Consider the following 144179-nt stretch of genomic DNA (forward strand, 5'->3'; position numbering starts at 1 on the left):
TAAGGTATAATGAGAAGAAATACAAGGGGGAAACTATCAGAATCAATCACATCTCAGCCCTACCCTTTCAAGTAAATGTGCATCTTACAAAAACATTAAACATTCACTACCAAAAGTGTGTCCCACTTTACATAGTTATACTATGTATTATCTTTGTTAAAAAGATTGTTGATCATATTTTAAGGTCCAATTCTTGCTATTAACAAACCATTAACTACGACTTTTGCCTCAATAATCTCCTAATTTGCTGCTTATTAATAGTTAGTAAGGTAGTTGTTTAGTTTAGGTATTGGGTAGGATTATGTAGAATATGGTCGTGCAGAATATGTGCTTTATAAGTACTAATAAACAGTCAATATGTTAATAATAGGCATGTTAATAAGCAACTAGTTAATGGTGAGAATTGGTCCCTATACTAAAGTGTTACCAGATTCTTTTGAGTGTGAAGCAGAGAAGTAGGCAAGTTTTGAAACATAATACAATGTCATAAATTGAGTCTGGAAAGCAATGAAACCTGTTGTATAGTTACATGCATTCTGTCACTGTAAAACACCTGTCAAAGTTCCCGTTTTGCTTACAGGTTTTTTTTTTTTTTTCAATTGCTTACATTTTCAAAAAAAAAAATTGCCTCTTTTTTTCAAAACTTTACACACAAATCCAAGAATTGCACACATAAAAGGCAAAATGCCTCACATCTCTTGCAAAATGAAGCACCACATTCAAAATATCACAAACACATCTCAAAGTGAGTGTTTGCACATGTGAGGAGTTAGTGTGAGGCACTGATGAATTAGTGTGGCATTTCGATTGGTTGTGTTTGAAAAAATAAATCAAGATACTTCCTGTTAGATTTTTGTGTGTTACATAGAGAATTGTGTGTTGTGTTTTGCAAAAAGTGTCAGACTCAAAGGCTTAGAATTAGTGTATGGTTTTGCAGACTTGGTGTGAGTTTCTGGTGTTCGAGTGTCAGGTTTCAGAAATTGTGTGACAAGTAAAGATTTTGTGTTGAAAAAAAAATGTAATAATGAGTGGAATTGTTCCTCAGGGGATCAATAGTGCAGTGTCTGATGCGATACTAGCTGATGGCTGCATGGTTACAATTTTATCTCTTATAATTTCGATCTTGGATTTAAAATAGTTCATAAAGTCATTACTGCTGTGCTGCTGGGAAATGTTAACGCCTGTTGGTGCTTTATTTATCGTTAATTTAGCAACTGTATTGAATAAATACCTGGAGTTATGTTTGTTTTATTCTAAAACTGTTTGTTTAAAAATGTTTGTTCCTGTGGCTCAGTGGTAGAGCATTGTGTTAACAGCATAAAAGGGTCTGGGTTTGATTCCCAGGGAACACACATACTGGTAAAAAAAAAAAAAAAGTATAGCCTGAATGCACTGTAAGTCGCTTTGGATAAAAGTGTCTGCTAAATGTAAAAAAGATTAAATGTAATCAGATCTAGCAGTTTTTAATGCTTTTCTGTAGGATAGGGTACTTTCCCACCAAGCAATAAGAAATACCTCTAGTTTTGTTTTCCTCCAGCTGCGCTCCATTTTCCGGGCTGCTCTCTTTAGGGTGTGAGTGTGCTCATCATACCACAGTGTCAAACTGTTTTCCTTAATCTTCCTTAAGCGTAAAGGAGCAACCGTATCTAAAATGCAAGAAAAGTGAGAGTCCATAGTTTCTATTACATCATCAAGTTTTTCTGAGATATTGGATATGCTGAGGGATTGAGATAAATCAGGAAGATTACTTACAAAGCAGTATTTTGTGGTAGAATGATGTTCTACCATACTTGTAGCAAGGAGTAGAATTTACAGTTTTAGCTATATGGAGTTTACACAACATTAGATAATGATCTGAGATGTCATTCGCTTTGCTGCAGAATTTCAACACCGTTAACATCAATTCCATGTGACAGTATTAAATCTAGAGTATGATTTCGACAATGAGTAGGTCCTGACATGTGTTGTCTAAGCCCAATAGAGCTCAAAATGTCTAGAAATGCTGATCCCAATGCATTTTTATCATTATTAACATGGATATTAAAATCACCAACAAATAAAACTTTATCTGCAGATAGCACTAACTCAGATAGAAAATCAGCAGATTATTTAATAAAGTTTGTATGGTGCCCTGGTGGCCTGTATACAGTAGCCAGTACAAACAACACAGGGGATTTATCATTGACACTTGTTTCTTTGGATAATGTTATATGAAGCACCATTACTTTAAATGAGTTATACTTGAAGCCCGCCCTTGATTAATACTGAAAATATTGTTATAACTGAAGCAACATCTCCTCCTTTACCTTTTGGATGCGGCTCATGTTTATAACAGTAATATTGTGGGGTAGACTCTTTTAAAATAATGTAAAAATCTTGTTTCAGCCAGGTTTCTGTCAAACACAGCACATCTAGGTTGTGATCAGTGATCATATTATTTACAAAATGCGCATTTTGTAGAAAAGGACCTGATATTCAGTAAGCCAAGCTTTATAATTTGTTTCTCTGTATTGTATACACTCACCTAAAGGATTATTAGGAACACCTGTTCAATTTCTCATTAATGCAATTATCTAATCAACCAATCACATGGCAGTTGCTTCAATGCATTTAGGGATGTGGTCCTGGTCAAGACAATCTCCTAAACTCCAAACTGAATGTCAGAATGGGAAAGGAAGGTGATGCAGCAAAGCATTTGTGAAGCCACAACACGCACAACCTTGAGGCGGATGGGCTACAACAGCAGAAGACCCCACCGGGTACCACTCATCTCCACTACAAATAGGAAAAAGAGGCTACAATTTGCACGAGCTCACCAAAATTGGACAGTTGAAGACTGGAAAAATGTTGCCTGGTCTGTTGAGTCTCGATTTCTGTTGAGATATTAAGATGGTAGAGTCAGAATTTGGCGTAAACAGAATGAGAACATGGATCCATTATGCCTTGTTACCACTGTGCAGGCTGGTGGTGGTGGTGTAATGGTGTGGGGGATGTTTTCTTGGCACACTTTAGGCCCCTTAGTGCCAATTGGGCATCGTTTTAAATGTCACGGCCTACCTGAGCATTGTTTCTGACCATGTCCATCCCTTTATGACCACCATGTACCCATCCTCTGATGGCTACTTCCAGCAGGATAATGCACCATGTCACAAAGCTCGAATCATTTCAAATTGGTTTCTTGAACATGACAATGAGTTCACTGTACTAAAATGGCCCCCACAGTCACCAGATCTCAACCCAATAGAGCATCTTTGGGATGTGGTGGAATGGAAGCTTCGTGCCCTGGATGTGCATCCCACAAATCTCCATCAACTGCAAGATGCTATCCTATCAATATGGGCCAACATTTCTAAAGAATGCTTTCAGCACCTTGTTGAATCAATGCCACGTAGAATTAAGGCAGTTCTGAAGGCGAAAGGGGGTCAAACACAGTATTAGTATGGTGTTCCTAATAATCTTTTAGGTGAGTGTATATTTTTTTATTTTTTGAACATCAATTAAATTGTTACTCTTAACCCCTTAAAGAACACAAATTAAGATATTGTGGATGAAAACAGGGAGGCTTGTGACTGTCCCATAGACTGCCAAGTAAAATACACTGTCAAGGTCCAGAAAAAAATGAAAGATATCGTCCGAATAGTCCATCTGCCATCAGTGGTTCATCCGTAACATTATGAAACGACGACAATACTTTTTGTACGGGAATAAAACAAAAATAATGACTTTATTCAACAATTTGTCTCCTCTGTGTCCCTCCACATCAGCGTAGCGCCATTTCGGCAAATCTGAGCTGTACGCAGGCAGCGTACGCTCTTCTGTGTCAGGCGCGACACAGGATGCGCTGTTTACTTTCAAATCAAAACGTAAATATACATAGAAAACACATCCTTGTGGCGCAGATGACACAGAAGAGCCTCCCTGTTTTCATCCAAAATATCTTAAATTGTGTTCCGAAGACGAATGAAGCCTTTATGGGTTTGGGAAGACATGGGGGTAAGTGATTAATGGCAAAAATTTCATTTTGGGGTGGACTATCCCTTTAAATTGGTTTGGATTTTTTTTTTTGTATTTTCTAATTCAGGGAACAGACACAGTCTCTATAGTGTGATATCTAGGTGAAAGAGTCTCTATGTGGTGAAAATTAACCGAATTCTGTGGCGTGAGGCAGCTAGCAGACAATCGGTTTAGCCAGTCTGTCTGCTTCCTGACCTGGGCCCCAGTAAGTCAAGTGCAAACTCTGCTATATTTCACCTAAACCATTTCACCTTTACTCAAAATCAAACAAAGCTTTCAAATCACACACACATTATCAATAATAAACACACTAAAGATCATACATCAGACACTACATCAGAAAATGGAGAACACAGTGTCCAGTGCATGTAGTTACAAAAAAAAAAAAAAAACTGTTTATTGTATATAGTAAATATTTTGCAATACTGTAAACACACACACACACACACACACGCAAAATGAATCACACTTAAGTTTGGTGAAAAAAAAAAATATATACAGTACTTACTGCAGTCCAACTGCAAAGGCCAAAAGGGTCAAATAAAACTCTAAATGGATAGCATGTTACAGTACACTCAAATACTGTAAGTTGTGTAATTGTAAAATCAGGTTCAATGAGAGATTCATTCTGTCTTCAGCATCAGTTCCTTGCATGAGACTGAGGACTTTGTCCGCATCACAAGTAATGTGGTCTTTTTTACTAGACAAAGAGAAAAAAAATATCTGGTCTGACAGATCCAGCCTTGATAACTCCCTCGTAACCTTACTCTTTCTCTCCTCATCCTCTTCCTCCTCATCCTCCACTTCTTACATGTGCTCTTCCTCCTCTCCTTCTCAGATTGTTTCTATCTATTGTTTGCATCATCATTCAGTCACCTGTGCCACTTGTGCACTCTCATATCTTGTACAGTTGGTTTGATCACATCATTATAAACAAGTGTGAACAATTTTGAATCGTTGCATGTAAATGACAACAACTGTGTTAGTTGTGTTTAACTTTTGCCGATTGTGTTTAGCATTTTGCAGCACAAATACATCAAAGTATGATAAGTGTTTAAGTGAATGTGTCACGGTGTCTGTTCTGTGTCTCCCTGGGTGGCCACTAGAGGTCTCACTTCCCCTTATTGTCATCTTCGTCAGAACTTCATTTCCCACTAGCCTTAGCTGCTCATCACTGTTCATTGTATTCAGCTGTCACCACTTACCTTGTTTGCACCTGTCTTTAAATACCCTGGTTGTTCTGTCTTTGTTACGGAGTCCTTGTTGAATGTCACCCTGCGTTTTCCTGGTTCCCTGGTTTCTCGTGTTTTTGTATGTTGTTTATGTTTTTTTGTTTTGGTTATGTTTTGTTGGACGGATTACCCTGGATGTTGACCTTTGCCTGGCTAAGTTATGATTTTTGGATTGCCTCAATAAACATACTGCAATTGGATCTACCTGTCTGTGTGCGGTTCGTGACAGAAGGACTCCGTCACACTTAGATCCAGCAGGATGTTTTTTGAGGTTTCTCCCCCTGCCATCGAGCGGGAGAGAACGAGTGGGTTTGAGGGAACCCGCCTGGCCGTTTTTCGTGGGACCCGGGGAGGTCGCATAGGAGCGAGCGGGCGAGAGGAGGTCCGGCATCGCTCTCCACCAGGGTCCCCCTTCGACCCGGGGCTCGTGAGAGGGGGGAGGAAGCACACGTCCGCCGAGACTGTGTCTGCGGAGAAGAGGGCGACGGAAACGTTCTTGGATTATTTTTCTAGGCTGTCCAAGATCCTAGAGATTCCCAAAGGTGTTCACGTCACGGCTGCTGAGCCAGCACCACAGTCCAGGAGGGTCGCCAACCCAGCGCCACAGCACAAGATGGCCGCCAGCCCAGCGCCACAGCACAAGATGGCCGCCAGCCCAGCGCCACAGCACAAGATGGCCGCCAGCCCAGCGCCACAGCACAAGATGGCCGCCAGCCCAGCGCCACAGCACAAGAGGGCCGCCAGCCCAGCGCCACAGCACAAGATGGCCGCCAGAGCAGAGCCACAGCCCAAGATGGCCGCGGAGACATTGTTGAGTTACTTTTCCAGGATGTGCCAGATCCCGGAGATTCCCAGGAGTGTTCACATCACGGCCGCTGACCCAGCGCCAATGCCCAGGATGGCCACCAGTTCAGCACCACAGCGCAAGATGGGCCGCCAGCCCAGCGCCATTGCACAGGATGGCTGCCACCTCAGCGTGCCCAGCACCACAGCACGGGATGGCCGCCGGCCCAGCACCACAGCACAAGATGGTTGACTCAACGCCTGAGTCTTCCGTCAAGGAGCCACCGGCACGCCATCATAGAGGCCGCAGGAGGAGGAGACAGGCGTCAGCCGTTCCTCGAAGCCAGGAGGACGTTCCCGAGCAGGCCGCTGCAGTCCAGGAGGACGTTCCCGAGCGGGCCGCTGCCGTCCAGGAGGACGTTCCCGAGCGGGCCGCTGCCGTCCAGGAGGACGTTCCCGAGCGGGCCGCTGCCGTCCAGGAGGACTTTCCCGAGCGGGCCGCTGCCGTCCAGGAGGACGTTCCCGAGCGGGCCGCTGCCGTCCAGGTGGACGTGCCCGAGGTTCCCGAGGCGGGGCTCGAGGTGGTTCTGGATGCCGAGGCGGTGCCCGAGGCTGTGCCCGATGCCGAGGCTGTGTCCGAGGCCGAGGCGGTGCCTGATGCCGAGGCGGTGCCCGAGGCGGTGCCTGATGCGGTGGCCGAGGCGGTTCCCGATGCAATGTCCGATGCCGCCGAGGGCGGTGCCCGAGGCGGTGCCCGATGCCGAGGCGGTGCCTGATGCGGTGGCCGAGGTGGTTCCCGATGCAATGTCCGATGCCGAGGCGGTGCCCGATGCCGAGGCGGTGCCCGAGGCGGTGCCTGATGCGGTGGCCGAGGCGGTTCCCGATGCAATGTCCGATGCCGAGGCGGTGCCCGTTGCCGAGGCGGTGCCCGATGCGATGGCCGAGGCGGTGGTCGAGGCAGAGGCGGTTCCCGATGCGATGCCCGAGGCCGAGGCGGTGGCCGAGGCAGAGGCGGGTTCCCGATGCGGTGCACGAGGCCGAGGCGGTGCCCGATGCCGAGGCGGTGCCCGATGCCGAGGCGGTGCACGAGGCCGAGGCGGTGCCCGATGCCGAGGCGGTGCCCGATGTTGGCCAGGGCGGTGCCGAGGCGGTCCCCGATGCCGAGGCGGTGCCCAAGGCCGAGGCGGTGCCCGATGCGGTGCCCGATGCCGAGGCGGTGCCCGATGCCGAGGCGGGGCCCGAGGCGGTCCCCGATGCCGAGGCGGTCCCCGATGCAATGCCCGATGCCGAGGCGGTGCCCGATGCGGTGCCCAGAGACGGTGCCAGAGACGGTTCCCGATGTAATGCCCGAGACCGAGGCTGTTCCGGAGGTCGAGGCGGTGCCCGATGTTGTTCCCGATGCCGAGGCGGTGGCCGATGCAGAGACGGTTCCCGAGGCGGTGGCCGATGCCGTTCCGCAGGTCGAGGCGGTGGCCGATGCAGTTCCGCAGGTCGAGGCGGTGGCCGATGCCGTTCCGCAGGTCGAGGCGGTGGCCGATGCCGTTCCGCAGGTCGAGGCGGTGGCCGATGCCGTTCCGCAGGTCGAGGCGGTGGCCGATGCCGTTCCGCAGGTCGAGGCGGTGGCCGATGCCGTTCCGCAGGTCGAGGCGGTGGCCGAGTTGGTTCCAGAGACCGAGGCGGTGCCCGAGGCGGTGCCCGATGCGCAGGCCGAGGTCGTTCCCGAGGCGGTGGCCGATGCCGTTCCGCAGGTCGAGGCGGTGGCCGAGTTGGTTCCAGAGACCGAGGCGGTGCCCGATGCGCAGGCCGAGGTCGTTCCCGAGGCGGTGGCCGATGCGCAGGCCGAGGTCGTTCCCGAGGCGGTGGCCGATGCGCAGGCCGAGGTCGTTCCCGAGGCGGTGCCCGATGCAGAGGTCGTTCCCGAGGCGGTGCCCTTGTCCAATGCCGTTCCTGAGGCGGTGCCCTTGTCCAATGCCGTTCCTGAGGCCGTTCCTGAGGCCGTTCCCGAGGCCGTTCCTGAGGCCGTTCCTGAGACCGTTCCCGAGGCGGTGTCCTGGTCCGATGCCGTTCCTGAGGCCATTCCAGAGGCGGTGGCCGATGCTGTTCCGGAGGCCGATGCGGGGCCCAAGATGGCTCCGGAGGCGATACCCGTGTCCAAGGCCGTTCCCGAGGCGGTGTCCTTGTCTGAGGTCGTTCCTGATGCCGTTCCCAATGCCGTGACCGGGCCATCGCCACAGCCTGCTCCTTACTGGCTCCCCGATTGGCAGGGTTCCGTTCGGGCCACTCAAATGGCGAATTCCTCCCTGGCCGTCTGCACAACGAGAATGGACTGATCCACCGTGGCCACCGGAACTGCCTGGTCCCTCGTGGTCCCCTGAACTTTCGGGTCCACCGTGGCCACCTGAACTGCCTGGTCCCTCGTGGTCCCCTGAACTTTCGGGTCCACCGTGGCCACCTGAACTGCCTGGTCCCTCGTGGTCCCCTGAACTTTCGGGTCCACCGTGGCCCCCTGAACTGCCTGGTCCCTCGTGGTCCCCTGAACTTTCGGGTCCACTGTGGCCCCCTGATCTGACCAAGCCACCTGGGCTACCAGGGGAGCCATCGCTGCCGGTCCCAGTTCCCCTACACGGGCCTGGCCCGCCATCCCTCCCCCTGTTCTGCCTCCACCAGGCAACCTCCCTCCTGGTCTCTTTGTTTTGTGTTTATTTGGTTCTGAGGAGCATCTGGAAGCTGCTCCTTAGAGGGGGGGTAGTGTCACGGTGTCTGTTCTGTGTCTCCCTGGGTGGCCACTAGAGGTCTCACTTCCCCTTATTGTCATCTTCGTCAGAACTTCATTTCCCACTAGCCTTAGCTGCTCATCACTGTTCATTGTATTCAGCTGTCACCACTTACCTTGTTTGCACCTGTCTTTAAATACCCTGGTTGTTCTGTCTTTGTTACGGAGTCCTTGTTGAATGTCACCCTGCGTTTTCCTGGTTCCCTGGTTTCTCGTGTTTTTGTATGTTGTTTATGTTTTTTTGTTTTGGACGGATTACCTGGATGTTGACCTTTGCCTGGCTAAGTTATGATTTTTGGATTGCCTCAATAAACATACTGCAATTGGATCTACCTGTCTGTGTGCGGTTCGTGACAGAATGAGAATGTGTTTAGAGTTTTGCAAAAAGAGTGCATGAGATTTGCAAATAGAGCCTAACTGCCTGAACATGTTTAAGGTTTAGCAGAAAGAGTGCTTTATTCAACAAATTGCTTCAGAGAAAACTGTAATAGAGACCATCTGGTTTTCGTGATCCTGGTTCACATGCCTCAATCCATGCAGGGCTTTTCAGAAAGTCAGTATGACAGTATGAGATTAATAAACAATGTTCTATTCTATTAAAATAAATATGCTGTAATCGTGTGAATACATAATGTGCGCACTTTTGAAGTAAAAGCTTGTATGTTGTCTAGCGAAGCTCTGATCAAAATTAAATGGAAGCAAACATGATTGAATATGTGCAGGTTTGTGCTCATTATTATATTCAAAATATCATTAACTACCGATTGATTTTGCATTCCTGGCAGAAATAAGAACTATTAGTGTCATTGCGTATGTGTGTGTTTGTGTGTGTTTGTGTCCCAGTGACAAAGTTTGAAGTGATATGCTGCAAAGTTCAGAGTCACTGGTTAGTATGAAGTCAGTAGTTTTGTACCAAATGTATTTTAAGTAAATATCTTAAATAAATTAAGTGTTTTAATTATGGTTGCAGATGGCATACTATACTACGGCATAAGAAAAGCAGTAAAGAGCAAAGAGAAAAGCAGAACATTGTTTAAAGAATTCCAAGACAGCCCCATTGGAGGGCGTAGTTGAATATTTACAGTTCCCTTTCAGTACTTCACTCGTACTGCGTCGAAGACGCTATGGGAAAAAACCCTTTTTTCTCCTGAACTGAAGCCTTATTCAATCACGCAGTGAAACTGCACGTCCATCGGTTCGTGCAGTGTATAGAAACGGATCAATGGCTCGGCAGCGGTGCTGCACGAACCTGAAGACGCTATGGCCCTGCAGCTCGTGCAGAGCCCCTCTGCTCGCTGATAACAGGCACAGCGAGTGCGTCGCATGCTTGGGGAAACCCCACGCTGACGCAGCGCTCGCTGAGAATGAATCTCGCCTCTCTTCACTTGGGAATCGCTGTCTTTTCAGAGAGTGATCTCGCTCCTCGCGCCCTCCCGTTTTCTTCCTCCCGCGAGCCGGCGAGGAAAAAACAGCGGGGCAGAGGATTAAAGCGTCAGGATGAGAGTGAGCCCACACCAGCTCAGCCCCCGTGTGCCTCACTTTCTCCGCCCAGAAGGGGATTCCCCCGTCCCCTTCTTTTGGCCTGATCAATGTCCCTCTGCTGCCGCGAGCTATTTGATCTTGTTCGGAGGGAGTGACAAAGAGCTACTAGATGACAGCATGTCTCTAGCCACTTCAGATGGTGAGGAGCTGTCGGGCTCGCCAGACCCCGCCCCCTTGACGCTGTCCGAGCCCAGCCACACGAATCTCGGGGTGGATGCCGAACTCATCCGCGTTCTCTCCAAGGCAGTGGGTCTGGAATTGTCTCCTCCAGAGGAACCATCCCGTAGCCGTCTGGACGAGTAGTTTCTGCCGGGGTGCCAACAAGCCCCTCGTCAGAGAGCCTCCCCGTTCTTCCCAGAAGTCCATGACGAGCTAACTAAGTCGTGGCGCGCCCCCTACTCAGCGCGCCTGCATACTTCATCTTCCTCTGCCCTCACCTCGCTTGACAGCACAGAAGAAAATGGATACGAACGACTGCTGCCGCTGGACGAGTCTGTGGGCGCGCATCTCTGCCCACCCACAGCCATTGGATGGAAGACCAAGGCCAACCATCCATCCAAGCCCTGCAGAGATCAAGGACGCTGACAAAGTCCCATTCCTGGACGCGCCGATCTCCCACAGCGGCCTCTTTGGACCAGCAGTAGAAGGGTTCACCGAACACTTCACTGAGTCACAGAAGTCGTCCCAGGCGATGCGACACTTCCTGCCAAAGCGTGCTTCATCTGCTGCTGCCAGTCGCCCCAAGCAAACTCCGACTCACCAGCCTCCAAAGCAAGCGCTGCCCAGCCTGAGAAATCTGAGCCTCGACAATGTTCTCGCTCGGCCACCAGACGGTTTCAGTTCCCTAAGCGCAAGGGACCCCGGCCCAAGATAGCACTGGACCCCCCGCCGCCGTCATCCTGATCTACAGGCAAGAAAGAGGAGGGGGCTAAGTCTCGCCACGACCAGACCACCGCCAAACTGCCCCGTGTGTTCTTCCATCCACCTCGTCCAGTTCCAGGTGTCGACAAAGTTGTATTTGCTGCGAACGATCTGCCCATTCTAGCGCCCAGACAGCAAAGCGCTGTGACAGCGCACAAAACAAAACACACACCCTTTCGCAAAAAGAGCAGTTTTCCTCTCATATCACTCACGAGCGCTATGTCCCCCTGCAGCAGACAAGCACTCGAGCTAATTCAACCCGTGTCTGTCCGGCCACACAATGGCAAGCCATTCCCGGAGTGTCAGATTGGGTTATGGAGAGGGCTTGACATTAACACCCTCCCACTCGCCAAATGCGGGTGGATTTTGCTCGTGGCGGGTAACACAGTGACTCCAACTAGCCACTTTTGCGGGTTGAATAATTGTAGTGTTTTTAATAGGCATCTGAAACTACAACTCCCATGAGTATTACATGCAGAGTGTTGCCTTGCGCTTGCGTGCTAGTGACAGAAAGGAAGAGACAGCTAGCTGCCCTGCTGGAGTTACGTCGTTGTACGCCAGTGGAGCTATGTGGCGACACATAAAAGGTGTAACAAAACCTGGTGAGCAGAAACACACAAGAGAAAACCTGACGATGAAACCAAAAAGGAAGAAGAGACAAAGAAAAACAAAAGACTTTTCAACGAAAAGTGGAAGTCAGGTCGAGAATGGCTGGCATATGATATAAAAGTATATTCACAGCAACAAAAATGTGGCTAGTAAAAATGCTGTGTGGCTAGTAACTTTGGAAAAGAAAAAAAATAGTTAATGTTAATGGTTCTTTTCACTTGATCTGAAAGATGCTTACTTTCACATCCAGATAGCCCCCATCACAGGCCATTCTTGAGATTTGCCTTTGAGGGTGTGGCTTACTAGTTCAGGGTCCTCCCCTTCGGGCTGTCTTTGGCTCCTTGCACGTTTACAAAGTGCATGGATGCGGCTCTCTCCCCTCTCAGGCAGAAGGGAATCCGCATTCTCAATTACCTCGACGACTGGCTGGTTCTGGCTCAGACAGAGGTGGAGGCCTTGAGTTACAGAACCCTGCTCCTCAGCCACCTGGAATGCCTAGGGCTCAGGGTGAATTTTGCCAAGAGTTCGCTGTCTCTAAGCCAACGGATGCCGTTTCTGGGAACAGTGCTCGACTTGGTGACAATGAGGGCAACGATGGTGAAGGAGCGCACCGCGGCTCTACAATGACTCGCGTCCTCTTTCAAAATAGGTGCTTCTCGCCCCCTAAAGATGTTCCAGAGGCTGCTGGGCCTTATGGCAGCAGCATCACTGGTGCTGGAGCTCGGGCTGCTACACATATTGGCCCCTCCAATATTGGCTGAAGCTGCGTGTTCCGCCTCATGCTTGGCGTCACAGACGCTTGAATATCAAGGTGAGTAAGGACTGCATTTTGGCCCTGACGCCTTGGAGGAACATGCAATGGATGGAACGGGATGCCCTGCTTGGTATGGTTTGCAGAAGGGAAGTAATCTCGACAGATGCGTCCAACACAGGTTGGGGCGCACTGTACGAGGGAAAACCTGCTTTTGGCCAATGGTCGAAAGAGGAAAGCAGGCTTCACATCAACTGCCTCAAGATGCCAGAGCTTCCTGTCAGACCTAAAGAGCCACCATGTGCTGGTCAGATCAGACAGCATGACGGTGGTGACATACATAAATCACCAAGGTGGGTTGTCATCGACGCGACTCTTCAGGCTAACGTCGCGACTGCTGGAATGGGCCCAGAACAACTGAGGGCAGTGCCCATACCGGGCAAACTGAACCAGGGCGCGGACATGCTGTCGAGAAGCAGACTCCCCTCAGAGGAGTGGAGGCTTCACCCGCATACAAATCAGAAGATATGGGAGATCTTCGGCAAATCGGAAATAGACCTCTTCACCTCAAAAGACAACTCTCATTGCCCAACGTATTTTTCCAAGATCGAGGACGCATTGGCCCAGGACTGGCCCAACTGCCTTCTTTAAGCTTTTCCTCCAATTCCTCTGATTCCCCTAGTAATCAGGCGGGTCAGGGATCAGAGATGCAGAGTTCTTCTTGTGGCCCCACTCTGGGAAAACCAGCATTGGATAGCCAACCTTTCACAGATGTTGACGGCGGCCCATTGGCCCATTCTTCTGAGATGGAGCTTCCTTCCTCAGGCGGGCGGGACAATTTGGCACCCACACCCAGAGCTGTGGGCTCTGCACCTTTGGTCACTCAACGGGAACCCACGGGACTTCCTGAGTGCGTACTAGACACTACTTCACAGGCTAGAGCTCCATCTACAAGACGCCTCTACGCCTCTAAGTGGTCGGTGTTCTCCGCATGGTGCTCAGGCCATGGCGAAGACCCTGCCTCCTGTGATGTATCAGTGATACTGTCATTTTTACAAGAGCTCTTGGATAAGGGGCAGTTCCCGTCCACGCTCAAGGTCTATGTAGCGACTATAGCGGCGTCACATGCCCCTATAGCACGCCAGTCGGTGGGCAAAAACGACCTTGTCGTTCGATTCATGAGAGGTGCCAGAAGGCTTAATCCGCCTCGCCCTCTCACTATCCCTTCATGGGACCTGCCCATGGTGCTGAGAGCCTTAAAAGGGTGCCCCCTTTGAGCCGCTATAATCCATCAGCCTGAAGTCCCTGACGTTGAAGACCGCTCTGCTACTGGCACTCAAAAGTCGTCCTGAAACCAAGGCATGGCTATATACCAGAGATGCTCTCCACACCCTTCAGAGCACAAGTGGTTACTCTCTCTGCATTACAAAACACAGAGGAAGATCGAGAGCTGAATCTACTATGTCCTGTAAGGGCACTGAAAGCCTACATGGAGCGCTCTGCGCCGATAAGGCAATCAGAACAGCTCTTTGTATGCTTTGGAGGCCGCACCAAAGGGTTGCCGGTCTCAAAGCAAAGGCTTTCTAAGTGGATTGTGGACACGATTCAGCTAGCCTACTCTTCCTTGGGCCTGGAATGCCCCATTGGAGTAAGAGACCATTCGACGAGATGTGTCTGTTGGTGTTGGGGGTGGTGTGGCGGTTTGATTTTAGATGGAATTTGTGGGGAGGAGTGTTTTAGTTTTGGGTATGCATTTGGTAGATTTTATAATATAGACATCCCAGCACTTCATGCTAGGGTACTTTCTGTGTAGGGTCACCTTTTGTTCCTCAGTCTCATGCTCTTGGCCATTCTTTGCCCAAGACTCAAATGTGCTTGTGTGCGCTCGGTCCCTTAGGCGCCGAGGCGATACGAGCATGGGATGATCAAGCTTGCCCAGAAATAACCTCACTGAGCTCATTCTGCTCCTGGTTGCTATTGTCATATCTTGGTATCATATATCAAGTATGATTGCATTGGTCGTTCCCTCTTCTTAGCACGGCGTGATTGAACTGGGTTCCCATAGCGTCTTCGACGCAGTACGAGTGATTTATTGAAAGGGAACGTATTCGGTTACTAACGTAACCTCGGTTCCCTGAAATACGGGAACAAGTACTGCGTTCCTTGCCGTGCTCAGTCGTCGCTTCAGTCGAAGTAACCTGATGCCTGTGGCGAAGCAGCCACTTAATATAGCCATTCTGCTGGGCTTTGGTGGGCTTCACTGCCATAGGTTTGTGCAGCACCGCTGCCGAGCCATTGGTTCGTTTCTATATACGGCATGAACCGATGGACGTGCAGTTTCACTGCGCGATTTGAATAAGGTTTGAAACACTTAGACACTGCTGGGCAAAATCTTAAACACTTTTAACATTTCTATTTTTGATGCAGTTTTTTTTTTTTAGACATTGTTAAAGTACATGAATATATTGACCAAACACAACACATGAGACAAGTACTGCACATTCATGACAATATTTATTTCCCAGCACATTGTAAAATCTTTCAGTACATCATTGCAATTAAGCTGCATTTTGCACTGAAAATCAGAATGTATTACAAATACAATATACAGTAGTACATAAACTTTTGTGGAGATGAGTAAACAACACCTTAGCATCATCTCTTCGTACAGCTTGATATGGTCACTTCATCCACATTACAGGCAATGTCCTCCCTCGCAAGACAGTGAGGGAAGAAACTTCTAAAATGGTGACTCCATCCTTGCCCAGACTTTGCATCTATTAGGTCACAGGCCTCCTCCATTGCTTGAATGAGGGGTATAACATAGGGTCAGAGATCATTAACCTTCCACTGCCATGCAGAAGGGGAAAAGGAAAGGAAGGGAGAGTGTTGTGGGAGGTATTGGAATAATGGAACCAGTCACCTAGTCTGTCCACTGCTTAGTCTGTCTAAAAACGTATGTGTTCGGTGTTGTAAGGACCTGTTTTGGCATGCCAGTGGAGGACCCCATTCTGTGTGATTGCAGCATATATTGTGATATCACCACTACGTTGACCCGGGACATTCAAAAGAGCTCTCTGGCCAAAGATGTTTCTCCCTATTCCTCTTCCTGCAACATTGCTTTTCATTTTTGTTGAAGACAAAAATTCACCTGTTAACTTTTTATAGTGCTTACCCCTTGATTGTTGAGTTTACAGTTAAGCACCTAAGTGTCTGCACACCAGATGGCTGTGTTTGGTCAATAGGTTCATATGTGTAGTATTTTAAAAAGCAGTGTCTTGAAATGGCAAAGAAGTGACATAATGTTAGATTTCTGTGTCTAATGTAGAGAAGTGTGTGTAGTGTTTTGCAAAAAATGTGAGGCTAAGAATGTGCTTATAGTTGTGCAGATCTGGGCTGATGTTTTGCTCTTTGAGTGTACGGTTTCACTAGCTTTGTGTTATTTTTAATTTTAGTGTGTAAGCAATTGTAAAATACTGTAAAACTCAAAATGCATTGTGTGCCAGATATTATTGGGCAGGGATGACAGTGGATATTGAGAAATGGGTAATTACATGTGCTACCCATGTTTTTACATCATTTTAACATGCTCATTTTTATAGACATTTGAAGCTGACAAGATGTGCTACCCCTGTTTCTACATCCTTTTTAGGTGGAAGTTCATTCTGGTGATTAGAGCTGAGAAGATGTGCTACCCCTGTTCCTACATCCTAGGTCAGTGATTCCCAATCCTGGTCCTGGAGAACCCCCAACACTACACGTTTTTGGTCTTGCAGTCTTCACTAATAAGTTGAATCAGGTGTGTTTGAATAGGAGACATCTAAAATGTGCAGTGTTGGGGGTTCTCCAGGACCAGGATTGGGAACCACTGTCCTAGGTGGTAGTTAATTCTTATAAGACATTTGAAGTTGTGCTACCTATTTCTACATCCTTTTTTAAGGTGGTGGTTCATTCTGGTGTTTAGAGCTGACTAGATGTGCTACCCGTTTCTACATCCTTTTATAGGCGGTAGTTCATTCTGAAGAAAAGCTCATACCGTTAGATTAGACATGACAGGTTGAATTAGGTTGCACCTCCTGAGTGGGTAGGATACATTGTCAGAAAACCATTTGATGAAACTATCATTGTTGGTTAAATGAAGCTCAAGTGCCACCAACAGGCCCATTATGTATATTATGTAAGCAGTTCAAGAATACACTAAGGACTTTATTTTTATAATTATGCACACGCGCGCACACACACACACACACACACACAGTTAAATTGGAATTACTCCATATATAAATCCCCCCCCCCTTTTTTTTTGTTTTTTTTTTTTTTTTTTTTACATTTGAGCTCTTGTCCCCAAAGAACTCTCTGCCCATTCCTTAAACTTCAACTTAGACTTGTCTTTATTGTGCATATTGGTCTCTTAACGGGGTCAAGGTGTGTTCTCCAACAGCATATTTTGCTCTCTCTTTTTGTCTGTGTGTGAACTTGATCTTTGGAGAATTTTGGGTAGGGCTGCTATACATTCAGGCACTGCTTTATGGTGTCTTTGTCGTATTGAATAGCACAGTTGGGCCACAGGTTTGAATGATGAAAAGAAAGAAAAGAATGATTTTACCTTCAAAAGGTTAAAGGAAGTGGCTGTACTAAAGGAAGTTTGCAGAAGGAAAACCTTAGACTGTAAATAAATAAAGTTACTTGCATTTGGGGTGTAGTGGTTAAAAGCTGAATCCTAGCAGGAAGCAACACATGACTGCCTTGTTTTCTAGACCAAGTCAGGTAAGTTAAGGCAACACCAAGGGAATTCAATGTGCAGTTAATTTCTAGAAACATCAGGGACATGATTTTTTTCCCCTCCTGGCCATGATAGGTAAAACACATTCAATGCTTGATTCCCAACGTTATTTAACATCTCCTTTATGACTCATCCAGTTGGACCTTTTTTGTACACAAATTTACATTAAAACTCAAAACAACAATTTTTACTTCCATAATGTCTAGAAATCACTTGCTCAGACTTGGTAGCATACCACTCTTACATTTTTGTTGTGTTACATTTTAGTAAATTTTTATATTAGTAGCTTTTTTTTAAACATACTGATTATCAATCAGCCACTCGCAAAACAGCCTCTCATTTCTTGCAAAATGTAAGACAAAACAACTCAAATTTCATTCACATTTATTTTGCTTTTAGTGTGCTCACATAAAATTTAGAACACCTTCAGCAGAGAAGTTTAATATCAATTTAGTAAGCAAAGTTACATTCATTGTCTAAGTCAAAGGTAAAAGCTTCTCCAATATGTACAAAAGAAAAAGACAAGATGCTACACAAACATTGCATCTGTTAGGTTCCTTAATTTTGTCAAAAGACCATTGAAAATCATCATCTGTTGGAATTAAAAACCACAGTATAAACAGCAATACGTGTCACAGCTTGGTCTGAGTTAAAAAAAAAATGCTCCAGTGGTCTGAGGATGACTTACAAAAACAGACTTGGTGATAGAAGAGCTGCATGTGCTTCTTGAGATCAAGATATTATTTGTACAATAATCACAGTTAAAACACCCCTTCTATACATACTTACACTTTAATAAGCTCAGAGAACCAGCAATACACCATAAAGCATATGCAAATTGTTTTCCTACTGAATTTAGACGGTTACAGCTAAAAAAAAAAAAAGTTCCCAGGACCTTTAAAATTGCCGTTTTAAACTTGCCATTGTAAATTAAACTACCTTGTTATTAGGGGGGAAAAAATCACTTTAGTGTTATAAATTGTAGTGGATTAATTGTTAGTTGTTCTGTTTTTGTACTACTACATAGTAGTCTGTGCGCTGAGCAATCAAGGTGCCAAAATTTAAAAACTCTCATTCCTATTCCCCACACCCTCTTTGACCCCTGAAACAGCTGCCTTTAATTCACAGGCATGTCTATACATTTTCATAAATGTTTACATTGTTTTGTTTAAAATGTGAAACTAAAAACAAAAACAAATGAAAACAGTTAATACTGATGCAAAAAAATATATGAGACAAATTTAACATTTTCTGTATTATTCAACTCGGCCACACATTTTCACAGCTCCAAGAATAGCCACAAGGGCAGATTTAGATTTGGGGAGAGGGGAAATATAAAAAAGTAAGACTAAAAAGCTTTAAAATATTCTACAACGTCTCATAACCTGGGACCACTCCACTGTACAACAGGGAAATATGCCTTGATTATCTGTGTTTTTTTTTTTTTTTTTTGCTACTGCTACCCCCCCCCCCCCCTCTTTTGATCTGCACTTTGCATGTTACTCTGTGGCAGATTCTGCATGGACCTCTGGACTGGATTCTGCTTCTTGAACAGTGGGAGTGGATTCCTCTGCTACAGGTGCTTCATTCTTAGAAGGAGCAGGCTCTGTCACCACTGCTGACTCCGCAGGTTTCTCCTCCTCTTTGGACTCCTCAGGGGCAGGACTGGCAGCCTTGGACTCCTCTTCTAGTTTCTCTTCTGGTTTGGATTCTGCCTCCTCCGCTGGTTTGGCTTTCTCTTCTGACACACCTTCTTCAACAGCTTCATCTGCCTCAGTTTTGGCCTCATCGCCGCAATCTCCATCACCCGTCTCCTTCTTGGTTTTCTTAAAAGAGAAGCCACTTAATTTGAAGGACTTCTTAAAAGAGAAGCGCTTCTTCTTCTTCTTGGGCGTCTCATTGCTTGTGGATGGAGTTGCGCCATCCTCAGCTTTTGTGGCCTCCTCTTCAGTGGCTGCACTCACTTCTGCGTTTGCTTTACCTCCCTCCACAGCCTCCTTCTCAGCTGGAGCTGCCTCAGCCTTCTCTCCCTCCTCAGCTGCCGCACTGCCGTTAGCCTGAACCTCTTTCTTTTCCTCAGCAGCCGCTGGAGATGCATCACCGTTCACCTTCACATGGCCATTTTCCTAAAGCAAAACACAGACCATCAGACAACCATTATCAAGCCTGGCTTTACATGAGCACCACCAAGTCAGAACACAATAATGCACTGGAAGGGGTTTGCTTTCATATTATCCACATGATATGATGATCAAAGACCATTACGGGTAAAAATAAAAAATAAATAATAATAATAATTCGTACGCGAAACCTCAAAGTCCGAGGCGCATTACACTGCCGCAACCACCAGTGGGCGCCGTTTGTCCATCAACGCTTCGAAAGAACCGACGCGGCCAAAAAAAAAAAAAAAAAAAAAGAAAAAAAAGGAAAAAGCAATTGCCAACTGATCAGCACATAATTATTGAACCTCATCACGCACGCAACAACAAACCTGTACAAAACACAGGGATGTATAAATGGCCACTACGGCACAACTTCATGTAATAATAATCAGAAATGCTCTTATGTGGTTTCTACCAGTGGAAGAGTTCCACAGTGATACTGAAGCGTCTATCGAGCATCTGAGACTGAAGGCGTGGCGAGTCATTGTTACTCCAACAATCAACCCCCGCGCGCTTCCCCCTGAAAGATTTTCAAGACGGCAAAAACAGAAATGCTAATAAAACTAAAAATATTCTCCACATCTCCTGGTTTGTTTAAATAAATCATCTTTAATTCGTATCTTCAATTCTCCACAAAAATCCAACGCTCCTCAATTCTAAACAAAGGATTCTCCGGAAAAGACGACGCCAAAATTGGATTTCCAATCTAAAGCAGTACGTTATAAAAATTTGAGCAAAATTAAACATATTTTACGGTCATGATTAAATTCAATACTGGCCGTAAAAATTGACAAAGCCTCTGGGCTGTAAAAAAAAAATGTTTAATTTGTGTGGTTGTTGGATTTTGGGCTCCAGCAGAACTCCGCGTTAATAACGTTCATAAACATAAATTACTTCTCTCATTAAATGGTCGGGTTTTTACCTGTCCGTTAGCTTTGGAGGGTGAGGGTGAAGCTGCAGCCTCTCCAGGTGTTTCTGCAGCCGTTTCTTCTTTTCCAGCTGTCTTGGAGAATTGCGCTCCCATGCTTTCACTCCAACAAAGAGCTCAACGGATCCCAATACAGAACAAAGAGCAACAAGCTTCTTCCTTCGAATAAAACACCTGGCCAACGAGCGCACTAAAAGTAGCGAACAAATCCAGTCTCGGAGAAGAACAGTGTGGAAAAAAAAACCTGGAAAATGCAAGTTTTTTTTTTTTTTTTTATTCCTAAATTTGTGCCCGTGACAAAGTAGACAGCTCAGAAAATGGAGAAATTTCCCTGGTTACTAATAAGATGCGGAGTCCAACGCCCAACTGCACCGATGAATGGGCATTCCACACGATGACGTCATTCACAGCAGTCGTCATCGCCCAATCAGAATAGACTCTCAGAGAAAGAGGGCGCACCTTAAATCTAAACAAGCCAATCATAGCCGACCGTCTGAACGTGGGCGCGTCTTAAAAGTCTGAAGCAAACAATAGAATGAGACAGATTATTGTAAAAACTCTCAACAGAATAATTTCAAAGAATTAATATTTTCCAAATCGCATGTCATATGAAAGTCCCGCGGGAATGTTGAGCTTATCCCAGCATCTCACATAAGGGTTTCATCATGAGGTTTTTATCAAAATTATTTTAAACTTAATTTTTAGTTTTTGTGGAATAGGTACATATTTATTTTACGTATCTGGATAACCTGACAATCACTTCCCTCTCATTTATGTGACTGTCAAATGTGTACTGATGGTACAAGCAAAACAACAACAACAACAACAACAAAAAGTCAGTACTCCTTAAATGCAGATTAGTAGATTATGTTATTGTTCACATGATTTTGTCAGTTAAACACTAACATACTAAAACTGTACCTAAAATGTACACCTTTGTACCTATTCTACCCTTGAACTGTCCATATTAGAAGCCTAAGATATGCACGCTTCAAAGGTATTTTTCAGCAGGACATCTTGCTTTGTTGATATTTACTATGGATGTCTTAACCAAACTTAAACACCATAAGGGCAGATTCCTTGAGCACAGCTGATGACACTTTGAAATGATGCTTGAGTGATCAAAGATTTGCCACTATGGGATAAAATAAGGGTAAACATTGTCAGAGTGTTTTTACGTTATTTGGAATGTTTGGGTTTTAATCGATAAGACAAACTTGCAGAGATTCTTCTTAACAGATAGGCTGAACTTAAAGTAAAAATTATTTAGTAGCCTCTGTATTTGGGATATTTGAGTTTTTGCTCATTTTTGTAGTTCTGCTAGATAACATTATATAGTAGTGTAGAAACTACGTACCCTATCTTTAAAAGTGCTACAGTAAATGTAATTTTTTGACTGTACTAAAGCATAAAAATACCATAATATGTTTGCATATATTCAGGAAAAATTCTAAGTTCCATGTCCACTCCATTAAGTTTCACATGCATGAGCTACACTCTAGACTAGAGCTACCACCTACCTTGGATGATCTGGTTGATCTTGTGACCAGAGTGGACGTTCGTCTTCAGCTTTGAGACCGATGTTTTATGCAAGTATTCATATGTAAATGATGACTCATCAGGCCTGTGCTTCAGAGAATGCCAGAGATTCGGCTTTTAGTCAAGGAGGAGAAATATGTTTTTCATCCACAGCATAGTCCGATCCCTTCTTGGGGTATATTGTCTTATCCAAGGGGGTGCGAATGGATACTATCAAGGTTCAGGCTGTAGTAGATTGGTCAACCCCAGATTCCAGCAAGGCCCTGCAGATTCTTGGGTTTTTTGCCAGTTTTTACCTCCATGCATTTTATTTGCAATTATAACCAGCAAGCCACTCCTTTGACTACCTTGACCTCCACAAAGATGGCGTTAATTTGGTCCAGTGCAGATGACGTTGCCTTTTTTTCACACACACTAACTCACACACACTTATACAGGTCCTTCTCAAAAAATTAGCATATTTTGAAAAAGTTCATTATTTTCCATAATGTAATGATAAAAATTAAACTTTCATATATTTTAGATTCATTGCACACCAACTGAAATATTTCAGGTCTTTTATTGTTTTAATACTGATGATTTTGGCATACAGCTCATGAAAACCCAAAATTCCTATCTCAAAAAATTAGCATATCATGAAAAGGTTCTCTAAACGAGCTATTAACCTAATCATCTGAATCAACTAATTAACTCTAAACACTAGTGATGTCCGATTCGATTTAACCGGTTCTTCTTAGTGAACCGGTTGAACCAGTTCACCAAATCGAACTGAATCGTTTGAAACGGTTCGCGTCTCCAATAAGCATTAATTCACAAATTACTTAAGCTGTTAACTTTTTTAACGTGGCTGACTCTCCCTCTGAGTCGAAATAAACCAATATCACGGAGTAATTAATTTACTCAAATAGTACACTGACTGAACTGCTGTGAAGAGAGAACTGAATATGAACACCGAGCCGAGTCAGATGACGAACGTACACGCCCACTGCTGGAGCGGTTCTCGTTCTCGAGTCAAGAACCGGTTGCATCGGTTTTCGGATCACCAGTACACTGAACCGAAAACCGTTTCTTTCGGACGCGTCCGATTTGAGAACCGATTAGCTGATTCTCGTTCTCGAGTCAAGAACCGGTTGCATCGGTTTTCGGATCACCAGTACACTGAACCGAGAACCGTTTCCTTCGGTACGCCCGGGTACGTCCGATTTGAGAACCGATGAACTGATGATACTGCGCATGCATGTAATTTTTCAAGCATTTTGTTAAACATCAGAAAGTGTGATGAAATAACTATATTTTATTTTGCTTTTTTTTTTTTTTTTTTTAAAGATGAATGTGTCTAATCTGTATATTTTGTTAAATTGTAGATTGTTAGATAATAGGTATATGGGTTTTTTTTTTAAGTTTGGGGGTTATTTGTTTTTTATATGTTTTTTGTTTATTATGTATAAGGGATGATTTATGAAATATCTGTACTGTATTTATCGTTAACGATGACACATTCACAAACTGAGTTTGTAGTAAATAAAACATGAACACGAGTAGAGCAGCTGATGATACTGAACTGCAGCGAGTCGGTTAGAGCGATTCTCGTTCACGAGTCAAGAACCGGTTGCATCGGTTTTCGGATCACCAGTACACTGAACCGAGAACCGTTTCCTTCGGACACGTCCGATTCGAGAACCGATGAGCTGGTGATACTGCGCATGCGTGATTCAGCGTAAAGCAGACTGACACACAGCGCGTCTGAACTGAACTGGTTCTTTTGGTGATTGATTCTGAACTGATTCTGTGCTAATGTTAGGAGCGCGGGTAAACCGAGGGCTTGAAATGAAGGGCAATCTGGCGAAACGTAAGTTTATTTAATAACAAATAAATCGCAATGGATTATGTATAGTAAGTGGATCATGGTTTCTGCGCTGATGACACCTAATTTATTTACTTTATATCTTCAAGACTTAAATCCTCGTATGCACATTACTTCTGTTATTGTATTTGGGTGCGTTGTTGCAAAACTTAATTGTAAACTTTTCATGATTATGAGGTTTTTAACTGACTAAAGTTATGATTATACTGACTTTATATATTTGAATGTTTGATAGACTTGACGCCATTACGTCATCGCCAATGACGTCATTACGTCGAGCGTAAAAGAACCGGTGAACCGTTTTTTTCAACCGGTTTACTGAATCGAACCGTCCGAAATAACCGGTTCGCGGAAAAGAACCCAACTTCCCATCACTACTAAACACCTGCAAAAGATTCCTGAGGCTTTTAAAAACTCCCAGCCTGGTTCATTACTCAAAACCGCAATCATGGGTAAGACTGCCGACCTGACTGCTGTCCAGAAGGCCATCATTGACACCCTCAAGCGAGAGGGTAAGACACAGAAAGAAATTTCTGAACGAATAGGCTGTTCCCAGAGTGCTGTATCAAGGCACCTCAGTGGGAAGTCTGTGGGAAGGGAAAAAGTGTGGCAAAAAACACTGCACAACGAGAAGAGGTGACCGGACCCTGAGGAAGATTGTGGAGAAGGACCGATTCCAGACCTTGGGGGACCTGCGGAAGCAGTGGACTAAGTCTGGAGTAGAAACATCCAGAGCCACCGTGCACAGGCATGTGCTTTTGAACCAGAAAACAGCGGCAGAAGCGCCTGACCTGGGCTACAGAGAACCAGCACTGGACTGTTGCTCAGTGGTCCAAAGTACTTTTTTCGGATGAAAGCAAATTTTGCATGTCATTCAGAAATCAAGGTGCCAGAGTCTGGAGGAAGACTGGGGAGAAGGAAATGCCAAAATGCCTGAAGTCCAGTGTCAAGTACCCACAGTCAGTGATGGTCTGGGGTGCTATGTCAGCTGCTGGTGTTGGTCCACTGTGTTTTATCAAGGGCAGGGTCAATGCAGCTAGCTATCAGGAGATTTTGGAGCACTTCATGCTTCCATCTGCTGAAAAGCTTTATGGAGATGAAGATTTCGTTTTTCAGCACGACCTGGCACCTGCTCACAGTGCCAAAACCACTGGTAAATGGTTTACTGACCATGGTATTACTGTGCTCAATTGGCCTGCCAACTCTCCTGACCTGAACCCCATAGATAATCTGTGGGATATTTTGAAGAGAAAGTTGAGAGACGCAAGACCCAACACTCTGGATGAGCTTAAGGCCTCTATCGAAGCATCCTGGGCCTCCATAACACCTCAGCAGTGCCACAGGCTGATTGCCTCCATGCCACGCCGCATTGAAGCAGTCATTTCTGCTAAAGGATTCCCGACTAAGTATTGAGTGCATAACTGAACATAATTATTTGAAGGTTGACTTTTTTTGTATTAAAAACACTTTTCTTTTATTGGTCGGATGAAATATGCTAATTCTTTGAGATAGGAATTTTGGGTATTCATGAGCTGTATGCCAAAATCATCAGTATTAAAACAATAAAAGACCTGAAATATTTCAGTTGGTGTGCAATGAATCTAAAATATATGAAAGTTTAATTTTTATCATTACATTATGGAAAATAATGAACTTTTTCACAATATGCAAATTTTTTGAGAAGGACCTGTATATCTAAATTACGACCTATGCTCAGGCAGATGCAGAAATGTTAATTCATGCATTCATGACCTCAAGGTTAGATTATTGTTATGCTTTATTAGGTGGTTGTTCTGCACGTTTAATAAACAAACTCCAGCTAGTCCAAAATGCAGCAGAACCAGGAAGTATGAACATGTTAGCCAGGTTCTGTCAACACTGCACTGGCTCCTTATTGAAAAATGTTAAAATCTTGCTTATTACTTATAAAGCTCTGATTGGTTTAGCTCCTCAATACTTGAGCGAGCTCATATCACATTATAGTCCTTCACGTCCGCTGTGATCTCAAAACTGTGGCCATTTGATAATACCTAGAACATCAAAATCAACTGCGGGCAGCAGATCTTTTTCCTATTTAGCACCCAAACTCTGGAATATTCTTCCTAACACTGTTTGGGAGGCAGACACACTCTGTCAGTTTAAATCTAGATTAAAGACCCATCTCTTTATTCTGTTAAAGGATTGTTAGGTTGCATTAATTAGGTCAACCAGAACCGGGAACACTTCCCATAACACCCGATGTACTTGCCACATCGTAAGAAGAAAGGCATCTACACTAATATTAGTCTCTTTCATTCTTATTCCGAGGTCACCATAGCCACCAGATCCAGTCCATATCCAGACCAGATGGCGGATCAGCACCTAGAGACGACCTCTACAGCCCTGAATTTCAGCAGAGACCAGGACAACCAGAGATAGGACAACAGAGATAGATCCCCTGTGAAGACTTCGCCACCTCGACGACCATCTGCACAAGACCACGGAAACAGACAAGATCTCTGCACCTGTATTGCAGCCTGGAATTAAACCACACCATGCTGGTTTCATCTGCCCAGAGGAGAACTGGCCCCCTGACTGAGCCTGGTGTCTCCCAAGGTTTTTTTCTCCATTTCTGTCACCGGTGGAGTTTTGGTTCCTTGCCACTGTCGCCTTTGGCTTGCTTAGTTGGGGATGTTTGACTAATTGCACAGACACTATTGGAAGAGAACTGAACTGGATGATGACATTACTGAATCATCAATGAACTGACTTTAGCTGAAAAATGACTCTTTGTAATTGTCTTCTTGCATTATTGACAAACTATTTTCCTGTTTGACACTGTAAAGCTGCTTTGACACAATCAGTATTGTATAAAGCACTATACAAATAAATGTGAGGTTACATCAATTTCAAAATTTCTAAAAAGTTAGAGAGGGGCCCCGTCCTAATACTGGGTCCTGGAATTTCCAAGTGAATGCTGCTTGCTACACTTAATATTATTTAAAACACAAAATCGTTTGCACCAGAGGAATACAAACTTGCTCCTGGAGTTTGCTCCTAAATTGTCTTTTTTTTTCTCTTGCTTTTATTGTAAATTTTTCTTTTTTTATCCCTAGTACTCTTATATCTCTTATATCGCATATCATTGAAAAAAGTTCATATATATGAGGAATGTTTTCAAATCCTTTGCCATGTGTTCTTCAACATCATTAAGCATTATAGGAGAAGCCATCATTTTGGCTCACAATTTTACTTTAAATAAAAGTGAGTGAAAATTAAATGAAAGACCAAGATGATAAATTTTTTCCACAGCCTGTTTTGCTCGTATTTACTAAAGATGCCAATATTAGTACATTTTATAGCACCTTCCTCTACCAGACAATCACAGTTTGACGGGGTGGGGTGTTACTGAAGCCAAAAATATTCATTGGAGTATTTACCCTCAGGATGTCACTGGCCAATGGACCTCTACCTGGTCCGAGCTCCACTAACTGGAACATGCTGGATTTCCCAGCCGCCATCCACTCACTGACACACCAGACACCCAACAGCTGTGGAAGACCATACATATTTTATTAAATAAGAAAATCTTTTTATATGGTTGCCAGCATCAGTGATAATTTTATTCAAAACAATGCTTACCACACCGAAAATCTGACTGATCTCTGGTGATGTAATAAAATCACCACCTACTCCAAGCATGTCATTTTTCATATAATATCCCTAAAAAAGGCAAACAACAAACTTTGGTCTTTGGTGGAAGAGCACTATTTATCTATTTACCTCTAATAATGTCTACAAGTGGGTGGGTGTGTGTTTTACATGCATGCAAATACATTCATATATTCCATACTGTATGAATTAAAAGGCAAAAAAAAAAAAAAAAATTCCATACAGAATAAGCAGCTTCTAAAAATTACATGCAATAGGAGATTTTTGATCTTTCCATCTCACCGTGCTTATATTGTTTTTACCAAATATTGTTTATTACATGGGTAATCTATAGTGGTCGACCAATATTGTTTTTTTGACAGCCGATGCTGATACCTTGGAAAGTAGGGGGGCCGATAGCTGATATAAAGCCAATATAATTTTTTTATTTTATTTTATTATTAATATTTAAGAATTTTGAAATCATTTGACAATGGATTACAAAATAAATGTGTAAAATAAACATACTTTAGATGACAAATAAATAAATATTTAATGAAAATATAATAAAAAAAAGGAAGTAAACACTGTAACCATCAGGTCAATCAGTATTCTGGGAAGTTTGTGTGCATTGGGAATCATATTTTTCAAATAAAGCCAGGGTAACACTCATTTTACATACAGCACACAGTGAAAATTACATGAATATTACAGTGGGCAAATGCATAAAGTGCAGCATAATTTGAAATCACGAGTTTAAAGTATTTAATTAACACTGACCGACAGTCACACAGAGAACACGCGATCATGTTGAATAAAAATGCACACTTCACAAGATCTCACTGCTGGATTCGACAAAGTTTGCAAGGTTTGTGAAATTAATTGTTCATTAGCCATTCAAAGATTTGTATCAATGATATAAATGCGTATTTGCTTAATGCTGACAGTAAACGAGAAAGTATTATAATGTTTGACTTTCTATTACTAATAATATAAAAGCAATCGTTGCAATACTTTCTGTATACATTAATCCCTTTGTTTAACCGTTCTATCGGATTATTAGACAGACTTCTATCTGTATTAGACAGAACTGTTAGCAACAACAGTAAACAAGAGGAAGAATGTGAGCACTATGTGTTTAGGCGCTGCCGCTCTCAGCGCCGTCAAAATAAAAGGCCCGCCTCGAACACATCGGCCCAGCAGAAAAACTTATCGGCCTTGGCGATATATCGGTCGACCACTAGTCATCTAACATTCTATGAGCTTCAGATAACATCTTGTTCTATTTGTTAACCTGTAACTGAGCTACTAAATAATGTAGAACACAACTATCAAAACTATTTTTATAAAAAAACCTGATATTCTTGCAGACAGCAAAATTCAGACATGGCATATATCATATGCAGAGAGTGGGGAAATGCTGCAAAGGAAATGTTGTGCGGAAAGCACTCATATATGTAGTTGGTTTGGGCATGATTTATGCAAATGACTCACCTTCGGGCATGCGGACATTCATTTAGAATGCTCCAAATTCCCCAACATTGGAACAAGGTTAAGAACAAATTCATGCGCATACACACGTGATGTAAATTAGGCTGTGGTTTTTTAAGAAGCTCTCCCATGCATACAAATACAGAATAATCGATGCAATTAAACTAATTATATTAACAATGCTAATTGCGAGGACACAAAAAGTTTAACAGTTCCATAATATACAGTATGCAAAGGAAATGTGTAATAATACATACCGCCACTGGATTGGTCAGCGCCTCCCTCATGTACTCAGCTACTGAAATAGGACCCGTGGCAGTAATTTTAGAGATAAGATGTTTAAGGGTGGATGTGTTTGACTCCAGGCTCTGGATGGAAGAGTTTGAGGAGGATCTGTTTTGCCACAAGGTCCACCACACTACAACAGACAGCACTGCATCATCGCTCATTTACATATCTGTCTGAACTGTATCTACATTTGTGATCTGTGTTTCCTAAAAGATGCAGAAGTCTCCAATCTTCTCCTCTACAGACATCCTACCATCTTGTTAGATTTTCCAGTGTTTGGCTAAGCAATTGTTGGGTTGTTTGCCAAAGTATAGCCAAATTAGATTTTGGTTTATTTTTCATCAAACCCAATTGTAAGCCATCAGATCACTTGGAAAATATGGCAAAAGTTGTATCTGATCATTCTGTGATACTTTTGCATCTTTCTTTTGAAGCTTGATGCTGGTCACCATTCAATGCCATTATATACATAAATACAAGCAGGGCATTTTTTTTTTTTTTTTATAAATGTCATTTTGTGGTCTGAAGAAAAGGTTATTAAACATCATACCCATACACAATTTTCACTTTTGGGTGAACTATCCCTTTAAGAAAAAAATGTGCTAGACAGTGCAAAGGCAGTCCGCACTACACAAGACATGTATACCCTGTTTACAAATATACAGTAGTAATACAGTAGACCCAGGTAAAAAGTTTTTACTGTTATTTAAGCTTCGGAGTAGCATATGTTCACATGTGTTACCAGCAGACTATGTGAATTTTCCGTATACAGTTATTTGACCTGAATGCCAAAAGTTAAGAAATGTTTTATTTTCCCCCGAGGATGAGTGACACTCGCAGAGCTAAGCGTGCAACGCAGTGAGATCATATGACAAGAATGATGCACACTATTGTTTGAAACTTTTATTGTGTCACACTTCATCTTTTTTTGGACCAATATAAAGTTGGTTTGACGTTTGAAATTTGTCAGAGATTCAGTCTCGGAAATCTTCAATAGTTCTTGACAAGAAACATGCTGTGTTCTAATTGTTTTCAAATGTAGAAGAGAACACACAATGTGTTTTATTTATTTTAATCTGCCTTAAGGTATTGCAACTGATAGACCTCATAATGTAAAAGTGCAGGATAGGGACCGTCTGCCAAGTGCAAAACGAAGAGCAAAAGGCACAATTATTCCATCTAAAAGCTTCACTTGTGAAATGTATAAAAAATTATTATCAAATATAAGGGGTGTGTCTTATTACTGGATCATAAAAGAACATTTAGACGTTGGTTTTATTCACAGAACTATAGCACAACAAAAGTTATTGAAATGGAACAATTGAGAAAAAGCTTGCAAAGCATGACAAAGATTGTGCAGTTTACCGCCCCCTAGAGGAAGATATTGCACTTGTTATGAGCAAGTTTGACATTCAGAAGTTTATAGACAAATCCGGCGAAACACGGAAGTAAAGCAGCGCCGCCATTACTGCGTGCCTTGCTGCTAAGGAAGTAGCAGAAGTAGCGTTAGTCCCGTAGGCGGCTGTAGCAGATTAAGCTGTACGAAAAGTTATTTTTTTATTTAGTTTTTTTTTAGTATGTATGCTGTCCAGTGATGCCGAGAAGAGTGTGGTGTTGTGTGGTTGGCTGTTTTAACAACAGCACAAAACTACAGGCATGGAAATAAACCCGTTTGTGAAATCCACGAACCTTTGTTGCACATTGACTGCCCATGTTTACGGCCATACGGATTACACAGAGTTCTTTACTATTAGCTAGAGATGATCAGTTCAGGTGCCGCTAGGGATCCGTCGCGTCACGTTTACCAGCACCAAAACGGTATTCATTGTTTGAATTTCATAATAAAATTGACAGAATCTGAGAGCTGAGATTGTCGGTCTCCGTGTCCTCTTTGCTTCGCGATTTTTTCTGTGCGTGAGAAAATGGATGTATGGTGTGAGAGCGTGTGAAAAGCGTCAATTGTGTGTGTCTCACATTTTATTGCATTTGTATTAGTTTGAAGAGTAAAAAAAAATCTGTGGGTCTTAACGCAATTACAATCGGCAAGTCGGTCGGACAAAAAAGGGGAAAAAAATAATTAATTGGGTCAGTCCTAAATTGACAGGGTCGGTCAGTTATGGCAAACAAGAATATTTTTAAGGATGGCCTCATAGTTATTTGAAACTTGTGAAGCTTGTGAACATATTAACAACACAGCTAGTAATGACAGCATTCGGTTTTATTGTTGTCATCAATTAATACACTTCTTAATTACATTACATTACATATTTTTACATTATTACATTATGTTGTCAATAAATTACCTTTATCAGTAAGTTTTGGCCACTGCCTGACATCATCTACCAAATTTTCCCTTTCACCAGACATTTTCTTTAATGAGCAGGATCCGCTTTCATTGAAATGTCATTAGAGGGCAGGGCGGCGGGTGTTGTAATTCTTAGGAGGGAAGTAGTGGTGGCGGGAGGGATGGCAGCGCCCATAGAGTTTGCGGCGGATTTGTGTATATAAATGAATTTAGAATGCACACAGTTTGATATGTAAACTTAAATGGGTGTGTCTTGTTACTTGTTCAAAGAACAATATTTACAGCCATCTTTTACTGTAAGTCAGGATGAACGCTACTGAATTGAATTTGAATCTGTTAACTCATTCCTTTTTAGAACATACAGTACTCCATCACAACTTCAAAGGTTGTGTCTTGTTACTGGTTCATAAACGAACATTTAAATGTTGGTTTTATTTACAAGACTATGAGGCAGCACATGGTATTGAAATGTCAACAAATACATCAATCAATGTAAAGTAAATATGCTCTTCTATCTTAACTTCAAAAGGTGTGTCTTGTTACTGGTTTCTAGAACAACATTTTGATGGAGGTTTTATCCACAAAACTATAATAGAACACATACTAATGAAAATTAAACAAATAATGGATTAGTTTAAAAATGAATACAATTTTCTATCCCAGCTTCAAAGGCTGTGTCTTGTTATAGATTTCTTAAAGAACATTTTCCAGTAGCTTTTATTTTCAAAATGCAGAAGTCACACTATTGATGTTCAAGAATGGCTTGCAAAGCCTTCCAAAGAGTCACCAGTATTACTGCCCCCTAGAGGAAGATACTGCAGTTGTTTTGATTGAGTTTTAAATTTAAACCTTCAGTAAATCCATTCAAAATGCAAACAGTTTTCTATCTCAACTTCAAAAGGTGTGTCTTGTTACCTGGGCCTAAAAGAGCATTTTCATGCAGGTTTTACTCTGATTTGTAATTCAGGATACATGCTATTTAATTAAATTCAAATCTGTTAATAAATTAATTTAAAATGCATGCAGTTTTCTTTCTCAAATCCGAAGGGTGTGTCATGTTACTGGTTCCAGAAGAACATTTTGATGGTGGTTTTAGCCACAGAACTATAACAGAACGCATACTATTGAAAATGAAACCAATACATGATTTAGTTTAAAATAAAAACAATCTTATATCCCAGCTACAAAGGCTGTGTCTTGTTACAGATTTAATAAAGGATATTTTGCAGTAGTTTTCATTGTCAAAAGCGATGCCGAAGTTATGCTATTGACATTCAGGAATCGTTAGCACAGCCTTCCATAGAGTCTCAGTATTACTGCCCCCTAGAGGAATGTGCTGCAGGTGTTTTGAATGAGTTTGACATTCAAACTTGTAAATGCTTTTAAAATCAATAAAGTCTTCTATTTCAACTTCAAAAGGTGTGTCTTGTTTCTGATTTCTAAATGAACATTTCAATTCAGGTTTTACTCTCACATGTAATTCAGGACACATGCTATTGTATTAAATTCAAAATTCTTTTTCTTTTTTTTCTTTTTTTGATAGTTGTTCATGAGTCCCTTATTTTTCCTGAGCAGTTAAACTGCACTATTCGTCATAAAAACTCTCCAGGTCTCACAAACAAGTAAAATATAATGTTCTTCTATTATATTTTAAATTAATTTATTAACAGATTTGAATTTAATTCAATAGCATGTATCCTGAATAACAAATGAGAGTAAAACCTGCATGAAAATGCTCTTTTAGGCCCAGGTAACAAGACACACCTTTTGAAGTTGAGATAGAAAACTGTATGCATTTTAAATGAATTTATTAAAATATTTTGAATGTCAAACTCAGTCAAAACAACTGCAGTATCTTCCTCTGGGGGGCAGTAATACTGGAGACTCTAGCGTCACTTCTGCATCACTTTTGACAATGAAAACAAGTGCAAAATGTTATTTAAGAAATCTGTAACAAGACAGCCTTTGAAGCTAAAATAGAAGACTGTATTTATTTTGAACTAAATTATGTAGTGGTTTCCTTTTCTACAGTATGTGATCTATTATAGTTCTGTGGCTAAAACCACCATCAAAATGTTTGTCAAATCTGTAACAAGACACCCATTGAAGTTATGTAATAAAATTGTGTGTGTTATAAATTAATTTATTAAAATTTAGATTTCAAAATTCAAGTTAAAACAACTGTAAAACAACACTTTTTGCCAGCGTTGTCTTAATTGTTGAATTTCAATAGCAAGTTTTCTGTTATAGTTCTGTGACTAGATATACATAAAAAAATGTTCTTATGAAAACAATAACAAGACACACACCATGAGGTTGATACAGAAGAGTGTATTTATTTTAAATTAATTTAGTTATTGGTTTTTATTTCAATAGCGTGTACTTTTTTGGTGTCATACTTCTGTGAACATAACGAAGAAAAAAAAAGTTCTCACAAGGACCTGGAACCAGCCTACTGCATAACCACTGGATTATGGAATGATAATGCTTTTTAATATTGTTTTCCTTTTATTAATATATTTATTAATAGTAACAATTTAATAATAACCACTATCACATATCTTGTTTACAATATTTCTTATTTAAATTCAAGTGAGCATTATAAGTGTTTGTTTTTATATCTTTCAAAGACCTTGGTGCACAAATTGCTCTTGTTTTGTTAATTATAAAAAAACATTCCGGTGGAAAATTATTAATCGTTTTATCATTTTCATGTACTTTGTAGACGGTCCCTAGCTGGCCTAAGCTAAGAGTGCAACAAATCGAGGAGGATTAAAACAAAAAAACTAAGATGTGTGTTCAGTTCTACGTCTTATTGCTTTTCAGATAAGCCATTTTTTATACAATCATACTCATCCACTAAGAATTTATTGTTTTTTTTTTTTTTTTTTCGCGGCTGAATATCTGTCTAATATCCAACGTCAAACGTCGAACCAAATTGTTCGTTTTGTTTTGGTTTTCTACACTTGTTGTTAGTATTCCATTACCAATATAGCAGTGTATCACTCTGATTAAAATGAACTCATCTCACCTTCTGACATTAGCAGCTTCAGCCTCAGCAGAGTCCTCATGCTGCTCACCTTATTATTTTTAGTCGATTCTTGAAGATGAATTAAATAGAAAATTTGCTAATGTCCTGCCAACATTTAATTGATTGGGTTATTTTTTATATGCTGTGTAAGAAATGTAATTCTGAATTTGTTAAAAAGAGTTAAAGATAAAAAGTGGCTTAAAATAATTTTGAAATTGTGATTTAATGTATTCGTTTGCAGATGATTTATTCAAAGGCCGTTTTTAAGACACAATAAAGTTTAAAAAAATCACAAGCAGGTTATAACTGGTTTGTTTTATGTCATAGATCAAAACGTGAAAATATTTAGAGGCTTTGTTAACCACAGACCTTATTTCAGGCGATTTAGCAAAAACCCATTAAAAAAAACCATAGACTGTAAAAAAATAAAAAAAAACCATAGACTTCAGGGCGAGGGAACCGGAGGTGCTAAAATGCTAACTCACTTCCGCGTTTTGGCCTACAAAGTGACGTCATAACTTCGGCACTACTTCATTCATAATTTTTGGGTTAAGGAGAATCTCTTTCTTTCTGTTTACGTGATCACTTTCAATGGAGGGACAGGAATCTCCACAAGGATAATTAAGAGTATCTCAATTCATATTTGGCAAGATTAACCAAAGTTTGGTTTATGGCTTGAAACGACACTAGAGTTAGTAAATGATAACATTTTTATTTTTAGACGAACTATCCCTTTAAATGTTAAAATGGCTTGTGCTTGGCGCTCCTACCATGTGGCGTCAGCACGGCCTGATTATTATTCATGAGCTGATCTGTAGAGCTGTTGTATGGGTCAGTGTCCCGCTATGGCGATGCGTGTCTCAGGATGATCTCCGCGCGAAACAAAGACGACATTGTGCGGTTCTACACGGTCACCGACCCTATGACACACAAGAAAGGCTACACGGTGTATAAAGTCACGGCCCGGGTGAGACTAAGCGAATTTAACCGGGGTGCAGAGCACATGTGCTAACGCTAATTTATCTGGAACACTAACACAAACTAATAAAACATCAGAGAGGATGATTTGATTTGATCTGTAATGCCATGTGTGTACAGTTTGTATGTGGGCTGTGTGTACCAATGTCAAGAAAATCTGATGCATCGGCACCGGTCACAGTCAGCTGTGTCACATCATAACCATAATCCTGTTGTTAATTCTTCTGTGGGTTTTCTGTCTTTGAGGAAAACGCTCTTATTTATAGTCCTCAAACTTTGATTGACACCTGTCAAAAGACAGATCAGATCAGATGGGTCTGAATCTGACACAGACATATATAACTAAGTAATGCCAATACAGAAAATGTGTTCATTTTAAGATAGATGGTGTTTTGGGTGGTGCTGTTTGTTTCAGTTTTTGTATTCTCTTCCTTCACCTTTACTTACACATAAACACAATAAAGAGCTGACTAAACCAGAATTTTTGTTCATAATGTAGACAGAGGACATTTGCTTGTATAGTAGTAATGGTAATATTTTTCTGTTTCTCCACAGATTATTTCACGGAAGAACCCAGAGGACATTCAGGAGGTGAGAATCTTAATAAAATTAACTCTTGAAATAAAAATAATAATAATAATAATAAAAAATCCCTTATTTACTTTTAGAATACATGCCACTATTCTTATTGTGAATGGTTCATCAGTGCACATTCTACAGATACCAGAAATGTTTCATCAAAATGTAATAACATGATCTGCCACTGAAACAACTTTTATTTAAATGTGTTGTCATTTAGGCTGCACTTGCATTGGTTGATGTTGACCAATATCCAAATAGCTGTTTAAGCATTATTTTATGCTGCTGCTGTAGGTGATGCAGCCTCTCTGAAATCTTTCCAGTAGTTATAGCAATTGGATGTATGATAATGTAATGAAGATTACAGCAATAATTCAGTGGAATACAATGCTGTTTTTTTTTTTGTCTTGTTGAATCTTGTTTGACTCAAATTTGTCTCATTGCAGAAGTGAAATGGAATATAAATGGCATTTCATTTAGACTTATGTTATGAGTTATGAGGCACTCATTGTTAAGGACCATTGGTCTGTATTTGTCTGACTTCCTTTCATTAGATCACAGTGTGGAAAAGGTATAGTGATTTCAAAAAGCTTCATCAAAACCTTTGGCAGATACACAGAAACCTCTATGGGCAGTCAGAGCTCTTCCCTCCCTTCGCAAAAGCTAAAGTCTTTGGTAAGTGTGTGTAAGTGAGACAGAGTGTGCTATATTGTAATGGAACTTTTTTTAAGTTATGTATTTATTTACTTATTGAAGTGATTTCAGCAAATCAACGCAGAAAACATGATTAATATTCATGAACCTAGCAGCTCATAAATAATATATTAGTAGTAGAATTCTACTACTGATAATATCTTATCAGTATTATTGTTAGTTTATTTCCCCCCTTTTTTACAGAAACACTGAATGACCAACAATATCTTAAATATCACCATCAGTCCTAAATTCTGTTAAAATGACAAATATGCATTTATACGTTACCAAGTTTTAATTACTAAAGTTCTATCATTAAATAATGCTTGATTATCATAATATAATATTATGATGCTTGACTGACAGATGTTAAGAGTGTACTTTCAGATATTTAAAAAGCTGTGCCATTTTACAAACATAAGCTCTTTATATATGTATAAAAAAATACTATTATCAGTCTGGGGAGTAAACGAAGACATTTGCTAGCCAATGGCGAATCTATTGCCAAGGTGTACGTAGAGGGTTTTAAAGTATAAGTAAGATATAGTTAAAGTTATTACAGAATTGCCATTTGCCCTGTCGGACCAGTGTTGCATTTTTACTACATGTGCCGTTTATTGATCATGTACTGTACTTCATGTTTGTTGATGATCTAACTGCAGTGTATTGAATATTGTTGTTGCATATTTTGCTCATTTAAACATTACCAAGGTAAAACAGATAAGGTTTTCACTGAAATATCTGACATATGAAATGTTTCTAAAAATGTAATTACTTATTTATTTATTTTGTGTAGCAAGTTAAATATTGCAGGCCAAAAATTGCTATATCCGCCATGATCCTTTTAGAACTTGGATTTGTTTCTTGTGATCTTACAAAATCCTGATTAACTTGAATGCTTAAAATTTGCTTTCTAGTGTAAAATGTGCATATTTCCTTAATTTAATTTTTTTAATTAAATGGATTTTTTTTTTAATGAGGATAGTGCAGCCAAGAAGTGTCCAGCATACATGGAAACACCTTAAATGTTAAATAAAAATAGCTAAATAAAAAAATAAAAGATTGAAATCAAAGAAATATCCTAAAAGTAAGTGTTTTTTGTTCATATTATATTATTTCTAGCTTAACTTGTGTATTTGTGTTGAAGGTCGTTTTGATGAGTCTGTGATTGAAAAGAGAAGGCAGTTCAGTGCTAATATTCCTGCTCTGTATGGCAGCCAGTACATACTGGATTTATTTAAGGTAAGCTCAGGTTCAAGTTGAGCTTTATTGTGTGGACATACAGTGGAATGAAATGCCGTGCCTCACAGGACCACGGTGCTACATAAATACAGACATACAACAATGAAGTAAAACCTATACACAACTAACCTACTGTCAGATTTTGACTATCAATATACTATATATAAATGTTTACCTATACATAAGCTAAAAAATACAGACTATACGAATGCTTCACATAATACTACACCTATACACAACTAACCTACTGACAGATTTTGACCTTAAGTACTATATATAAATGTTTACCTATAAATAAACTAAAATAAACTAAATTCAAACTATACAAATGCTACACATAAACACTGTACCTATACACAACTAACCTACTGACAGATTTCTATTTATGAATATACTATATAAAGGTTTACCTATACATAGACTGAAACGAAAAAAAAAAAAAATTATATATAGACTGTACGAATGCTTCACATAATACTGTACATGTGCAAAGAGAAACATTGTAAATCAAGCAGCTGGCTGGGGAACAGTGCAAGATGATTAGTAGTGGACGGGCATGTAAACATATGAGTCTTTGTGTGATTATGTACACACATCAGTGTGTGTGAAAAGTGTCTAGTGCGCATAGAGGAGAATTTCACAAAAAAAAAAGATGTTTCAGACAGTTTTTCTGTGATGTGTTTGGGGGGGTGGTGGAGGAGGTGAGATAGTCCATGTTTCAGGAGGTAGGGGGGTTTGTGTGGGGTTTCAGAGGAGGGCGGGGTGATTTGAGTTCAGGGCTCTCACAGCCTTGGGAGAAAAAAACTGTTGAGCAGTCTGGCGGAGCGGGCTCTGATGCTCCGGTACAGTCTTCCTGATGGTAGGAGCTGGAAGAGACTGTGGGAGGGATGGGTGGGGTCCTTCACGATACTGTTGGCTTTGCTGTTGGTATGAATATGAACTGGGATTGCTCTCAGAGCTGTCAGGTTGTTTTTGATATTTGCATTTATTCATCTGTCAAATAGTGATATCAGCCTTTAATTTGATGAATTCCATTAAGAAACATTGTTTCATAAGTATCAGGACACCCTCTGGACATTACATTATACAGTGACATTAAAGTTTCTTTGACCTCGTGGCATGGTCAGTTATTTTCTTTATATTAAATTTGCTTAATTATCACCAATCTGGTATTGCTTTGTAATTGTGGGGTATGATATGTAAAATGATGTAGATTTTAAAAAAAAGTGTTTCAGCATAAGGCTGTAATATAACAATATGTGAAACAAGCAGGAGTATATATATTTTCTGAGTGCTCTGTATTAGTACTATTGAGGCTATTGACATTATATACAAACATAAGATACAAAAGCCATCAACAAAAACAAGACACTGGTTACGAAAACCAAGTTGCATAAATCAACTTGCATTAGCAATCAGCTATCAAACTCTTTCCTGGAATTTTTATTTTTTTTTTAATAAAAAAATATATCATGCCGTTGACTGTCTAGTTACGCATGTCATTTAGGTCCATTTGTACTGTTATAGGGATTTACTGGGTATTTTGAAGGTTTTAAAGGATGAAGCTCAGGCTCAGGCTTTGCTTGTGAATGTCAAGGAATAATTTTGGATAACTTTTGAAAAACCATTCAACTATTCAAGGTTTTGTCTTTGTCTTTTACTGGGTGCTTATGGTGAGTATATTGAGTAATAATACTGTTTGAAATATTGTAATTTTTGTTTATTTTTAGTATTAATTTGTGATTTATTTTAATTTTTTTCAATATCCAGCTTTATTTATTAATCCAAATGAAAAATATTACACCAACATGTCAAAAAATAAATACATAAAAAACAGAAGCTTTCCTGTAGAATTTAAGTCTTTGGTAGTGCAACTGAAGCAAACAATTAACTATGGGGGGCAAGCAGTGTTGGGCAGTAACTACTGTAGTTACAGTTATAATATTACTTTTCGCAGTAACTAGTAGTGTAACTAATTACTATTAAGATCTCAGTAATAATATTACAGTTACCATCCATAAAACAGCTCGTTACTTTTGATGCCTCAACCCCTATTCATTTGAAATCCAACGATCCAGTAATTCTTAGATTTATTTTCATCATTTTTACGACTCACACAGGCACATGAAGCCACCAGTGCATCAGGAAAGCTTAGAATATGGAAAAGCTTACCATCGGGGTTGGAAATATTGCCATTACACTGATTTTATCAGGTGAAAAGGTGAACTGAACACAGATGTGTAAGTTGTGGCATTATGGAAGTTGCCCACCATCACATCCCTCTGATCCCAATATAAATTATATCACTACAGTTAAAAATCTTATGAACTTATGTGCTTCCTTTTGATAAAATACTCAAAAGGATCATGGGTAAGAGATAAATTATAGCTTCAATTATAGCTACAATTAGCTTCAAGCTACACATGACAATTAATACAACACTTTTATTTAAAAGTCACTATCAGTCATTGTTGAGTGTTTGTAATTACTTCTGACTGTGATCCAATGTAGATTTTGGTCAAATGATGAGGCAGAAATATATTGTTAGTAACATTTTAGAAGAGTTTTATGGGGAAGATACACAATTACAACTTCTGTAGGGCGTGAAGGAAAAGTAGTGTAACTAGTAACTAATTACTGTTGCCAGAAAGTAATACGTAAAGTATTACTTTAATCTAAAGTGTAAACTACTCTTCAGTTGTAAATGTTTTACTCATTATTTGTAGATCTTTCACCACAGTGTGTACACACACACAACCTGTAACCGGCAGGTTTATAAAACATTTTCAACTGATGAGTAGTTTACACATTAGAATAGGGGATGCAGAAAGTGTTGTAAATGATTTATTAATGCGTTTCAATCATCACACAACAGGTTTTGATTACTTTGTAGTGTGTACTGCAATGTAAGGACTGGTGAGGGTGTAGACAGATGTAATCTCTGACACATGGAGTATTTTTAACACTGAGATAATAGTACACTGTTGACATTTCAATGATTTATAAGTGATTAATCAAATATTAATAAGTAACTTAACTAGTAACTATACTGAAAAAAATTATTCATTGAATTTATTAATTAGTTTTAAGTGGTCGCAATCAATTTATTTTAGCTACATTTAAATAATTAATAATATTATATATATATATATATATATATATATATATATATATATATATATATATATATATATATATATATATATATATATAAATGACTATTATAATAAATATAAACTTTATATTATATTAATAAATTAGTATCATATTTTTTTTCAGTGTATTAACCTTTTACTAAGGATCTATTTGATTTATTTATGATGGTATTTTTTAAGATAACTTATGAGATTTGTAAATCGTTAGCATATAACTTAATTATCATTTGTGAATGTACACTCAAAAAAATTTTTGGTCTAAATTTACAATTTATGTAATTCAATTACATAACAAATTTCCATCCATTTAGATACATAGTTTTAACATAAAAGAAATCAATAAATTTAATGTTATTATATGTGTCAGTCATATGTGAATGAAACAGGTAAGATTTATGTAATAGTTCACAGCAAAGTCCCCACACTGTTCAGTGTTCATGTGTTTCCACACTACAGAGTGTTAAAGTAGAACTGATGCAGTGCTGGAGTTAAGAAGATAATTATGTGATGATTGACCATTAATGATGAACAGCTGCTGTTAACAAGCAGAATCACTGAAGAAAAGAGAAACACAAGAACTACAACCTACTTCAGCCACAGACAAAGATGAAATCAACTGAAATAAAAGACATTATATCTCTCAAGATCTGATTAAACAACTCCTAAAACAGCTTTATCAGCTTCTCATTATTAGCCAGGCTGACTTTATTTCTGTCAGACATCTAGAGAAACTCTTATTGAGAATTAACAGAGGTTTATATGTTATATGGTTTCATTTGAAATCACCATCAAGGAGACCAGTTTTTCCTTTTGTTGGGCTCTTGACCCTTGCTATTTTGGTGGTAATGTTATGCTGATTGTTTTAATTATGTGTTCATAAAAACACATTTAGCTTATCCAGCAAAGATAAATAAAATGAATAAAAGTTGTCTGCAGATGATCCATTGATCTCATTAGAAGCCCAGTTTCTGTTTAAATGGATGTTAAATTGCTTTAGCATTACTTATAGCTTCAGATCAAGAAGTACTGAACAAAAAAAAAAAGATTATTTAAATGATTTACAAATCTCATCTGAAGCATTACAAAGACCACAGACATCAAGACAATCTCAACAGTGGTGACAGTCAACAAAATGCTTCATGCTGCAATGCATGCTGGGATACATGGGCGAGTCTTGTACTATGCTGATACCCAGCATGCATTGCAACATGAAGCATTTTGTTGACTCAACATTGTTGAGATTCATATGCTGATTCTTGATGTCTGTGGTCTTTGAATTGCTGCTGATGAAAACTTTTTGTGCATAAAGTGATTTGTAAATTATTTAAATTATCTGATTATTACAATACTACTAGATCTGAAGTTATAAACAAGGCTAAAGCAACACAACATCCATTTAATCAGAAATTGGACTTCAAAGGAGGTTAGTCGATCAACTTTTAATTATTTATTTTTTTGCTTGGTTTTTTTGACTAAAATATATATATATTTTTTCTTTTTCTCTCTTCTTCTCTTCACAGTTGAGCCAATCAGTGTAATTTTACCACTAAAAAAAAAATCAAGGGTCAAGAGCCCAACACAAGAAAACACTGGTCTCTTTGATGGTGATTTCAAATGAAACAATATAACATCTAAACCTCTGTTAATTCTCAATAAGAGCATCTCTAGACGTCTGACAGAAGTCAATCTGGCTAATAATGAGAAGCTGATAAAGCTGTTTTAGGAGTTGTTTAATCAGATCTTGAGAGATTTAATGTCTTTTATTTCAGATAATTTCATCTTTGTCTGTGGCTGAAGTAGGTTGTAGTTCTTGTGTTTCTCTTTTCTTCAGTGATTCTGCTTGTTAACAGCAGCTGTTCATCATTAATGGTCAATCATCACATAATTATCTTCTAAACTCCAACACTGCTTCAGTTCTACTTTAACACTCTGTAGTGTGGAAACACATGAACACTGAACAGTGTGGGGACTTTGCTGTGAACTATTACATAAATCTTACCTGTTTCATTCATGTATGACTGAAGCATATGAATCGCATTAAATTTACTGATTTCTTTTATGTTAAAACTATGTAATCTAAATGGATGGAAATTTGTTATGTAATTAAATTACATAAAATTAAAATTTAGACTGAAACATGACTAGTTAATCATCATTTAATCACTTTTAAATGATTTATAACTTAATCTTCAAAACATAGATAAACATATGAACATATCACATATTAATTGCTTATGAAAGTTTTGAAAGGGTTTCATCCTTGAAAGTTGTAAGGATGACTTACAACTGAACGTTATTATAAAGTGTTACCCAAAAATAAAAATAAAATGAAAGAAAAGAAAGAAAGAGTTTGAACGAGAGATGGAGTTTGCAGCTTTTCACTGAAAAGTATCCTTTTGCAATTTTAAATCAGTTGTGTCTTGACGTTTACTCTGAATAACCTTGAAGTGATTCAGGTAAATATAAGAGGACTATTTCAAAGCCTGCTTGGAGTAATACACCTTTGCCAGTTGGTGGTGCTATGACTGTGACTAACAATATCCCTGTGTTCAGCCAACTTAACCTAACATACAGCTCAAGCTTGATCTAAATCATTCACTGCATGTAGGCGTTATGAGACACTTCCTGTATCTGCATTTTTTGCTGACCGTGGGTGTCCACTGGCACGTAATGAGCTGAGCAGAGTGGGTGATTTCAGTTTTCAGTGGAACTGATAACAGATCAGGGAAAGTGCTGAGAGCAGTGGAGTATCCAAAAGTTGAGAAACAGGGTCTGGTGAGATCTAATTGGGTCTGATGAGGGTATTTCTTGGTAAAAGTCCAGCGACTCCCTAGCAATGGCCTGGTAACCAGGCAGAACACCATTACAACTAACCACTTATAGGACACTTTGTTTTGTTAGACTTTTTTGTCATACTTCCATTTGTATTAATTTACAAATGTAATGACTAAAAAAATTATTCTAACATGTTGAAAAAATGTAATATAAAGAATAGTATTAGATTTGTCCAAACTTTTGGCTGGTAGTGTAGTATTTTTCCAGGTAGAGGCAGGGTGGTGAAGTCAAATTGAGGTAATTCAGGGTTAAGGAAGACCTATGCAGACAGAATAACCACAGTTTCCTTTTACGCATTTCTTGTTTATCACTTCATCCCTGTCTCAGAGTAATTAAACATGGTAACCTCAAATGGTTTGTGTGTGTGTGTGTGTGTGTGTGTGTGTGTGTGTGTGTGTGTGTGTGTGTGTGTGTGTGTGTGTGTTTTAGGGTGGTGAGGTGCAAGACAGCTCTGAGCTCATCGGCCCAGCTGAACCCTTCACTGATTTCTTAGCTGACAGCCTCTTAGATAGAAGCTCTGAAGGTAAGTTCATCGTTAAAGTGTTAAAAACGTGCTTTGTTAAATTAAAGTCAAATTTAAAAAATGTCCCACATCCAATAGAGTTAACATGAATGAATAGTATCAAAAGGCTCAAAAATAAGTCTACTTTACATTTTAATATGATACAATACAAAACACCTGAAGAAAATGTGTTGAAATTCCACTTTTTTTTTTTTTTTTTTTTTTAGGCTACTGGCCATTGAGAACTTCTGTTAGCCTAAACAAAACATCAGAAATAAACCAGATTATCAAAATCACTGCTTAATTCAAATATATTTATTAGTAAATCTGATTCTAAGTCATTGAATGGCTTTCAGTTTCTTGACTGTCAATCTTTGTTTGTGGATATCACTAAATAAAACAAAAAAAAAAAAAACTTTTTTTTGTGAATTATCTTATAAAACAGCATTTACTTTGTTGTTATTTTCAAATATAGCCCACTCCAAAATGAATGTTTAATGGTAAACATGTTAAAGATTAGTGGACAGGTTCTAAATTCATCAAGCGACTGGATTCCTGAAACATTCTTAACTGATATTTTCTTCTCATTTTCTTTCTTAGGAAAGAAGTTACAAATATTTTGTATTCCCAAAAATATTTCTTAAGAATGTTCTTAAAACAAAACTTATTTAAAAGTATTTTAAAAGAATCTTCTAAGATATCCTCAAACTTTTCTCAGAAAAGTTTGTCTTAAAAGTAATTATATAAATTTATTGGGTTATTTCAAATTGAGTATTATATTTAACCATTACAGCATAACGATATAATGTGCACGAGTTTTCTGAAGTGACACACCAATGATCGATAATATAAACAATGATCAGTCATGATTATGCATGTTGCAACTTTTTTTGCTGATTTCAAATTCAGTAACAACTCAACAAAAACTAGTTAAATGGGGAGCTTGTTTTTAATTGTAGCTTATATTTAAACTATTCAAAATCCACAGCGCATTAAACAACATGCAGCCAAGTGTCGAACACCATCAAGCTATTCACGCTTTTATGATTATTATGGTAATCTGCAGGTAGTGCAAAAAGGAAGGGTTTTTGTTGAGTATTCAAACATTCAGTCAGACCACTCCAAAGACTGGCATTTTCTTCTTTAGAAAAAAAAAAATAATAATTCTTAAGAAATAGGTTCTTAAGAACATATTTGACAGTATTTATCTCAAGAAATTCTTTAACTTCTTTTGTCCCAAATGTTGCTAATGTAATTGACAATTGTATTTGAAATAACACGACAATGATGTAGTCAAAAACGGAAAAGTTTTTCCCTTGCGTTTTTAAAAAGTTTCACGTATACATGACCATGTTTTCCAAACTATTCGCGTTTACACATATCTGCGAAAGTGGCCAAAAATGCTGTATTATGTATGCCAGGCCAGTAGTTGGTGCTGTCACCTTGTTAGTAAACAGTACCTGTAGGGAAGTGATGATTATATGTTGTATATGATGCATCTCCGCTGTTGGTTGTAATATTGGTGAAGTGAATCCAGACTTTGCTGAAGAAGTGTTAGCAAACTCTTGAGCAGCAACAACAGCACCATGTACTCTGCCATTGTTGTGTATGTTTGTTCATGCTTGCCTTTAAAGTCAACACATACAGGTGCATCTCAATAAATTAGAATGTCGTGGAAAAGTTCATTTATTTCAGTAATTCAACTCAAATTGAAACTTGTGTAGTAAATAAATTCAATGCACACAGACTGAAGTAGTTTAAGTCGTTGGTTCTTTTAATTGTGATGATTTTGGCTCACATTTAACAAAAACCTACCAATTCACTCAACAAATTAGAATATTTTGTATTTCAAAACATTGGCAATGACATGCCAATCAGCTAATCAACTCAAAACACCTGCAAAGGTTTCCTGAGCCTTCAAAATGGTCTCTCAGTTTGGTTCACTAGGCTACACAATCATGGGGAAGACTGCAGTTCTGACAGTTGTCCAGAAGGCAATCATTGACACCCTTCACTAGGAGGGTAAGCTACAAACATTCATTGCCAAAGAAACTGGCTGCTCACAGAGTGCTGTATCCAAGCATGTTAAGTTGTGTGTTGAAGAAAAAGATGCACAACCAACCGAGAGAACCACAGCCTTATGAGGATTGTCAAGCAAAATTGATTCAAGAATTTGAGTGAACTTCACAAGGAATGGACTGAGGCTGGGGTCAAGGCATCAAGAGCCACCACACACAGACGTGTCAAGGAATTTGTCTACAGTTGTCATATTTCTCTTGTTAAGCCACTCCTTAACCACAGACAACGTCAGAGGTGTCTTACCTGGGCTAAGGAGAAGAAGAACTGGACTGTTGCCCAGTGGTCCAAAGTCCTCTTTTCAGATGAGGGCAAGTTTTGTATTTCATTTGGAAACCAGGGTCCTAGAGTCTGGAAGAAGGGTGGAGAAGCTCATAGCCCAAATTGCTTGAATTCCAGTGTTAAGTTTCCACAGTTTGTGATGATTTGGGTTGCAATGTCATCTGCTGGTGTTGGTCCATTGTGTTTTTTGAAAACCAAAGTCACTTGACCCGTTTACCAAGAAATTTTGGAGCACTTCATGCTTCCTTCTGCTGACTAGCTTTTGAAGATGCTGATTTCATTTTCCAGCAGGATTTGGCACCTGTCCACACTGCCAAAAGCACCAAAAGTTGGTTAAATAGCCATGATGTTGGTGTGCTTGACTGGCCAGCAAACTCACCAAACCTGAACCCCATAGAGATCTCATAAAAAGTTTCCTGGTTTTGTCTGAAACGTTGTTGTGTAAATGGCCCCTAAACTATGTGAGTGGCAGGGGTGGATTTTGAACATCCTCTAGACTTTTAGTTGGGTGCCTTTGACATGATTAGTCGTGCCATTGGTGTGTTTACACTCAAAGAAAAGAATGTGTTTGAATTGCAAAGACATGGGGCTTCTCATACAGTGTTCAACCCTATTTCCACCTTATATTTTGTTTTGCCAATGTTGGAGGCTCCTGGTTGGAGAACATAATTTATTCGTTTTTTTTATAGGGGTCCTATTATTATTATTATTATTTAGATTTTCGACTTCCTTTAGTGCATAATGTTGCTATTTGTGCATGAAAAAGATCCGCAAAGTTACAAAGCACAAAGTCCACGCCAAATTGAGTCATTACCTATATTCAAGTTCAAGTTTCAAGTTTGTATTTATTTATTAGCACATTTAAAAACAGCAAGCAGGGCTGACCAAAGTGCTGAACAATACAGATAATAATAAAAGATAATAATAAAAAATAAAAAAGACACTTTCATGACATGATATCACAATGAATTAAAAGCTAAAGAAAAAAAGTAGGTTTTAAGAGAAGATTTAAAAACAGTTAGATATTGAGCCGTTCGGATGTAAGCCGGAAGGCTGTTCCACAGCCTTGGCCCGGCAATCGCAAAGGCTCTGTCTCCTCTTTTCTTTAGCTGTGATCTGGGGACAGCCAAAAGTCTCTGATCACCAGACCTCAGGTTTTGTGTGGGATTGTGTGGACAGAGAAGCTCAGACAAATAGCTTGGTGCCAGATTACTTACGGATTTAAAAACAAAGAGAAGAATTTTAAACTCAATTCTAAAATGCACAGGTAGCCAATGCAGTGATTTTAAGATAGGAGAAACATGATCGAATTTCCGTTTCCTTTTGAGGAACTTTGCAGCAGCATTCTGTACTAATACGAGACGAGCAATAGAGTGTTTGGCAATGCCATTGTAGAAAGAGTTGCAATAATCCAACCGTGATGTAATTAGCGCATGGACAGCGATCTCTAAGGTTTTCTCAGAAAGAGAGGATTTGACCTTAGAGAGAAGACGTAGCTGGAAGAAACAAGAACCAATCACCGCATTTATTTGTTTTTCAAATTTGAGGTTGTGGTCCCAGAGAACACCTAAGTTCTTAGTGCAAGATGAAGTTGGAGAAAGGTAATCCAGATCGATGTTACTGCAATTAAAGTGGTCATGGGGGCCAAAGACTATAACCTCGGTTTTGGATTCATTCAGAAATAAAAAGTTTTGAGAAAACCACATTTTTACTTCCTCTAGGCATGCAAAAAGAGATTTCAGAGCAGAATCTTTGTTGCGTTTCAGAGGCAAATAAATTTGTGTATCATCTGCATAGCAATAAAATGGTACACCATGCTTTCTGAAAATGGAGTCCAGAGGAAGCAAATACAGAGAGAAAAGAATGGGTGCGAGAATAGACCCCTGCGGCACTCCACAAGAGAGTTGGGTTGGCGAGGAAAAAAGTTACCAAGTTTGACAGAAAAACTTCTATTTGTTAGATAGGATCTAAACCAACTTAGGACAGTTCCCTGGATGCCCACATAAAATTCTACTCGGGATAAAAGAGTTTTATGATCAACTGTATCAAAAGCCGAGGTTAAGTCTAACAGTATTAGGATCACAGAGTCACCAGCATCAGTCGCTAACAGTATATCATTAGAAACCCTTAATAAAGCAGACTCAGTGCTGTGCAGAGGCTTAAAACCAGACTGGAAAGTTTAAAGAATTTGATTTGAGTTCAGGAAAGACTGGAGTTGATAGAGAACCGTTTTCTCCAATATTTTTGTAATAAAAGGAAGTGTCGAGATAGGTCAAAAATTATTAAAATCTCTATGATCAAGTGAAGGATTCTTAAGGAGAGGTATAACAGTAGCTTGTTTTAGTTTGACGGGGATAGTCCCTGTGCTCAAGCATTTATTCAGAAAAGACACCAAACATGTTCCAACCAATTAAAAAATTTGTTTCAGAATACGGGGAGAAAGAACATCAAGAGAGCAGAAGGAGGGAAACCTTGAGAAACCTTCACATGATACTGAGGGATTTAAAATCACATTTACAGGAGGATTTAGAGCAGAATTTAACACAGAGAATAAGGCTTTTGAACTATGATGATATTTTAGAATTTAATTAGAAAAGTACTTTGATTTAGCAGATATCATAGCTTTCTGAAAAGCACTGAGAGAGTTTTTCAGCATTTCATAAGAGATTTGTAGCTTGTCACTTTTCCATTTGCGTTCAGCTCTTCTACATGCTCGCCTCAGAGAGCGGATGGTATCATATAGCCATGGTTCAGTCTTAGGTTTTGACTTTTTCATTTTTAAAGGAGCAGTGATATTTAAAACCTCAGAGCATACAGTATTAAAAAGACTAAGATGTTCTTCAGCATCCAAGTCGTGTAAGAGTGATTCCAGGGACACAGACAGACACACCTCTTTACAGGTGTTAGTGAATTCGTCACGGAAACAGGGAGAAAAGGAACAAGTCCGTTGTGCAGTAGGAGTGACGTGTGACATTGACGGGGGAAAGGACATAGAAAACAGTACAGGCATATGATCAGAGATCAGTGTGTCAAAAACCTTAACATCAGTAACGGAAAAGCCATGAGAGAATACCAGGTCCAAAGTATGTCCATGTGTGTGTGGGATCTTTCACCCACTGTACCATGTTAAATGAGTCCATGAGATTTAAAAACTCCATTGTTAGAGGTTTTGACTGGCAGCACACATGAATATTAAAGTCTCCTAGCAGAAGAATATTGCTGTAATTGGTTAGACATTCACCCATAAAAGCAGTGAATTCGCTTATGAAATCTTTTACTAGGTGAGGGGGGCGATACACCAGCGCTAACAAAACAGGATCGTCAAATTCCAGATGCGCAACAGCTGTGCTTAAAAGCTACTGTAGATTGTAGACGGAACAGAATGACAGTAGCGACTAAAACTGTTTTTTAAAATTACCGCTAAGCCAACCCCGTGGCTAGAAGAGTGGGGAGAATTAAAGAATGTGCAGCCTGTCGGAATCAACTCAGCAAAAGGACTTAAATCACCAACCTTTGCCCAAGTTTCTGTGATGCACATAAAATCCAATGCGTGGGTAGTAAAAAAGTCATTTAAAATGAAAGTCTTATATTAATAAGCTATTAATTAATATACCTTGATTATAGTACTGGGTTTTCTTCCGGGAACGTACACGTCACAGTATCCCTCATTGAAATAAATCCTACCCGCGGAATATGTAAAAAAAAAAAAAAAAAAAAAAAAAAAAAAAAAGGACTTAGAGTTTGTAGTGTGTAGCCATGTCCATTTCACAGATCTAAGATACTGATACAAATGCAGCTGTATGTTCACAGACTGTGTTTATGAATTTGGTGTGTTTTTGAAATAACCTTGTGTATTTGACAGCTGATGCGAAAGAGCTACTTTTTTTACACACAGGTTTTTTGCTTTTCAATGTCTGCCGTCTGTTATATTATATGAGGACATAAGCACATGGACTTCAACTCCAGAGCTGCTCTTAGAATCACTTCACAAGCTTTTCACCATTTCATTTGAGAAATATCGATATTGTATAAATATTGTGATAATATTTTTGGCCATATTGCTCAGCTTACCAGTGTAAAATATCTGCATATTTTGTTATTATCTTGCCGTTTCATGACTTCCATCCTGTCTCAGAAAACTGTTTAAAGGGGTCATATGATGTTGCTAAAAATAGCATTATTTTTGGTGTAATGCAATGTGTTTATGCGGTTTAAGGTTCAAAAAACACATTATTTTCCACATACTGTACATTATTGTTTCTCCTCTATGCCCTGCCTTTCTGAAATGCATTGTTTTTTACAAAGCTCATCGGTCTGAAAAGAGAGATGTGCTCTGATTGGCCAGCTATCCAGTGCGTTGTGATTGGCCGAATGCCTCAAGGGTGTGACGGAAATGTGACGCCCCTTGTCTAGGCATGGGCCGAAAACTGGTTTCAAGGTATACCGCGATTTGAAAATGTCACAGTTTCAAATCCACTAATATTTTCCATTATACCGTTCCTGCGGTATCCGCTGGTTTCCATGTCTCCTCAAAGACTGAAAGAGTAGGAATCCCTCAGGCTGAGTGTAGTGTAGAGAGTAACACTGACCCCTCCTCCTTCTGTTGGTGCGAGTGAGCGGTCAGTTACGTGTGTGTAGGATGGCCCGGGTACACTTCACATTTAACGTTCCTTTCCGTCTCGTGCACAGCGTCCGCACAGCTTTGAAAAGTATACTCAACCACAAATGAGCATGGATGGATGAGCTTGACACATGCGCAGTACCAACGGGGTGCGCGACTGTCCGCAAGCCCTCTCGATGACGAAAATAACGTAATGCTGATGGTGCGTGGACAGCCGAAATATACTTTGGCCTTTACACGATTGGCAACCGGCCGTTTTTTGCCTTATTGCAACCCTCTGTTCTAGACTTGCACAAACTGCGTTGCAATGCAATAATTTTCCAAAATGTAATTTATGTGAAAATATGAAGTCTGTTAACGCCCGTTAACACAGGCCAGAGACGCTGAAGACGGATGCACAGAGAAAAATACTGTAGCAGGCAGATCACTCACTGTTCATGATGCACCAACTATTGGAAGAAAATCCTCAATATTGATTTGGGGGTTTATATGATTGTGTTTCTGAGGGGAGCTGACTGTCTTCTGAAAAGTTTACGTGGTATAATTTCACAAAGCTTGTCAGAAAATTCTGTTTTGCTTCAAATTGGGTTATTATTAAATCAAATTATGTGTATGATTATTGTTATATAACTAAATGATATAAATGATATGTATATGAATTATATAACTAAAATTAAATAACTGTAATTACATATTTAGGTTAAATAAAGATGTCAGTCTTTATTTTTTTTATTTTTAGGAAACAAAGAAAAAAATTAACTAATTCTACTGTTTCTAATATTCTGTATGTTGCTCAAAAACAAAATATATTGTCCAGCAGGAAAAAAAATATATGTATTTTTTTACCCAGTCATTTAAAAATATCACATTTCAGAGCTGTAACAGCAATACCATGATACCGTGAAACAGTGATATTTTTGCTTAAGGTTATCATACCGTCAAAATCTCATACCGGCCCATGCCTACCCTTGTCATACTTTGATGCATGTCCCGGTTAGAACACCGGCGAGACAAGACAAAAACAATAAAACTAATTACAAACGAGCCATTTGTTGCATCCAGTGGGGACATAATTATGGATTATAATTACTTATACTGTGTTTTTACGCCGCATAAACATAAAACCATGTCTGCATTTGTGATCGGAGAAATGACAAACAACAAGCTCAATTCTCAAATAACAGTTCTTGCGCCCCCCCAGCTCTGCATATTTTGCACGTCTCTTTTTGTTAACACACCTGATTCAGATAGATTGTTAGAAGTGAGCTCTGTGCATGAACTGTGTTCCCATTGACATGGTACACAGTGTTCATTGCTCCCTACTCCCTGAGCAGGGGAAATCTGTTGAAGTTTACCTTACTTTGGAACATTCATTCACGGATTTGCACTGTGCAACGTCTTTACACATGGACAAGTTGTGACACCATATATCTCTGTAAATAAATACAATTTAAATTCACGTCTTGCATACTTCAGTGCACTTTGAATAGAACATATACATTTGCTTTGAACTGGAATAATGGTGGAATATCCTGCAATGTCCACTTCGCAGGGCACTTACGTTCGAATAGAACAAACGTCTGAAGCCATAAGAGAACGGACAAGTGTGTGATGATCATGGGGGAGTGGTGACTGGAATTGAGAACCGCTGATCTACACTGCTCAAAGCTCGCGTTTGAATCATCAGTGGCAAATCCTTTATATATGTAAACATACTTACAAACTGTGAGTCAGAACAGCTGGCATTGTAGTCTTCTCTCCCAGGATCAGGAAACAGTCCTCCATAAAATGGAGAAAAAGGGAAACAGGAAGTGTCTCATTATATTTAACAAAATTGCTTCAAACTTACATCAAAAGACATTGCTGATGTAGAATTGCAAAGGGATTCTTGATATCTTAAATGATAATGCCTCATTCATTTTTGAGGCTCTTGGCCTACTTAAAATTTCATGAAATTCAGGGAACATATCAGAGTTGTCGGTCATTAGACATAGACAGAAGCTAAAACATGGACATATAGGTGGACTCTGTAGCGCCCCCTTTTGACTAAAGTGGAGAGGGTGGTCAGTTTTACCTACCCAAGGGTTGTCCAATCCTGCTGCTGGAGGGCCGCTTTCCAAGAGAGTTTAACTCCAGCCAGTTTTAACACACTTGCCTTGAATTTTTTGTGGTATTGTTTCAGGTGAGTTTAACCGGGGCTAGAGGTAAACTCTGCTGGTATGTGGCCCTACAGAAGCAGGAATGTCCTACAGAACAGACTCACATATATTGTTGTTGTCAAGCCAGACAACAATTAGTCGTTAGCTCTGCCCAACAGGAAGTCAGCTATTTTTCATGCTAGATTTGTGTCCTTAATGTCAGGTGGCAGCAGTGACAGTGAGCTGAATTCTCTTGAGGTTGATGGAGACCCTCTGGCTGCAGTGGATGATGGAATGGCATCAGGCAGCATCAGGCACACAGCAACACAAAGCAGCTTGTCTCTGATGCAACAGCCAGTGACGTCCCCACGTGGGGCTTTGAGCTTTGCCTCCGGCCTCAGGAACTACTCCGAGAAGAAGGACTACTTGGAAGAGGCCAGTGAGCAGATCAATCTAGCTGATCAGAAAGAAGTGGAGCAGGACTTTGCAGTGGCATTTTTCTACTATCGTAGAGATGTAGATCTTCTGCTGAAGAGTGTGCAAGGTATATAATTTAATGCATAACTTTGTATTTCAACATGCAGAGCTGGCCACATGTGCTCACTTTGGCTTATTCCAGGGTTTTAACAGAAAGTGGCATTATGAAATGTCTTGTAAATGCGAATTTCATTTGAGGGATAAACTTTGTCACTGAAGTCCTCTCTTTTTGACTCTTAGTCTAACAGGCATGAATTGCTTTCTCAGAAGTATTTTTCTTTTTTTATTAGGTTAAAAAATACTTCATGGTTCATGGTTCAGACAAAGTTATCTAAGCCTGTTTCTTTTGACCACAATTAAGAGAAAAGAGTTTGACATCTATGTTTCTGCCAAAAGTGACACACTGAGTACTATTGGCAGCCATTTTCCAGTATGTTGTTTAACACTTACAATGCATGTTGGAAAAGAAACGGGCATTATAATTTAGCCCTGGAGGCTTTCTTAGGGGCCGTTTACACGACAGCGTTTGCAGCCAAAAACAGTTTTGCCTGTTCGTTTACACAACAACAGCGTTTTGGAGACTGAAAATGCATATTTTTGAAAAAGTGTTATCCTTTCCGTGTAAACACCCAATATGGGAATCTTTGAAAACGGTGACGTCATGCGCGAGCATAGTACATGTTAGGTATGTAGACATGTGCAGTACGTGTTGATTTTAAAGGCAAACACAACAATGGCGGAGTACATGGTACTGTTGTTGCTGCTCAAGAGTTTGCTAACACTTCTTCAGCAAAGTGTGCAAATTTACTTCACCCATATTACAACCAACAGTGGAGTCGCATCATATACATAATATAATCATCACTTCCTTACAGGTACTGTTTACTAACAAGGTGACAGCGCCAACTACTGGCCTGGCATATGTAATACAGCGTTTTTGGCTGTTTTCGCAGATGTGTAAACACATCTTTTTAAAAACGTTTTCGTTTTTTTAAAAATGCAAGGAAAAAACTTTTCCGTTTTTGACTACATCGTTGTTGTGTAAACGTAGCCTTAGTACAGTAAACATGTAAAGTACAGTAAATACAAACAGTAACGACAGCTGAATAATACACACTTAACCAAACAATAACGGAGCATACTTTAGCCGAGCACTACATGTACATGTTTGTGGGCTCTTGAATCACTGACGACTCATTTCAGGCAGTTCAGAATCAGTTCTTTCTTTTGGGAGATAGAATTTCCATTTGTCATGCACTTTGATCTTTGAATCTTTGTAGACTTTTATATTCACAAACAGCTATATTACAGACGACATGAAAGATAATACATGAAAAAGCATAATCGGGGTACTTTAGCATGAGCTTAATTTGAACTTGTAACTCTCTAATATGGATGAATTGCAATTTTATATTATTTATGTTATATTAAACATCATTACTAGTGGTTCATTCTATACAAATTTCAAACTTGGGAGGTTGTGCACATCCAAGTTTGAAAAGCGGTTTTCATACCAAACAAATGAACCAAACTCCACTTTAAAGCAAATTTATTGCAAGTGTATGTATTGCATATTTCAGGAGAGGAAAGTCCCAGCAGAAGAGAGGCTGTGAAGAGAAAGACAGCAGAATATCTGATGCGTGCCGAGCTCATTTCTGGACAGCTCACAGACAGCATGGGTCAGAGCTCCACTCAAACCAGGGTCAGTGTGTGTGATATTTCACCTTCACAATAAAACGTGTGGCTTCATTTATAAAATACACAGTTTTACAGTTACTTTTAATTGATGATGTAAAAGCGAACATGTGAGTGAACACAATTTACGAATGAGTGCACATTTTATGAATGTGGCTTAAACATCCATTTACCTGTTGTTCATGTTTTGTGTTGTATTATATGAGTTCTTTAAAATATTTTTTCCCCCTTGTTTTCATGTTTCTTTGTTGGGTGTCACTTCAGGCGTTGGGCTCGCAGTGCTGTGGTGGCTTGTGGGCTGAGCAGACTCATTCTGATGAGCTGAAGCATTACAGAGTGCTGGGCATTATTGATAAGGTACACATCTCAATATTATAACTGCATTATGATCATTACTGCACACAACACAACAAATTTTGAACATTAAAGCTCAGTCTTTATTTACTTATTGTTATTCCAAACCTGTATGCTGAGACAAAAGCAGAAATATTGGGCCATCTTTACACAGCTCTTTTCTAGGGGTCACATTTATGACTATAATCATCACGTGAGGTTATAATGTTTGTCACATTTAGTAGGGTGAAGTTGAATAAGAAATATTCAAGCTTTAATACAATTACCTGGAGAGAGAATACATGGAAAACAACATTGAGAATGTGTGAGGAGGAAGAGTCTAGGTCTAGTCACTAGTGTGAGGAACTGTGCTTGGAATGGAGAGCCAACGGGAAGAGATTAGTAGCAGGTTTAGCAGATTTTTGTAAGCTTACAGAGATGCGATTTGTTCTTCTTTGAGAATCTTGTTCTATCAATGCATAACACACATTTTTGTGTTTATTTTGCTTTTTAAATCTATTGCTATGGATGTCAATTAACAAAAATTATGGAGTGTCTATTTTTTCCAATCTCATTCTTCTCATTTTTCCATCACATTTATTTTGAATCCAATATTAAGGTGCCCCTATTATGCCATTTCGAATATTGCCTTCCATGCAGTGTGTAATGTACTCAGGTCAAGTCACCTTTATTTATATAGCGCTTTAAACAAAAAAGATTGCATCAAAGCAACTGAACAACATTAATTAGGAAAACAGTGCGTCAATAATGCAAAATGACAGTTAAAGGCAGTTCATCATTGAATGTGAGTGTTGTAGTCATTTAGTTATTTTATGTTTTTATTGTATGTTTGATTTTTTTAAATCAAGTCAACGATATCACTGTAAATGAAGTGTCCCCAACTAAGCAAGCCAGAGGCGACAGCGGCAAGGAACCAAAACTCCATCGGTGTTAGAATGGAGAAAAAACCTTGGGAGAAACCAGGCTCAGTTGGGGGGCCAGTTCTCCTCTGACCAGACGAAACCAGCAGTTCAATTCCAGGCTGCAGCAAAGTCAGATTGTGCAGAAGAATCATCAGTTTCCTGTGGTCTTGTCCCGGTGGTCGTCTGAGACATAGGCCGTAATTTAGATATATTTTTGAGGTGGAAAAATGCAGTTTTATAAATGCTAGAAACGTGGCTTTCTAAGGAAAGGTTGCTATCAAATAGCACACCTAGGTTCCTAACTGATGACGAAGAATTGACAGAGCAGCCTTCAAGTCTTAGACAGCGTTCTAGGTTATTACATGCAGAGCTTTTAGGTCCTATAATTAACACCTCTGTTTTTTCAGAATTTAGCAGAAATTACTCATCATCCAGTTTTTTATATCGACTATGCGTTAGTTTTTCAAATTGGTATGTTTCGCTGGGCCGCGAAGAAATATAGAGCTGAGTATCATCAGCATAACAGTGAAAGCTAAAACCGTGTTTCCTGATGATATTTCCCAAGGGTAACATGTAAAGCGTGAAGAGTAATTGCCCTAGTACTGAGCCTTGAGGTACTCCATACTGCACTTCTGATCGATATGATACCTCTTCATTCACCGCTACGAATTGATGGCGGTCATATAAGTACGATTTAAACCATGCTAATGCACTTCCATTAATGCCAACAAAGTGTTCTATGCAAAAGAATGGTGTGGTCAATAGTGTCGAACGCAGCACTAAGATCCAATAGCACTAATAGAGAGATACAACCACGATCAGATGATAAGAGCAGGCCATTTGTAACTCCAAGGAGAGCAGTCTCAGTACTATAATACGGTCTAAATCCTGACTGGAAATCATCACAGATGCCATTTTTCTCTAAGAAGGAATATAATTGTGAGGATACTACCTTTTTTTAGTATCTTGGACAGAAAAGGGAGATTCGAGATCGGTCTATAATTAAGTAGTTCTTTGGGGTCAAGTTGTGTTTTTTTTTATGAGAGGCTTAATAACAGCCAGTTTGAAGGTTTTGGGGACATATCCTAATAACAATGAGGAATTAATAATAGTCAGAAGAGGATCTATGACTTCTGGAAGCACCTCTTTTAGGAGCTTAGATGGAATAGGGTCTAACATACATGTTGTTGGTTTAGATGATTTACCAAGTTTATACAATTCTTACTCTCCTATAGTAGAGAATGAGTGGAACTGTTCCTCAGGGGATCTATAGTGCACTGTCTGATGTGATACTGTAGCTGACGGCTGCATGGTTACAATTTTATCTCTAAAAGTATCAACTTTAGAAGTAAAGTAGTTCATAAAGTCATTACTGCTGTGATGCTGGGAAATGTCAACACTTGTTGAGGCTTTATTTTTCATTAATTTAGCCACTGTATTGAATAAATACCTGGGATTATGTTTGTTTTCTTCTAAAAGAGACGATTATCAATGTTTAATAGGTATTTATTTGGCTGATAATGTAGCTGAATGTGAATGCAAATGATCTGCAAAGTTGTGAAGCCGAAAGTGCACGATAAATAAAGGTATTGTCTCTCTTTAAACTGCTTCGAATTAATCGTTTGAGAATCACTGGAAAATTATGTGATATTAAATGCATATTTTGAGAAAACGAAAGCATTGTTTGACCTTGCATGCATTTAAACCTATTGTGGGAGAGACCCAAAACAATATTAAGAACCTTAAAAATGGCATAATAGAGACACTTTAAGAAAATATATATGAAGTGCATAACAGGTATTTAATAGTAGAAATAATAATGTTTAATAGGTATTTATTTGGCTGATAATTGGAATTGAAGCCCTTGTATTGATCAAGTGGGATGGCACATCCACTGATGCGTGCAGTCCTTATTGCTTGGGCTCATTATCACTGCTTGCAGCTATATTTTCTCTGTTGTGACTGCTTTCATCACAGAATCTATTTATTTTAAGCTAGAATTCATTTTTTTTACAGAAAGGTTTGCCACAGATTAGCACTGTGATGAGTGACACAAGCAAACCATGGAACTCATGTAAATTTGGTATTTAAATTTGCATGTTTAGTTCATTTGTTAAATTAGTTTCTGGTTTCCTTTCTGTTTAAAGGCTACAGTGATTCAGGGACACAGACTGTAAATATAACTTCCTAGATGAAAGGATGTTTAGAGGGCTGCATTATACAACACTTTTCTAAGAAAGTATTTTTGTTTAAATATTGTCTGATGCCTTTGTTTATAAGTGTAATTGATGTGCAGGTACTGTTGGTGATGGATAGGAAAACGCAGGAAACTTTTATTTTGAAAGTAAGTGGTCCATTTACAGTCAATAACACCCAAACAGTGCTTCTGTTTAAATTGACTGTATAATTTTTATTTACTATTTACACGTAATAGTTACATTATGTGTTACTGCATTAGATTCTTTACCAAACTGTCATTAACAAAAATGATGTCACCCTTTGCATTACAAATTCTAATTCTAATTATATTTTAATTTTGTATTTGGGATTTTGTTTTTAATGTGGGGAAAAAATACTTTACATTTTTTATTCTAACATTAAAGTAAAGTATAGGCATAAATCGCAAATTATCAGATTTTTTATTTACTATTTATTAACAATAACAGAATCAAGAAAATATTATAACAGTTATCTTTTCCATTATTGGGTTTCCCCATTTTAAAGTTTATTTTGGACATTAATTTTTCACAGTAAGTAATGCATTTACTAGTAAAAACATTTGGTATCAATATTTTTATGTAAGTATCAATCATGCAATAACGCCATTATTGCAAGTAGTCATTCTTATATATGCACTTTCACCTCTGTGTCTTATTGGTCTCTGGGTCGATTTAGAGTCAAATGTATTTTAACCGGAAATGACATTGATGATGACCTACAGACAACAAGAGAGCAAGATACAGGGCAAGGGGAATTTCAGGGATAAGAGTCGTGGGCTTACGTCATGTTGATGTTGAGTGATGTTGAGTCGGCCGACTGGTCCAGATATTTAGCATGCTAGATATTTGTTTGCCTCGGTAATGGGTCAGTGAGCCTCTTTGATGTGCCATTGAGTAGTTCATATATAAAGATTGCCGAGCGTTGATCACCTGCTGATTTCCCCCTGACCACAGCCCGACCTGTTGGTGAGCTTGTTAACTTGCAAATCAGGCTTAAAATCTTGTAGTGTGAACTAGGCATAATGTGCAAATGACAACAACTTCATGATACCCAAAACAGTTGTGTAGTGTGAAAGGAACAGCAAGTCAACGAAATTGAATATCGTCAAATGATTATTAGCATAGGGGAGACATGCAAAATGTGTTGAGTAGTGGATCCCTAGGATCTGGATTGAAAACCACTACAATACTGTGTACCTAATTTCATGAGAATTGGCCACAAGGTGACACTATACTGATAGATTCTACATTTTTGAGTAACAAATCCCATTGGAAGCAGCAGTGCCATAAAGGCCTTGTTCAGACTGTCAGCAAAAATCCAAGGAGCAAAATTTACTACAGGCCAGTGGACTCATGATTGATAAGACTTCTGTGTGTGTGTGTGTGTTCAGGGTTTAAGGAAAAGCAGTGCATGTGGACATGTTAAGAAGACTATTGTGCCTCATTCCGTGCCAAACATGGTACAACTGGAGAAATACATCATCTCAGAGGACTCTATCTTTCTTTTACTGCAGTATGCTGAGGGTGTGTTGTTTTCGTTGGTTTTGCTTTTTTCTAAATGCTAAGTGTGTAAACAGGATGTGGAGTAGTACTTCCTCTTTGTCTCTTTAGGTGGTAAATTGTGGTCTCATATCTGCAAGTATCTGCATGACAGCAGTCCTGATGAAAGCTTCAACATACCTTTCATCCAGAAAGCTCACTCTGCAGCGGTACATTCAACCATGAACCCTATGCACACTGATTCCAGCAGTGTGGATTCTCGGGGCCTAAGCCTCGGGGAGAATCCCTTAGCAGCCCAAATGCCAGACTCTGGTGCCACCTCTGAAGAGGAGTGCACCAACAGCTACTTGACGTTGTGGAATGAGTATGAGCAGGAGAGGCTGGAGCCAGACGAGGACTGCTGCTCACTCGCTCCTGTGTTAACACAGAAACATACATGTTCAGTGTTGAACACCGATCGTCTGTGCCCCCCCGATATTGATGCAGGAGCTGTGCTTCTTCACTGAGGAAGAGCAACTGGCCAGCTTTGTGGATCAATGCACACATTCGCCTGACCATACGAACCAATCAACGCCCTCGGAGCTCTTCCAAAGTGGCAGGGAAGATGCCTGCAAGCCATTGTTTGTACTCTCAGATGCTGGTGTAGAGTTCACAGAGGAGCCAGTGGAGATGATACAGGAAGTATCAGATCTCTGGAGGTCTGACAGTGATCAATGCTCAAATGATCTGGTGCCAGTGATTTCCTTTAAACAGGCTGTACTGGAGGATGCCACTGTCAGCTGTGCTATTGAGGGACAACCGCCTGATTTATTGGTCAATCTGCCAGTGCTTGAAGGGGGCACAGTGGACATGTTGGATGAAGAGCTAATTACTGGAGACATTGCTTTCGCTGCAATGGCCAAAACCTCTCCTACATTTGGCAGGCCGGATGTTCTACAGAGAGGAGAGAAAGAGGAGTTGGACCAGTCTGTTGATGTGGCCACCTTTCCTCTTCTACACAGACCTTCAAAAACACCTTTTAAAACAGACTCATTAACTCTGTCTTCCCCTGAGCTCTCTGGCACACTGAACGCAGCTGTTCCCAGAGCTCAGATGGACTTTGTCGAACATGAAGAATTGGGCTTGAGGTCCAAAGGCACTTTAGGAGAACAGGAGGATGAGGAAGTGTCGAAGTTGTTTCAAGAGCTGGATAAGTTGGCTGATGTTTCATTAGATACACGCATCCCAGAGGCACTAGCGATTAACTGGGCTGCTGACTTAGTTAAGGCTCTGGATGCTCTGCATCACGAGGGCATTATATGCCGAGACCTGAACCCCAGCAACATACTTCTAAACCACGCAGGTGAATCAATCACTTACTCACTGCATACTGTTGAATCATACTTCATTACACTATTTAAGACCCCATGTTTTTTCTTTTTTCTTCTTCTTCTTTTCTTCTTTTTTTGTCTTCATATTGGCCTTTGAGAAAATCATTTATATGTTAGAATACTCCTATTAGTTTATGTAAGTTTTTAACAGATATAAACATTTGAAATTTACAGTCTAGTACTAGTTCCTCTGACACCAATTATAACAAATAAAATAAAATGCACCAAATTATGAGCTGAAGCGGATGAAAAAGAAGTAAGCCGTCCGAGTTTTGTCGGAGGAAAGGGGAGGTTTTTATAGTTTCAGCTGTCAGTGAGATCGACCCAGCCACAAACCCAACAGCAGGGAAGCACAAAAACTACCCAACACTGGAAAAAAACAACCCAACAGACTCGGTTGAATAGAAAAAATTGCCCAGCATTTTTAGAGTGTACTAGTAGCCAGGTGATGACCAGTTTTTTGTGTATTATGAGTGTGTTTTTGAATTATTTACTGGACTAAAAATAACATTACATTCTAAAGGATCCTAGGAATTCCTTAAGAATTAAGGTGGCTGTTTATTTTCAACTATGTGAATGTCTCAGTAGAGCATTATTTGTTTCTTTGGTACATGGTACTGTGGACAATAGTGGGTTTGGAAAAGCAAACATTTTCAAAACCAGATGTTAATTTAAACAACCTGCAAATATATTTCTTGATGAATACGGCTTGGGATTGGATTACTTTCTAAGTCTGGTGTAGCATACTGGACGGGACAGCCAGCTATCTGCCCATAGTGTAAAGAACCGTGGCCACTTGATAATATGGCAGGACTGCAAGTTCACCTCAGGGAATCACAGGGAGTTCATAAAAAAAAAAAAAAAAAAAAATTAAATATATATATATATATATATATATATATATATATATATATATATATATATATATATATATATATATATATATATAATATGATTAGATATCAAGAAATTACTCCTCTTTCAATGTTTTGGTTCATCATGCTCACATGTTGATCAAAATTCCTTTGCTTAACACCAAAAAGTTTTATTACATTTTATTTTGTTACTTTTGGAAGGGGGTCATCACTTTTGCAATGCAACATTTTATTACTTTTAGAAACTCTTATTTTCATTAATAATTTTGACATACTTATTTGCTAAGTGATTAAGCAGATTTGATGCAACATTGTATTTCCAAAGAACACTAATGTTATTATTTATATATTATTATTATTATTATTATTATTATGTTATATTACAATTATTATTATTTTTTTAATTGCCTTACATCTTGACTGTGTGTGTAAACAGCATATATCATTCATGAAATAATTTTGTGTGGTCTTGAGTTTAGTGGTTGACAGCCAATGCCGATATCTTAGAAAGCAGGGGGGGCAATAGCCGATATAAAGCCAATATAATTTTTATTATTATTAATAATAGTTTTTAAGAAATTTGAAATCAATTGACAGTGGATTAAAAAATAAATGTGTAAAATAAACAGACTTATACTTTAGATGACAAAGTATTTTTCCACAAATAAATAAATATTTTATAAAAATATAATTAAAAAGGAAGTAAACTAACCAACAGGGCATTCAGTATTCTGGGAAGTTTGTGTGGATTTGGAATCATATTTTTCAAATAAAGCCAGGGTAACACTCATTTTACATACAGCACACAGTGAAAATGACATGAATATTACAGTGGGCAAATGCATTAATTTGACACAGCACAATTTGAAATCACGAGTTTGAAGTTTAAAGCATTCAGTTCACACGGACCGACCGTCACATAGCGATAACAGGATCTCACGTGATAATGCTGGATAAAAATGCACACTTAACAGGATCCCACAGCAGGATTCGACTAAGTTTGCAAGGTTTGTGATATTAAATGTGAATTATTCATTCAATGATTTGTTTAAATTATACAAATGCATATTTGCTTAATGCTGACGGCAAACTAGAAAGTATTATAATATTTGCCTTTCTTTTACTAATAATATAAAAGCAATCATTATCATACTTTGTGTATACATTAATTCCTTTGTTTAACTGTTATATCAGGTTATTAGACAGACTTCTATCCGTTTTAGACAGAGCTGTTAACAATGACAGTGAACAAGAGGGAGAATGTGAGCACTGTGTGTGCTCTAGCACTGCAGTTCTCAGCACCGTCAAAATAAAAGTCCTGCCTCGAACACATCGGCCAAGCAGATGAACTTATCAGCCGATATTTGGTATTTTTCTAATATTGGCATCGGCCGATAAGTGTTTCTTGGCGATATATCGGTCGACCACTACCTGAGTTACAACTAAAGAGACTAGCACACACTACATAACTTTATTAATTTAATTAAAGCTATGGTGTAATTTCATCAGAGTTTGATTGACAGGCACTAACCCACTCTCTTTCTCAGGTCGTGTGCAGCTCACCTATTTTTGTAGTTGGAGTGAGGTAGAGGAATCATGTGATCCTGACGCCATCTCTAAGATGTACTGTGCACCAGGTCAGCTTGTCAACCTTATAGGCACTTCCTTTAGGCACAGTCTGTGCCCTTTCATTAAATGCACTGTATTTTAATTTTGTTTAGTCTAAAGTGATAAATTCTGTGTCATTTAGAAGTGGGTGGAATCTGCGAAGAGACATTAGTGTGTGATTGGTGGAGTTTGGGAGCCCTTTTATTTGAGCTCATTGTTGGAAAGGTGAGAGTATTTCATCAACAGATGCATTATTCTCAGTGGATCATTTTAAAATGTATTTATATATTGATTTCAGTGTGGCAAATTATAATGAAGGGGGCTATGTGATTTCTATGTATCTCTGTTTAAATATAAAAAATCTAAATGTTGAAACACTTAAATTTGTTGTTCATGTAGAATTTGGTGTCTGTGTGTGTGTGTTTAGTCTCTATATCAGTGTCATCCTGCTGGCATTGGAAGACACTCATCCCTGAACATCCCAGAGTTTGTGTCAGAGGAAGCACGCTCTCTGCTGGAACAGGTATGTATTACCGTGGTGGAAAATTAATATATGCCACCGAGCAAACAGAAATGAGGGAACATAGTGACCAAAGTGTCAGGCTTCCCCTCCCTTTCTGAGGCCATTTCATCATAGGGAGATGCATAACCTGTTAATGATTTGCGCCCTACTCTGTTTAAATGGTAACATACCTCACTTGTTGGCCTGTCTGAAACAACCGCGGTTAGATTAAAAAAAAATCACGATTAGACGGATATTTAATTATTATTATTATTATTATTATTATTAACAATTATTGACGGCACAAGGGGGAGTCATACACCAAAAGAAACAATAGCACCAGTTTGGTTTTCATGCACTGTATAGCCTATATCATCTAAAGCCATTCCTTATCTTAATGTGAGGGACAAAATTATATTTACATTGTTAAATTTAAGGGTGTATTCACACCTGTCTTGTTTGGTTCGATTGAAACGAACTCTGGTTCGTTTCCCCCCTTGGTGCGGATCTTTTTGGCAGGTGTGAATACAGCAATCGCACTCTGGTGCGCACCAAACAACCGAACTAAGACCCAGCTGAAGAGGTGGTCTCGGTTCGGTACAAAAACGAACTCTGGTACGTTTAAGGTGTGAATATGATCCAACCTCGATCCGACCCAATTGCAGAAAGCACTGCACCTTTTGAGTTAGCAGGCTCCCGTAGCTCCAGGTTTACGGTAGAGGTCTCCCATCCAGACGGGGCCGACATGCTAAGTCCATTCTGGCAGGGCTCTGGCTATTTATTTATTTATTTTTTTTTTTTTTTACAGATCGGGCTCGGGCTCATTTAGCTTCTTTTATTGTGCCCATAGCCTATACGCGCAGAGCACACATAGGTTACTGTATGAAATACTGTTATAATGATTATAGGCTATTATAAATATGATACGCAAAGCATATACGCACGCATTAGCATACAGGTGACAGTTGACCATGCAGAGCATCAGGGAGAAGTTGGAGCGTGGCGAGTTATTTAAAGTTCCCAATGCTTCGGGAAAAGCTGCATTTTGAAATAGTTTTGATTTGATTACCACGACAAACAACAAGCCAATCGCTGAGTTTTGTTTTATTTTTGTGAAGCGCTCCTATTCAAGACCAGACGGCATAAAGCGCATCATGTTTGTTTTCTTTATTTAATTAAAGCACAACGTTTTGTTGATATTGTGAGTGAACAAAAATAAAAGTAGACCCTTTACAGTTACGAATGATGAATTACTCTTACTGTACGAGCATAAATAAAGGCGTATCCACAGAAAACATGCAAGTGATCACGCTGGCGCCTCTATGTCCTGCAAAGCGCATATAGCTTCCACTCTCCGCACAAACTATTGGATATAGCGCACATTTATCTAGGTTTAAAGTTGAAACATTGTTATATGCTTGAACTGTTTTAGTATATCTATGGATTTTATTTTAGGCAAGTCGTGATATTTGAGAAGGCTAAATTGATCAAACATATATGATCAGCTTACTGTCTGCCGCTGGCCGCTTGGTCATTACTTTAAAAAACAAAAACTTATATTTAAAAAACAAAACATGCTCCAAACTGTTTTTTTTTTTTTTTTTTTTTTTTAAATTAGGAGCAGGGCTCTAGTTTACGGACGATCACGCAGTTAGCTGACACTTGCAAAAGCCTGCAATTGCTTTCCTATGCGCGCTGTTTTTTTTAAGTTTCACTTTCGTTTTCTTTATACCTATTCTGCCAGTGCCATGTCATAATGCACACGTGTGGTTTTGTTTACAATTTCTGGTTCACTTGCAAAAACGGCAGTGTGAAAGCGAACCAAAAAAAAAAAAAAATCAACATTGTATTTGTTCCGGACCAAAGCAAGTGAACTAGCAGACTTTCCTGGTGTGAATACACCCTAAGTTTAATGAAATTGATCTTCCTTTTGCTGCAGCTGTCAGTTATTCTCCGCTCAGCATTCAATAAGCACGTCACGTTCAGTTATGACAGTCAGCACAGTAAAACTCTCTCTACAAGATGATATATTACCAATATAATACTTAATGTATAGATGAAGGTCTGAGGATTCACATAAAATTACATCTTGCTGGAGTTCATTGCTCTCTCATTTCTCTTCTCTTTGTTTGTACAGTGTGGTGTGCAGGGCGCTGTGACTTATGTTGCTTCAAGCACATCATTCTGCACCCTAGATGTGCATAAGAGCTTTGTGCTGTTCTGTTTGAAGCGTTTCACATTATCAGAGCTTAAAGTTCTCCGGCAACGTGCCGGATCTCTGGCGTGCAGCATTTGGCTGCAAAAAAAAAAAATAATAATCCTACATTTAAAAAAAAACTTGTTGATATCAGTTTCGAGTCCATGAGTTCACCTACCAATGGTATGAGAGCAGAACTCACTCTCAACCAAACTAACATTACTAGCCAATCAGAATTTTTTGCTCTTATAAATATGAGACACGTATAATAGTATCCAATTGCAGAGTCGCAGCCCTGATGAATGGAGAAGCGCAACACGGACACGTTGAAAAAGCTGCAAGGTACCATGGTCAAAGATGTCCATATAATGCATATTTATATAGGGAAACTAATTAAAAAGCAGCGGAGCTTTGTAAACAGCTCAGAGTAATCATGTCGTCTCCATAAAATGATAAGATCGCCAGAACAAATTTACCGGGATTTTTTAAAAGGTCCTGTTCACACATGATCTATTAATGGTAACTTACCGGTAATTTACCAGTGAAGACTGTATGTGTGAAAGGGACTAAACTATTCCTCTGTATATGCTGTGAATTTGAATTGCTTAACGTTCATCTGGGGAAACGGTGTGCATTATCTCACTAGATTTGTAACGTAAATCATTTATAAACCTTTGGCAACACGGGAAAATACATAAACCTGTTTGTAAATATGCCATTTATTGTTCATCGCGATTTCAAAATAAACGTTTCTGAGTTTGCATGTGGCCAAATATTAAAATTAAATGGATTTAAACATTGTTTAATCACGCTGTAAAGTGAAACGTCACCAGGCAGTTGGCGCCCTCTGCAGGTATTTGTTTTAATAATGTATTTAAGTTGGTTATGTTCATATTACATATAGGATTATTTCATTATGTATTTTAACGGTGTTGTTCAATAAATCAATATAATTACATTTTGATATTTTAGTTGAGCCAATTATTATTGGCTCATCATTAGTTTATATATAAATAGTCATACTAAAGCCTGGTTTTCACTTGGGTCTCTTTATGTTACTAAAAATATCAGATTGCTCAGTTGTCAAAATAATCAGTAGATTAATTGATTACCAAAATAATAATTTTTAACAGCCCTAGATTAGTTAAAATATTTAAAAATACAACTGCATTGTTTTACTTTTTGTAATTAAAAGACAAATATTTTGTCATTGAAAATTTGTTCTAGTGAACCAAATATCTGTATTTTGTATCATCTTTCTGTATTGTCACACCCCTAGTGTCGATAAGCAGTGATATAGCTTTCCAAGTGTATGGTATAGCTTTCATTCTTCAGGTCAACAATATAGTCATGACAAAAAAAAAAAAACGGTTTGAATAAGGAAAGCAATAACTTTGCCATAGTATCCTTTCAAATGTTAAAGAAAGGACCCCACCGCCCCGCCCCTTGAAAAAAGTTCAGGCACAGGATTGTTTTTTTTTGTTTTTTTGCTTTAACCCCTGCATTATCAAAGTTTTGCACACAGAAAGATTATTAGAAGGTTTTATTTTTCCCATGATTTCTTTCTTATTTTCATGAATGTATTTTGTAAGAATACAAATAGTTAACAGAACCACTGTATAGTTTGTATAATTTGCATGTTTGATTTTTTTTTTGAGATATTGTTTTTGCTGCTAAATTATACAGTCTGCTAGTTTAATTTCATAGCTTCTATATTTTTATTCAAATTTAGTGTTTCTCTGTAATGAGGAAGGGAGTATTTAGTGCAATTGTGTTTAACAAAGGGTTTAAAAAAAGATTGACCGTTAGTTCCACAAACACAGTATTGATATTCTGTAGTGATGTAGGAAAAAAAATAGCGCTGGTGTTGGATTGGTATTGGCTGATTCTTAGAATTTGGAATACTCTATGTAATCTTACACTGCATAATAACTCAAAAAGATACCCTTAAATTAATCACAATTATATAATGAAAGCCATAAAAAACAGACAATTATGCATAATAACTCAAGCCCCATAAAAAACAGACAATTAATCGTGATAATCATCATAATTGCTAGACAATTAGCCCTACTCACTTGTTTGCACATACTGTTAATAGACTGTTCTTTCTAGTTGGAAGGCAAAGTGGGTCTTAAAGGGGTCAGGAATTAAGGAATCTTTTCCACTGCCAGACCAAACGGTTCTTGGTGCTTAAATGGTTCCATTCTGTGCCGGTCCCGGCAATTCAGCAGGGATATGGTTTAGTTTTCCACTGCGGGGCTGATAACAGAGTTTGAAATACAAACGCATCAGTTGTAATGCAAGTGTTTACATATGGTTTGAGATGTAAATAGAAACTGCGTTATAGAGGGTTATAATGTATTTATGTTTATTTTTATGGAGTATGGTAATTTGATATGTAAAGAGAGAAAGTAGCAGCCAGACAACAGACAAGTGACCGATCCTGAGATCTCTACACGCACTAATATTCCCTGATCTTCTGATATATATGACATATAAGAGGTCATTCTACTATGAAAACATTCTCTAGATTTCAGAAATCGAAACATCCTTGTTAGTTTCAAAAACACTTTTTTTGTAACCAAGCTGACCAAAAATTTTTTTTTTGTTTATGTTTTTTTTACATAACAGATGAATACATCAGCACAAGAAAACCTACAAAGGCAAATAGAGCAGTAGAGCATTATTTGTTTGTTTAGTACATTTCATCATTGATTCTTTGGTAAACCAACGCAATTTGACTTAGGCTTTGCAAACAGACTTTGACAGAAAGATATAGACCTGACATTAATGCTGTGATATGGAAGGATTAACGTGCAGTCAGAATTCTTTCTTTTCATGGAATGTCTGTGATATGAATGCCATTAAAGCATTATGGAACAATGAACAAGCAGGTATTCTACAAGAGAAACATTTCATTATTGTTAAAAACCAAAAACGTAGATTAGGTTAGTCAAATTTATTGACATCCAGAAATTCACATTAGAAAACTAACCATTTTAAATAAAAAAAATAAGGATGTTACATTATTTTTTTGCATCCGCTTTGATATTTGGAGGGCACAAGTTTTATGAAGAATGAAAACCGATGGAAATTATACATTGGTGCACTACTGCTATTACACTACTGCAGTTGTACATGTTGAATATTCTTCAGAATCTGAACCATTGAACTTGTGAAAGCAAAAAAAAAAAAAAAAAAAAAAACATTGAAATATTATAGGTGGTATTTTTAAACAGACTGAATACTGAAATGAGCACTGTAAAGTATATATGAATTGAGTTTGGGAAATGTTTCCAAGTGTATAGTGGGGGCAGGGGAGGATTGACTATTGATTTAAAGAAATTACATTCTACTGTAACCATCACTCACTCTCTCACTCTCTCTCTTTCTCTCTCTCTCTCTCTGTTTCTCTCTCTGTAGCTGTTACAGTATAATCCAGTGGAGCGGCTGGGTGCAGGAGTAGCCGGTGTAGAGGATATTAAGTCTCATCCATTCTTTTCTCATGTGAACTGGACCAAGTAAACTATTAGATACACTTGAATGATATGAATGATCAAAATTGACTGATAAATGTCCATGTGTACAAAAACATGATAAATGATGCAGAACACATGCTATTTCACATAGAATCTTACCTACAAATGGCCAAAGCTCATTGTCAACCGTGAGGAAGTTACAGTGTGCCACACAGGAAGTTTCTGTTTATATCAGACATACACATATACTGTACAAAACTGTAAACGTGTGTGGGTGATAAATTGAAAGTGTTTACAAAAAGCAGCTGGCAAATTTCACTGCATTGAACATCTTTAGCATGTGCTAGAAGGACATTTATGGAATGATCCTGGTCAGTTGTTTAACTGAAATTTATCACAGGCTCTACATATTCTCTTCTAACCCATCTGATGCTCTGTTTTATTCATTAAATTTCACTCACTGTCAATGGGCTTATATTGGTTCTTTCACTTGATGTGTTACTTTCTCAAGGGTGCTATACACTCTTTCAGACAAATATAACTGCAGAATCAACTCAAGTCACTTTTATTTCTATATCGCTTTATATAATACAGATTGTGTCAAAGCTGCTTCACAGAGATAAAAGGCAGAATCAGTTATGCAAACTCAACAATTCTGCTAAAGAAGACGACAGTATCATTATTTAGCTCAAGTCAGTTCAGAGCACAATGGTATGAACAGCTGCTTTTAAAAGGTGCTTGAGGTGCTTGTGCAGTAAATGATCTGTGTATGTCTGTTGTCTGAGTAAGGCAGAATAAAAATGATACTGAGAACAAGAGTGATGAGAGAAGGGAGCACATTAGGAAATAAGTTGAACCATGTGATTAAATATATCAGACTTTGAATTCAGTATGTATATTACGATTGTTCTGGTATGCTTTTAGAACAATTTGATTCCTAAATCTGAATTGTAGTAGTAACAGGATGCAGAATTGCAATTTGAATTAAAATTTAATGAAGTAGTTTTGAAAACAATAAAAATCTTTGAAAGTTTATTGACCTTACAGACAGACAGAAAGAATGAAAGATTTTTTTAAATTGGAGTTCAGTACATCCTCCTGTTGAGTGTGGCTAATTCAATTCAGGTGAAGCACAAGAGTGCTGCTCATGGGGCTATCGGCTCTGACAATAGATGTGTATTTAAAACATTTATTACAAAAACATATTCAAACATACTGATTTTGTCAGTAAAATGATCCGAACTTTCCATCACTAGTGTATATCACTAGCACTCCCATTGGAGTTGCTTTTTTTTAATTAAAGTTTTAGACTTTTTTTAAGCAGGTCCTCAACCCAATTACATGCTCCACACTTCACCACAATAAGAACTCGCATAAAATAAGCCAGTAGAAAGTATTTTAAAATGGCCACATAATAAAGCATTAAACATCAAAAAGTCTCCCTATTATATAATTTTACTAAAAAATGCATAAAATAACACTTTATTTCAAAATAGTTTCTCCCCATATCCAGTCCTGTGCAAAGCATGATGGGAAGTGTAAAACTTATTTTGAGGTACTTGATTGAAACATCTCTTTCTTTCAAAATGAATACATCAAGTTAAGCCAAAAAGCAACCATTTCAAGTCACTTTAACAAGATGCAGTCATGTTTGAATGACAAACCTGATACATGGTGTTAAATCAAAATGAATGTTTTATTTATTTATTTATTTATTTTTTTTTTTAATTTGAGTGCAGCATGAAATAAAATGAGTCTAAAAATGTGAATGTAACTGTTTTTAAGGCAACACAGATTCATTTGGTAACACTTTATTTTAGGGACCAATTCTCACTATTACCTAGCATCCATGTTACTAGCATATTGGCTGTTTAGTAGTACTTATAAAACACATATTAATTCATTTTTTGAAAGAGTGTTTACATTCCTCCACAAGCGCACATGAGCACAGCTTTACAGAAACTCGCTGATCAGATCAAAGAGACAGAACAACAACACCCGGACTCTGTTTTAATCATTCTTGGGGACTTTTATAAAGCCAGTCTCTCCCATGAACTAACAAAATACAGACAGCATGTTACATGTCCCACCAGAGACAGTAATATACTAGATCACTGTTACACAGCAATAAAAGATGCATATCACTTTGGGGCTCTCTGATCACTGCCTGGTTCATGTTATACCAACCTACAGACAAAAACTTAAATCAGCTAAACCTGTAGTAAAGACTTTTAAAGAGATGGACTAATGAAACAGAGTGGGCTTTAAAAGCCTGTTTTGACCTCACCGATTGGAGTGTTTTTGAAGCTGCTACCACCGATCTGGATGAACTCACAGAGACTATAACATCCTACATTAGTTTCTGTGAGGATATACAGGTGCTGGTCATATAATTAGAATATCATCAAAAAGTTGATTTGTTTCACTAATTCCATTCAAAAAGTGAAACTTGTATATTATATTCATTCATTACACACAGACTGATGTATTTCAAATGTTTATTTCTTTTAATTTTGATGATTATAACTGACAACTAAGGAACATCCCAAATTCAGTATCTCAGAAAATTAGAATATTGTGAAAAGGTTCAACATTGAAGACACCTGGTGCCAAACTCTAATCAGCTAATTAACTCAAAACACCTGCAAAGGCCTTTAAATGGTCTCTCAGTCTAGTTCTGTAGGCTACACAATCATGGGGAAGACTGCTGACTTGACAGTTGTCCAAAAGACGACCACTGACACCTTGCACAAGGAGAGCAAGACACAAAAGGTCATTGCAAAAGAGGCTGGCTGTTCACAGAGCTCTGTGTCCAAGCACATTAATAGAGCAGAGAAGGGAAGGAAAAGATGTGGTAGAAAAAGTTTACAAGCAATAGGGATAACCGCACCCTGGAGAGGATTGTGAAACAAAACCCATTTAAAAATGTGGGGGAGATTCACAAAGAGTGGACTGCAGCTGGTCAGTGCTTCAAGAACCACTACGCACAGATGTATGCAAGACATGGGTTTCAGCTGTCACATTTCTTGTGTCAAGCCACTCTTGAACAACAGACTGCGTCAGAAGTGTCTCGCTTCAAAAAGGACTGGACTGCTGCTGAGTGGTCCAAAGTTATGTTCTCTGATGAAAGTAAATTTTGCATTTCCTTTGGAATCAGGGTCCCAGAGTCTGGAGGAAGAGAGGAGAGGCACACAATCCATGTTGCTTGAGGTCCAGTGTAAAGTTTCCACAGTCAGTGATGGTTTGGGGTGCCATGTCATCTGCTGGTGTTGGTCCACTGTGTTTTCTGAGGTCCAAGGTCAACGCAGCCGTATACCAGGAAGTTATAGAGCACTTCATGCTTCCTGCTGCTGACCAACTTTATGGAGATGCAGATTTCATTTTCCAACAGGACTTGGCACCTGCACACAGTGCCAAAGCTACCAGTACCTGGTTTAAGGACCATGGTATCCCTGTTCTTAATTGGCCAGCAAACTCGCCTGACCTTAAAATCTATGGGGTATTGTGAAGAGGAAGATGCGATATGCCAGACCCAAGAATGCAGAAGAGCTGAAGGCCACTATCAGAGCAACCTGGGCTCTCACAACACCTGAGCAGTGCCACAGACTGATCGACTCCATGCTACTCCGCATTGCTGCAGTAATTCAGACAAAAGGAGCCCCAACTAAGTATTGAGTGCTGTACATGCTCATACTTTTCAGTTGGCCAAGATGTCTAAAAATCCTTTCTTTGTATTGGTCTTAAGTAATATTCTTATTTTCTGAGATACTGAATTTGGGATTTCCATTAGTTGTCAGTTATAATCATCAAAATGAAAAGAAATAAACATTTGAAATATATCAGTCTGTGTGTAATGAATATACAATACAATACGTATAATATACAAGTTTCACTTTTTGAATGGAATCAGTGAAATAAATCAACTTTTTGATGATATTCTAATTATATGACCAGCACCTGTATGCATTCCTACCAGGACTTATTTAACATTCAACAATGATAAGCCATGGTCTACAGCAAAACTCAGACATCTTCATTGGGCCAAAGAGGATGCCTACAGAAATGGGAACAGAGTCTTGTACAATCAGGCCAGGAACACACTGAATAAAGAGATTAGAGTGGCTAAAAGGATCTACGCTAAAAAGTTGGAAGTTCAGTTCACTTCCAATGACTCAACTTTAGTGTGGAAAGGTCTAAGAGCCATCACAAACTACAAGACACCTACAAAACTACAAAACAACTTGCTGATGACCTGAATGAGTTTTATTGTAGATTTAAAACACCCCACACCCATTTTGACCATCTCTCTACAGAACCGTTTACACCTCCTGCTCCCCCCCCCCTGCACTTCAAATCATTGAGTACAGTATGATGTGTGCCAGGTTTTCAGGAAGAACAAAAGAAGAAAGGCACCAAAGGCTGTCTGAAAACCTGTGCTGATCAGCTGGCCGCCATATTTTCACAGATCTTCAACAGATCTCTGGAGTTGTGTGAAGTCCATTCCTGCTTCAAACACTCCACCATCATCCCCGTTCCAAAGAAGCCCAAGATAACAAGACTTAGCAACTACAGACCTGTGGCTCTAACGTCTGTCGTCATGAAGTCGTTTGAAAAACTGGTTCTGGCTTATCTGAAGGACATCAAGGACAACAAACAGGTCCAAGGATGATGCAGTCAACATGGGACTGCACTTCATCCTGCAACATCTGGACAAAACAGGGACTTATGTGAGGATCCTGTTTGTGGACTTCAGATCGGCTTTCAATACCATCATCCCAACAGCCCTCCAGACCAAACTGACCCAGCTCTCTGTTCCTAGCTCTATCTGTCAGTGGATCACCAGCTTTCTGACAGATAGGCAACAGCTAGTGAGACTGGAGAAATACATGTCAAACAGCCGCTCCACCAACACTGGTGGTGCCCCTGGGGTGTGTTTTCTCTCCACTGTGCTTTTCTCTGTGTACAAATGTGTGTGCATCTATAGAGATGTGACAGGAGCAGCTAAAACAGTTCTACTCAGCCGTCATTGAGTCTGTCCTGTGCACTTCAATAACTGTCTGGTTTGGCTCAACTACAGAATCAGATATCAGAAGACTATAGAGGATGGTTTGGACTGCTGAAAGGATTATTGGTGCTTCCCTGCCCACCCTTCAAGAACTGTATATATCCAGAGTGAGGAAAAGGGCTCAGAAAATCACTCTGGATCCCTCACATCAAAGTTATCCCCTTTTTGAACTTTTGCCATCTGGCCAGTGCTTCAGAGCCGCAAATACCAGGACAGCCAGGCAAAAGAACAGTTTCTTTCCCCAGTCAATCTACCTCATGAAGTTAAATGTTCTCCATTTATGCAATAAAATTGTGCAATAACCTTATATTTATTTTTTACCACCTCCATCATAGTACATCCCTGCATCTCACTCTGTTCTGTTCCATTATCATCTATAACACAACTGTTCAAAATATATATATATATATATATATATATTTTTCAATATTGTCTATTTATATTTACATATTTTTTTGTCTGTGTGTTGTTGTTGTCTCTGTGTACTGGAAGCTTATGTTACTAAAACAAATTCATTGTATGCGCAAACATACTTGGCAATAATGCTCTTTATGATTCTGATTCTGATTTTTCTATTTTAGATCCCTTAATCCTACCCCATACCTAAACTTAACAACTATCTTACAAACTATTAATAAGCAGCAAATTAGAAGTTTATTGAGTTAAAAGTCATAGTTAATAGTTAGTTCATAGTGAGAACTGGATGAATACTTTAAGGGTTAGGACTTGGATGGAGTGATTATGTTATGATAAATGATTTCATCAGTAAATTATAGTATAACAAACATTCTTGTGTTAAGTGTCATCTGTCTTTTTGTTAAACAAAATTGCTGAACTTCATCACCAATCTTTATTTCAACCGATCTGCAACAGTAGAACTGACTAAATAACATGGATCTAGCAGCAAAGAGAATCCTCCTCCAGTTGCAGGGGAACCAGTCTCTAGAGAGGCACACAGGAATTTCTGGACCTTTGCCATCTTGTCCCTTATGATGACAACTGCTTTTTCAGACAAGCCTCAACACGAAAATGAGATTGTGCTTACCCAGAAACAAGCCTCTAGGGATTTTCATGGAGTATATGGAGTGGGTACTCCTCCACAACCGTTCCACATTTACCATCTGCAAGAGCAAGAAAGAGATCAGTGCACCAACCCCTTCCACCAGACCAGTGACTGGAGTGTTGACCCGTTTGCTCTGCCTAGACCACAGATGGCCAACATCGGTCCTGGAGAGCCACAGTCCTGCAGAGTTTTGCTCTAACCTTGATTAAAAACTCATCCTACCTATACCTTTCTAGTAACCCTTTTGACCTTGATTAGCTCTTTTTGCCTTGGTCAGTCATCACTCTGCCTGCACCACAGACTTCTGGGCCTTCAGCTACGCTTCATCCATCCACCCCCTTGGCTCCACCTTGGTCCTCGGTCGCTTTGTCTTCACCTCAGACCTCCAGCACCCTGGCTCCACCAGCTTGGTCTCCAGGACCTTCAGTGTTGCCCGGTCTCTATGGCTCTTCAGCTCTGTCTGGGTGAGCTTGCCTCCTGGTCCTTCTGAGGGTCCACCCTGGCTTTTCCCACCTTCATTTCCTTCCTGGCCCTGACTTACCTGTATCCCGATTCTGCGTCCCCCACCTACGCTCCCTCCCACCCTCCTCTGTTGGACCTTTTGTTCAATGACATGTTAGGATGCGCCCTTGTTGGGGTTCTACTGTTACAGGTCATCTGTGTTTTGTCTTTGATTTAGTTGAACTTTGCATTTCTCCATTTCTAGATCAGTTTCCTTTGTCTGTTCATTTGCTACTATAGTTACTCATTGATTGATTAGTGTGTACATCTGTGTTTGATTGGTTTCAGTGTATTTAAGCTCTGTTTCTTTCTGTTCATTGTCAGTTTATCTAAATTGCGGAATAATGATGAATGTTGATCTAGATCAGGGGTGTCAAACTCAGTTCCTGGAGGGCCGGAGCCCTGCAGAGTTTTTTTCCAACCCTGCTCCAAAACTCATACCATATAGTTTTCAAATAAGCCTGAAGGAATTGATTAGTTGGATCAGGTGTGCTTAATTAGGGTTTAATCTAAATTCTGCAGGGCTCCGGCCCTCCAGGAATTGAGTTTGACACCCCTGATCTAGACTGACGTAAAAGTTGTGTGAATTCCATTTTGACTAGTCAGACTGTGATGCAAAACATCTGACCTAAATCGAATTTAGGACCACATATGAACTGACCAAAATCAGAATCGAAAAGATCACATTCCATGTGTTTTGTGCTCTTCACACCAGGGCCGTTTCTAGCCATTTTGATGCCCTAGGCAAAATCCCTATTTGCCCCCCCATCCCACTTCCAAACAAGATTATGTAAACACTCAAATCTTAAATAGCAACATTTATACACTTTCAAATTATATTTGTGTGTGTGTGTGTGTGTGTTTATATATATTTATATATACAATGGGTACAGAAAATATTCAGACCCCCTTAAATTTTTCACTATTTGTTATATTGCAGCCATTTTCTAAAATCATTTGTTCATTTTTTTCCTCATTAATGTACACACAGCACCCCATATTGACAGAAAAACACATAATTGTTGACATTTTTGCAGATTTATTAAAAAAGAAAAACTGAAATATCACATGGTCCTAAGTATTCAGACCCTTTGCTGTGACACTCATATACACTCCTGAACAAAATCTTAAGACCAGGGGATGCATTGCAAGTTTTACACATTTCGCACTAGTGGATCATAACCGGGTTGTAAGTGCTGCTTCAAACTGCCAAAAGAAGAAACAGGAGCAAGAGACAAAATATAGAGAGTAGGCAATTTATTGAAAACTGCATTTAAACTCAAACAGGCTGTTCATCAGCTGATCAAAAGTTTAAGACCATAGCCCAAAAATAAACGCACAACAGAACTAAAAGTGTCAACAAAGGACTCAGTAGTGAGTAACCCCACCGTTCTTGTTGATCACTTCAAACACTCGTTTCGGCATGCTTGATGTGACTGTTTCCAGGAGGCTGGTGGGAAAGTTGCTCCATGTGGTGAAGATGGCTTCACGAAGGGCATCCACCGTCTGGAACTGACGTCCGTTTTTGTAAACTTCCCTTGCCATCCATCCCCAAATGTTCTCAATGGGATTTAGATCAGGGGAACACGCAGGATGGTCCAAAAGAACAACGTTATTCTCCTGGAAGAAGTCCTTCGTCAGGAGGGCGTTGTGAAGTGCAGCGTTGTCCTGTTGAAAGACCCAGTCATTACCGCACAGACGGGGGCCCTCGGTCAAGAGGGATGCCTGCTGCAACAGGTCCACATAGCCAGTCACCGTTTGACGCCCCTGCACAACCTAAAGCTCCATTATCCCATTGAAGGAAAAAGCACCCCAGATCATGATGGAGCCTCCTCCACTGTGCCACGTAGAAAACATCTCAGGTGGGATCTCCTTGTCATGCCAGTAACGTTGGAAGCCATCAGGACCATCCAGGTTAAATTTTTTCTCGTCAGAGAATAAAACTTTCTTCCACCTTTCAATGTCCCATGTTTGGTGCTCCCTTGCAAATTCCAAACGGACAAGTTTGTGTCATGGGAGGAGACGTGGCCTTTGAAGACATTTTTTGTTCTTGAAGCCCTTCTCTAGCAGATGACGTCTTGTGGTTATTGGGCTGCAGTCAGCATCAGTAAGGGCCTTAATTTGGGTCGAGGATCGACCTGTGTCTTCACGGACAACCCGTCGGATCCTGCGGCTCAGTGCAGGTGAAATCTTTTTGGGTCTACCGCTTGACTTTTTTGTCCCATAACTCTCAGGATTTTTTAAGAAATGCGTAATCTTACTGCGTCCAACCTCGGCAGCGATGGCGCGTTGCGAGAGGCCTTGCTTGTGCAGCTCAACAATCCTGCCACGTTCAAAGAGAGAAAGCCTTTTTGCCTTTGCCATCAGGAGATCTTGACAGTATGACTGCTTGAAGAACAATGACATGAAAGCCATATTTTTGTGCAGATTTGATATTTTTATGGCTATGGTCTTAATCTTTTGATCAGCTGATGAACAGCCTGTTTGAGTTTAAATGCAGTTTTCAATAAATTGCCTACTCTCTATATTTTGTCTCTTGCTCCTGTTTCTTCTTTTGGCATTTTGAAGCAGCACTTACAACCTGGTTATGATCCACTAGTGCGAAATGTGTAAAACTTGCAATGCATCCCCTGGTCTTAAGATTTTGTTCAGGAGTGTATTTAACTCAGGTGCTGTCCATTTCTTCTGATCATCCTTGAGATGGTTCTACACCTTCATTTGAGTCCAGCTGTGTTTGATTATACTGATTGGACTTGATTAGGAAAGCCACACTTCTGTTTATATAAGACCTTACAGCTCACAGTGCATGTCAGAGCAAATGAGAATCATGAGGTCAAAGGAACTGCCTGAAGAGCTCAGAGACAGAATTGTGGCAAGGCACAGATCTGGCCAAGGTTACAAAAAAAAATTCTGCTGCACTTAAGGTTCCTAAGAGCACAGTGGCCTCCATAATCCTTAAATGGAAGATGTTTGGGATGACCAGAACCCTTCCTAGAGCTGGCCGTTCGGCCAAACTGAGCTATCGGGGAGAAGAGCCTTGGTGAGAGAGGTAAAGAAGAACCCAAAGATCACTGTGGCTGAGCTCCAGAGATGCAGTTGGGAGATGGGAGAAAGTTGTAGAAAGTCAACCATCACTGCAGCCCTCCACCAGTCGGGGCTTTATGGCAGAGTGGCCCGACGGAAGCCTCTCCTACTCCTTCCAACAAGGCAATGACCCTAAGCCCACAGCTAAAATAACGAAGGAGTGGCTTCACAACAACTCCCTGACTGTTCTTGAATGGCCCAGCCAGAGCCCTGACTTTTTGACCCTGACCCAATTGAGCATCTCTGGAGAGACCTGAAAATGGCTGTCCACCAACATTTACCATCCAACCATTGTTACATCTTTACCAAAAAGACTCATGGCTGTATTAGATCAAAAGGGTGCTTCTACTAAATACTGAGCAAAGGGTCTGAATACTTAGGACCATGTGATATTTCAGTTTTTCTTTTTTAATAAATGTGCAAAAATGTCAACAATTCTGTGTTTTTCTGTCAATATGTGGTGCTGTGTGTACATTAATGAGGAAAAAATTAACTTAAATGGCTGCAATATAACAGAGTTAAAAATTTAAGGGGGTCTGAATACTTTCCGTACCCACTGTGTACATATATATATAATATGTGAAATTTATTTTCAGACTGAGGTTTCTTGTCACATTCACTTTGGTTGTCATAGTAATGACACTAATGTATGGAGATTCAGGGCATTGTGAGTTCCACAAATCTGAATGCCTTATCACCTTTTATCATCTGTAATACTATTGTGGAGCCACTAGATTCCTGTATAGCCCTATAAAATATAAACAGATTTGTACAATCCCTAGTTGCTTAGAAATTGTCATCATGCATTAATTTTATTACATTTGGATATGTTTAGATATTGTCAATGTTTACTATTTGTCTTTATCTTTGTCAAACATAGAAACCATTTGTTACCCAAACCTACATATAAAATTTTTAACTAATAGAAGCAAATCAGATCTAATTGAAGACTGTAACTATGTAGATAATCAGGTCCTGTAATGATTGGGCTAAATCAAGACAACTTACAGCGAGTATCCTGATAAAGACTATGACTGATGATGATGATGATGATAATATCATTCGTCTGTGCTATTCCTGTGAAATCATCTCAACAATGTAGTACAGCAGCATTTAAATACAGATAAAATAATAATAAAAAACTTTATATCTTATTTTATATTACTAAAATGAAATAGGAAGCCGCTAAAAGACACCACCATCAACACAACGCTGCTATCTCCGCCCCCAAGGGAGATTTGTGCCAGAATGGCCAACGAAAACTTCAGAGACGTAAATGAAACCTCTGGAAGCGCATTTGTAAATTCAGTGCAGCGAAAGAAAGAGGAGCAAAACATGCAGTGGATTAAAAACGAAGTCAAATATATAGCCTGCGATTTTTTTTTTCAAAGACATTTTTATTCTGTTTCAAGTTTCTTGAAAAGTTACATAAATTTTTATTGGCACAAAAGTAATTACATATTTAGGTCCGTATAAAAACAAAAGAGTCAATTCCCCAGAAAGTGTTACAAATATGAGTGTGTGTCTAGCACAAATGCTATCTGAATAGGGCAAATCGCAAAGAATTGAGACACAACCGCAGATTACGTCACTGTTTTATGTCCTTGCTTTCACAGGTAAAACAACACACCTTAGCTCGGAAGCGGGTAGAAATCAGATGAATGTCTTGCTCTTCAAATCTTTCGACAGAAAACCCTTAAATTGGAACAAATCTTTTTGACAGTTAACAATAAGTGACTGATCTAGATATTTATCAGTCTGTTCGGTTGACACTACAGCTAAAGTGGTTTGGCGAATTTTTAAGAAATATATACCTCACACCAGGATTCCTTTAAATTCAACAAAAAATGGGCTCACGGCGTTTTCTTTTCGCTGCCTTGTTTTTTATTCTCAGTGTTTATGGCGGAGAAACCCAGAGTAGCACAGCGGAGAAACTCATATCAGCACAGGACAATTGTGTTAAAACTTTCACGCTCGGTCGGGAAGACTTTGTTCTCGACACGGAAGAGTCGATTAAGGATGGGGCCGTATTCCTGCATAACTCGAGCGTCTCGCATAGGGACGCGTGCATTGCTGCGTGCTGCGGAGATCCCAGATGCAACTTGGCCCTCATAGAAGACGGAAACGAGAAGGGATCCAAAAACAGCTGCTATCTCTTCAACTGCTTATATAAGAATAAATATGTCTGTCGATTTATTAAGAAGCAGGGCTTCACAAATTATATACTGCATTCAGTCTATGAATATTACCTGAACGGCCGCAAAAGTGGTAAAGTTTATCCTGTGCATTCACATTTTTATTATACTCTTTAACTTTACCACCCATCTTTAAAGAAGCCTTATATCCTAATAAGTTGACTTGCTGGTCTTTGGTTGGTCTCCCTGATCTGTTGTCAAGAGCCTCAAATGCCTTTAAAAAATAAATAAAAAATAAGGCACGAGACCGGCTAAGACCAGCAAATCATCTTAGGCTGTCTTGAGATGGTCTTATTCTCTACAATTTTTTTTAAAGACGGTATAAAACCAAAATTGATCCTGCACATTAGTAGTCTTATTGTGAGCGATTCAATATAGATTTTTTTTTTTTTTGCTTTGTAATTTTAAATCAAAATGTCATAACTTACTCTTCCTATTAAATGATTCGCTGATGTATGCAAGGCTGTGCCACAGTTAAGCCAGTGGCATTCCGATTTTTTTTCTTGTTGAGGTATGTCTAATTGATGGATATTTTGTCTTTAATAAAGCAAGGTGCAATTATATTAATGAGATTCTTTTTTAAATCTGAGCTATTGTCTTTTCAACAATAATAAGACTATGGATTTATATTACCACGCAGTAACTATTCTTTTGTCTATTATTTTTAAGACATGTACTGTACATTCTTTAGCAGTGACTACTTACCATTGATATTTTTCTTCAGATGGGAAGGACAAACTTCCCATTGCCAATGCTGGACAGGATGTTGTGGTCCAACCTAATCAGGAGGTATTGCTGAATGGGATTGAGAGTTGGGCTGATAGGAAGATCATCGACTACCATTGGAGCAACATCAGTGGAGATACATCTGTCCATATGGAGGTATTATATTGGATTCTAGCATATGAGCTGATATGCTATGATATTAATGTTGTTGTCATGTAATTATGTTTCCAGTTATGATTTAAGATGCTTTTAAGGGGTTGTTTCATTGTCATCTTTAAAAAGCTAATTCTGTAATTATTTATTCTTCTTCATGTCAGTACAAACCTGTATGACTTACTTTATGTAGAACATAAAATAAATATCTCCATGTTTTTATTTATTTATTTTATTTGGTCCACGCAGAAGTTAGTGGTAATCAAAACTGTTTAATAGTATTTTGTTTTCCATGGAAGGAATGGCATGAATAAATGGGTGAACTATCCCTGTAATGAGAACTAATGAACATTTCAGTACCGTTCAGTGGAATGAAAGGCCAATGTAGAGCATACCCAATTTTTTTCTTACCCGACTTCAAGACCCAGATCAGACATCAAGCGGCAACGGACTTGCTCGTCTTTGTCACTTATGACTCACTAGTTGAGAACATTTGTTTTGTAGCATAACAATAATAATATTTGATCTAAATCTAAACAACTGTTCCACAGAAAACTGATCTGCCAGACCAGGTGAGGGTGACCAAGCTGGTACCTGGGGTGTATAAGTTCAAACTGACAGTGACAGATTCAGCACACCATTCTGATTCTGCTCAAGTCACCATCTTGGTTCTCACTTCTGAGCAATCTGAGCGTGAGTATTATTTTTATTGTGCTTTGCTGAGTCTGACCCACTCCTAGCCTTACCTTTATGAATAAGGCTCACTATTTATCTTACAATTAATGAGAATTTAATGAGAAACAAACTATAGTGCTGACCTATTAGCATTTTTATGGAGTTGTTCTCTTACATGTGATCTGTGTATATGTTTAAGAATACCATAGTATTTTTTTTTTTACCTGGCAACTAAACTCGGAAATAAACAGAGCTGTTTTGTATATCTAACATAAAGAATTGTTCCCTTTCGAAATACTACATTCGTAGTGCGTCGTAAGCCATTTAGGCTAAGACGTTATGGGGAAACTTCCTTTTCACCAATTTCGGAAGCCTTTTTCAATCATGCAGTCAAACTGCACGACCATTGGTTCATGGAGTTTGATAGAAATGTACCAATGGCGGCATGGCAGAGCTGTGTGAGCCTATGGTGAACAAGCCCGCCCGAACCTGGCAAAAGGGGCAGGACATTGGGCTATATAATTGGCCGTCTCACGTCTCACCTAGGTAAACTGATTCATTCTCCTTCAGCAACGACTGATATCTCTGATATCTCAGTTTCGCTGCGTGATTGAAAAAAACTTCAGAAATCAGAGAAAAGGACTTTTCCCCATAGCGTCTTAATAAAAACAAAGGTCCATAATAAAAACACTAGAACAAGTAAATACAATAAATCAAAATACAGTTTAAATGTATTATGAAATGAAACTGGTCTTTAAGTTTTTGTGGAAAGTATATCTGAAAGTCTTCAGGCAGAAAATACTATTAGCAACTAAAAGTAAACATGTCACTTTAAGACCTAATGCATGAATCCATTATAGTGATATCCAAATTTTTCCAAGCTGTTTGTTCACTTTAGACATATTTGCATAAGTACAGGCCGAGACAGGCATTTTGACAAATTGTGTGTATTTGACCTTCTGGGAGCACACCCGAATTGGAAGCCTGAAGGGTACTGAATGTTTTGCTTCATCCCTATCGCTTATAAAAGTATTAAAATTCTCAATAAGCCAACAAGTACAAAATTTGTACAGAAGAAGCATGTTAATAGTGATATAATAATAGTATGTTTTCATTTTGCAAGCACTCCTAATAATACAAAGTAAATTAAATAAACTTAATTCATAATATATTATCTGTAAAGTCTTACCCAATTATGCTTCTCAAGTATATTAATTTTGTCTTAAGTATGTTTATATATTGTATTTAGCTGTGTCTGAAACTGCTCCATATCCCCTATATAGTGCGGTATATCGGTTGTCGGCCATTTTGTAGTACTGTCTGAAGTGAGCAATTTCATTCCTTTCATTCGTTCACTACTTTATACACAATGCATTCTGATTTCGAGTGTACAACCAATGTACACTCGCTGAAGCACTATTTCACACACAAACCAATGCGGAGAGAACTGACGAGCTGGAAGAGAGTTTGATGAGAGATGCTGTTTACGTTTTTCTTATTTCTGCTTTAACATTTATTTCATGCATTATTAATGTTTAAATATATTATGTAGGCATTAACAAAGTTTGTTTACTAATTTACTTACAAAAGATGATAGCGATATGATGGTAATTTGGTAAATGATTGAAAAATATTTGTTAATCACCTGTAGGTAGCTCATTCACAAGTAAAACTAACGGTCACCTGAGGGCTCTCTAAGACCACCATCTCTGCTGCTCGGGTGAATTTCAAGAAGTTAAAAATAATAGATACATAAAATTATGAACACATGTTAATGTTTATTTTTGTTGCCAGTATTTTAATAGTATTTAATGATTATGAACATTAAGCACTGCAAAAGAAATTAATATATCATTGGTGAAACCACAAAGCTGGCACAGAGTATATATAATTATGTTACATAGTCATTTTGAGTGTTGTTGTTAATATTCTTTTCTAAAATAAAAGATAAATGTACTTACGTAAGATAAAATACATATGTGACAAATGTTTTTGCGAATTCGTTCACTTCATTTTGTTTACTCCTTTCTGCTATAGTGCACTCAACTGTCATACACTATATAGGGATTAGTGAATCAGTGAACAAGTGAGTGATTTCGGACACAGCTTTTATCTTTTTTCAGTAAACATGATAAAAAAAAAAACTTTTTAGCAGTGTTAGTGGATATAGTAGTCACCTGTTAGATGTGATGAAATGCCACAGGAATGAAGATTTTCTTTTTTTCCTAAAAGTTTGGCTCTGAATTCTTTCTGGGATGTATGTACAATGTAGGTGTATAAATGTTGAAATTCAAAATGCCCACTTGGTCAAACACTGAGCCCCTTAGGAACTTTGCGTATACCCCTGCATTTTGAACATATGCAAAAACCATTGATCCCACGTGCATGCTACAACATTAACATGTAAAAAAAAAAAAAAAAACACAACACCAAAAAACCCTTGCAAAAGAAGTCTCTGAAGGGAACATGTCATGTCATGTTATTCATGCTAACAACTGCACATAAGCAACTGTATTTGCCCAGTTGAAATTGCACACTCGTTTCTACATTTTCTTTAATTTCCTTGTAGATGATTGTTGAGTTACATGTAATTACTTATTCAAAGATTACGGTCCAATTTATTTTATTTTTCTTATTAGTGCACTAATAAGCTACTTTATTTGCAATGATGGTTCCATGAAGAACCTTTAACATCCATGGAACCTTTCAATTGCACAAAAGGTTCTTTATAGTGCAAAATGGTTCTTTAGATTATTAAAATAGTTTTCACTCTAAGAAAAACAAATGGTTCTTTTAAGAACTATTCACTTAAAGGGGTCCTATTATGCTCTTTTACAAAGTCTTGATTTTGTTTTGGGGGTGTACTAGAACAGGCTCTCATACTAGATTGTTCGAAAAACATATATTTTACATTATTACAACACCTCTCTCCCAGTCTGGCATGAACGGCTGGAATAGTTCCTGCATCAAATGAAGGGCCGCCTTCTGAAATACGAAATGCACTGTGATTGGTAAGCTGTGCCAGTCTGTGTTGTGATTGGCGCCACTCGGCGCCTGGTCGGGAAATGTCATGCCCCTTATCATCTGCTGTGAGCTTCAGTGTAAATATTGCATCAAAATCAAATCAATTTGAGCGCAATTTATACCTGGATGATTGTAACCACTCTAAGATCGTCTGCCTTGGGAACACTAGCGTGTCTCCGACATAGTGCTAACATTGCGTTCTCTAGTGCAGTTCAACCAGGTCTTGTCCCATTCGTTGTGATATCACAAATCCCGGAAAATATGTGTTGTAGTCCAAACGAGTCATTCATTGTAGTTTTTGAAAAGTGATTTCTGTTAAATAAAATAGCTCCTTTTAAATTGGACTTTGTAACTTTGCAGATCTTTTTTTAATGCTTAAACAGCAACATTACAGACTAACTAAAGTTGAAAAAGTGAAAAAGCATAATAGCACTACTTTAAAGGTTTTTGGGGAACCCAAAATGGTTGTTCTATGGCATCACTGTGAAAACCTTTATTTGTAAGAGTGTCATGCTTGCATTGTTATTGTGGCTTATACTTTTGAGTTTGTTCAAATCACTAACCCTAAGTATTAAACTCATAACTGGTGTATTCTTCAAATAGTGGTAATAAAATAATTATTAATTAATGATTTAAGGGATACTCCACCCCAAAATGAAAATTTTGTCTTTAATCACTTACCCCCATGTCGTTCCAAACCCGTAAAATCTCTGTTCGTCTTCGGAACACAATTTAAGATATTTTGGATGAAAACCAGGAGGCCTGTGACTGTCCCATAGACTGCCAAGTAAATAACAGTGTCAGTGGAGTATCCCTTGAACCACTAACACATCAGCTGGCGTACTGAAAATTTAATAAAGTTGTGAATTATTATTATTATTATTATTATTTATTTATTTATTTATTTATTTATTTATTTTTTCCCTCAAACTCACAACAGTTCTGCTATGGATTTGTTTGGAACTAAATTTGTTGGCAAAATAGAGCAAAAACGTGTTCAAAATTGTGTAAAATGTCACTTAATATTAATCTGGTTTATTAAAACATTTATGTAAAATCAGTATCACGTTTGCAATCGTTTGCTCATTCATTAAAACAGCTCTCTTGCTCTTTAGATGTTATAGTATTTAAAAAGTCTTATTCAAGCACCTTTTTTCAATCATATCTGAATCTTATCTGAATAACTTAATTTTATGGGTATATTTGAATTTATTTTGGTGGTGGAATTTCACATTGATTACTGACCTGTCACCATACCTGTCAACACTCCTGTTTTTCCCGGGAGTCTTCCGTATTTCACACCCATCTCCCGCCCCCCTCCCGTTTTGTTATTTATTCTGGGAAACTCCTGTAATTTGTACAGCCCTACATCGTTATATATGAATACTTACATCAATATATTATTCCAGGGTTGTCCAGTTGCCAGATCTTGTATGAAACGCATGCTAGTCACACAATAGACAGATCATACAATTTTAAACCCATTTGTGACCTCAACCTGGCAACCTACAACTCAGTTGTGCTGTTGATATCTTCGCAGGTAGACAGGGGAAGTTGAATCAAGCATCAAACAAAATATAGCTGCAAATCAAACAACAGCTGGACGGAAGAATTTAATTTCTTATCACAGAGCAGTATTGACAATTCCCACACTTTTTGCAAAGTGTGTCGCACTGATTTTAGTGTCTGTCATGGTGGGAAAATAATGCGTAATGCATCACAATGCCCCAAAACCCAATAATGCATGCCAATAAGATAAACATCTTAATTTCTTGCATGTCTTGTTACCATACATCATGATGCCAAATACGGCATATTTTACTGAAGAACTGAAGTACTGCTTTAAAATAATCTGCTATTAGATCTGAATTAACATATCAATTAATTGATTTGTCTCACTAGGTCACTGTTTGGCCCCAAAAAAGGTGGGACCCTGTCGAGGTTCTTTCCCTCGTTGGCATTTCAACGCTGCATCCAGAAAGTGTGAGCAGTTCAACTTTGGAGGGTGTAAAGAGAATAACAACAACTATCTCTCCGAACAGGAGTGTTTGAATGCATGTCAAAACACGACAGGTAATGCTCATCTCATTGTATTGAGGCAGTGGTGTACAGTCAGTTTGAAGGAATACATGATGTTGTCATTTATTTGTGTCATTCCGTGTTGGTATGCTTTTTCTACCATAGAACACAAAAGGAGAATTCTGAATAATCTTCACTTGGTTCTTTACTACACAAGAACTGTCTGTTGTCACACTATAAAAAAGCACCCATGCAATTTTCCAAGTCTTCTGAAATTTTAATGTTCTTCACTGATTATCTTCTTGCTGCAGTTCTCAAATTAAATGTGGCACCAGTGGTGCAGGCCGGACGCCAATAACAAGAAACTGCTTACCTTTTTTGTGTGTTTATATACAGCATGGTATAAAATCTGTGGCATATTTCCTTTTAAGACCTTCTTAGAATGTCACACCTTTTTTGGTGAAGGTCCCTTTGAGTTCCAAAATGACAGTACTTCTGTGCACAAAGTGGGGTCCATAAAGAAATATATTATTGACTTTGGTGAAGAATTTGACTGGCCCCTTACTGAACCTTATAGAGCACATTTTGAATGAATTGGAGTAGTGACAACCTCACTAATGTCTTAAACATTTAAATGCTCCAAGAATATTCTCTCATCATTTATTTACCCTTATGCTATCCCAAAGCAATGTCAGCATGTTGTGAAGCATGCAGTGAGTGCATTGTGAAAGTGCTCAAGAAGTGACGTCCTTTGTGCTTCTGCATCACTACTCGTTCAAATTTCAGAACACTCATGAACAGTTGGCCAGAAGCAATGGTTTGTGGTTTTTAATTTTTTTTTTTTTTTTTAATATTAGTATTTTTTTTCACACACCTATCTTTTTGCTTCAGAAGACATTGATTCATATATATCCAGAACAGCATTAGGTTGAGTAAATAATGAGAGAATTTAAATTTTTGGGTGGAGTATTCCTTTCATTTCTAATGTATGGCAAAAAGCCTCCCTTTGCTACTATAATAGCTTCCACTTTTTTGATCCATCCACAAAATGCTGTTACATGATGGCAGGATTTGCCTCCATTCAGACACCAGAGCGTCAGTGAGGTCAGGTTCTGACGGCGGGTGAATGGGCGTTGCCCACAGTTGATGTTCTAGTTGGGGTTCATATCAAAGAATTCAGCAGGCCATTCAAGACTCAGACAACCTTATCTGATCTCACTTTAGGCCATGCCCAAGCTTTTGCAAGAAAGTTGAAAGGACACAGTTTTTTTGAATGCCATTTTTATGATGTGGCTCAAGATTTGTTCTCTCAGAAATCACTGGAATAACAGAACCTATTAATTAGATGGAGGTTCCCACATGCTTTTGACCATGTTTATTCCTTCAAGTTATTTCCTTAAATAAAATCTCAGTATCTTAAGGAATTTAACCAAGTAATGTCTTCTCAAATATTGTCTGTCTGCAGTAATACCTGTTGGAGGTACGAGAAGGCTGCCGAAGGAAGGTATATTTGCTTTTGTTCTGTCCTCAACCAAATATACTGTGTAAACTTTCCCCAGGGTTTGTTGCATGTCTAAATTTGTGTTTTTATTTGTGTGTGACACAGACTGCTCTTTATCATGTGGAGAAGACGAATTTAAATGCTCTAACGGCTGCTGTGTGAAGAAAGAGTTTGAGTGTGATGAACAACAGCAATGCGATAACGGTTCTGATGAGGAGAACTGTGAACAATGTGAGACACTTTGTGAGCACCACAACCATGCACACACCTCATGACATGTACTCAATGGTTTAAAATGTACTTCCTTTACTTTTTAGTGAATAATAGCCTGACTCGACTTCTTAGGATTGAAGTGAACAAAAAAGGTGAGTTTTATGCACACCAGAAGCTTGACATTAAGAAATAATTCAGCCCAAAATGAAAACTGACAATTTATTTGCTCTCATGTCAATTTAAAACTTGGTTTTCTTTCTTGCATGGAAGACAAAAGATATTTTGTAGAAGCTCCTATTCTTGTCTATATAACAAAACTGAATAGAGCTGCCAAACTGCAATAAAGACAAAACAAAAAAGTGCTATTATATAGTCCATATAACAGTATTTACCAAGTCTTTTGAAGCCATTTGATTGCGTTGTGTGATGAACGGACCAAATTGTCCTCTTCACATTGTAAATTGTAAAAAATAATAACCTTAGATGCATTGCAAATAATATGATGTCAAGGATGGTCAACGCTATTGGTTCTTGCCACAAAATTGATTGTGACACAGCATTTTGTATATGTGGAAGTGCTAATGAGATATGAGAACTATGGCAGATTGGAATTTTGGGGTGGACTGTATGTCTTTATTATTTATTATTGCCTGTTGTTATAGCACTTTATTACTATTGCTCCTACATAAAAATGTTTTATTTATCAACAAGTGTTAAGTATTTTTTTTATATGATCCCCCCCAACAGTTTGTGCGTAAACAAATAATTTCTTCACCCACTTTTAATTCTCTTCTAATTCCTCATTTCTGTTATAATGATATAGCCCACTGCACAGATCCACCTGTTGTGGGCCCATGTCGAGCCAGTTTTCCTCGCTGGTACTATGACCCTCTTAACAAAAAGTGCCATCGCTTCACCTATGGTGGCTGTGATGGCAATGAGAACAACTTTGACACAACAGACAATTGCATGAACAACTGCTCAGGTGTCACAGGTATGAATGGTACTCAAGTTTATATATTTATATATTAGTAATGATGGCTGAAGTTTATATTTGATGTGTATTTCTGCCTGTCTTTATAGAAAATGATGTGTTTGCCAAAGGATTGTTTTTAAGGAGTGAGGATGAACTAGGGGAAAGCCAGTCAGGTAATCATTGGATTTGCAATCAAATATATCTTGTTTTTCATACATTTTTAACAGTATTTTTTATCATTATAGACAAAAAAAAAAAAAAAATCCTTATCCTTACTGGGTAACACACATATATTGCAGCAGTTGACTTTTTTTTTTTTTTTTTCTAGGCTTGATTCTATTTATGGGGTGCAGTCTAACGTGTTAATGCTTCATTTAAAAAAATCAAAAAAACAAATTAACATTAAAAAAACATTATTTTTCACATAATTTACCTTTATTCCACACTTCTCTGTCCCTTCTTTGAGAAACGATCATTTCCTGCTTTATGAAGCCCCTCCCTCAGTGGGCGGTGATTGGTTAGCTAGCTCAGTGTGTTGTGATTGGCTAAACCGCCTCTAGTGCTCGTCTAAAAACATCCCACCCCTCACCTCAGCAGCCTGTGCTCCGGTTGTATTGTAAACAACGGCGTCGTTAATATCGCTTATCAGTTTGAGCCTGATTGAGAAGCAGAGGATATTATTGAAGAGGATCGTGCAGAACCTAGGCAAGCACGGCTTTTAATTGTTTTATGTTTTATGTTTGTTGTCGTCTTAGACTTTTAGATACGCTGTTATTTGTAAATGCTACTGCTTATGTTAGCTTTTAATATACGGTTTATCCTGATTAAAGCTTTACAGTACTGCAACTGCACGCGTGTCTATATTTAACGCTTATCATAGCTATGTGAAAATAAGTGTATAATTTGAACAGTTTATTGTTGGAGCTGAGCTGAATGAGAGAGAGAGAGATGCATAGCAGGGGGATGCGAGGAACAGTATTAAGAACCGCTGGTTTAGGACATTGATTTTGAAACTTGTGAATCCATTAGAATCATTTGAAGACAGAATTGTGATTCATATATAAATAGATTTTTACGTGCACCTAGTTTTCTCTTCCTCTTCTCTAAAGCAGCGCAGCATGGCCTCGCCCCCTTTGCTGCCTTTTCCCGAGGGCAGGGTTTATCAGGGTTTGTGATGTCACGAACCCGGGAAGTAACTCGTTGTAGTCCCTACCAGCCGTTTTAGTGGCCATTAAACTGCCAGAATTTTAAAAAACAATATTTCCATTTGGATTGAACTTTCAGCTTTGTAATTTTGCAGATATTGTTTATGCTCAAACAGCAACATTACAAACTAACTAACATTAAAAAAGTGAAATTGCAATGAACCACCCCTTTAAATAATTCAAAAAACTTTAGAGTAAATTTCATAAAACAAAATGACCAAAAAAAATTATAAACAATGTAGGAGTATCGGAGTAAACGCAATAAGGATTTTTTGTAATTAACAAGAATACTGTTAAAAATATCAATAGATGAAGGTACAGGCCAACATTTAGGGATTACCTTCATATCTCAAAAAAAAAAAAAAAAAAAAAAGAAAAATTACAGATCGATTCTCTCAATTAAAGAAATGCATGTTGTGGATTGCCCTTTTTTCCCCCCTCTCAGCTTCCGTTACCCTAGCTGTGGTTTTGGTTGTCGCCATCTTGACCGTTCTGGCTGTGTTAGGTTACTGTTTCCTCAAGAACAAGAGAAAAAACCATCAGCATCAGCGTGTGGCCACCAGCAGTCCTCCAGTGGTGTACAGTGAAGGTGACCAACAGCTGGTCTACAACAGCACCACTGCCAAAGCATAACATAATCTTTGAAATCTCCATAATCTTTAAAATCTTTTCTGCCATATGGTCTTCCCCTCAGACATAGGCTGCCTGCAGAGTAGAATGGGCCATATGAACAACTAAGCAACTTAAGTTAAGGGTTCCTGACCTTGTGATGCCATATTACATGTTTGGTCACTGAACCAGGTCTTTTATCTCAGGTCTTAATGATAAAGGTGTTAAATGTGTATATTTAGAACTTGTGTATTATATTACATTGATCAGACCTTTGTTTATATTTGCAAAATGGCCCAAGAGAGAGTTTAAGTAGAAAGCAGTCCTTAAAAGATGGTCTTCTACCATCTGAGAATTTTACTTTCTGGTTTCTAAGCACTTGACAAAAGACACTGTATTTTTATTTGTTTCTCATAGAGCCATATTTATCATTCCAATGATTTCTGAGGGCAATTGAAATGTCTTAACTTGCCCTACAGTATATTAATGTTTCTGTTAAATTTTGAATAACATTTTTTATTATGTTGTAACAATTTATTGTTTATATGTGGAATGTAAGATTCTTTGTATTATTTGCCCTATAAATCCATGAGTTCTTATTGCAGTAAATTTAAAATGTTTACCAGCTTTTTGCTGTGTTTATTATTAAAGAGAACTTAATATGAGTGCTCTGAGTGATATTCCAGTTGTTGAGTACTGTGATGAAACAGGCTTCAACACTGGGGAGAAAAAACAAAACATAAATCTACATTTGATACGTAACACATGGTTGCTTCTGTATTTCTCAAGATTGGTCAATAGTGCCAAATAATGACAAAAAGATGTCACATTTATTGTGGGTGGATGCGTTCCTTTATGATATACATCTGGTTATTTCTGTTTTTCTTACATTTGGTATTTTTAAGTCCCGTTTGGTTTATGAGGACATGTGGATTCAGGATTTTTGATTTTGAATAAAGGATTAAAATTAAATTGTGCATTTATGTTAAGAACATTGACTATCTCATGTGGAAATGTTATTTTTAAGATTAATGGCAAGTCCCACGTTTTAAGAATCAGTGGTATGTTTTATACACATTCTATATTAAATTAACAAGCATTTAGCTTATTTTACTAAAAGTTATAAATGAGTTCTCATTGTGCTAACCTAAATACAAATATACTAAAAGATTATGTTATGATGTTTGGTAGACAGCACAGTAGGGACACCCATTGGCAGGAATACTCACAGGTTTCGTGGGAGGTAGAAGTCAGAAGGCAGAAAGAGCTTTATTGTATATAGTGGTCATGAGGTAGATTACCTGGGGAAGGAAGGAATTTTTTTTTTTTTTTTTTTTTTTTATTTTTTTTTTTATTTGTGCCTGGCTGTCCTGGTGTTCGGTGCTCTGTAGCACCAGCCAGAAGGCAAAAGTTCAAGAAAGATGGCTTGGATGTGAGGGATCTAGAATGATTTTCTGAGCCCTTTTCCTCACTCTGGATATATACAGTTGTTGAAGGGTGGGTATGGGAGCACCAATAATCCTTTTAGTCTGAACCGTCCTCTGTAGTCTTATAATAACAAATTTTGTCAAACCAGACAGTTACTGAAGTGCACAGGACAGATTCAGTGACGGTTGAGTAGAACTGTGTGAGCAGCTTCTGTGGCAGGTTGAACTTCCTCAGCTGGCGAAGGAAGTACAATCTCTGTTGGGCTTTTTTAACAATGGAGTCAATGTGACTGTCCCACTTAAGGTCCTGTGAGATGGTGGTGCCCAGGAACCTGAATGACTCTACTGCAGCCACAGTGCTGTTCATGATGGTGAGTAGGTAAAGTGCAGGGGGTTCCTCCTGAAGTCCACAGTCATCTCCAATGTTCTGAGCGTGTTCAGCTCCAGATTGTTAAGATTGCACCAGCCAGCTGCTCAACTTCGCTTCTATATGGAGACTCATCAGCATCCTGAACGAGGCTTATGACTGTAGTGTTGTCTTCAAACCTCAGGAGCTTGACAGAGTGGTCAGTAGAGGTGCAGTCATTGGTGTAGAGGGAGAAGAGCAGTGGAGAGAGAACACATCTCTGAGGGGCACCAGTGCTGATGGTACGGCTGTTTGACAAGAATTTCCCCAGTCTCACTAGCTGCTGCCTATCTGTCAAAAAGTTGGTGATCCATTGACAGATAGAGCTAGGAATAGAGAGCTGGGTTAGTTTGCAGGGTTTCTGCAGGTATCGTCAAATTAAATTTAATCCCATTTAAAAAAAAAAATTAATGCCATACACGAACCATGACTAACCACGGATATTATATATATATATATATATATATATATATATATATACCAGTGGTGGAAGAAGTACACAAATCAAGTACTTGAGTAAAAGTGCAGATACGCATAATAAAATATTACTCCAGTAAAAGTACTCCTTTTTCAATTTTACTCAAGTGAAAGTACAAAAGTACTCGATTTTTTATGTACTTAAGTAAAAAAGTACCGAAACATAGATTTTGCGATTTTTATATAGGCTACTTAATTTAATTTTATATTAGCATATTTTTTATAATCCTACTGCTCAAATTTTCCCAAAATAACCACTATATGAAGTCAAGATATATTTTTGTTGTTGATATGGACTATGGAGAGTGATGTTCACTGTGAAGCTTACACTACGATGTACAATCTGAGAGAAAACAGAGCTGACCATCTGATCTTCACCAGTAAGAAAAAAGTGTTTTAAAGTTTGCTGTTTTGCAGAACATCACAGTTATATATGACAAGAGAATAAGGCCTGAAGTTAGGAAGAACATTTTAAGGTGAATATAATTATATTTTCATAATTTTTTTTCTTCTCAAACCTTGTCTGTGGTCTAAACACCCCTGGCCAAATGCCCCCAGAGGGCATCACTTCACAATCTGATAATTACTGTAGTTATCATGTTCTGAACATCACATGCTTTCTTTTTCCCCCAGATGTAATCTATCTAGGTGGTTAAATAAAAATATTTGGACTTTATATCTTAAAATTACCTCAACTTAGCACCAGCAAGCTTGTTAGCTAGACGGTTAGCATAAGCTAACAATATTTACTTATTTTCAGTATGGTTATGAATAAACAATCATATCCGTCTACTCGACTAGTTAATCCAAACAATATAAAAATGTATACTGTTGATAAACAAAAAACAAACGTCACACAGGGCTAAATGCGTAGCATTTTAATAAAACTGTTAACATTATGGCAAAGGGGAATTAGAACGTGCATGAGTTATTTTATTTAATCTGTGTTATTTAAATGTTTAGTTTTTTTTTTTTTTTTTTTTACCTAAAACAGAGACTCCGATTTATGTGTCTACATCGTCTGCATTCAAGCATTTCAGTAGGCCTGAGTACTTGGTTTACAGCCGATTTAATCCACAAACAAATGACAGTTTTGTCCTAAATGTGATTTTCAGTTTCAATAATTAATTCTAAATTTCGACATTAATAACTTTCTTTTAACAGCATCAGTCGCGCGCGCGCTCACAAGATCTCCCGGTTCTTACTTTTGAATTCAGTTCACTGGAGACTCGCACTAAATGGTTCATTTGAATCAGTGAGTTGTCGAGTCTAGAACAGCTGCAATAGGATCATTATAATTTGTGAATGAATCGTTTGGTGCGATTTGCGATCCGATTTAAAAGGTTCTTTGAAAAGACTCAGTTCGTTCTTGGGTTAGTTATAGTTTGTGAGTGTATGGTTTGGTGATATATTATAAGGAGTAACGTTTTGTTTTCCAGCCACTTCGGAATCGGCTGGAACTAAACTTTCCCATTTTTCCTAGGTTCAGATCGGTCCACCGCTGTACAAAATGCCCGCATCACCTCCGCATCTCGATTCACGGCAATTTTGCTCCGGCCGGAACCAATTACCAAACTGGTTCCGCGTGTTTATCACGTAACGTTACATTTTTTATTAATTATAAAGGCTATATTCAAAAATTTATATAAAATTCTCTTCAAAACTATAAAATGTTTTTTAATGACTGTAGGAATCAAATTTAATGCTTTTTAATGCCCCGCGGAAACCCTGAGTTTGGTTTGGAGGAGTGTTGGCATGATGGTGTTGAAGGCCGAAAAACAGGATCCTCACATAAGTCTCAGATTTGTCCAGATAATGCAGGATGAAGTGCAGTCCCATCATGTTCACCTCATCATCCACGGACCTGCTTGCTTGGTAAGCTCGGTAGCTGTTAAAGCTAAAAAATAAAAATAAAACAAAAAAGCAGAGTGAAGTGTTTGAACATGAATAGAACATACGCTCTTAGCACAAGTACAAAAAAATAAATAAATAAATAAATAAATTTGTGAACACGAGCTATAAGTATGAATTAACAAAAAATAGGTCTTAGTTGGCTGAAAGTTATTGTAATAGGTGGGATCATGCGAAAGGAACCTAATTGTAACTCTCCCCTGTATGACTTTAACTTAGTGTCACTTTCCACGTTAATCGTCTATAGGCCTACAGCTTCTAAAACTGCTAATGAAAAATTAAACTAGGGTACATAAATGATACTCCTGATGCATGTTACAAAACTGGCCGAATGAAATACGCGAAACGAAGATCCTCAAATGTTGATGTCCATCGACGTGGCAGCCCGAGATTTGCAGTCTTACTAGAACGCATGTGTAGGACTTGAATGTGGTCGTGTATCCATTGAACATCGGTGTTACGAGAATGTCAAGCACCCTTCAAGGAAAATATTCTCTCATGATGCATATTTCCGTGACCTTCTATCTTGTCCACTAGAGGGGATAAATTCTCTATATAAAAGTTAATATAAAAGAATTTGTTAAAGTTATAGTCTATCACCTTAGTGAAGGTAATTGTTTTGTTGCAATTCTTCATAACATAATTGTACGTAATAATTTTAAATATTATATTTTTCACTTTGAAAATGATTGCGTATCATTACATTGATATTATATATGTAAGACAGACTTTTTATTTCTCAATACCTTGTTGTTTTACGGCTGATCAGTAACAGTGAACACTGCTGACAATTCATGAATATACGTGCAGTACTGTTGTCTTTAGAAGGCACTGCTTCTTGCACTTCCCACTTTATAATAGTACATTGCTGCTGTAGTACCATTTATACTGCTTACTGTGAATACATTGTTTACAATTTACGTACACTTTTCTAGGTGTAACATTACAAGTACTGCTTATGCACAGTCTCACTTTATTATGCTGTTGCTGCACAACTGTTACTGTTCTACTGTTTAGTGTTTAGAATGTTTATAGTGTTTATGTTTTTTATCTATTTATTTATTACTTATTGTTCTCTATCTTAAAGAGCTGCTAACTCTATTTCGTTGTCCTGTACCACTGGGTGCATACAATGACAATAAAGATTTGTCCATTCATTCATTCATTCAAACTTCATTCTTCACCTTGAACTACTTTATCAACACAGTATAATGGTTAATGGTTTTAGACAAAAACCAAACAGCCACCCGATGTTTCCATAGAATCTTCTGTCACTTCCAAGCAGGTCTTGACTTGTTTAGTTTTGTCCTCAATGCCTTAGTGAAAACCCAGTCATTATATTTTTCCTTCATTGTATCAGCCAGTCACTGCTCTCTCAGTGAACATATTGCATAATAAAACAATCTGAACAGCAGGAGAAGGTTTGGCTCTTATCTTAGACGTCAAGGTTAACACCTACACTGCATAATTAAAGTTAAAATAATGTATTTGTTATCGAAATGAAAGGCCATGTGATAGTTGTCATTCTTTTTCACCTTGCCGCTTGAATTTTCTTTTTTGAGTTTTTGGTAGCTGAAGAGGTTTGACCACATTTAAACAGATTTTCTTTCTCAATGTGGGATGTTTATGTTGTTGCTTGTCACGAGTCATGTAAGGATTGTGTACTGTACCTTTTTTCCATGACAGTCTTTCTGTTTAGCTGGTTTTGTTTGAAGACACTGGTGGCGTGGTAACAGAATTAACACACCTGTTCTGCAAGGAAGGTTGCGTTGGTTGACAATCATGTTTGTGGCATGTCTTGGCGTGTTTTGTTGCAATGTTCTTGATCTTAATCTTGATAATGACATATCTGAAGACTTGTATCAATGTTATGTGAAAAGACTCTATATTTATAACATGAGAAGAATACTGTTGTGTAAGTAAACTGTGATGATTAAGTTGACTCAGTATGAGAAATACTTCCATAAAGAGTTACCCGTGCATTTTAAAATCCCAAGAAATGTCCGTGTTTGTAAATCCATATATAAAATTACAACATTCAAGCGACATGGTTTCATTTGTGCCTGAAAATTTAATATATGGTGTATTTTTAAAGTTAATTTTTAAACGTCACAACTTAACAGTGAAAGCACACTATTTGTTTGTTTATCTATTCTAATTAACCAATTCAATTTGATGGTGATGAACCATGCAAATTAAAAGACATGATAAAAAACATTTTAAAAGAAAAGAATATTTTTTAAACAAGTTTTAACAATAAAAAGGAAATAATCTATGTATGTATAAAATATAAAGTACAGTTCAAATTCAGTGAAGTAATTATGTTCTTATGCACTGGTAAAAGAATCTCATGAACACACACACACACACACACACACATCCTTAAACAGACTTTCAAAGGTTTTCAAAAGTGGATGTTATCACAGTTAGAACTCTATGTTTAATTTCCTTTGTTACCTTAAAATAAAGGAAGTCAACTACAAAAAAGTGAATTTTTAAGAGTAAAATTTAATCTGGATAGTAATGTTTGTACATTTTGTCAAAAAGATATTGAATCTCAGGAGTGGTTAATTACAAAGAATGTACCTGCTTTTGAACATCACATTGTTAAGTTTGGTGTTTTTTTATGCAAACCTAAAAACTAAATTTTTGTGGAATAATATTTTAATTATGGGAATGTTTTATTTACACAAATGTAGATTTGTTAAAGCTGCTCCAAGTTTGTGCCATTTAAAAAATTATGTAAAATGTTTATTTCAATCCTTACAGCAAAAGATGAAAAAGAAAAGTGCCTTTAAACTATCCAAACTGCTTAAAATATGATTGAACTATCCTCTCCTTAAGTTTAATATAATTTGTTAAACATGCTTTTATATAGGCTACCTTTGTATTTATTATTTGTTAATATTTTCTCTTATTTTTTCCTTTTCAGTGTATGCTGATTTATTGTAGTAGTGTTTAACAATGATAATGCCTGTTTATTATATGAAGAGGTTTAATAAAAGTAAAAGTAAAATAAATAAATAAAAACGAGCCTTCTGCGCATGCGCACTCGTTCACTTTCGAAAAAAGCGGAGGGTTAGGCTACTGGAGAACATGACCAGACTGTCATCGGCCACAAGTAACAAACGGAGGAGTTTGAGCAGTACAAACTTTTCATTGTCCTCCTTTACTTCGACAGGATTTTTTTGTGTGTGTGTGTGTGCCACAGAGACCTTATTAACATAAATGCAACTTTATCACGGCTTCTTCGGTTGACGTCTTTCGAAGTTTTTTAACTTTTCTTTTGTTGGTAAGTGTTTGTACGAACTATACCCTTCATTCCTTAACTTTATCTTGGATGAAAAATTGTAGATGTATGTTTTGTAAAAGTATACAACTTTAGCTAACTGCCTTCACTGATGTTTTTCGGGAGGGATCTAAGGAATTTGGGCATAGTATTCACAAGCAAACTACAAAAGTTGAAAGTGTGCTTTAAATTGCCATATGTCACCCGTAAACGCAGTCGCTTGGATTGAGGTTGACAGGTCTGAGAATAATTATACATCTGTTATTACGCAATATATTTTAATCTATTAACTCGTTTAACTCACTTCTCCATTTAAACGTTTGAAGGGATTATTGAAAATAAAAAAATAAAAAATCGTTGACTGACTAGCCTACATATAGAAATGCAGCTCAGTTTAATTATGTATAGCCTAGGCTATAGCCTATTTCAAATTCTACTATTTTCTATCTGCACTATTTCTAGGGTATTCATCCAAAATACATTTTCTTGTCTGTTTAAAGGGTTAATCCACCGCAAAATGAAAATTTAGTCATTATCATTTACCCCCAAGTTGTTCCAAACCCATAAAAGCTTTGTTCGTCTTCGGAACATAATTTCAGATATTTTGGATGAAAACCGGTAGGCTTGAGACTGTCCCATAGACTGCCAAATAAATGTCAAGGTCCAGGAAAGTATGAAAGCATCATCAGAATACTCCATCTGCCATCAGTGATTCAACTGTAATGTTATGAAGCGACGAGAATACTTTTTGTACACGAAGAAAACAAAAATAACGACTTTATACAACAATTCCTCTCCTCTGTGTCTCTCCAAATCAGCGTAGTGCCATTTTGACAATTCTGAGGAGTACGCAGGCGGCTTGCGCTCTTTTGTGTCAGCCGCGCCACAATGATACATTTTCTACATGTATTTCCGCTTTGGTTTGAAAGAAAACAGCGGATCAGCACAGCGCTGCTGGCACAGAAGAGTGTACGCCGCCTGCACACTGTTCAGAATTGCCAAAATGGCGCTACGCTGATTTGGAGAGACACAGAGGAGAGGAATTGTTGAATAAAGTCTTTATTTTTGTTTTCTTCGTGTACAAAAAGTATTCTCGTTGCTTCATAATATTACGGTTAAATCACTGATGGCAGATGGATTATTCTGACGATACTTTTCATACTTTTCTGGACCTTGACACTGTTATTTATTTGGCAGTCAATGGGACAGTCTCAAGCTTACCAGTTTTCATCCAAAATATCTGAAACTGTGTTCCGAAGACGAATGAAGCTTTTACGAGTTGGGAACGACATGGGGGTAAGTGAATAATGACAAAATTTTCATTTTGCGATGGAATGTCCCTTTAAGGAGAAATTTCTTTAGCCGAAAGACCTAAAAGGTAGAAAGACCTCTGATCCAAGGAATGAAGAGTGGCCACTGTCTATCAGTCTCTCACACAAGATAACAATTGTTTACAAGGAAGAAAAAGAATAAATGAAAAAGATTGTAGGAAGACCTTCAGCTGTATAACACATATACAGTTGTGGCCAAAAATATTGGCCCCCTTGGTAAATATGATCAAAAAAGGCTGTGAAAATTCATCTGCATTGTTGATCCTTTTGTTCTTTTATTTAAAAAATTCACAAAAATGTATCCTTTCATTGGATAATAAGAATTTAAAATGGGGGGAAATATCATTATGAAATAAATGTTTTTCTCTAATACACATTGGCCACAATTAATGGCCCCCTTTTATTCAATACTTTTTGAAACTTCCATTTGCCAGTTTAACAGGTCTACATTTTCTCCTATATGCCTGATAAGGTTAGAGAACACCTGACAAGAGATCAGAGACCATTCCTTCATCCAGAATCACTCCAGACCCTTTAGATTCCCAGCTCCATGTTGGTGCTTCTCCTCTTTGGTTCTCTTCTTTAATTTTCCGTAGGGTTCAGATCAGAGGACTGGAATGGCTATAGCAGAAGCTTGGTGTTGAGCTCAGTGACTCATTTCTGTGTTGTTTTTGAGGTTTGTGTTTGGGTTATTGTACGGTTGGAAGATCCAAAAACGGCCCATTATAAGATTTCTAACAGAGTCAGCTACTTACTGATTTTTTATCTGTTGGTATTTGATAGAATTAAAGATGCCATGTATCCAAACAAGATGTCCAGGACCTCCAGCAGAAATATAGGCCCACAACATCAAAAATACAGCAGTATATTTCATTGTACACATGGGGTACTTTTTTTCTCTGTGTTCACCAAACCCATTTTGAGTGTTTGCTGCTAAAAAGCTCATTTTTAGTTTCATCTGATCATAGAAGCCATTCCCATTTAAAGTTCCAGTCATGGCTGATAACTGTATATGCTTTAGTTTGTTTTTGAATGAGCTAGGAGAATTTTTCTTGTAACCCTCCCAAACAACATTTGTAGGTTTTCTGAACCAGAGACTCAACTATTTTCTACAGTTCTCCAGCTGTGACCCTTGGAGAGTCTTTAGCTACTCAAACTCTCCTTCTCACCCCACATTAGGACGATATAGACACACGTCCTCTTCCAGGCAGTTTTGTAACATTTTCTGTTGTTTGGAAATTCTTAATTATTGCCCTGATGGTGGAAATGGGAATTTTCACTTCTCTAGCTCTTTTCTTAAATCCACTTCACCAATTTGTGAAGCTCAGTTATCTTTTGCTGCACATCAAAAATATATTCTCTGGTTTTTCTCATTGTGATGGATGATTAAGGGAATTTGGGCTTTGTTTTCCCTCCTCTTTATATTTCTGTGAAACAGGAAGCCAGAGCTGGATGATTTCATGTTTATAATCATGCTGGAGTGCTCAGAATTGTGAATATGAATGGGAATATACTTCAGAGATATTTTACTCATAAGAATTTATAGGGGTGCCAATAATTGTGACCAACGAGTATTTCAGAAAAACATTCATTTCATAATGATATTTCCCCTCCGTTTTAAATTCTTATTATGAAAGGATACATTTTTGTGAATTTTTTAAATAAAAGACCAAAAGGATTAACAATGCAGATGAATTCTCACAGGCTTTTTTGATCATATTTACCAAGGGGGCCAATATTTTTGGCCACGACTGTACAATATACATTTCAGCCAGAGAACTGTGAAAGAGGCTGGATTTATGACTCAATCTCTGAAGAATGTTCTCAGTTATTAGAACATCTTTAGAAAAATAAAGTTCCTGCCAGTTTGTGTATCATGTCACTACAAGCTTTGTGAATTTTAATATGATTATGGGTGGAAGATGCAACAATAATGCCTTGAACTTTCATCCAATATGTTAGTTGGTATTTTTTGTGTGTGTGGAATTTCTAGTGATATCTGAGTGAAAATGGAGACACCACTTTGTTTTTCAGTGTAGTCAGTTGTTTAACTTGTGGCAGAAAATCTGGTCTTCTTTGTAGTTTATTATGGCGAAGAACTGCCCACTTGACAGTACAGGAGCATCGGACTGACATATAGAGAGACCAGACCAGTGATTAGTTCTTCCTCAAAATGCTCACTGTATCAGCTTGATTGCATGTGCTATTTCTATGTGTAACGTGATCAACTTCAGTTAGGCTGTAAACTGAGTTGATTATGTCTAAAGCTACTTTTACTTGGATATTTTGGAAAATGTCTGAAAATTTAAGTTGTTCTGTTGAAAAATAGATTATTTATTACTACAACACACACCCCACATTAGCTCTGTGCACACAGACGCGTTTTGGCATTTGCATTCACGGAGAAGCAGTTTTCAGGAATTCCAGTGTGAATGTAGCTTATGATGCTCCCAAATGCTGTCAGGTAGTCATCTCCTTAGGTTTGAGATATAGCCACTGATTTTTGGCACTAACACTTTGGGGAAGTCTTTGTTAATGGGTCCCATGTGAGAGTGTGAGAGTTTCAGTCCTTCCTGTGGCCGACTAGGGTGCTGGACAGCTTCTTTCATTTCCTGATCCTAGACAGATAAGAAAGGGCCACTGTGTTTAAAAAATGCACTTGTTTCCAGCTTGTAGTCAATTCCTTGCTTAAATGTTTTGTAATGTTGCTGTTTGGAAGTTTCCACCTCCTAGAAGACTTCCAATATGGGAGATAAGCTAGAAATGGTCAGTGGTCCTAAAGATCCAGCAATGGGTTCCTGTTAGTGCCACAGTTCCTCTTTTTATCACCAGGGCAACTTGAAGTCACTAAACAAACTCAGTTCATTGACTAATATTTGCCTTAGCCTGATATTGGAGGCTTGTTATTTGACTTTTAAATTTGCTGCTCTTTAAAATACACTATCAGTCAAAGGTTTAGACGTTTTTATTCGTTATTATCACTATCTATCTACGTTTTACAATATGCTATGCAATTACATAAATGCATGTATGGTATTCATGTAGTGAGCAAAACTGTAATTTTGATAAATTTACTCAAGGCGTTCTCATCTATGCTGGGAGTTTGGGCAACTAATTTTATAAGTAGACTCTTTTTTTAAGGTTTAAGATAAGGTTTTTAAGATCATGAAAAACATAAATTCAACCAAGGATGTCTAAAAGTTTGACTGGTGGTATATTTGTATTGGCTGTGTCAGGTTTTCTGAGCTATGAGACCAATGAAACACAATCAGCGGAAGTACATACAATAGAATGGTGTTTGGTATTTTTTCACCCTTCCATTCCTGTCGATTCATTGTTAAAAATGTCTCTGTAATGCTCCACCTGAGCCATAGCAAGCTGTTTGGACAGCATGGAACAGATGCTCCTCAGTTCAAAGAAAGGAATTTCACAGCACTTTAACATCTCTTTCATTTGTTTCTTCTTCTTTTGTGTTCATTTTTAAATGAATTTCTGGATGATAATATTTGGTTTAAGGATGGGGGCTAAATTAGAGAAGAAAGTGTATTATTGATTTTTGCTTATTAGGTGATTTTTCTTTTTTAGACCTACTACAGAGCAGACTTTCATGGTGACCTTTTCACAGATGGACAAGCAGTTATTAAAATAGGTTGTGTGCCTGTTGCAAGCTGTATTAATCCAGTCAATGTTATTGATTTATAAGTGCACAAAAGTACATTAAAAGATGTACAGTGTTAAATCTTAAAACTTTAATAGCCTTTATTATTATTATTATTTGTATTTGTATTTGTATTAAATCAAATGTAAGGGAAAAGGGATGTGTAAGATGAGGAAGACATACAGTACAAAATCTCTAGGAGCCTCCAGGAGAGGTTTGGGAGGGACTAGTGCATCAGCTTTCTTGGAAGCAGTCATCATGCTTGTGTGTAAACATGCAGAGAGATGTCTGTCTGTGCATATTTTTAGTTTTCTGTGTGTATGTCCTAATTACTTCCTTTGGTAGTTAACCTTCAATGACTGGACAGAGCTTCTTGGAAGCTTTTCAAACTGTGGTATGTTGTAATTGTCTACATGATTTCACACAATAGGGAATGGTATGTGTGTATATCATGTTTTCATAAAATTTTTCCTAAGACCTCATATTTTGTTACAGAACAGGCAGTTTAGTTTTTCTTGACCATTTCCACCCATTTTGTATTTTATTTATTTATTTATTTATTTTGCTGCTTGCCCCTTTAAGAGTTATATGTATTTAAAAAAAAAAACACTTTGCTTATGGCAGTAAGTACAGCTTACAAGCTTAAAGGGATACTCCACACCAAAATGAACGTTTTGTCATTAATCACTTACCCCATGTGGTTCCAAATCTGTAAAAGCTCTGTTCACCTACGGAACACAAGTTAAGATATTTTGGATGAAAACCGGGAGGCCTGTGACAGTCCCATAGACTACCAAGTAAATAACAGTATCAAGGACCATAAAAGGTATGAAAGTCACCGTCAGAATACTCCATCTGCCATCAAATGTGCAATCTGGGTTAAATTAAGCGACGGGAACACTTTTGGTAAGGGAAGAAAACTAAAATAATGACTTTTTTCAACAATTCCTTTGTCAGCAGTCTCCTCTGTGTCTGTCCATATAACAAGCATCCTTGTGGCGCGGATGATACAGAAGAGCATACACAGCATACAGTGATATGAAGAGACACAGAGGAGACTGTTGACAAATTAATTGTTGAATAAAGTCATTATTTTTGTTTTCTTCGCTTACAAAAAGTATTCCCGTTGCTTCATATAACCCAGATTGCATGTCTGATGGCAGATGGAGTATTGTGAAGATGATTTTCATACCTTTTATGGACCTTGACACTGTTATTTACTTGGAGGTCTATGGGACAGCCACAGGCCTCCCGGTTTTCATCGAAAATATCTTAAATTGAATACGATTTTCATGCGCATCTCATCAGTAAAGACGCTCCTGTAATTAGTAGTATATCTCCAGCATGTGCGTTCAGATCAGGGTTGCCAGGTTTTCACAATAAATCCTGCCCAGTTGCTTCTCAAAACTAGTCCAAAACTAGCCCAATCGCGGTTCCAGGAGGTTCCCCGATAAAAAATTGCATCCCGGGGTTAAAATATACGTTTTTTGGCATGGTTGCCTTGGTAAAATTCTCATTTTAGGGGCTAAATATCACGTTATTGGTATTGGGGTCGCTTCAACCCGCGGACATGAAAAACAACCGCAGACTTGGCAACACTGGTTCAGGTGAAGCGGCATTTACTACACAGAGCCGTAGTCCACCGACAAGCTACACAACATCGCTTTCAAAATCGACAAAGAATCGCCTGTGATTTTAAAATCGATTTTGTGTAGACTGTCAGTGAATTACGGCTCTGTGTAGTAAATGCCAACCAGTGTTGCCAAGTTTGTGGTTGTTTTTCATGTTCGCGGGTTGAAGCGACCCCAATACCAATAACGTGATATTTAGCCCCTAAAATGTGAATATTACCAAGGGAACCCTGCCGAAAAAAAAAACGTACATTTTAACCCCGGGATGCAATTTTTATCGGGGAACCTCCTGGAAACGCGATTGAGCTAGTTTTGGACTAGTTTTGATAAGCAACTGGGCAGGATTTGTTGTGAAAACCTGGCAAACCTGATCTGACCGCACGTGCCGGAGATATACTACTAATTACAGGAGCGTCTTTACTGATGAGATGCGCATGAAAATCGTATTCAATTTTTGCACAGCCCTAATCCAAAAAGCAGTACATGCCAAATAAGTATATACAAGTCTACAGTTTTATGATACAGAAGACAAACAATAACCTGATGACAGACTGCTTTCACTGAGATTCTGAAATGTGGAACTAGTGGACTAGTGTTGTCACGGTACCAAAATTTCAGTATTCGATACCGATACCGGTGAAAATCCACGGTTCTCGGTACCAATTTCGGTATCAGAGCAAAACACAAAAATATGCTAATTTAAAAAAAACACACACTTTTTATCACTAAAAATAAAACCAATGCCATTCTTTATACTTATTTACAATTGTGTTTAAAGTTTTTCTACAGTATACAAGTATACAAATTATGAAAAACAGTAAACAAGTTTCACCTAAATTTAATTTGTCTTTTAATTAATGAAATTTAAACACATTTTATTTTTTGGTAAATAAAGGGGATTTGCTATTAAAATTAAAACATGGAAGAAATATTGTGTGATTTATTTCTTTAAAAAATAAAGTTTTATAAATTTTTCCAACAGTAGTATCACATACATTCTACTAAATAATAGTTACATTTCTAGCACAATGCCTTTATGTAAAAATGAACTTTTATTTTGACGGGTTGCCGTGAATACCTTTAAATTGAAACTGGTTTTACTCAAATAAAACGGTAAAATGCTTGTGAAGAGACTCAGAACAGTTCTGGTGATGTTGTTTATGTATTTATGTCCTCATTGAGATGGCAGATGCTGAAATTACTGCAAGCGTCACGCGCTTCAGTCTATGTAGTAAACAGACCCGCACGTCTCTGCCATTCATTCATTCATTCACACAGAGACGCGCAGAACATGCAGGATTCATATTTCAACCAACTTTTGCGGCTTAACATTTACAGATACTGGTCCATATGGAGATTTGATTTGATTGATTTGCTAACTTTGACAAATTCCGTGACTGTCCATATTAAAATGTAAGTTTCATTTTCATGACTGGATTCTGAGATTCCGTCCGCGTTTTCTGCTTCGTGGAAATCATAGCGCTGTATGCATCAAGAACCGGGTTGACCGGGTACTCGGTACCACCGTTACTTAAAGAAACCAGGTACTGTGACATTTTCATTTTTTAGTACCGACTTGGTACCGAAGTACCGGGTCTTTTGACAATACTATAGTGGACATTTCTCATGAGGGCACAAGACCTGAGGCAGCTGTCAGAACAAAAAATAAAAAAAGTAATGATTAATTTATTTTCACAGTTGCTGTTAGTATGTCACAGGTTAAATAATATTTGGGTCAAAGAAGTGACTATAGGGCTGCAAAATGAATTGAATTGTTAATTGTGATTACAATTACGGATGCCGCAATTACGTAATCATTCAAAATGGCAATCAATCTTTCAAAGTCCACTTATGTTATTCTGAGTGCTTGTGGTTTTTTTTTTTTCTTTATACAGGTTATCTTAAATAAATGTATAGTTGACATTTGAGGCTTAAAGGGTTAGTTTACCCAAAAATTTAAATTAGCTTGCGTTTTACTAACCCTTGAGGCATCCTAGGTGTATATGACTTTCTTCTTTCAGACAAATCCAGTCAGAGCTATATTAAAAATTGTCCTGGCTACTCCAAGCTCTATCATTGCAGTCAGCGGGTGTTGCAGTTGAACAGTCCACGAGTCGTCAAATAAAGTGCGCGCATTCATAATAAAACGTGTTTCACTCTGCTCCGGGGGGTGAATAAAGGCCTTCTGTAAAGAATCCATGTGTTTTTGTAAGAAAAATATCCATATTTCAAATGTAATAAACACTTTTCTCTCACGTCATCTATCGAGAAAAAAAAAAAAAAAGGTGTTTTGAACAATGTTGGTAACCAAACAGTTGACAGTAGCCATAGTATAGAAGAAAAAAAACACTATGGAAGTTAATTGCTAATGTCAACTTTCTGTGAAACTTAGTTAAGGTTAAGTTAGGTTAATTCACCCAAAAATAAAAATTCCATTACCATTTCCTGACCCTCATGTTGTTCCAAACCCATAACTCTTTCATTCATCTTCAAAATACAAAATTAAATCATTTTTAATGAAACCTGAGAGATTTCTGTCCTTTTATTGAAAGCCCATTCAACCAAAACTACTATATGGCGCCTTTAAAAAGTTCATAAAGAAATGCAATCCATATTAGTTTAAGTGGTTTAATGCAAAGGGACACAATAGTTTTTTTTTTTTTCCTCATGTCACATGCTGCATTAAAATTTGCATCCAGTAACAACATTATTGCATATATGCAGATGAAGTGAAGTTAATTGTTAAAATATTTCCCCTTCCACCTCATAATGTAGCATGCCCCTATTTGTATTTGATGTTTGTGTTTATCTTAGGTTAATGTGGTGCTACGTAAATGCTTCCAGAATCAGCCCTCTTGTATCTGTGCTTTGCCTTGTCATGTGATCTGGCACTGGGCTGTGAGGGGCTGTTTGTTCATTGTTGTTCTCCAGCTGTGTCATTTAAACCCCATCTCTCCTTTTAGCCAAGTCTGAGAGCAAGATTTAGTTTCTTATGTCTCCGTGTCACATCATGCCTGCTTTTTGGAGCTTTAGGAGACATGGTGAGTGACATCAGTATTTCATGGAAACTTTTTGGGGAAGTCAAAATAAACTTGTAGTTGTCTCTAAAAGTTAAGATGGAATAGGAGAAAGTAATTTAACATTGAGGAACACTGAGAATTTTATATAGAATAGATTGAAACCACAGATGCAAATATAGTTCATCTCGTCCTTGACAAAATGTCACCCTCAGCAAAACCACAGGATGAATTTTCAGAGGCAGATTTCTGAGATTTCTCTGTCTTGTAAACTAAAAGTAGTTAATTGACTTATTGCTCATTAACATGGTGGCAGATTTAAAAGATGAGAATGGTGGAAATCCTCCACAGCAGTATAGGGAAATTATATGTTTTGGATTTGATTAGATCATGATCTTTTTAAAATAACCAATGCAATGGGCAAGTGTTAATGACTCAGAGTAACTATGGGCTACAATGTAACCATAACTTTGTTATGAGTTATGTTATTGCTTATGTTATTGGTAAAAACATAAGTGCCTTTTCTTGATTAGCCACAGGTTTGAGCCTTTATCCTACTTCAGCCTTTAGTCTTGATTCTAACTCTATGGCCTTTTTCCTATCCCATCTTAATATGCAGAGACAACTAAACCCTGTTTTTAAAGACGTATTTTTAGTCATCGTATAAAGCAGTCAACAACACTTAAGTAATAGTTAACTGAACATTGTCAATGAAACAAGAAGAGATGCAGTTTGAGTGTTATTGTTGTAGCTGTTCCATCTTAAAAGGGTGTGAAGGGTGTAATTTCTGTGATGCTAATTACAGTTTTTTTTTTTTTTTTTTTTTTATAAACAAAGATTGTTTTCAAAAAGATTTCCTCAACAGTCCCCCAGTCTGCCATTGGCTTGATAGATGGATAGTCCTGCTCTGTCAGGCTGGTCTGGGTGTTCAAACAAACAGAGCATTGTTTTGATAGCATGACAGAGCCACAGTGTTTACACTTTCTCTTTAAGCCCAAAATACACTTCAGCTTTTTGCACATGGTCTAGGGTATGCATAAAGTGTCTGATCAGTGTGTTACCCATGTTGGTGTTAGCTGGCACTTGTTTTTGCTACTTGAATTGGCATTTGTCAGGTCTTGGAACATATGAAAAGTGACTGTTCTCATTTAGCTGTCGCCTTTGCTCTGTGTCTGCAGGTGTGGGGTGAATTAGCCTTACGGATGATGGATTTTTGTCATAACTGTGAAATGTGAAATAAATGAAAATTGCCATCACTCACCCTCATATCTTTCCAAATCCATAATAAGTGAAATATAAAAGAGTTTTAGGTAAAAGTCTGTTCAAAGTTCATTAAAAGTTCATGAAGACATAGTGAACATAATTCATATGATTTAAGAGCTTGAATCCATGTCTTCTGAAGAGACACAATCATTTTATATGGTGAACAGATTTAATTAGGCTTGACACATGAGAACCAGTGAGGTTTGTTTTTGCATACTGCTCAAGCACATTTGAGCTTCTGCAAGAACCAATTAGGTTTGTTCTTAATTGTCAGGGAAGTAGGGTTGAACTTCCATTTACCATATTTGATGTATTATATATATATATTTGCATTTTTTTTCAGTGTATGTATACAAAAGCCTAAATTAAATATGTTCATTGTAAAAAAAATCAAAAAAACAATTGTGCCTCTTCAGAATACTTGGATTAAACTGCTCGATTCATATAGATTACATTTACAATGTCTTAATAAACTTTCGGAAGTGTTTTGAATGAATGGAGGGACAGAAATCTTTCAGGTTTAATTAAAAATATCTTATTTTATGTTTCGAAGATGAACAAAAATCTTGTGAATTTGGAACAACATAATGATGAGTAACTTAAAGAAAGGGTGTTACCAAGCCCTTGACAGGGTGTAAGCTTCCAAATGGATTATGTAACATACACTACGAGGCCAAAATTATTTAAACATCTCCTAATAAACAGGTTTTACAATTCCAGATACACCCGTTACTTACCGATGCATATAATCAAGTATACAGCCATACAATCTCTTTAGACAAACATTTTCAGTAGAATAGGATGCACCTTTTTGTTCCTGGGAAATAGTCATGCAAACATTGTCTTGCAAGGGTCAAAATAAAACATCTTACATATTAAATACACTTGCCAAAGATGTGTTTGAATAATTGAAGGAATTAATTAGGATCTGAAAAGCCTCTCACACTTCCTCTACAGTGGAATTTCTGAGCAGTCCATAACTGGACTTATCACTGATTTTGTTATCTTTAAAATGGATTTAAAAAAATGGGACATTATGTCTGTTAAATGCAATCTTCTTGTCTTGTCTATACATTTAGTACAGAAGCAAAATTGTTGTATGTTATAGAGCTTGTTATTTCAAAAACATTTTATATCCTAATTGAAGTATTAGTAAAGATGCAGAAGATTTTTGCTAGTTAAAAGTGTGATATGAATACATGCAGATATGCACAAATTATTCTAAGAATTGTTGTATGATGTAAATTCTGTACTATTATGTTAGACATTAGACAACGCTGATATAGTTAATATAGCTGATATAGTTAAGTTGTGTCACATATGTTGACCATGTTCTATTCTGCAATAAAAAAAAAATAATCACAAAAAGATATTAGGCAATGCTGTAATATTAAAGTGGGGCAATCGGCTTTGTTTTCAACGTGTGGAGTTTGGATCACATCTGTGTGCTGTATAAGCAAGCTTTTTACTCTCAGTGTCAGATAATAGAAGGAAATTATTAATACACTCAAAAGCATCCAAAACTACAAAACCAGAGGGAGAGAAAATCCTTGAAGATATCTTCACAGAAAGTGCAGACTTAAATGCTAGGCTGTTTATATAGTGTGTACGGAAAGTATTCAGACCCCCATAAATTTTTCACTCTTTGTTATATTGCAGCCATTTGCTAAAATCATTTAAGTTCATTTTTTTTCCTCATTAATCTACACACAGCACCCCATATTGACAGAAAAACACAGAATTGTTGTTTTATTTTATTTATTAAAAAAGAAAAACTGAAATATCACATGGTCCTAAGTATTCAGACCCTTTGCTCAGTATTTGGTAGAAGCACCCTTTTGATCTAATACAGTCATGAGTCTTTTTGGGAAAGATGCAACAAGTTTTTCACACCTGGATTTGGGGATCCTCTGCCATTCTTCCTTGCAGATCCTCTCCAGTTCTGTCAGGTTGGATGGTAGACGTTAGTGGACAGCCATTTTCAGGTCTCTCCAGAGATGCTCAATTGGGTTTAAGTCAGGGCTCTGGCTGGATCATTCAAGAACAGTCACGGAGTTGTTGTGAAGTCACTCCTTTGTTATTTTGGCTGTGTGCTTAGGGTCATTGTCTTGTTGGAAGGTGAACCTTCGGCCCAGTCTGAGGTCCTGAGCACTCTGGAGAAGGTTTTCGTCCAGGATATCCCTGTACTTGCCCGCATTCATCTTTCCCTTGATTGCAACCAGTCGTCCTGTCCCTGCAGCTGAACCCCCCCCCCCCCCCAGAGCATGATGCTGCCACTACCATACTTCACTGTTGGGACTGTATTGGACAGGTGATGAGCAGTGCCTGGTTTTCTCCACACATACCGCTTAGAGTTAAGGCCAAAAAGTTCTATCTTGGTCTCATCAGACCAGAGAATCTTATTTCTCTGTTTTTTTTCGTTAAACTCCATGCGGGCTTTCATGTGTCTTGCACTGAGGAGAGGCTTCCGTCGGGCCACTCTGCCATAAAGCCCGACTGGTGGAGGGCTGCAGCGATGGTTGACTTTCTACAACTTTCTCCCATCTCCCGACTGCATCTCTGGAGCTCAGCCACAGTGATCTTTGGGTTCTTCTTTACCTCTCTCACCAAGGCTCTTCTCCCCCGATAGCTCAGTTTGGCCGGACGGCCAGCTCTAGGAAAGGTTCTGGTCGTCCCAAACGTCTTCCATTTAAGGATTATGGAGGCCACAGTGCTCTTAGGAACCTTAAGTGCAGCAGAATTTTTTTTGTAACGTTGGCCAGATCTGTGCCTTGCAACAATTCTGTCTCTGAGCTCTTCAGGCAGTTCCTTTGACCTCATGATTCTCATTTGCTCTGACATGCACTGTGAGCTGTAAGGTCTTGTATAGACAGGTGTGTGGCTTTCCTAATCAAGTCCAATCAGTATAATCAAACACAGCTGGACTCAAATGAAGGTGTAGAACCATCTCAAGGATGATCAGAAGAAATGGACAGCACCTGAGTTAAATACATGAATGTCACAGCAAAGGGTCTGAATACTTAGGACCATGTGATATTTAAATTTTTCTTTTTTAATAAATCTGCAAAAATGTCAACAATTCTGTGTTTTTCTGTCAATATGGGGTGCTGTGTGTACATTAATGAGGAAAAAAATGAACTTAAATGATTTTAGCAAATGGCTGCAATATTTTCATTTTCATTTTCATTTTATTTTATTGGTCCATGGTAAAACACAAAACATTTCATTTTCTTCTTTTGATAATTTAAATTCCCATGTGCAAAAGGGATCAGAAAGAAGATAAAATCTTATAATATCTGTCCCCTATTCCAAAAGCAAAATAACCTTTTTTAAGAGGGATAAGAAAGAAGTTAAAATGTTATAATATATGTTGGTTTAAAAATCAGCATTCATGCAGTATAATAATTCAGGCAATGCCCAAACAACAAAACAACAGTAATCCAATACATACATACTGACCAATATTACTAAACCCAATATATATAGAGCAAAACAAAACCAAGCAAAAACCAAAAACAACATAGACCTCAGCATTCATACAGTATAATAATTCAGGCAATGCCCAAAGAACAAAACAACAGTAATCCAATACATACATACTGACCAATATTACTAGACCCAATATATATAGAGCAAAACAAAACCAAGCAAAAACCAAAAAAAAAACATAGACCTCACCATATTAATACTGACTGAATATACTCTGTTTATACTTATACTTAAACTGACCAATATTACTACAACTTTTAAGATTATCATGCAAGGAGTTCCACACTTTTACTCCCATAACTGAAGGGCACATTTGTTTTATTGTTGTACGTGCAAATTGATGTTTAAAATTATACCTTCTCCTACTGAACTCTTTTTCTAACTGATAAAGGTGTTGTATTTTCTCTGGTAACATTTTTATGTCTTGCTTTAAACAAAATTATTAATGTTTGAAACTTAACCAAATCTTCTAACTTTAATATTCTGGATTTCGCAAATAATTTACTTGTATGTTCTCGATAGTTAACTTTATGAATAATTCTTATGGCTCTCTTCTGTAGAATAGATAAAGGTTTTATATTTATCTGAAATGTGTTCCCCCAGACTTCTATGCAGTAAATAAAATATGGTACGATGAGTGAACTATAAAGTATTTTCATTGTTTCCTTATTTAATACCTCCTTCACTTTGTTTAAAACAAAAATGTTTTGGCAGATTTTTCTTTTAATGTGTGCTATGTGAGGTTTCCATGATAACTTATCATCCATAATTACACCAAGAAAACGAAACTCAAACACTCTCTCAATATCAACTCCATCTATGGATAAGGCAACAGATTCATTTATTTTCCTATTTCCAAAGACCATAAATTTTGTCTTTTTTAAATTCAATGACAACTTATTTACATCAAACCATTTCTTCAGTATAACAAAGAATGAAAATTTTAAGGGGGTCTGAATACTTTCCGTACCCACTGTATATACTATATATATATATATATATACACACACACACACACACACACACACACATGTGCTGACTGCTGATCTGCTGACTGCAGACAAATGATCACTATAAATAACAGGCTATGTTTGTTGGCAAAATCATTTGTTTCTAAGGAAATGGTGACTGGGTGTGAGATCCTCATGTTCCCTTTGTTTTATGGCCTGTCCTGAACCAGAGGAAGTGGATTTATTTCCATATTTCCATCAAAGGCCCAATTAGCTATACTTGCTGTTGGTGCAGTAAATTCGTGCATATTGCTATGAAACAACTTTTTCTTTATTTATAATATAAGGGCATTTACAAATCACCCAGTAAAAAAAAAAAAAAAAAAAAAACCTTTGTGTACGTTGAGTATGTCTTGAGTCTTGCACAGTCCCAGGAAAACTGTTCCAGAGTTTAAAGGATCTGCCTCCTTTTTGTGGCTTTTGAATTTTTGGGTACTGTCAGTAAACCAGAATTTTGTGACCACAGTGGCCGTGATAGATTAAAGCATTATAGAGACTGAATATGTACTGTGGAACTAGGCCGTTCAAGGCGTTGTTAGTAATTAGCAAAAATTTGAAACTGATATGAAACCTGACAGGTAACCAATGTAGAGATGATAATAATGGGCTAATTTGATCATACTAAATGAACAGGTAAATGAATTGTTTGGCATCATAAATGGCATGTGTTGTAGTTTATCAAAGTTACTGAGGTGAAAGAAAGCTGCTCTACAAACATTTGGAATGGTCTCTGTAAAGCATAACACTCAGGTTTTAAACTGAAAAGGATGACACAATGGTACTGTACAACCTTTGACTCAAGTGATATTCTAGCATATTTTTCTTTTAGATGCATTTGTTTATTAACATCTGGAGTTTGTCTGAATTCAAGTGGGGGAAATTATTAGTCATTTAATCTTTGATTCTACTAATGCAATTTGCTAACTTAGAGAATTGAGAAGCTTCATTTGGTCTGGGTGAAAACTGATTCCATGTTTCCTGATAATGCTCCCCAGGAACATTTACTGTTCAGTGAAAAAAGCAGGTGGCCTAAAGCTGATACCGGTGGCACTCCATTCCTAACTGACCATACCTGTTTTATCTGACATCTCTCATTTATGCAAATAAACTGATAGCAAGGATATAAACCATGCTAATGCCTGTCCACCAATGCAGGGCAATGCAGACATGGTCAGCTGATATGAACAGGGTATTTGTGATTCTGACAAGTGCAGTCACGGAACTGTGGTGGGGTTTAAATTCTGACAACAATTTGTGACATTGTGACATGCTCTAAGGAAAGTGAAGAGTTGTTAATATGGAGAAGAGGTTCTAAGATTACAGGAAGCAGAACTTTCAGTAGTTTATTGGGTAGAAGATCAAACATACATGTTTGCTTTGAGGATAGAATAAATGTTGTTAGTTCTTTCTGTTATATGACATTTAAAAATTTAAATTGTATACTTATAGTGAGAGGATGTCTTCAAAGGAGATATAGTATTTTCTTTGATGCCCTCAAATTTATGATTGAAGACACTGATAAAATCATTACTTCTGTGCTGTGGGGAAATCCAATTCAGTTCACATTTATTTGTATATCCTAGTGCTTTTCATGATACAAATTGCAAAGCAGCTTCACAGAAAATTAAAGTTTCTATATTATATTTAAGAGTAGCTTATCAGTGGTGATTACTGTATGTCAAGGTGTGTCCATATGGCAGAAATGTACTGTAAAAATCATGCAGTTAGTTAATGACATATTCAAACAAATGGTGAACTATTAATCAGAAATGATTATATGTTGCGATCAAACTTTGGTAGTTTTGTAGTATGTTGGTTTAGGGTTGTTATCATCTGAGATTCTGTCATAGCTTTGTTTTTGTCAGCCTGTGCTGAATGGAATCATATGATTGTTATGGTTATTTTCTGTGAGAGCACTGAAATATGGTTCTTGCAGCATTCCGAGCAGTTGCAAAGCTAGAGTTTTATACATGGGGCCAAGGCTAATTCATGGGGTCCATAGACCATGACAGAAAATCAGTACATTAGTGGTTGGAGCAAAATATCTATAATTAACTTGTAGGCTACAGTGTATTTTATAAATGTTGTTCAGGGAGCCTAAAACTTTAAATTACTTCAAATAGGGCTGCCAGCTTTTAAGTTCAGCCTGGAGTGAGAATTATTCAGGAATAATTAACAAGCCTGCGATTAAGTACACTATCAGTCAAAACTTTTGAACAGTAGATTTTTAATGTTTTTTAAAGAATACTCTTCTGCTCACCGATTTATTCGATCCAAAATACAACAAAAGCAGTAATATTGTGAAATTGGCCTATTTAATTGTCCTATTTACTATTTAAAATAACTGCTTTCTATTTGAATATATTTTAAAATGTAATTTATTCCTGTTATTTAAAAGCTGAATTTTTGGCATCATTACTCCAGTCACACGATCCTCAAGAAACATTTTATTATTATTATTATTATTTAAAATAGTTGAGTACATTTTTTCCAGGATTCTTTTAATGAATAGAAAGATCCAAAGATCAGAATTTATCTGAAATAAAAAGCTTTTTTAACATTATACACCATAACATTTAAAAGCTTGGAGTCAGTATTTTTATTTTTTATTTTCTGGGGTGGGGGGATTAAATAAATGAATACTTTTATTTAACAAGGACGTTTTAATTTAAATTGATCAAAAATGATGATAAAGCCATTTATAATGTTACAAAAAATTTATATTTCAGATAAGTGCTGTTCTTCTGAACTTTCTATTCATCAAAGAAACTTGAAACAATTCTAGCTGTTTTCAACATAATAATAATAATAACTCTTTTTGAGCAGTAATTAAGAATATTATAATAGTTTCTGAAAGATCTGTGACTGGAGTAATGATGCTTATAAAATTCAGCTTTGAAATCACAGGAATAAAATATAGCTGCAAGCAGCGATTAAAGGGGTTCAAGCACTTTAAGGCCTTTGAGGTGGTCTTGGCCAACCTGGATGTATGGCTGACAGTTAAACACATCCAAAATGGAGAATAGGCTCACAAATACACATACACACAAACTGAAATTAAATGACTAAACGAATAAATTAATACTCTTTAAGCATATTCACGTAGACACATACACACAAAGACACAGACATACACAGATATACATGCACACACATTTTGTTGCAGATATAGATATTTGAAGTAAGTGATAGGTGATACAAAACTTATTGCAAGTCTTCTCTTTTTAAGAGTTTAGATGTCATTTTCAGGTTTCACTCTAATCATAATCTCACAAAATTGTAAAAACTGATATTTCTGTATGAACAAAATTGTTAACTTTGACTCAATGAGATTTAAAATGTTATAACAGTGATTTTATAATGTTTAAGCATGAATCCATCAAACCTTTGAACAGTACTGTTTAAGTTAGCTGAATGAGCCCATTAGTGGTCTTCCGCTGCCATCTAGTGGTTATAAATTGCAATTTCTCATACTACACTGTGTTTTTAAACTTTTAACTATTAGAGTGTTATTTTTTGCGCAGTGTCTCTTAAATTTTGCATGATTGTTTAGAATGAAATTATGCATTATTTCACACAGTCTTGAGAATTTGTGGGCTTTCTGTTTGTATTAATAGGCCTTTGGGTACACTACGTAAATAACATATTATAAAATGACCGGTTTATAGTTGTCCAAATACAAATGTTAAAATGTTTTTGATAATTATTGAACAAGAGAGGCTAGAGAATTGTACTGAAGTGGTTTTATTGATTTTCAGCTCAAACCCTTGAAAAAGTTCGTTAAAATAGCTTATTTAATTTATTTTATATAATATTTAATTAACAGTTTTATTGACAACATTGGTCCCAGAGGCAAAGTTGTTCAGAATGAGGATATCTATCATATGATATGAAGATCTAGTGTTTGTGTGAATATATGAGCATTTTCAACCAATTTGAGGCCATTTACCATATAAATCTTGTTTTTGAGAACTTTTCTACTGTTATAGCGCCACCTATGGTTCCGATCTCCATGAAACTTTGCATGCTTGTTCAGAGTAATCTGACACAGGTTTTCAGCAAGTTTCGTAAAGTTTTTTTCGTTTAGGTTGTATAGGCTTTTGGGTATTTTGGCCATGCCCCTTTTCTAAATTAACCTGTTATAGCTAACCAAAGGACAAAATTCAATTTATTTGATAATTATTGATCTAGAGAGTCCAGAGAATTGTTCAGTAGTGGTTTGATCAAGATTAAGCGATAAACCTAGGACTAGTTCACAAAAGTACGTTTTAAACTTATTTGTGAATATTTAATGAACGATTTGATTGACAGCATTAGGCCCAGAGGCAAAGTTGTTTGGAATGAGGAGTTCTATCATATGATGTTAAGGTCTAGTGTTTGTGTGAATATATGAACATGTTCTACAATTTGAGGTCATTTTCTATAGAAATATAGTTTTTTGATGCCCTTTTAACTGTTATAACGCCACCTATGGTCCGATCTCTATGAATCTCTGCATGCTTGTTAAGAGTCATCTGCTACATATTTTCACCAAGTTTCATAAAGTTTTGAGTTTTCATTTAGGTTTTATAGGCTTTTGAGTATATTTGGCCACACCCCTTTTAAAAATGACCCAGTTATAGCTAAACAAAGGACAAAATTCAACATTTTTTTGATAATTATTGATCTAGGGAGTCCAGAGAATATGACTGCAGTGGTTTGGTTTTGATTGGGCGAAAAACCTAGGACTAGTTCGCAAAAGTAGGTTTTTAACATATTTGTGAATAATTAATGAACGATTTGATTGACAGCAATGGTTTTTGAGGCAAAGTTGTGCATTATGAGGAGATCTATCAAATGATATGCATATTGTGTGAATCTGTGTAACACCACATTATTACGGAGCCAAAAAACTCAGCGCCAACTAGTGGCCGATTTCTTTCAAAATTCTTACAGACCTTTAGGGCCATGAGTCAAACATGCCCACCGAGTTTTGTTCCGATCAATCTCTGTTAACCTTGTTTAATAGGTGCTTAAAATTTTTTGGCCAATGGCGGCCATGTTTTTTGAGATATGCAAATGTCCTCATAGACACTTGTGCCACTTGGGACCAAGACGCTGCATACCAATTTTCAAGCCGATTGGACCAATGGTTGCTTAGTTATCGCTGAATTTATGCTTTTTCAGTCTTATAGCGCCACCAAGTGGCAGAGCTGTGCAATTTTTCTTATTTGACCAAAGATTGAGCTTATACTTGTATTGTGTACCGAGTTTGGTGAAGATATCTCATTCCATTCAAGAGTTATGCTTCAATTAACATTTGGCTAACGTTAGCATAGACGCTTTTTGGCGTACTGTTTCGCGCGAAAATCAAAATTTCTACTTTTTTCGATATTTTTTGATATTCAATGTCCACAGAATATTTCTGCAGTGGTTTGGTTCGGATCAGGTGAAAAACCTAGAACTAGTTCGCAAAAGTAGGTTTCGGATATAACAGAAATGTATGCTTCACTTTTGTTCGGACTGACCCAAGGATCACAACGATGTAAAGTTTTTGAGTCTACGTCAAACGGTTTACGAGTTAGGGCCAAAAATGTCTGAAATGATTGTTTTTTGCACTGTAGCGCCCCCGTTAGGCAGATTGGGGCGAGATTGATAGGTTCTCCCCAAATTGAGCTCTACGATCTGTCCAAGTTTCAAGTCTCTAGGCCTTACGGTTTGGTCTGCACGATCAGTTTTAGGGGATAATAATAATAATAATAATAATAATAATAATAATAATAATAATAAAAATCTTAACAATTTCAATAGAGTTTCAGCACTTCGTGCTTGAACCCCTAATGACATTTTAAAATATATTCAAATAGAAATCAGTTATTTTAAATAGTAAAAATATTTCACAATATTACTGCTTTTGCTGTCTTTTGGATCAAATAAATGCATTTTTATTCATTGTAATAAAAAGAGCAGTTATGAGTAAATTTATAAATGTAATTTTTGCAAAATTCTCTCTACTGTACATTTTTCTACTAATTTATGGACACTGAGTGGATTTTCTGCTTTAAATTATTTTAGCTGCTGTCTTTCAGTGGTTGAAACACTCATTGAATGATTACATGATACACTGTACATTCAGTAAGTTGTAGTGTATCTTTCAACATGGATCAGATGTTCATTCAATCTTTATTTCATGCTAAAAAGAATACACTCCTGCTTCGCTAGAACTTGAGAAAAAGCTGGAGCGCGCATGATCCGTCATGCTACTAAAAGCTCCAAACTGTATTTATCGTTTGAAATTCTTTATAAAATTTAAATGAATAATTTGAATGCTGAGACTTTGTTTCCTTCTCTGTCGTGTACGTCAGCTTGTTATCTTTGTCCTCTCTACATCCTTGAGTTCGCGGCTAAAATAAATGCTTCTTTCAGTACGATTAAACAAAGAAAATGAAATAGTAGCGTAGTAATTATTGGGGTGGCACCCGGGGTGGCCTATCAGATGTCAGGGGTGTCCAGTGCCACCCTGGACACCCCTCTGGCTCTGCCACTGATTCTGAGCCCATGTAGTTAGAGACACTATTCCTTCCATGCCTCTGAATAACATCTAAGTTTGTACTCCTTTTACTTCATTTTATAAGCAGCCTACTTAGCCCCATTGGTGTGGTTGTTCCACAGTGTGATGCAATTTTCTTTAATTCTCTTTAATTGTCTTGAATTAATTGAATAATGACAAACCAGTTCACTAATAGAATCTGAATCAAAGCTATGAATCTGGCGATTGAATCAGGGCAATATTTGTCAGAGACAAAAATAGTGAGGATCCCAATTAGTGTGACAGTATTAAACAGGATTTTAAAAGATCAATTAACACAAAATATTAATCAATGAAACACCAAAATGTATGTAACCTGTGTAAAGTCAAAAACATATTGATCAATAACATTATTTAGTGTAAGAGCTCAGAGATGTTCACTTCATATTTTACTCTAATTTACAGGAGTGAGGCCTCAGTGCCATGCCAGAGAAACCCCATAGCACGGCCTATGAAGTCCCAATGGGTGAAGGTAAGACTGAACTCTAATCTGTACAGAAATTGTGCAGTTAAATTTCTCACTAAGACAAGGCATTACATAAACATTTAACGTTACACCTCTAATGATAAGACCATCATCCCATGTGAGTGTACATAATTTTTAATAGCCTTCAAAATTTCTTCAAGTGTGAACTCTTTATCCAGTTCCTCTCTAGCGACTTCACCAAGCTTTGGAACACAAATAGAATCAAGAAAATCAGTAATATCTGAGTCAGGCACATTGCATTTTGAAGTAAAAAGATTCTTATAAAATTCCAAGAAACAAGCATTAATTTCCTTTGGTTTAGTTAGCAGTACACCAGAGCTAGACTTAATTTGAAAAATAGCTCTGTTGGCCTGCATGCCTCTTAGTTGCCGAGAAAGTAATCTTTCAGGTTTGTCACCCATCTCAAACTGTTTGCGTTTAATTTTAAGAAGCATATTGCTGACCTGTTCGCTCAAAATATTATTGTACTCGTATTTCAGTTTTAACATGGCATTAAGATCAGACTGAGATTTGGACAATCTATATGCCTGCTCCATGGCTGGAAGAAGGGCTTCAATTTCGGCCAGACGTCTGCGTTTTTCTTTCTTCCTGCTAGCTTCATATGCAATTATATTACCCCGCGCTACTACCTTAAAGGTCTCCCAAAGAATGGAATCAGACACATCGCCTTTGTCATTGAATTCCAGAAACTGCTTAATGTTAGACGAAGTGTATGTATTAAATTGCTCCTGTAATAATAAACCAGGGTTCAAACGCCAGCAGTACTTAGACTGAGAAGAGAAAGCTTAAACACCATGGAAATCGGGCTATGGTCAGAAATTATAATATTATTATACTTAGTCTGTATAACATTAGAAATAAGTTTAGAGTCAACAAGAAAATAGTCAATTCTAGTGTAAGATTTGTGTACAGATGAAAAGAATGAATAGTCTCTAGCAGATGGGTTTTGTAATCTCCAAATATCAACTAAATTCAAAGATTTACATAGATGATTTAAAGTGCTGACTGAGTGTAAAATATGAGGGGCTTGTGTTGAAGAACGATCTAAATAGGCATCAAGATAGCAGTTAAAATCGCCACCAATTATTATATTTGTAGAACTGGGGTCAGGAAGCAAATCAAAAACCTTTCTGAAGAAATTAGGATCATCAAAATTTGGACCATATATGTTTAAACAGGTAATTGGAAAAGAATTTATATGCCCAGATACTAAAATGTATCTACCAGAAGGATCAGCACTGACAGTTGACAAACGAAAAGGGATGGATTTACGAAATAAAATGGCAACACCCCTAGCCTTTGAGGAAAATGAGGACTGATATACTTGGGAGATCCAATTAGATCTAAGGCGTCTCTGTTCTGTTTGTTTAATATGAGTCTCCTGAAGGAAAATAATATCAGCAGAGAGGGATTTAAGATGTGCAAATACTTTGCCTCTTTTTATCTGGTGTCCCATACCTCTAACATTCCAAGATATAAATGTGACATTTGTCCCACCAACAGAACTATATGCATCAACCATTATCAATTAAGTTGAGTAGCATTGGTAATGTATCAAACCAGGCAATAAACTCTACAATATAATTAGTCTGGAAAAACCCATCACAATTTACCCCCCACCCACGTCCGTTTCCCCAACTGAAACGGCAAAACTCACCCATTACCTGGAAGGTAGCGGAGCACAAGGAGAGAAAACAAGGGGACTTACAACAAAACCAATAGGGGGAAAAAGTCTCAATCATGCTCCTCTGCTGTTAACAATGTTCAAAACTTAAACCGTCAAGTTCAAAGGAGTTAAAATATATTTAACTTAGGTTAAGCTCTTACAGTCTACCCTCAGACCTATGCAGCATCCCAGTCAGAATTACTAAAGTGATGTCATTTGGCAGAAAAAGAGTCCGCAAATTTTCGTGCTTCCTCTGGTGAGTCGAACATTGAGATGGAGTCTTTGTGATTAACTCGCAGTCTTGCAGGAAAAAGAAGAGAGCAGGTCACCCCCGCTTCCCTTAAAACTTTCAGCACCGATCCGAATGTGCGACGTCTCGAGGTAACCTCCACTGTGTAATCCGGGAAAATATGCACTTGTTTCCCCCTATAATGTAACGGAGCATTCTCGCGGCTCAGACGGAGGATCGGTTCTTTATCACGATCGTGATGTAGCTTCGCAATGATTGGACGTGACCTCTTGTCATCTGAAGGCTTTGGTCGCAACGACCTGTGAGTGCGATCCACTTTGACCGGCTTAGGAAATTTGTCTTGGCCAAACAGCGTGGAGATCAGCTCAGTTATAAAAGCAGTAGGATGACCCTGCTCCGCTCCTTCTTTGATCCCCACAAATTTCAAGTTAAGCCTGCGAGATCGGCCCTCCATCATTCATCTTAGCACGGAGAAATTTGTTGTCAGAGCACAATTCCTCACAGACTTTCTCAACTTCTTCCAAGCAAGAATAACAATTGGTCACGGCTAATTCAATCTCCTCAACCCTTTTCTTAACACCCGACTGTTCAGACTGTACATTCGCCAGCACGGCATCCAGTGCATCAAGACGAGTGTTGATTGACAACTTAGTATCCTCGATAAGCTGCTTCAGATCGTTGCCTTGTTTCTCAATAGCGGCGAGTATAGCGTTGGCAGTTGCTGAGGAGAGGGAATCACTTGTATCATCGCCATCTTTACTCTGCTGCGCGGTCTTCGAGAGCTTCTTGGAAGTCATTGTTTGATTGTCCAAAATAAAAACTTAAAACACAAATGCCAACAATTTACTAATGAACAGAGTATTCACATTTAGGGTGAACTAGTATATTGATGGGTATATTAAACAAAAAACAGAAGGCAGCTTGAGGAGACTCAAAAAACTATGTCTACTCCATTCGCCGCTCGCTAGCGCCCCCCTTTGGTGAGCTTTTGGGCTGGAAATCATTCACCTGATCTGGCTAAACTGACTGTGAGTCTGTGACTGGTCCAGATATTTTAGCATGCTAAATATCTCAGGGGCATCGGCGACACATCAGCGCTTCTCTCAGATTGCATCTTTGATAACAAACACTACACAATGCCAGAAATGTGGACGAGCACCGATTTGCCTCTGATTTTGTACATTTGTAGGTGATTTCTACAAAACTGTCTGTGTTAGAAAACTGGGACTAAAATTGTGCAGTGTGAACCCGCAATAAGCAGTTTAAATGAAAAGTTAATCGAAAGTCATGGCTTAATACTTGTACAAATAAAACAAATAAAAACCCATTGAAACCAGGCTATGCTAGGGGGCCAGGGCTATGCAGTCAAAATATTATATCAGTTATTTAGTATATATGTTACTGCATTGAACTGTAAGCGTGTAAGTGTCTGTACGTCCATCCAGGTTAAGTGAGTGGTAAAGTGCAGGGGACATGTCTGATAAAAGCAAATCCAAGAAGTCAAATTCCATTGTGATGAATTAGTGATGATAAAAATTTGGAAATTTGCATCCCTTCAATCATTAATCCATACTTAGTTTTGTGTTATCAAGTTGCAGTAGAGGACAGGACATGGGTTATTTGCCTGTTCATGTAAAACACCTGTGTGTGTGTGTGTGTGTGTGTGTGTGTGTGTGTGTGTGTGTGTGTGTGTGTGTGTGTGTGTGTTTGATGAACTTTATTTTTATGAGCACTGAACCAATATGCAAAGTGAAAACTTTAGTGAAAACTAGATTTACTCTTGATCATTAACATCAAGACCTTATGGTTTTACATTTTATACTGCTTTTTTCCCACTTCCTGCAGCAAACCACTTAGAATAATTTTAGGAATATGGTTAACAGAATATTGGTTCACCAATAACTTTGTGGTCTTAAGGTTTTTTTTTTTTTTTTTTGTATTTTTTTTTTTTTATGATGGCATTGATTCACCACATAATTCATTTTTTATTTTGTATTTATTTATTTATTTTTTGTGTGTGTTCTTCAGTATATAGTCCATCAATTGCAATTAAACTTTTTAAAAATTAATTATAAGGATGTGCATGAGTAGATTAGTGACAGCAGTGAGAAATCATGACCAGTCTGGTCTCATTATTTATACAGTACAATTATTATTATTATAATTTTTTTTTTTATGTGACATTTAGAGGTGACATTTACATTTAATTAGTTACAAAAACAATATGGAAATACTGGAAGTATCTACAAAATAAGCAATATTACATATTTAAATATTTTTTATTGTGTCCCACGTCAAACAAAACAAATATTGCAAAGTAATGTCCTTAATCATAAAAACAATAGAATCAGCTGATTAATTCCATTAATTAAATATTCATAGATTAAATTTGATTGGTAAAGTTTTTCATATGTATATTATTTACATTTTAGATGCTTCAGTGTTGTAGTAGAGCTACATTTTACATAAAATACAACAACTGAGCTCACATTGGACATTGTGAGGCTTTGTTTTGGTCTGCTAGCCTGACTACGTCAGACTTCGTACTTCCGCTCAATTTCAGTTCACTTGTGTACTCAGTCACAAGTTATGTTAATGTAATGGAAACCAACAATTGAATGTTGGGATGTAAACATTGGGATGAAAAGTTGTCTTGGTTTTTTTTTTTTTTTTTTTTTTTTTTTTTTTTTTTGAGCAATAATTGTATTTAAACAATAAGGCCCTTAAGGCCTTGTTGTGATTTATAATTGCTTAAATGCTTAAATTCATTTAAATGTGATGCATTAGAGATAAAAATTCTAAATTATTCAAAATTTTGGTGTGATGTTGTTGGCATATTGTGAGCTTTATGTACTCCAAATTATGTCACTTCCCAGTCTTTGTTTATGTGCACTTCTAAAGCAACCATGTCCTCACACATAAACACACAGCATATGTTACACAACACAGTACAATTGATTATCATTAATGTTACGTTTTCTGAAACACCGTTAAATTGTGTCTTAATGAGTTCTCAGGTGAGCTGTAAGTTGTGTCTCAGTGCTGTTGTTATGCACTGCGGTGGCTATGTGAGCGTGTCGTGGGATTCAGGCTCTAACTCTAACTGTGTGTGTGTGTGTGTGTGTGCTGTAGCTGTCATTTCTGCACAGCTGAGCCGTGAGTGATGTATTGTTGCCTGTTCTGATAGGGGTGGGACGCCACTGCTGCCTCTAAACTCTTAATAGTTTCATAGACTATTCTACATCAGCAATGTTGAAGGAGACCAGGCAGTTAACATTGTAAGGTGGATTTTCTGTCATGTGATGTGTCAACTTTATGGTAGGAGATTGTGTTTGTCTGTAGATTCCCTAAATGCGTCATGTGCACCTGAGTGTCTTGGAAACCATCAAACTGAAAGACAGAAGACGGCGTTTCAATATCTCTCTTTTACAGAACAATAAGTTCGATGAAGACTTCAAAGCTGGTCTGTCCGAATTTCTTTCATTTAATGTTGGTTCGGTTGAAGACCCTATTTTTGTCTGAGAAGCTACGGAAAGGTTTTATCATCAAGATTTTTCTATAGCCTTTGCCTACTAACATAAAAAAGGCATATAATCAAGAATTGACCATTTAGAAAAAGAATGTCAAAAACTTGATTTGTCACTAAAATCTTCTTTCTCTAATTCAAATTATAAGACAAAAGCATGATCCATATCAGGCTAGATAGTAAAAGCGATTTTTAACTTATTTTACATGTAACATCATACGATGCAGTATATTTAGAAGTATCCAAAGGCATCTGGTTATCTATTTACAAATAATGCAATTATCAGACACAGATAATACCTGTCACTCTCACTGTTATCCTTTCTTGCCCTCTTTGCAAAAAAAGCTGTGATTTTTCCACGACTAGCTTTCATAGTTTTGAAAGATAAAATCATTTTTTGATAGACCTGATAATTATTTTAGTATAATCATATCAATTATAAAGTAGCATTAAAAAAGTAGTGTTAAAAGGTGTAATAGTGTAATTTTTTACCATATAAAATTTAATAAAATTAGCAGCTAGCTAGCAACAGCTTGCTTTGTGCTTTGATCTAGTTTCATCTCACTCCAGTTTAACTTTAAACTAAATGTTTTTATAGGTAATTTACAACACACTGTCATAGGCCTATACATACTGTGGATTATTAAGGCTAAATTTTACTAAACACTCTTGCTAAATGGGGTAAGCACACTTACTTTCTCATTTCAGATGTGTATGTTCTTCTAAGAAGTAATGATTTGTTATACATCGATTCAGACACTGCCGGGCAGACCAATTGCTTTAACCATTCATTATAATGAATCGGTTCAAAGGAGTCATTAGGTCGCGAATCTGACTTTAGCGGACGTGTTGTGGGGGAATCCTAGCTGTTAGGACATCGCGAAAGATTTGTCAACACACACACACTCACAAAACACTTCATAACTGGATAGATTTTTTTTTTTGCGTTTATTTAAAGTTATGTCAGCTCCATGTGCAGAATGCTTGTCACAAGTTGTAAGAGAAGATAAGGCAACTTTTTTTTCACTGCAATTCACACCCAGCAGTAATTCAGGAAAAATATTCTCCGAATGCACCACGTGAAACATGGATTCGGTCTTCCGACCTTTAGGATCAGTTGATTTTGATGCGAGGGAGAGAGCAAAGACAGAACTGAAGACGGAGAGTGCGCGCGGGGGAGGGGCGCTGTGCTCGTTCTCCGTCACTCCGTCTGTAGCCTGCTTCACTCACAAAACACAATTACACATCAAATAAGACTTGGGCGGGACAAAAAATCGTTTTGGCGGCCGCCAAAAAATTTTCAATGTAGGAAAAACCCTGAATTTGTGATTCACAGAACCAGACAGTCCTATTACTTTTGTGGTGCCAGACCGAGCAAACTTTTAACCTTAAGACTGAAGCAAAATCAGGCAAAAGCCTACATTGAAAAAATTAAGCACCCTTCTATAGGATTGGTTGGGAATAGCAAAGAAATTAATTCCTCGTTTTCCGATTTCTTTTCCAAACTCTATACTTCACCAGACTTAATCCCTCAAAGTTCAAGTTGTACGCCTTTTTGCATTCTCTTACTCTACCTCGACTTAGTCATGAGGAAGCTGAATCTTTAGGACAGCCAGTTACTTTGGAGGGCAAAGAGGGCATTCTGAGGGTGCTAGAAAGGCAGAGGCGCCAGGCCCAGGCCGGGATCCTGGGGTATTTCTTAAATGTTTTGATCTTCTGGGACCATGCTTCCTGACTGCCATCCACAGCAGTGGGAGGTGGGAAAAGCCTTTCATCTGCAGATGAATCGCGGCACTTATAGCTGATACCCAAAAAGGGGAAGATCATACAGTTGTGCAAACTACAGACCCATTAGTTTGCTAAACACTGATATAAGTGTATGCCAAATTCGCCTTGCGACTACAGCGATATGTAGATTTTTTTGAGTCCATCCTGGCCAGTCTGGCTTCGTACCTAATAGAGTGCTTGTGAGGACATTAGGAGACTATTACATATCATTCATATGAATCCCAGGGGTTGTCCCACTCCAGCTACTTGTGATTTCTTTAGTTGGATACAGAGAAGCGTTTGACAGGCTGGAGTGGGACTTCTATCCTGAGTCTGTTTTGGAGGTGTTTGGCGGGTCTGGGCAAGGCTTCATAAACATGTTAAGAGTTTTATCATAGAAACCCACGGCCTCTGTTATGACTAATGGGAGTACATTCTTTGCCTTTAATTTACAGAGGAGGCACAAGACAAAGAGGTGCCCATTATCCCCTATGCTGTTGCAATGTCACTCGAGCCTAGCCCAGCTGATAAAGAAGGAAAATATCTGTTCAATCTCAGTTAACTATCTACTAAGCAACATATATCACTCTATATAGATGATATTTTACTGTTTTGTCTCAGGATCTTCAAGTTTCATTTCCCCAAATTACTGAAGGTATTTGAAAGTTCAATGGAGGCTCTCTGGAGTACAAAAATGAATTGGGATAAATCCTCTTTTGCTTCCACTTAATAGCTTTGACTAAGAAAGGTAGGGCTACCTTGTAACATCAATCTTCACTTACTAAGTTGCTGAAGCATTTGTTGTTCACTCTTCCATCCATGGCATACCTGGTGCCAATTATCCTACAAATTCTAACTAAGGTTAGACAAGATCTCCAAAAAATGGACCTGCGTTGCCATTTATCATTTACATACCAGAATAAGCGAGTGTTAAAATTGTGTGCTGCCACGAATCCAATTTTCTTAGCTCCATGATTCCGTTACCTGCACCTAAATGTTTTGGCATAAGCTCCAATTCTAATATTACATTAAATTCTGTCTAGGAATGTGAAGTACCTTAGATTGGAATTTGAGAAAAACACTGCAGGCATTTTTAAAACTTATAATGGTAGATTAAGCTTTTGAATTTCGAATTGTATCCTTAGGTCCTCTCTCAAATCAAATTCATTTAAGGATTGGCTAGACCCGCTCTCTAGGGTTCCAACACTAAAATATGGACAACAGTTGCTGATAAGGTCTCCAGGTATATTGCTGCAAAGAAGCAATGTTCAGGACTCAGTTTGAACACTTTACTAACTTACTTTATCCCCATTTCTTTGTATTTAATTCTCTTATTTTTTTATTGTTTTTTATAAATGTTTTTTACCATTCCTGTTGACACAAGACTTTCTGTAGACTTATCTGTTCATTCTGTACCCCATTAAAAAGAGAGACATTACACTTGGGGTGGTGATAAGAGACCGCGGGGTGGGGTGTTGTTTGTTGTGTTTCTTTTGTATTTATTGTCAAAAATTGAAAATTTAATAAAAAATAAAAAATTGAAAGACAAAAGCTCTACATGAAGGTGTGTGTGAACTATCTTTTTGATTTATTTTAGTTAGCTAGATTAGACTGTGTTTAAAATAATTTGGAGACATTAAATATTGTGACAGATAAAAGCATGAATAACATTGCAAAAAAACAAATTAGAAGAAGGCCAGGTTACTGGGATAGGTAGTTCTCTCTTTCTCCTCTTTCGAATTTTTCAAAATTCAGAAACCACAGGAAGTTAGACCGATGGATGATTCAACACAAGTTGCAATTTTCTCTGGACACAGGGGGAAAGCCAACCAACTCATTATAGATGAAATGTGGACCTAAACAACATTATTAGTATATAAAACTAATGCGTTTATAATGCAATTCAATCAAAATGTCATTATTGTTTCACTTACTATAGATTTAATATTACATGTTTAAAGATACTGTTTTAAGTCTTTAATATAGAATATCGTCTTTAATATAGAAAGACAACTCACAATTTTAAAGAAAACTTCAAAAAATAACTTGTTGTAAATTATATAATTGACCATTAGATGACAAGGCAAGGTAGTGAGGTTGTAAAACGCATGGGTGCACACCCCAAAATTATAATTATGCTCAAAATTAATTTTGGGACAAACTTCAAAGATACTAAATATATTAACTATTATATATATATACATATATATTATATTAATATATTATAGACTATATATATAGATATATTAGGGAGAAAGACGGTTGACATGCCCTGCCCTTGTGTTTGCAGTTGCTTCGTGACAAACTGGGCTACAATATTATTGTGTGTAATAGCAGGATGTGTTTTTTTTGAGGGAACGAAAACCTTTCCGTGTGGTTAGTGAAACCTACACTTTGAAAGTCACTGACATAAGTCCAAGCCACAAGACTGTCAAAAACCTGGACCTTGTAGCCTAGAATTTTGCTTCAAACTGATGTGACAATCATGTGTTTACTCGCTCACAGAAACCAACGATGATTTAAATTTTCTAAGACACTTTTGTTTCGAAAGGGCATTATGTGCGTATGCGTGATTGACAAAGGCCCGCATAATGAGCTGCATAATGAGCCTTTCAGACAGGTGTGTGACCAAGAAGAAAGAGTTACAACAAAGAATGTGAGGACAAAATAAATGTATATTTTTTTAGGTTTGTAGTTTATTTGGAATATATTTAATTATCCCACAGAATAACTTGAGATTCACTTGCGAGTGCAGTTAAACAGTTTATTAGGAACAATCAAAGCTTTCTTTCAAAGCTGAATTTTTAGCATCATTACTCCAACACACGATCCTTCAGAAATCATTCTAATATTCTGATTTGCTGCTCAAAAAATATTTAATATTATTATTAATGTTGAAAAGAGCTGAGAAAAGGGCATCTCAGTCGTGGTATTGCTGACCCGAGTCTCGAACCCACAACCTTAGGGTTAGGAGTCAAACTCTCTAACCACTAGGCCATGACTTCCTTAAGACTTAGGCCACGACTTAGGCCATGACTTTTAAACTGCAAAAGTTGATTTAATTATGAATCCTTCATGTTCTGCCTGACTCTAATGAATGGCGCAGTCTCAAATAGTTTATTTTACCAAGCTGTGTGACGCTCGCGGTGATTTCAGCTTCTGTCGTCCCTCTAAATGAGGGACGGTTCAGGTTTTTCTGAATGAAAGAAAGTTGTATTTGTAACAGTTATTGTATTATCATCACTTGGTGCTAAATAAAAGTTTTATTTCTATATACTGACTCCAAGCTTTTGGACATGGATAGTGTTATTGTTACACTTTGAAGTAAGCACTGGAGTAATGATGCTGAAAATTTAGCTTTTGATCAAGGAATAAATAAATTTTTTAAATATATTCACATAGAAAAGCAGTTTTATTAAATAGTAAAATATTTTCACAAGATTACTGCTTTACAAATGCAATACTTTGTATGTATTTTGGATCAATAACTAAATGCAGGCTTTGGTGAGCCAATGTCACTTCTTTACAAACACATGACCAATCTTACTGTTCGAAAGCTTTTGGGTGGTATTGGTATGTTGAAAATAAAGACATCACATACCATAATTTCCAAAGTGTATATTGCTTATGGGCTCTGAGGACATACCAAAATTTCTTGAATGGGGTGTGTGTGTGATAGGGTGATGCTGAAAACATAGTTTATCGGCAAAAATCCATGCCGATAGTTTTCCCGGGTTGCGTCCATTGCTGGAGCAGCTGTGAAGGGTCTGTTTTCATTATACAGTGCGAGAGCGGCCTCTAGTGGTTGAAATCACTGAAAGCACGTGCTATTTGTTTAGACTTGTGATGCTGCACGCTGAACAGCAGGAGAAACTTCAGACCCGGATTTAAATGCAGCTGACAGAAAATCCTGGAAAGTCATGGAGAGCCACAGTGCGCGTTTTCCATTAAATTACATTATATTTGCCCTGAATCGTTGTTAATGTACATAATGAATTGTTATTGAGCATTTTCATTGAAACGTTTGTAATTGCGAGGCTTCTAATAAGTCTGTTATTGCTTCATTTATAGAGCTTAATATAGGATCGTTCTTTCCCATTGCTTCCATTTTTTAAACACTGAACTTCACACTAGGATCGACTAAATTGTTTCGTCTTGAAGTAAGCTTGCAAAATAAAAATGTTTTAGACCGCTGCCGAGTTGAACGCGATGCGTCAGGAGTGTGTGTGATACCGGTGTGTTCTCCTAGGATCAGCGCTGATCCTTTATTTTGATTAGATACTCATTAAGTGTTCAAGAATAGAAGCAAGTTAAGTGTGAGAGTATACATTGTGTGGTATAATTGTAGTGCCCTGTGATTCTGTGATGCAAGAAAACGCGGACGAACTCATGGAACCAGTCATAAAAACACCATAAAAATTGCATCAGTAAACATGGAATATCCGGAATTGGTCAATTTTTAATTATTATCAAAAGTAGGTTCATTACTAAATCAGATCTCGATATGGACTAGATCGGTTACTGTTAGTGAAAAAAAACAATGAAAGTGACGTGATATACCGCCAAGTATGTGACACAGCATTTAACCCACCAAAGTGCACACACACAGCAGTGAACACACACCTAGGATTAGGAGTAAAACTTTCTAACCACTAGGTCATGACTTCCCTGTGACTTAGGCCATGACTTCCCTGTGACTTAGGCCATGACTTAGGCCATGATTTTTAAGCTGAAAAAGTTGATTTAATTATGAATCCTTCATGTTCTTCGTGACTCTAATGAATGGCACAGACGCAATATTTTATTTATACTCAAGCGTGTGTGATGCTCGCGGTGATTTCAGCTTCTGTCGTCATTCTAAATGAGGACGTAAGGGTCTGTTCAACATCTCCAGAACTGCTCTGAGAGAGCTTTTATGAGCTTCTGACAGTTTGATTTGAGTAAAACTGGCCTCATATCACATACACAGAACTGTAAATGTATTCAGGGCAACCCGTCAAAATAAAAGTTTGGTCTATTTTTCAGTAGAATGTACATAGCCTACTACTACTACTACTACTAAAGTGAAACAAACATTATTTTTTAAGGAATAATCACACAACATTTCTTCCATGTTTTAATGTTAATTCACGAGTTCACACTTAAAGTTTAATGCGTATTTGGCGTGCTGTCTGGAGGGAGGGCTCCGAGCTCTGAGTTCTCCCCGAACCCATATTTCTCCCCCCTATGTAAGTGGTTCAGGACTAGAAGTGTGGAGAAGGGGTGGTGGGCCCGAACCTAGAGTATTCCCCCCAAAAAGCTAAAGAGCAGAAGGGACGGCCCGCCCAGAACTAAAACCCCCCAGAGGTGCTGCATTTGGCGGGCTAGCATCTCAAGAAGGCTCTGGATGTTTGGCCAGGGGGCCCATGATGGCTGACTCACTGTACACGGACTGTGGGCCCTCCTGGCCTGCAGCGAGGGGGGAGCAGTTGGTGGGCTGACTGTTCAGGCTGAGTTTAGCCTTCTCCGCTGTGGGGCCAATGCTCGCCCTGGACAGAAGAAAAACAGAAAGAGGAAAATGAGAGTTTGACGGGAGATTTTCTCACACCTCGTCTGTTGTGAGACCCAAATGCTTTCAATGGACGCGAAAGAAAAGCGTAAGTGCTCTACCGGGAAAGTTCTAGCTGCGTCTGCTGTGAGACCAATGCCGCTGGACAGGGAAAAGTGGAAAGGAAAAACCGGAAGAGGAAAATGAGAGCTGACCGGGAGATTTCCTCACACTGCGTCCGGCTGTGAGACCAGTGCTCGCTGGACGAAAGAGAAAACGTAAGTGCTCTACCGGGAAAGTTCTTCACTGCGTCTGCTGTGAGACCAAATGCTAGATGCACTGCGTTGAGACCATCGCAGAGGACAAACAGGAAAGAGGGAAAATGAAAATGAGCTTGACCGGGAGATTTTCCTCTACAACTGCCGCCACTGTGAGACCAGATGCTCACTGGAGGCAAAGAGAAACGTAAGAGCTCTACCGGGAAATCTTCCTGCATGCGAGACCAACTCTGTTTTTTGTTTTTTTTTTTTTTCTTTCTGTTATTCAAGAAGGGTTTGGTGCTAGCTTTTTTAATGTGGAATCAGTTGGTCCTGATATAACTATGGAAAGCATCTGAGGACCATCTCCCAAGGGCTTGGATCTGCTGTTGGGAGAGGCCTTTTGGGCTGCTGAAGTTGCTGCCCCCAATACGGAATGATGTGGACTTGAAACATTCTTACTGAAAAAAAATGACAATAATGAATGATGTTGGGGAACAATTTGAGGTGTTTCCTGGAACCATAAACGTGTCACAGGTTATGTCTTGGATTGGTCTATGAATATGGGTTCCTAGAGGAGATTTAGGCCTGAGCGCTTCTCCCATTGGTGAATATGGCAAGAATTGTGATTGGTTATGGTTGGATTGGGCTGATGAGAGATTAAACACATGTAGATGAAAATGATCTTTTGTGGTTTTGGTCGGATCTTACTTGTTTAAATCAAATCTGAAATTGATTCCCCATCTAGTACTGATAAGTCCTGAGATGGGGGGGTGATTTTTTGAAGTCAAATTTGGAAGTGATGGGCGAGTTCCGAGAATCTGAGAAACACCAAAAAAGGCTAGGATAAACATTAGCGTCGAGTGTTCTTGTGAGCGGGTACTGGCGATGGGCTGCTGTAGCCTGCTGACTGAGGGTGTGAATACATTTGTTGAGAATGTCTAGCGTTATGGGTTTTGTTATGAGCGATCGGGTTTGAGTGGGGCTGGGATCTTTGAATCCCTTTGATCAGGAGGAGGTTTGTGAGGTTGTTTATCTCAGGGGAAGGAGCGCCGTACATCAATTTATGGACAGAAACTGGATGCAGCTCAAGTAATCTTTGATGGACCCGACTTGAAGGCCCTTAATGCTATTAAGGTAGGAAATATACAAGAGGTGACTGAAGAAGAGAAAAATCAAGGGAAAGGCATGTTATAAGAGACATGGAATGTTTTTAAACATCTCCAAGCCAGTCATGTAGGATCGGAGGGTTCTGGGAGTAACTGTTTGAGGATAGTGTCGAGCGATGCGTTTCAAGCAGGGGTTTTTAAAGGGTGAGGTGTGTTATGGGAAATTAGTTCTGAATAGCTGAGGTACTGGAGTTGCGGATTGATTCTGCCTCTGGAGCCAGCGTCCTGAATGTTCTGAAACAGAAGAACGAGACAAGGGAGTTCAGCGTTTTGGTTTTCTGAACCCAGGATTGAGGTTTAGCAATTATGATGAATTGGTCGTCAAGCTGAAATCCAGGTGAGACGCCGTAACAATGTTGCAATCAGAAGCAGGTGAATGGGAACGGCCTTTGTTAATTGCAAATGCACTGTTGCGTCGTTGTCGCAATGCACTAAAATGCTACTAGCGGCCCATTCGTTCCTGCCCCCACAAAAAAGCTGATACTACGAGAGTGTTGTAAAGCTCGAATAGAGTGAGGCTTGAGATATGTCCTGGGAGCTGCGGTGGCCACAGAGCCGCGAACCAACGACCTTGAAAAAAGCCCCGAAACCGATTGATGGGGGCGGGTACTGTGTACAGTTGGGATATCGGTTGCGGGATGAAACCCAAGTTGTTATAGAAAAGGATAGGCCGTTCCTCTGGTTTAGAAATGTTGACCATAGCCTGAGTTGGCATCGCAAACATGCTTGCGTTTATTGAAATGATGGTCCTCTAGTGAGTGAACGGAGGATGCAGTAAGAGAGGCAATGCGATATGAAGGGAACGGCCTGCGAATGATGCGCCTGCGAGTTTAAATGTCCGAGCGAGGGTTAGGAGTTCGAATTGAACAATAGATTTTTCAAGGAAAGTAGAATGAGACGAAGAATATTCGGTCAATTTTCTCTTTGGGCAGGGATGCTTGGGAAATGTGTTCTGAATTCAAATTAATTCCTAGGAACTCAATGGATGTTGCAGGGCCAATGGTTTTTCCTTCTGCGATCAGGAATTCCTTAGATCAGAAAAAAACGTTTTTTGGACTGTGAGGATGTGTGCGGCTGGGATGCAGGGAGGCGAGATTATTAAAAAATCGTTCTAGCAGGTGAATGTGAGGTGGGAAAGGCGTAGTTGTTCGCCAAAATCCGGACGGGATCTGATAGCATGTCGAAAATTTAGGTCTGGCTTTTGCTCGAAAGTTAAATGGCACTGCGAAATAATATTTCCCAAGTCAGTGAACTCCAAATAGGTGCCAATGCATCTGGATGGATGGGCATTACTTGAAAGCAGATGTTAGGTCAATTCTTTTGCAAGCCAAGCACCAGACACCTGGCGATTGTTATGTCGATGAGGCCTGATCTATGTCGTGGTATTTTATGCAGCGGGAAAATTCAACGAGCGGATCAAGCTGGATGTTGGGAACCGGGGACTTGTGTGGGGCTGACAGATCGATTATTAGGCTTTTTTTTACCCGAGAATTTCTCTGTAGCCACTCCAATGGGGCTAATCGAAAAAACAGATCAAATGGGTTGTCAAACGGGCCGATCCTGAAGCCTGACTCAACGTCTTTTTTGATCGTTGTGTATCACACTCCAGGTTCTATGAGGGCGGATTGAAGATTATTACCTGTGATTTGTTGGGGAGAGAGTGTGCATTTCTAAGCCGGGTTTAAAGCCAGTATTTAGGGCGCTTGACAGGGGCAGATTAATGAGTACAATCAGCGTCCGGGTGTGATGAGCTAGTTTGAAGTGCATGCGCGCGAAATATTTACAGGTAGTCCGCCAAATATTGTTTTTATTTTTTTAATTCACAGAATTTTGTTAAACGGACATAGGATGAGGGCATGATGAGTGACCGCCACAGAAGCTACAGATGTGCCATAATAAACCGGCAAGCGTGGGCTCTGTACATTTTACCTTTGTTAAATGATTACAGGGCTGTCTGCTTTTCGTCGAAAGGGGAGTGGAGTCCTGGTTTGCATTGGTGGTTGCTGCCCGAGGCACGTAGCTGGTGGATTTTACCGTGTTTGTGTTCAGAAGGGAAGAGAGGAAGGGTAACCTAACTGGGCATGATTGCAGTTGTGACGTGCGTCACTGACCTGCCAAACTGTGCAAGTAATGTTTTTTGCAACCCTAAAAACACTCTGCTTTTGAGATCTGAGAGAGTGTGCCCCCAGTATGTGCGCTGATTCCACTGTGGACTCGCACGCACTTTTTATGGAACTGCAAAACCCGTTTATGGTACAATGTAGAATGGGGGCCTACACCCCCATAGGACAGCGCTGCGCTTCAGCTATGATTTGCTTGATTAATCGTTCATTTCGCTGCCGCCTGTTGTGGAAAGCTGAACAGATGATGTCAGTGAAACGGGGAAAAAGCTATTGCAAATTCAGAAAAATGAAAGAACACGAGATAAAGTGAGTGCTTGTTGTGTTTTTCAGGGTAACTGAGAAGCACCGCAATCTATTTGGCGGTCTGGTTCCGTTGCTGGGAGTAGAGGGAGACAAGAAGAGAAGAGAGAAGAGAGGAAGGTCTAAATCTGCACCTGAGAGGAATCTTGTGCGGCGGATACCTTTTGGGATACTGGTGGTGGTTTTTCCATGGTGGACTGAGTGTGGATGGAACCGGCATCGGAGTTGCTGTTGAAGAAAGAATATGGTGTGATTAATTTGTATGAGAGAGCCTGGGAAGGGTATAATCCGGGCTGCGAATGTCGGCGACGGCCTCACGCTTAGATGCCCCGCGGTGGCTTAAAAGGAAAGTTAGCTGGAGAATATGATGAAAAGGGAAGGATTATGGATGAAGTGTGGGCTTTGAGCTGCAAGCGGAGGCGAGCCTGCGCTTGTTGAGCTACTGGAGCTGCAAAAGCCACTGGAAGTGGGTGGGCGTTATAACCAGGTGGATATGAATTGTTGACTATGCTTGGGCCTGTGCTGCTAGAAGCAATGGCCTCCGCGCTAGTGTCTGCAACGTGGGGCTGTAGGCCCCTGAAAGGCAAAAGGGTTATGAACCCGTGGAGTATAAAAATGAAGTGGCTGTTGGAAGGCCGCTGGGCACGGCTTGCATGGCGGCACTGCGGGCAGCAGAAACCGTGGTGGAGGGCTGGGCCTCAGCGAGAGGTGGCGTGTGGACCTGCCATGGCGGACTCTGGGTGTGGCCCAGGCTCGCTGAAGGCCTGTTGCGCGGCTCGAATGGGCGAAGCGAGAGACGGATCCTGTGCGGGAAAACACGACGGTGATGGCTGGGCAGGAGAATTTTGCGGCCCTGCCCCGCCCCTTGCCTGCCTGCCATGCCCTGCACGCCCTGCCTGTGGGTCGTTTGGGGGAGTTGACTGTAAGGAAACGTAACAGATCATACAAGCCGCTTTGTCATTTTTTCATATGAAAGCTGTGATGTCGACAGGTTGCCCAGCGCTTCCCCTCAATCCAGCTACGGCCATTTCCCGAGAGGTGGGATACCGTCGCGGTACGGCCGAGTTGTAGGAGGAGGCTGGGGAAGAAGTGATAGCCTTGCCGGGGGTGTCGAAGATGGCCTTGGCATCTTGGGGTGAGTGTAGGCTGTTCGGGCCGGTGGGTGGGCGCGTGGAAGAAGCCTGGGGCTCAGTGCGATGTTACGGCGTTGGAGGGAATGGGTGGGACCGCGGAATGCGAAGGTGCATCCCTGGTGATGTTTACTTCCTCATCGGATGAAGAGCTTAGGTGTTTAGACCTTATGGTAGCAGAGCTGAGACCAAAGAAGCTACTAAACTGCTGCAAGACTGTCAAATGAATTGAGGTGAGACTGCTGTCGGATGAAGAGCTTAGGTGTTTAGACCTTATGGTAGCAGAGGGTTATTATCTGAACATGCTCCTCCGAACTTGTTAATAAAACTCATTAAAACGTAGAAACTTTTATTTTGAGATTTACTATTACTAATAGTAAATCCCCTTTGTTTGCCCAAAAAAGGTTTGCTTAATTTCAGTAATTAAAAGATTAAATGAAATTAATGTTTCATGCCTCATTTGATAACCAGAAAAAATTTAAATAACAGACAGAATATTGAGGGGAAAAAAATCACACGGCTTCTTTAAGAAAATAATCAAATAAATAAGTGTTTTATGGATTCAAATAATTACACATGCTTACACACAGAATTTGGTAACAATAAAAAATATGGTAGAGAAAAAATAAAAATATTTCAATGGGCCCTAAACATGGAATTTTTGCTTACGTGGAATAAACTGATGTGAAAAAGGTAGAAGTTTCATGGTTTTAAGTAAGTGGACTCATTTTTGATTAATAAACTTTAAACTATTAAAACAGAGTGGAGAAACTTTTGGAAAAAAAAAAAAAAAAACGGACTAGAAAACAGAATCAGAAATAGGCAAATGGAAATACCCGAATTTGAGAAAAAAATAAAAAGCGGAATGTAGGAAAAAATAAAACAGATTTTGGGGTAATTTCACCACATTTACTAGTACTATTTGCTACTTTTATTATTATAACTCCTACTAGTATGATCAGTACGTCGTTTAAACGTAGACCTTGTAAAGCTTCTTTAGCTATACTGTAAGTATTTTCGGTGTTGATCAGGAGAAGATGCCACAAATTCCTTGTCCGGGTCCTCTGTGTCTGTCCATCTCACCATATGCTGTGTATGCTCTCTGTGTCATCCACGCCAACAAGGATGCACACAGCGGAGGACCGGTGACAAGGAATTATTGAATTACGTCATTATTTTTGTTTTCTTCGCTTACAAAAAGTGTTCCCGTCGCTTCATATTAAAAACAGATTGCCAACATCTGATGGCAGGTAGAGTATTCTGAAGTGGACTTTCATACCTTTTCTGGACCTTGGCACTGTTATTTATGTGCGCAGTCTATGGGACAGTCATCACAGGCCTTCCAGTTTTCATCCAAAATATCTTTAAATTGTGAAGTTGCAAAAAAACGAAACGGAGCTGTTACGGCTTTGGAAAACGACATGGAGGTGCAAGGATTAATGACAAAATGTTTATTTTGGGGTGGAGTTTCTCTTCAGGACACCACTATACAAATGCTGCATTATGTAAGGGAATTTTCTGGGACACAACCTCAGCAACTCCATGATTCAGACCCCGTCGAATTGAATGTATCTTTCAATGCACCGCTTGAAGTAATGATTCAGTCATTCAATTCAACACTAGGGGTTGTAATGATGTACTCAACTCTAAGATGCTTATAGGATTCTGATATTGATTCTAACAATTACATTTTCTCACTATTGTTTTTAAACACAATTAGATTAAGTAATGAAAAAGATGTACTTTTATTATTTATCAGACAAAATGCTGCACATTCTCGTTAAAATTGAAATAGTCAAATAAGACTAAATTTAAATGTTAAAACAAATCCTGAATCCAATTATAGAAAACAAACTTTGCCTGTGTCTTCCTTTCTAAAGTAGAGGCAACCCAGCTTGAGTAATCATAAATCCAACCAAATGCTTCACACATGCAGCTGATAGTTTTGATTCAAATTAGATTTAATAATTTCGAAATTTGACAGCAGAAAAACAGAAGAGGTCTAAGTTGGTAGCATTGTGCTGAAACGATACTAAATAAAGCAGGTGGTAGCGCTGATGGCACAGCAGCGATACAGCAATTGCCTTGGTTGGCGCTGTAAACAAAAAAAGCGCTGTGCTTTGATAAATACTACATTGAAAGACAGAGGTTAAAAAGAAAATCCGCCTTCTAAACTTCACTGCTCTGTAGAAGGAACATAGTCAAGTTCCCCTCAAAGGTACGCTTAATATCATAAACCGTACCGCCCAATTACGTATTAGCGAAGTCAGTTTGAATCAATCTCACACATTTATATCGACATGTACTTCCAACCAGCGCTCAAGGGTTTGGCCCTCATTCACATCCAATACATTAACACACATTTACTTACCAGTACTTCAGAATATATGATTTATTGTGTTTTATTTTTTTTTTTTTTTTTTATAATAATGAATTAGCTTGGACTAGATTATTGACATCTCTAAAAACATAGATAAACACTGTATTTTCATTGTAACTATTGTTTTTTTTGTAATGTTGTTGTTGTTTGGTCTTTATCAATCATGTGTTAATTTCAGTTACT

The 144179-nt window shown here is 38.3% G+C and overlaps 3 protein-coding genes across 3 annotated transcripts; 2 read left to right on the forward strand and 1 right to left on the reverse strand.

Moving 5' to 3' along the window:
* Window positions 1–17775: 17775 nt before the first annotated feature.
* On the reverse strand, window positions 17776–20947 carry LOC109073011 (myristoylated alanine-rich protein kinase C substrate a). Its single transcript, XM_042777379.1, has 2 exons — window positions 20493–20947; window positions 17776–19534 (listed from the first exon to the last, which is right to left on the reverse strand). Exons 1-2 carry the CDS (start codon window positions 20592–20594, stop codon window positions 18908–18910), a joined length of 729 nt encoding a protein of 242 aa, XP_042633313.1. The 5' UTR covers window positions 20595–20947; the 3' UTR covers window positions 17776–18907.
* A 14237-nt stretch (window positions 20948–35184) lies between these two features.
* Window positions 35185–72490, forward strand: LOC109053095 (ribosomal protein S6 kinase delta-1-like). Its single transcript, XM_042777380.1, is given in 16 exon segments — window positions 35185–35613; window positions 36180–36215; window positions 36758–36878; window positions 38044–38138; window positions 44558–44651; window positions 53971–54291; window positions 55805–55926; window positions 56184–56276; window positions 59472–59519; window positions 60786–60918; window positions 61006–61361; window positions 61363–62236; window positions 64687–64776; window positions 64890–64972; window positions 65175–65270; window positions 70873–72490. Coding segments are annotated over 16 exon segments (2766 nt in total). The 5' UTR covers window positions 35185–35511; the 3' UTR covers window positions 70975–72490.
* Window positions 72491–82263: 9773 nt separating this feature from the next.
* On the forward strand, window positions 82264–94914 carry LOC109060089 (kunitz-type protease inhibitor 1-like). The gene is made up of 10 exons (XM_019077238.2): window positions 82264–82909; window positions 83561–83718; window positions 84267–84408; window positions 89317–89487; window positions 90899–90937; window positions 91040–91165; window positions 91252–91299; window positions 91971–92141; window positions 92231–92296; window positions 93774–94914. The coding sequence occupies exons 1-10, from the start codon at window positions 82489–82491 to the stop codon at window positions 93959–93961; spliced, it is 1530 nt and encodes a 509-aa protein (XP_018932783.1). The 5' UTR covers window positions 82264–82488; the 3' UTR covers window positions 93962–94914.
* The last annotated feature ends 49265 nt before the right edge of the window (window positions 94915–144179 follow it).

This window comes from Cyprinus carpio, chromosome A20 (genome assembly GCF_018340385.1).
Source record: "Cyprinus carpio isolate SPL01 chromosome A20, ASM1834038v1, whole genome shotgun sequence".
Taxonomy (NCBI): domain Eukaryota; kingdom Metazoa; phylum Chordata; class Actinopteri; order Cypriniformes; family Cyprinidae; genus Cyprinus; species Cyprinus carpio.

What these genes read in the sequence shown, in the direction of transcription:
- LOC109073011 (XM_042777379.1), bottom strand. Translation starts at nt 20,594, where the DNA reads ATGGGAGCGCAATTCTCCAAGACAGCTGGAAAAGAAGAAACGGCTGCA. An exon ending in CCTCCAAAGCTAACGGACAG is followed by an intron (nt 19,535 to 20,492) that starts GTAAAAACCCGA and finishes GTTTTGCTTTAG; the next exon opens with GAAAATGGCCATGTGAAGGT.
- LOC109060089 (XM_019077238.2), top strand. Translation starts at nt 82,489, where the DNA reads ATGGGCTCACGGCGTTTTCTTTTCGCTGCCTTGTTTTTTATTCTCAGT. An exon ending in CAACTGCTCAGGTGTCACAG is followed by an intron (nt 92,142 to 92,230) that starts GTATGAATGGTA and finishes CTGTCTTTATAG; the next exon opens with AAAATGATGTGTTTGCCAAA. An exon ending in ACTAGGGGAAAGCCAGTCAG is followed by an intron (nt 92,297 to 93,773) that starts GTAATCATTGGA and finishes CCCCCCTCTCAG; the next exon opens with CTTCCGTTACCCTAGCTGTG.